Source organism: Simochromis diagramma, unplaced genomic scaffold, assembly GCF_900408965.1.
Source record: "Simochromis diagramma unplaced genomic scaffold, fSimDia1.1 OVJJ01000325.1, whole genome shotgun sequence".
Classification (NCBI taxonomy): Eukaryota; Metazoa; Chordata; class Actinopteri; order Cichliformes; family Cichlidae; genus Simochromis; species Simochromis diagramma.
In genome coordinates, this window is record NW_024387291.1 from 1,234,833 (window position 1) to 1,336,162 (window position 101,330).

Sequence of the window (101,330 nt, forward strand, 5' to 3'; positions counted from 1 at the left end):
TCCCCAATCCCAGTCCACGAGGGCCGGTGTCCCTGCAGGTTTTAGATGTGTCCGTTAGGGGTGCAACGATACACAAAATTCACGGTTCGGTTCGATACTTTGGTGTCACGGTTCGATATTTTTTCGATACACAAAAATGTTCATGCATTTTTAATTTGTCATTTATTAAAATTATAAATATATATTTTAACTCAAAAGTACAGTTTTTAAATTTAACCCTAACCCTTGTGCGCGTTTTTTATTTTGACAGCAAATGCGTACCTGCGGACCACTTATGTGCAGCCCTGTTATTTAGCGCTCATATTGCAGCCACAGAATTCTTTTGTCCATGAAACCATAAAGCTGCACTTTCTTTTTGCCTTATAGTCTGATTTGTCATAACTTCTCCGTTTTGTGGTAAGCTTTCTTTGGCTGTCACTTCTTCACCCCGACCTGTCTTATTTGGCTCAGCAGAACTAAAATATATATCGTGCTGCTTTTACACATGCACTCACATAGCTCAGCGATTCTCTGCGCGATCAACCTCACATGTTTAAGCTTGCTGCGGGAGTTTCACTTGTCTGTTTGCATGTAAGCTAACGATTAAGACGATGTCAGAGGAATTGGTGCACAAATTATCATCACTCACAGATCAGTGCTGTCGCTCTCTATACACAGTTCACACGTTGCAAAGTGAAAGCAAAAAACAAGCGCAAATTCAAAAAAACCTCCAAAAACTTTTTTTTTTTAACACTGAAATAATTTGAGTTTTTAAGATAAAGGAGGAAGTTGGAGACATTTTTGAAAAAGTGTAGTCTATTCAATGCTCTTTTCTAAAAATATTACATAGTCTAACTCAGATGGGCAATAGTGAAGTAGGAGCCTTTTATTGTTGATTAAAACACCGCAACATTAGTGTCATGGCCAACTTAAATCAAACTAGAATCCACAAGTAAACCGATTTCAGCTGCAAACTGTTTTAAGAGTATTGTGGCTTCAGTCAACTAATGTTGATGTACTTGATTGACATTTAACTGTTCATCCACTGTCTAAAACAAGCCATTTCCTTTAAGGCCTCTCTTACACCCTCAGGAAAGGGCTAGGGGATGAGGGGATTAACAATGATAAGTTCAGGGGAGAGATAACGAGTCAACTATACTGTTATATCACTCCAACAAAGGATGTCAACAGACTAGAATCTGCTGAAAAGACAAGAAATGGTTAATCAAAGAAAAACTTCACTCTCACATAGGGCACTGGCTGCTCACTACTAGCTCAAACACAGCGCTAAACTCATCGTCAAAGCACATCACTACACAAGCCTCTGCAGGCTGGGAAACAAACACCTAAGGTCACCACAGTACTGACACTGGCGTACACCGAGGAGCTCTTCACAAGCTTGTATCCAGCTATACACTGGCTCCTCAGGAGAAATGGGCGGCAGCTGAACCTGTGGGAGCCTGCTAGGGTTATAACAGCCACCCTCACTTTAAGCCAGCTTTCTTCTGTTCATTATAAACAGGTTGAAAGAGCAGGCGATGGCTGTGTTCACAGCCAGAGCTGTGAGCATGAGATGACCATATTAACGATGTCCCCACATATTACACAGATAAACAAGCAGTAAACACTGTCCTAAACCTCACTGTGCACAGCGATTACTTGCACATGCATTGGCCACAAGGTTTACAAATTTGGGCCATGTTTAACATGAGTATCTAATTTTAACAGTATACACCAATGAGGCTTAATATTATGATCACTGATAGGTGAAGTGAATAACACTGATTATTTCTTGTCCCACCTGTTAGTGGGTGGGACATATTAGGGAGCAACTGAACATTTTGTAGTCCAAGTTTATGAGTTAGAAGCAGAAAAATGGGCGAGCACAGGGATTTGAGTGAGTCTGCAATAGGGATGGGTATCGTTTAGGTTTTATCCGATACCGGTGCCAAATCGGTACTTTTGAAACGGTGCCGGTGCTCAAACCGGTGCTTAAAGAATGGAGAACACAAAATTGGTCCAAAAACCTCTCATGTTCAGCTGGTTTTTTGTAAAAAGATAACAATGTTAGCCTTTTCTGCAGCTATGGGGCATATATGGTATCACTCTTGGCTGGAAGCAGTGCTTAAACAATGGAAAAACACAAACTTTGTCCAAAACCTCTCATGTTTAACTGTTTTCCACTTTTTCTTTGGTCATTTTAGCCTTTTTGGCCAGGGTGAAGGGAGTATCTGCCATCAAACAAGAAGACAGCTGCATGTAGCTATGATGATGTTTGCTAATTCACCTTACATGCATTAATGTAATAACGTGGTTAGCCTACGCAACGTAAATTACACACTAACATTAAGCTACTCACGCAGAGAAGAACGGCTGCTGCTGCCATCATCATCCTCATCATTTCTGCTACACTGGCAGGGCTAGGGGCCAGGACTCTCCTCTTCGGGGTTTTTGGGGGATATTGCTAACTCCGGGTCAGATAACAGGCAACCCACGCACAGTAGATGCGCTCGGTGTGAGGTCTCGCAGCAAGCTATCATACGGCGCATTTCTGGGCTTTTAAAAAAAACGCTATGCGTCGCCAGGTGTTTCATCGGATTTGAGGTGTTACCTCCTTTGACAGTATCACAGTATCAGCTTAAAGCACTTGTTGCTGCTGAGTTTGCATATTTTGCTGTGAAGTACATCCATACTTTTGACCGCTTCGCCTTGGGCATTTTTAATCTGTAGCTCTGCTCTAACAGAACGTACGTACCTGGCTCCGCCTACTATCCTCGGAAACGTAAAATGATTGGCTAGAAGTGTATCACAGCTCAGGAAAAAAAAGCACCGAAATGTGCGCTGCTTTTCGGTCTGGTTACTACCGTTTATGTCAGAACCGGTGCCATCATGGCACCAGATACCGGTACCCATCCCTTAAACTGCAGCTCTTGTGGGGGGTTCCCGGCTTGCAGTAGTATCTATCAAAAGTGGTCCAAGGAAGGAGCAGTGGTGAACCAGCAACAGGGTCATGTGCAGCGCATGAGGCTGCATAGCTGCAGACCAGTCAGGGTGCCCGTGCTGACCTCTGTGCATTCATGAAAGCACCAAAAATGGGCACATGAGCATCAGAACTGAACCATGGAGCAACAGAAATACATGGCCTCTATAGCTGTGCCCTCTTTCAGCAAAGCAAACATGTTTCAGGACTGGTTTAAAGAGTACAACAACATGTTTATGGTTGAGAAGCTCCGAGGCCCCACCTCGCAACTTCCAGAACTTAAAGGATCTGTTGCTAGAATCTTGTTGCAGATACAGCACACCTTCAGGGCTCCAGTGGAGTCCATGCTTCAGGGCTGTTTTGGTATCAAAAGAGGGACCTGTGGCCTGTGGTCATAATGTTATCCCTGATCGGTATCTGCATGAGTGTGTGTATACACTGTTACTGTAACTTGTTTATATGTAAACAAGGTTATAACTTTTCATCTTCCACTTTCACAGTTGCTAATCTTTTTGCAGTCATGATTAACATTGCTCATGTTGACTCATTGTGAATCATGTTGCTGCATCTGTGGGAAACATAAATGAACTTTGGGAACATAATGGCTCCTTCCACACTAAAACTCTGTCTCGGTTATTTTTGTTTAAAAAAAAGAACCTCACTCCTCTCCACAGTGACGTCCTCCTAAACTTACATTACTCAGAAAATCTGCCAACATGTGCGTAGATGCTGAAGTCCAACGTAAATGGACTACACTCTGTTAATATCACTAATGGCACAGGAGGATGAGTGTACTTAAGTAGTATTTGCACAGACCTAATGGAAAAGCAGAGTGTGCCATGGTTAGCAGGTGTTTCTACATTTTGGGAGAAAAACAGCAATCAGACTGCGTGAATGTTGTTCTTCCAGCAATCTGAACTCTTAACTCTATAAATATGTTTAAACAACAAACAGAATCATGTATATGGGGCGATCGTGGCTCAAGAGTTGGGAGTTCGCCGTAAGGTTGCCGGTTTGAGCCCCGGCTTGGACAGTCTCGGTCGTTGTGTCCTTGGGCAAGACACTTCACCCATTGCCTACTGGTCAGAGGGCCCGGTGGCGCCAGTGTCCGGCAGCCTCGCCTCTGTCAGTGCACCCCAGGGTGGCTGTGGCTTGCCATCACCAGTGTGTGTGTGAATGGGTGGATGACTGAATGTGTAAAGCGCTTTGGGGTCCTTAGGGACTAGTAAAGCGCTATACAAATACAGGCCATTTACCATTTATCCTCCCTAACCACCAGCAGGATCTCAGATAGTGTTGTCTGTTTGTCATAGTTGTGTACTGTTTGACAGTTTACGTTATTTCAGTGACTTTTCTATTTCAGGAAATCCATCCATCTAATCATCCATCCATTCCTCCATCTGTCCATCCATCTTTTTAACTACTGGGTCATTAAGGAGGCTGAAGCCTATCCCAGCTCTCATTAGGCAAAGGGCGGGGTAGACCTCGGACAGGCCAGAAAACAGGATTAATCTGGTACACTAGTCTCTTTCTTTCTGTAAAAAAAACATCTGTATCTGCAAAAATTTGTGTTATCAGTTTCATATGAGCCTGCATACATTTTGGACAGACTTTCTCATTAACCTGTTTTTAAATTGAGGGTATTTGCTTTCCTCTCCTTTAAAGGTAAGAAGTGTTGGAAAACGGGCACAGGCCACATCCTCCAGACGCAAGAAGTCAGAGCGTAAAATCACCCGGATGGTAGTTGTTGTTGTGGCGGTGTTCATCTTCTGCTGGCTGCCATTCTATGTTCTCAACATTCTCAACCTCCTTGTGGTCCTGCCTCGAGACTTCAGGGGCCTCTACTTCTTTGTTGTTGTTCTTTCATATGCCAACAGCTGCGCCAACCCCATACTCTACGGATTTCTGTCTGACAACTTCAAGAGGGGCTTCAGGAAGGCGCTGTGCCGCACGTCGCGCAGAGTGAACAGCAACGACAGAACCGGCATCGAGGCCCAGAGGCCCACGGAGGAGTGGGGCGGCATTGTTCTCCGACAGCAAATAAGTGAGGGAATCACTCACGTGCATGGGAAAGAAAGTAGTAGAAATGAAGAAGAGGAGGAAATAGGTGGGATAGAAGGTGCCATACAGATGAGAGAAATCTGTAAGACATCACAGAATGGGAATCAGAACGGAGTAAAAGAGGACTCAAGGACACAGGTCACACAGAGGGGTACACGTGACCAGGGTGCAAGCTTTGATCCTGCTGAGGGAGTGTCCTCTTTGGCCAGTAAGAGAAGTAGGTCACCTGAAGAATTCCTGGACCAAAACTCTGTGCTTGATATCAGCTACCTGTAACAGAAATTTGCCCATTTTCAGTGGATTTGGGTACCTGCTGTATTACAGCGTCTTTGAAGTTGGTTTTAATACCAGTTTATGGTAACAGTCTGGCATCATTAATGCAAGTGTTTTGCCACAAATTAAAAGGGTAACAACTTAATCTAACCATGAGAAACTATAGCGGCAGGCACAATAAAACCTGAAGGACACAACAAACACACAAAGATGCCTGAATGACCACTGTTTGTAAGTATTGCTGTTATTTTGAACCAGACTGTTACTTCTGAAACTTCTTGTGCTGAAATGGCTAATGCACTAAATGAATCATGCCCCAGTGGGAAACCACAAGACTAATGACCCACTGTGGAATGAAAAAATGTCAGCTGTTTACTTTTATTGTGTTGGCTTTTGAGAGCAGCCCACAAAGATAATTAGCACTGTTTTCAGAAAACACGCCTCTCAGTCAGGCTTGTGTGCATCATTTTCACCTGAATTAGCGTATATGCGTGGAGATCAACCAATTACTTTTCTTTTTTAAGGTTAACTAAAACCATGCTTTAGGTCGCAGCTTAAGAACAAGTGCAATAATAAATATACTTGCTAGTGACCTAAATAGACTGTTGTTAAAAATCTCTACATTAATTGTGATTTTTATTCAACTTTGAATGTTTAATGAGTTTAATAAGTTAAAGTGCAATTTTTGTTAATTTTGTAAAGCTATATATTTAGAGTGCTCAAAAATAAAGGAACACTTTGAAAGCACATCAGATCTCAGCTGATAAGGACTGGGTAACGTGTTAGAGATAAAGAATACCATATCAATTGATGGAAATTATCAGCCTACAGAGGACTGAATTCAAAGGCTCTGCCAAGCATAGGACCAGTCAAGAGTATTAATTCTGTCAGGAAACTGCCTGCATACTCTCACTGCAAGAGGAACCCAGGACCTACTGCAGCAGCGTGGGGGCTGACAGTGGGTCCAAGGATTTCATCCTGATACCTAATGGCAGTCAGGGTGCTGTTGCTTAGTCTGTAGAGGTCTGTGCATCCCTCCATGGTTATGTCTCCCCACACCCACTGTGCCATCATGAAGGAGCTGGACTGCATCTCTGTTAGGTCCAGGTATCACCTCATGCTACCAGTAGTGACACTGACACTTTCCAGGTGCAAAACCAGTGAAAAACAGTCCGCAAAGACGAGATTCCTGTTTTTGTGCCTGCCTCATTGTTACCCCTCTAGTGCACCTGTTGTTAATTTTATTAACACCAAAGCAGCTGAAACTGATGAACAACCCCCTCTGTTGCTTAACTAACCAGATCAATATCCCACAAGTTTAAAACCTCATGTTGTACTTTGATTAAAGTGTTCCTTTAACTTTAGCATAATGAGCAGCATAGTTTTCAGCATTACACAGTGTTAGTTAGTGTAAAGAAACTGAGTCACATTGAAAAATTAGGACGTTTTGTCATTTATTGTGATCTTGGTGTTTTACGTCTTGTTTAAGTCTTTTTTCCACTATCAGAACTTTGTATTATCAGTGATGTTTTTAATGCTATGGTGAAGTATTAAAGCCAAGTAGTGACAGTAGGCTAAATAAATGTTTACTGTAACCACCTAGAATGTTTAAAAAAAAGAAAGAAAAGGTATTGTATGAAAAAAAAAAGTCATGTAACTTACTTCACAACATATGGACATGTATATAGTATGTGCCTAACATATGTATGTAGCATGTATGTAAGTGTCACGCCGTCATAACGTGCTCACCAAAAAAATGCTTAAAACCAATGAAAAACCGTTGGCTTTATTTCACAATGCAAAATTAATTAAAGACATAACAGATGTAACAGATGTCTGTTCACATTAAACATTTCAGGGTTCACCGAGACAAAGTTAAATTCTGCACCAGTTTAACTTTGAAAAAGGACAAAACATTGCTGCCCTCTAGAGGTCCACATACTAGAGGGAAGGCGGTTATTTACAAGCCTCAGCTCATTGCTAGGAGAAAGAAGCATTGCAAATATTTCAGAACATGTTTTTAATCCCAACATTTAATGCAGTTTGTAATAATAATTACAAATCTGGACAGGTTTTTTGTAACGGGGGTGTGTTTGAAAATAATGAACTTTTGTATTATATAATTTTTTTTACATCCATCAATTATCCCAAAATTCTTCCACTAATCTAACTGTCCACCTTTACTCAGGAACAATGTCTCCAATCCACTTAAGGTAAGGCGGGTTACCCTGGTCAATAGGCAGGCTGATGACCTCAGCCACCTCATAGGGATGGTTAGAGCTGTGGAGGACAATCCATTATGAGTCAAATAAACAGAGAAAAGCCAGTACTTAAAACTGTGACTGCATGAATCATGACATAATGGAGCAAATGATGAATGCAATGTTCTAGTGCAATCTGTTTTATGTGTTGAATATTAAAACAAACTTACCGGACATATTCAGCAAGAGCGGGTACCTTGGAACTTCTTGTTTTGATCATCTAGATTTGGAAAGACACTGTGTCAAACAGGACTTCAGACATACTACCTTTCCATTTAATCAACTTCATGAAGGAGAAAGCTCATGCTGAACAGTTTAAAATATAGTTTGCCATGTTCTAAGAGACCATGACCTAATATGTCACAGTAAGCAGACAAATAATGGGATCTATCCTGAAACCTGCCTCTGCACATTTTAAAACATGTTGCAAAGCAGTACTGCCATTCACTGCTGTCTTCACAGGTGCATTCACGACTTACTTGCTTTAAAAAATATTTATATTAAATACTGAAATGTTGCCCACAGCTGAGAATGATTATCAGTGCTGTTCCCTCTAACAGTGACTACAGAAAGTAGGACCGAGTCTATCTACTAACAGCTCATATTGACAGTCATTTAGTCACAACCTAAGCTTAAAAACTATAGCTCTTCTATAGAATAATCTTATTTCCAGGTTCAATTTTCTGTCCTCAAGTTACTCTAGAAGTGTCTCGGATTACTTTTTTGAACCATTGCCCCTCCTTCACGTCCCATTCTGCAGCAGGTTTACTTCAAGGACCTCTGTTTATTTAGTAGCTTTCATTCTCCCCGATTGTGATACATCTCCCATCCCTGTTTGCTGTGAAGTATTCCCGGAGCATGATGCTACCACCACCATGCTACATCGCAGGGATGGTACCGTAGCCAATAATCAGTGCTTTGTGTTCACCGGTAACAGAATTTGGACTTAAATGCAAAAAATATTAGAGTTTGTCTTTTTTGGTTTTGCTCTTACAAATCGTTTGGTTGAAGTTTAGATAATAGCATTTACTTATATTGTTTTCCATTGAACTACTCAACCAAAAAAAACAAAAAACAAAACTAACTGTTGGAGCTCAGTTGAGCCACCTTTCAAAAGGTTTCACAATTCTCTCCTGAGGTCTTCTGAAACTCTGTTGGAGGGACAGAGTCTTGATCGCCCCTGTAACCAAGTACCAACATGATTTTGTGACTGATTTCACTCTTGGAAGAGTCTCTGTGGTTCTTAACGTCTTCCATCTCACAATTACCGATGCTGCTTGCTGTGGGGAGCACTCAAGACTTTAGAAATCGGACAACAACTTGGAGCATCACATCAAAGGGTCTAAATACTTCTGTAAATTAGGAATTTTTTCTTTTAAATTATTTCACTAATAAATTAATCTATATCCATAATAGGATCTGAAATAATAACAGTCTTGCATTACATTTTGCCCCCAAGACATACAAATGGATTTTAGCTGCATCTAGGCAATATATAACAGTACCCAGAAAGCACTCACCAGAAGCACCTCATTGTCCTCCTCAATCTTCCCCTGCCATTCATATCTGAAGGAAAAGCACACAATTATTTTTGGTTATTAAGTACTAGCTTCAAAGGCAGGAAGACCTCTGCTAGTTAGAACAGTATAAATATAGTCTATAATTTACAAAAAACAACACTGGCAAAGAAAGCTCAGTGCAACATGATACTAAAGAATAGCTAATGTGAAACATACATAGATTTGATCGCTGGGACAATGTTGACACAAGCTGCTAGCTTCTTTTCCACAATACCCCTGTGAGAAAGAATAAAAGAATGAAATGAGCACAGATGAAAAACATCTCATGGTCCTTGTATCCAGCAACTTTTTACTTGAACATGCACATTTGTGCAAGGATCCATCCTGCCTTGTATCAATGGTTCAGACTAGTGGTGGTCTAATAGTGTGGGGGATATACTCTGGAGCACTTGGCTTCAAAAAGAAATGGTTTAAACATCACAGCCTGCCTGAATATTGTAGCTGACCATTTCAGACCCTTCATGAAACCTGATGGCAACAAACTGCATCACAAACCTCAAATCATCTCAAGATGGTTTTACTGAACAGGTGACGGTGAGTTCAATGTACACAAGTGGCCTCCACATTCACAAGCTATCGATCCAGTAGAACACCTTTGGAAAGTGGTGGACCAGGAAATTTGCACGAATGTTCTGCAGCAACCATCTCGTCAACACAGGCCAAAATCTCTGAAGAATGTTTCCAGCAGCTTGTTCAATTATTGCCAAAAAAACAGGTCCAACCGAGTACTTGTAAGGTGTACCTAATAAAGTGTCTAGTGTGCATATATTATAAACAGAACTGTTATTGTGCCATTTGAATCACCTGGCTAAATCTCTAGCAACTGTGTCATTAGGACAGGTGACAAAGGCAGCAGAGTGTGTGCCTGATGTGTACGTCTCAGATGCCATGGAGAAGGCCCTCAGTCCCACGGTCCTCAGCAGCTGGAACATAAACAGGCTCAGGAGCACTGTCTGACAAGAGAAATGAATAAACGTTAGAGCAAAGCACGGTTTTTTTTTTTCATTTTACCTAACTTGATGAGCCAAGTGTTAGAGGAAATCGCACACTCACCAAAAGCAAAGCTTTTAAGGATCCACCCTGTAGTGTCTCTGCTGTGGGCAAACCAATGCGCATTGCCTGAGCAGGTGAGACACACGAAGCTTAGGCTTTTTTCCCCTTTGTTGTAATGTGTCTAAACAGAGTTACATAAGGTTAGTACTTGAAGCAGCTTGTCACACCATGCAAACACCATGAAAGTCTCTGTTAACTTCCACACTTTCGCATTCAACATGCTCCACTCAACAAATCAGACCATAGTTTAAGAGAACGGGCTGTAGAAATGCTGCAGCCGGTTCTCCAAACGTATATATTTGTTTAAAATATTACACAGTGACACTGCACGCTTGTGATGCTTAGGGTTTGAACTTGCAGGTGAGTTGTGTTTAGCATTGCACTGCTAGTAACCACAGTTAGCTGTTAGCTGCTGGGCGTCGGCAGAAGCTCGTGAGTGTGTGAAAGAGCAACACGGCACGGCAGACTCACTAAAACTCTCTGATAAGTTGTTCAGCTGGATTGCAAAGTGTTGCTATAATGTAAATTCCTTGCAACTTACCTTCTAACCGCAGTCTGTCACTGCCCAACCCCTACAGGAAACCTCCTGTAAACCTTCCTGTCCCTACCTTTCAAAATAAAAGCCCCTGACATGTATGTTGCGTGACAGCGGACTAGACGGAATTGGAATTCAAATTCACATTTCTGCATTTATTAATTTTTTTTTCTGAATTTCGGGAAAATAAATAAATAATAATTTCTAATTAGTTACTTTTCTATAATTTCTACTATCTTATAAGTTTAATTTCATCATTTACAAACACATTGGTTTTATCTAACACTCACACACAAGCATTTACCCCAGTGAATGCTTGTATTATATCCACATGACTGTTGCATGGCAAGCAGTTTAACTGTCAGATGATGGCTGTTCAGGTTTTGTTCCATGAAATAATAGTGTTTATTGATTATTTGACTGCTCATAGAAGTAGCTTTATGAATTGTGAAGTGTACAGGGCTATACTCTGCTCAGATTCATGTAGATGCTGTTTCACAGTTCAAATGGATAATGACCCAAAGAATACTGCAAAAGCAATAGAAGAGCTTTTTAAGGCAAAGAAATTGAGTATTCTTCAGTGACAAAGTCAGTCACTTGGTCTCAACCCAACAGAGTTACAGTCACTGAAGAAAGAAGAGAAGCAGAGAGACCCTCAAATATGTGAAGGCCTGGCAGAGCATCACAAGGTAGGAAACACAGCATGTGATGATGTTTGATTGACTGATTTTTATTTAAGTATATATATAAAAAAAAATCACATTTAAAATTATGTTCGTTTGGCCAGTTGCATCTGAACCTCTGAAAACCTGGTTTCAAAAAGTGGATGTAATTCCTAAACTCTTAAAGCAATACTTTTGTTAGACCCTTGAATTAATGCTGAACATCTGCAATCTGCAATTGATTGTTTCATTTAAAATCCACTGTGGTGATGTGCAGATTCAACACTGCAAAAATTGTGTATTTGTCAAAAATCCTCATAGAGCTAAATTTACACTAAGCTCATTTTATAGTTCCATGGTTTTGCATTGTTTGCTTAAGTGCACATCATGCTAAAACGCTAAAGTACAGGAAGTGCCCCGCAACAAAAGTCAGTCAATCAGGAAACTGCAAAAGGCAATTACATATGGACTTTTTATTTTAAAAAAATACCTGGACTTAAACTTCAATAACTTAACTTTGGGATTTGGCAAACAAACAAACAAACAAACAAACAAACAAAAAAACCTGCCAGATTATCTGAAATTGGCAAAAAGCATGTTTAAGTCAATGACATTTCTATTTTTTAATCACACATAAAGCATATGTCATTTTTATGTGCAGTTTTTTCATTACCTTTAATTTAGATGTAATTTTTTGGGAAGGTGTAGTTTATTTTACTTTGCTGTAAAATTTCCAATTTTTCATGATTTGTGTCTTTTTTTAAAACATCAGACAGAAACATGAAATTTTAAGCAGCTGCTCATGTATGTAACATACACACACGCAAATATTCCAAAATCTAGACTTGTGTGAAACGATCAGACATGCAATGGCAGCAGGCAGCCATATGATGGCAGCTTTTATTCAGCAGACAGCAGTATTGTTTATGATCAGCTCTGGTAGTTATAACACACACACACACACGCACAATAAATCAAGCCCTGTCAACAGGGTGCCAGCAATGTCTGCGATTGTGCACACAAATTGTGTTTGCTCCATGTGTGTGTTATTTGTGCTTGTTGCGTTGTTTCTGTGCGGATGACAGAAGGGCCAGTCTCTTTGATAATATTCACCACCTACTTCACACTTCGCCTGCCTTCACCCCCATTCTTGATTAAAGAAGAAGACAAGCCTGTCGCACGTGTCCACTGAATATCCACACACGCAGGCTCTTACCCATGCACACGCACTTGACATGCACACTTGGGGGGAAGCGGGGGAGACAGATTGAGCTGTAGCTGATGTGAGAGCTCCACCAGGAATGCTTGGACTTGCATAAAGACGAAGCGAGAGGCATTAGAGGAGCTTGTCAAGCTCTTGCAGGAGCAATGACGAGCGATGGAAGGAGGAGGGATATGTTGGTGGTAGTGGGAAGGCGAGGGGTGGGTGGGGGCTGGTTCCCATAGAAACTGTGCAGTCAGCACATCTGTACGTGTTGTGTGCTGTCCTCTCTCATTGGCATCCCGCGGCCTCTCGCCAACACAGCTGGACATGACAGCGCGCGCTCGCATGTAGAAGACACGCAAACACACGCAAACACGCACATGCAGTCATGTACGACTGCTTGCCCTGACCTGATTGCCATAGCGACAGATACCTCAGCCTGTGTGAGATGTTATCTTGGTAGCCCATGTGAAACAGTTCATATTTGTTTGAGTGTGAAACAGAGAGGGAGTGTGAGAGAGATAGACACCAGACACACAAGTTGCTACGGGCATGGTGGGGTGGGGGGTGGTGTGGGAGCATGTCTTGCTCCCTCCGTTTCTTCACCAGCTTTTATCCTTCTTTTCTCTCCCTTTGCTCCCATCTCCCTCTGTCTCTCTCCCTCTGTCTCTCTCTCCCCGGAAGCATGAGGAGAATCAATATGTTTTCAATTTGCAGCAGAGCCTTCCTCCTCTGCATTCTAATCAGCCTCCGCTGGCCCTTTAACTTCCAGAGAGAGACAGAGGAAGAAACAGAGAGAGGAAGAAGAAGAAGCGGGTAAACGTGGACTTCAGCTAAAGCTTTCTATATGCAGCTACGAAAAATCTGCGAAACATGTCTTTGCAGTTTCATTGCAGACCACACGAGGTGGACAAATCCAGGCTGTCTAAGGTGCGATTTCTCACTCTTGTCTTTCATCTCCCCTTAAACCTCTACAAATCCACTCAGCATTGTGGAATAATGAGGAACAATGTAACATTTACAACTTTATTCAGCATCGACCCAAAGTTGGTCAATCGGTCAGTTAAACTGATATCAGTCATGTTGCTCAACCTTCATCACTGGCTGTCTTTGCATCTTTCTACTTAATGCAACTGCTGACATACCGGTAAGAATATCAATCCATCCATTTTCTTCTGCTTTTCCAATTAAGGGTCTCGTTTGCACCCATTGTGCATCGAAATAAAGAGGAAATCTATCAATAAAGGCCAAAACTCAAACCTCCATCCTTATAGCCATCCATCTTCTTATCCAGTTCAGGGTGGCTGGAACCTATTACAGCTGCCATAGGGTGAGAGGTGGGTACACCCTGGACAGGTCGCTAGTCTGTTACAGGACTAACGCACAAAGACCTTCAACCATCTATGACCAATTTAGAATCAACAGTTAACCTAACCCCACTAATTGCATATCTTTGGACTGTGGGAGGAAGTCAGAGTACTCAGAGAGAGAACCCAGGAGACACAGGGAGAACATGCAAACTCCATACAGAAGGGCCAGATGGTGGAGTCAAACCCCAGGATCTTCTTCCTATGGGGTGACACAAAAATATGGCAATAATAAACTGTGTATTTTGATTTACACCATGTCTCTTCCATCATTTGTAATGGTTTGCATTCAGGCGCTCGCTACAGAAACAACACCACACATCTGAGATGTATTTGTCCCCACTGTATTTATTCCCGTCTTGTGTTGCATGTTTGCACTTGCTGTAAAGACAAAGCCGGCCAAAAACTGCGAATCATGGAAATGTAGTGTTTCCTAAACACTTCACAGTTGCACGTTGCTAATGATTGCCAGATACATATACCTCCATTAATAAGGAATTTTTAGCCTTGTGATTCTTTGATGTTTGTACTCGGTGCACATCTTAGTACTTTTGCTTAAGCCGTGTCTTAGATATTTTTCTAGCAAAGCTGCTGATTATTTGTGCTGATAAATCAGCGGGGACAGCTTTGTACTCAGCCAAGCTTTGGATGCGCTCCAGCTGCTAGTCACCTAACATTGTTCATGCAGAAAATGAATTGAAAATGAATTTCATGGAACCGAGGGAGCCCAAAATAACCCGCTATGCAACTTTAAAGGACGGGCTGTTTTCTTTCTTTCTTTTTAAATGCTCGCATTCCTGCACAATAACTGTGATTAAAGCGAAGGATGAACAGGTGACAGCGGATGAGGCGCCGTAATCTCCGTGTAGGCTCGTGTTCTTGGACGAGCGTGCTGTTTTGTCAGTATCATCCACACTCTCGAGGACTCGCCAACACGCCACCACACCGCAAAAACAAACACACTCCAACAGGAAATCAGAAGTAAGAGTGGAAAATTAAGAAAGAGAAAGAGGGGGCAAAATGCTCTCTTTCTGTTCTCCTCTGCCCCCGTTAATGATGACTTCTGCAGAGAGAGAGCCACCCTGGGACCTTCCTCCTTCACCCAGGAGATGAGAGGAGAGAGAAGTTTCACCTCACTAACAGCAGGGTCTGCCGAGACAATACCTCAGAGGACTGAAGATCCACAGCAATTAGCCCGTCTCTCCCTTTTTTTCCCTTCATCACGCCCATCCCTGCACTTATCTGATTATTCAAAAAGCACCCGTGGCTTAAGGATGGATGGCATACATGTTCTCCGGTGATTAGCTTTTTGACCCATAGCCCCGACTGCGGATGCGAGGCTTTTTATAGGTTATGAGTCACTCATCATCTGTAAAAATGTTGATTGCATAATGCAGCACTCCAGTTAAATTGCTAATTCATGCATGAAGATTTCAGGCACAAATAAACATGCGTGCAGTTTGTACACTGAGTGGAGAAAAAAAAGCGTCTTCTCACGATTCCTTTATTTTTACTTCTGAGGACTGAGATCCCAGTTCACGAGAGCAAACCTGTGTTTGTATTTAACACCAACTCTCATATCCCTGCAGTTAGAAAACACTGATGAGATTAAAATATTAAATTCAGGCAAACTTTGGGGATCTGCAGCAGATTCCACACAGTTTTCGACCCATTTTAATTCAGCGTGCAGGACTTCCTGTGATCTTAATGATGGTCTAATGTGTGAATGTCTGAAAATGAAACAGAGTATGGTTTATTTAAATGATTGGACTCTGGATGTTTCCCCTGTAAATGATAACAATGATAATATTGTTATGCCCTTTTTACTCCCCAAAACACGAAGAAGAGGTCAAAAAGAAGAACAGATGGACAAACAGATGTGGATGAGAAACTTTCCTCTGCCTTTCTTTTTTCTTCGTCGCTGCTGCATGAAGCTCCTTACATCAGCTCTGGGGAGAAGTTCACCCAGGTTTTGTGTCATTTTATTTCCTCTCTTCTTCACTCTCTTCCTCCCTCCACATTGCTAATTCACCAGCCCACCGCCTCCCTCTGTCTGCCTGTGACTTTGCTCGTGGCGCTGGAACAGAGCAGAGGAGGAACTTTCAAAGTAGGCCAGGTTGCAGCAGGTAACGCAGAGTCATTCATGCAAACTGGAAGCTTGTGATGAGAACGAGAGGAACAGGACACCCTGGATCAGCCTTGGGCAACGAGAGGCAGAAGGGAAAGAGGTGAAGGGCAGGGGGAAAGAAAAGCAGGAGATGGGATAGTGGAAATCTTTGGGGATGTTGCCAAAAAGAAATGTATAAAATGTGTGTTAAAAAGGAGAAAAAAGTAGAGATGGAAAGAGAGGAAAGAAGGTGGCTGCATTAGTCTCAATTTGGTGTTTACAAATAAGGCACATGGATGCACATTTTTGAAAAATACTTGTGCAGAAATTAGTTTATTTCATAAAAAATTTTGGGGGTTTTATGAGAAAATGTGAAAAACGGATTTCAATATTTTAAATACAGATGTTTTAAAGACTGAATTTCTTTTCATTTAAGCAAATTCATCAAAAACTCCGAGATGTGCAAAATTCTCTTTGATTTTGTTTTGTTTCCAAGGAGACATTTTTCTAACGTGGTCTTTGGCACTCCAGGCTTTCTGAAGATTGTTCACAGGGTTTATTTGGACATTGACTGCTTTTTCCACATTTGTTTACACATGACCAACTTGAAATTTTAGCTTTAGGAACTTTATTACTAGAAAAATATTGCAAAAAAGAATCACTTTTTTCCCATTTCTCCAGGTGAATCTATGAAAAATGCTAAAGGTAACAGTTTGACAGACATACAACGGTATTTTCACACTACACTGTGAAAAAGAAAGAGCTGTCAGTCAAAACCTGCCACATTTCAGCACGTTATGTGGTGAGTCCTTAAAAATATTTACAAGAGAAATGGCCGGTCAAAAAAAGTATTTACAGCAGAGAGCAAACTGACTGGCAAACATGTCCAGATTTACTCTGCGTCTCGCCCTATGGCATCTAGGATAGGCTCCAGATAAGTGGAAGAGAATGGATGGATGGATTGAGTACAGTATCTGAAAGTCATTTTCGTAAGAAAAAGGAAAAATCTAGCAAAGACCTAAAACAGCACCTGAGATGTGCATCTACTGTTCACTGAAGCCTCGTCAGAAACAGGCTCAGTGGAAGGGAAGCTGTGAAGAAGCGCTTTCTAAGAAACCTGGAGAAAATTACACCAAAACCTGGACTGAAAATCAGTGGCAACAAGTCTCATGGAGTGATGAATCCAAATTTGAAATTTTTGGTTTATCTGTCAATATGTACAGAGCAGGTCAGGAGAGAGGTACAACTCTCTCCTGCAGCCATCTATAAAACATGATGGAGTCTCTGTCATGGTTTGTCAGAGATGATTATAAACACAGAAAAGTATCGTCTAATTTGATCCACTATGCAAAGGAGAGTGTAGATTGGCACTGGCTTCACTGTTCAGCATGACAATGATCCCAAACACACTGCTGATATAGTATCTTGATAGAGATGCAACAACAGGCAGCCAACATCCAAAGAAAAGCTTTAAATGTCTTTCAAGAAGCCTGGACAACTATTCCTGAAGATTACCCAACGAAATGAGAAGATAGCTTTTGCCAAAGAGAGTTCAGGCTGCATTGAAGAATAAAAACATTGACTTTGAAGCTTTACTGCATTTTCATTTATGTTTGCAGATCTCTGTAAAGGGGAACTCCAGGCCTCAAGGCCGGTGTCCTGCAGGTTTTAGATATCACTCTGGATCAGCACACCTGAATCGAGTGATTTGTTCATTACCAGGCTTCTGGAGAACTTCAAGACATGCTGAGGACCTAATTTAGCCATTTAAATCAGCTGCGTTGGATCAAGGACACATCTGAAACCTGCAGGACACCGGCCCTTGAGGCCTGGAGTCCCCCCACCCCTAAAAAGTATACGTGTACCTATTTCCTATTTTCCAAGCAAAGTATAAAGAAATTTAAAGAATAAAAAAATTCTTAATTGTTTTTCTAATTCAGGATTGCAGGGCTGAGCCCTATACTAAGCATTATAAGGCAAAAGGCAGAGTGCAGGTCAACAGTTCAGACTGACACATTCACACCCACAGCCAATTTAGAATAATCATTGTGATTTACGTGCACGTCTATGGGAGGAATCCATGCACAGAGGCACAAAGAACATGCAAACCCCACACAGAAAGGCCCCAGCCCACTGGTGGATGTGAATCCAGGACCTTCTTGTATTGAAGGCAGCAACTTCAAATACCACACTGCTGCCCAGGGGTTCAACAATTTATTCTAATTAGTGGACTTCATTTTCAATCGCACTTATATCATTAAAAAAAACATGAATCTAGAGAAATGTCAGAACTCAAGGGAAAAGTCCCAAAACCAATACTAATTATTTGTAATCCTGGGCTCTGTAGAGACACTGCATTATAATCAGATATGATTCTATAGTCAGGGGTGCACATAAGTGGACCAGATAAGAAGCTGCAACGTGCGTTCGCGTACATATAAAAGGCACTGTTTTTGTCCGCTGGAGTGGGATTTTCACGGCACATTCTGCACCACATCTCTGTGTGTTCATCCTTTTTTTGAAGCCAGCTCACCACCTGCAACCACTTTTCCAAGAATACGCGCTTGGGGTTCGCACTCCTTCTGACATTTCTTTGGAGGTGGAGGAACACCAAAGTAATTGCTTAAAGGAGCTTCTTCGACATCTTTAAGAGTTCTAAACAAATGTCTGTCCTCCTCCAGAAAATCTTATGTACGCAAACGCGCGTTGCACTTCTTATGCAGGATTTGCTTATTTCAGCGAGACAAAGCTGCATCACGTGTTATCTACATGTACTCCGATAACATGGCTCAGCAGAAAAAGAGTCTGGGTGCTAAACTGGCCTGCGTGGAGGTCGGACCTGTCACCCACTGAAGACATTTGGTGCATTATGAAATGAAAACAGAGGTTCAGCTGAAATCCTGTCTGGGAAGAATGGGAAACATTTGTAAAACTACAGAGACGGTTTCCTCAGTTCCCAATCAGAGTGTTGTTAAAAGAAGTGAAAAAAGATGTCTTTGAACCAGCTGCTTCTTTTTAAGCCATCAAACAAAAAGGAAACTTATTATTTTATATTTTCCACTCTCATAAAACCCACTTCCAGATGAACCGAATCAACTTTCTTGGAAATTCCTTGTACTTTATACAATCCAGTACTCTAATAATAGAGTTTAGATGATTTGCAGAGGAAAATTTACACAGAAAGCAAATGTTTTGGAATCAGGGTCACATTAAAGCACTTTAAATGCAGTGTGCATCCCTCTGTACCCATCTGCTATTGATTGAGATCATAAAGTCAGCAGGAAAGTGTTTACTGAGATCATACATCAAGTGAGCAATGGGGTCACTTTCCCCACAGAGAATCTGAATTCTTTTTGCAATCAAAGGAGTCACCCTCTTCTGAAATGGTAAAGAAATACATTTGAAAACATTTTTAATCTGTCTTTATATACAGTTTCTGGTTTGACTTTTTTATAGTGGATTATAAGAACTGTTGATATAGCAACGCTGATGTTGTCACTTCTCTGGTTAAGTCCCAGTACAAACGCATTGGGACGTGGTTAGAGATCAGTTGTGCAGCCACGATTATGTAGATGTGTAACTGTGATCTTAATGTTTTCTGATTAGGCTGTCAACCTTGCAAGATTTTGGTGCGCATAAATGCAATAACGCGTGAAAGAATTTAGCTCCTGCGCCACTTTCCGAGTGACCAAGCCCAGAAAAACAAGTGGACGTGTTCACAGTCTAGACCCTACCGCAATGTGAAAACACACTAAGACTTTGATCTCCAGAATCTGAAGACACACACATGTACACAAAACGCAGTCTTCATTAACTGGCAAAAGGGACAAATCTTTAGATTTATGCTGGATATTTGGTGCCGCATTGAATCCGTTGCTTGGCAGAACAAGCTTTGATCTAAAGGTCTTTTAAGATGAAAATGCCAAACTGGAGTCGGCTGTTGCCTGTGCAGAGAGGGTTCATGAGATGCAGCAACAACAATGCAGTAACAATGCCGTGCTGGTCATGATTAAGGGATTTTCTGTGCCGCTCCTCTCGTCTCTGGCCATCAGTAACCCGAGTGCAGCAGGGACTTGAGGCTGTGGCTGGATGAGAGGAGAGGAGGAGGAGTAGAGTGGAATGTTAAACATGTCCTCTAGACCCCAGAGGAGGAGGAGGGAGGGCGGCCAACATGGCAGACTGCTCGCTCTGTGCCTCTATGGCTCAGTCTCTATCCCTCTGTATCACTTTCCCTCACTTTCTTCCTCCCACTCTTATCTCTTGTTTGGAGATTTTTTGTCTTTAATTTGGAAACCGTTCATACTTGTCACCCTGTGAGTTGCTCTGAATCGCTCAAATTTTGTTTGTCACTCTTATTGTAATTCTGTCAGTGTACCAGCTGTTATTAGGCATTAGGATTTGCGTCACCAAATGAGGTAATGCTCATTCTATTCTTTCAGAATGATTGAAAGTGCAATACCATAATACCTTGCTGTTCTTTCTGAATGGGTCAGGAAAGTTACATGCCTTAATTTAACAAATCACAATTTCTTTTGCACAGTATTATATTATTAACAGGCCTCCGAGGCAAACTTTAACCCAGTAGAGATTAGACTGCAGTGATTGTTGTAACATGATTTAAAGAATGGAAATAAACTAAATCGCAGTCACAACCTGATATCACGTATGTTTGCTGTTGATGCTGAGCAATTTCAGTTCAATTCATTTTTATTTCTATATCATCAAATCACAACAACATTAGTTATACTGTAAGGTAAAGACAGTGCAAGCAAGTACTTGGCAACAGTGAGAGAGAAAAACTCCCTTTAAACAGGAAGAAACCTCCAGCAGACCAGGATCAGGGAGGGGCAGCATGTCATGACAAAAGACACATTGTGGAAAAGAACAAGATATTAATAACCACATAACACTTATAGTCCTGCTATAAACTAAATGTTTACATTTAGTGGTAAAGGCATGGTTTTACATTTTGGGAACTAGTGCAAGAAAACATTTGCATATTAACAGGATTTCTGTAACTTTGTCACTCAAAGCAACCATGCCCCTAGCATGCGTTGTTCCTTAATACAATTTAAGAATGTCAGCTATATCAAAACATGCATCAGAATTTCTGCAGCAATTGATCAAAGTGTGTGTTTTGTGACATAGTTGCAGATAAATGTGATTTGGCTTTAATACTTACAGACAACTCACAGTCCAGGCTGAAAAAAAGTCAATTTTGCTAACAACTTTTTCAAAAGCCATTTTCAGTCAGTCATATTGGAAGTGTGGATAATAAGAAGTGCCCCTCGGTATTGCTGCTACTATCCACACATTGAGAATCAAAGATCACAACAGACTAGCGGCATAAGACCCTCGAGGAGGCAAAAAGAACCCGGTGGTAACAGAATTGCAAAAATCTAAAAATCTAGACCAAAAAAATCTAAAAACTGTGTTTAAAAATAGAAAAAAATAACGATCATGTAACTTTAAAGACACCGTGAAGGAAACCACTTTGAAGCATGGAGCATTGTGGTTTGGTGCTGCTTCGTTACCTCAGGGCCTAGATTGTCATAGAAACGGTTAATTAAAGCTCGTATCCAGACATTTTACAGGTGAATGTCAGGGCAGCAGTCCATGACCTGAAGCTTAGGAGAATCTGGTTGATGCAAATATGCAGTGACACAAAGTACACAAGCAAATCAACAACAGAACGTTTGGAAAAAGGAAAAACTGTTGTGTTTTGGAAATGTCAGAGTCCTTACCATAGACACATTTAGATGCACTGGCTTGGAGACAGCTGTTTCATCAAGACTACTGATGGGCAGCTGCAGCTCAGGAGGTAGAGCTGGTTATCTACTAATGCAAGGTTCTGTGGTTCGATCCATGACTACTCCAGTCTGCATATCAAATAGTCCTTAAGCAAGATACTAAACCTTACAATTGCATCCACTGACATGTGAATGTGATAGTTAGGAAGCACCTAACGCCATTAATACACACAACCTACTCAAGGAAATGCCCTAATGGGGGTTGTCACTGTTGAAGCTGATCATGTACAGTTATTATCCCGTGTGTTCAGTATTGATATGCAGATTACACTGATCAGTCATAACATTATGACCATCTGCTGAATATTGTGTTGGCCCCACTTGATGTCAAAACAGCATTGACCTGTTGAGGTATGAATTCCATTAGATCCCTGAAGGTGTGCTGTGATACCTGGCACCAAAATGTTAGCAACAGATCCTTTAAATATTGGAAGTTGCGAGGTAGGGCCATGGTCTGTCCAGCACTTCCCACAGATGCTTGATTGGATTGAGATTTGGGGAAGTTGTAGGCCGAGTCAACACCTCAAACTCATTGTTCTGCTCCTCAAACCATTCCTGGACCACGTTTGCTTTTTGGCTGGGAGCATTATCCTACTGGAAGAGGCCACCGCCATCAGAGAATACTGTTTCCATTAAAGGGTGTACAACAATGCTGTAACAGTTTTTAAGTAGCTGGTGCAGGACCCAAGATTTCCCATCAGAACATTACCCGAAGCATCACACTGCCTCTGCTGGATTCCCTTCTTCCCATAGTGCATCCTGGTGCCACGTGTTCTCCAGGTAAGCAATGCTCATTCAAAAGAAGATGTGATTCATCAGATCAGGCTTCCTTCTTCCATTGCTCTGTGATCCAGTTCTAATGCGTGTTAGCACTTTCAGGTGGTCAAGGGTCAGCATGGGCACCCTGACTGGTCGTAGCTATGCAGCCTCATAACAAACCGCAATACTTTGTGTATTCTGGCACCGTTTTAACAGAACCAGCATATTTTTTTGGGCAGTTTGACATACAGAAGCACGTCTGTTGGATTGGACCACACAGGTCAGTCTTCACTCCACACATCATCAGTGAGCCTTGGGCGTCCTCGACCATTACGCTGGTTATTTTCTTGGACCACTTTTGATAGATACTGACCACTGCAGAGCGGGAACAACCCACAAGAACTGCAGTTTTGGACCCAGTCATCTAACAATTACAATCTGGCCAAGGTAAAACTGGCCAAGGCATATCGTTATGTTTGATAATTTTTCCTGCTTCTAATTCATCAACTTTAAGGAGAAAATGATTTCTCGCTCCCTAATATATCCCACCTCCTAACAGGTGCCATGATGAAGAGATAATCAGTGTTATTCACATCACCTGTCAGCCACATAATGTTATGCCTGGTTGGTGTATAACTATTTGTGTCACTTGTACCAACACATAGACAATCAGGTACATTATATTTGTCTGTAACTCTAACTTGGATGAACATCAGACCAGATTATGTCAGTAATCGGTTCAGAAATCCTGGTAATACCAATGGTTCAGTCATTTGTTGTTACATATGTAGATTGTACAGATTATGAAGCTAAAACCAGCAGCTGGTTTGCTTTGGTAAAAGGCAAAGGCAAAAAAACAACCCAGGCTCTCAAACAGCTATGTAACGTGTTGTTTGTTTACTCCATAGTAAATCAGAGGTATACTAATGCAGTGGATTTCCAGAGTAGAACATAAGCTAACGTGGGGCGCCAGCACTGTTGCATGCATACTAAAGCTGTAGACTTTGACAGGAGCACATAATCTATGGACTGTCTGTGGAGAAAGACAAAAGAAGCATACTGGGCATGTCATCACCCACAAATGGTGCAGGCAGCTGCAGGGGGATCAGCAAGAAGGTAGAGCTTCCCTCATTACATCCAGATCTGACTAGTGCTGCAGTGTATGGCCTTTCAGCGTCTGAAGTTTTGACATTTAATTTGAGAATCCCCAACAGGCAGCTTATTATAATTTCAAAACTGGAACCGTGTCAAAGACCATTGCTCCAAGTTTCTTCTGCAGTAGTGTGTCTCTGGCATCACCTGAAACATGCTGGATATATGTAGAAATGTATATATAGGTGGAACCATTTGCTACACTGTATATACATTCACACTAATCTTTTAAATGCCTTTTTCAGGCTTTAAAACAGTTACAGCCCTTTTAGCTAACGCTGCAGCAAATAACTCTACATATAGAAGGGTCACTATAAAAAGTCTTAATGTACTTACAAATCATGAAATGTTTCATATGGCACTCTGTGAGCTAGCCTTTGCACCACATAGCTCAGCTGTATCCATCTGAAAGTTCAGAATTCATCTCACCTGAGAAAATTCTGGTTAGAAACCAGGATTCATTGACTGCATGGGTGTGTTGGACAGGCTTCTTGCATCAGTTTGTTCTATTTCTCCAATAAACCACATGGGAAGCCATATTATATGCAGTAAATCACTATGGTAACACTGAAGACGGTTGTGAGGTTCAGTGAAACATTACCTGAGGTCCAGATTAGCAGACAGGTAGAGGGCTAGTCAGGACCAACATGTCACTCAGAGTAACTGTGCCCCTAATAATGTATATAATGTATATAGCTGTAAATTCTCATGTGCTTTAACATGCTAGTTATATAAAAATATGCCTTGATGAACCTACAGTATGGTATAAAAATCTTTGGTGACTACCTACAGGAGTTATTGATTTTCAGAAAACTTGACCTCTGACCTTGACCTTGAGGTTGAGATCACTGAGATTGGAGCTCGTCCGAGAATTTAAGAAGATGCACCCGTGGTATCAATTTGTTGACAATCATGGCTGACGGGTAGAAACTCATACCCTGAAGATTCATGGTGGAGGAAATTTTGTGTGTTTGCGTGGATTCTCTCTGGATTCCCTGGTTTCCCCCCACAGGCCAAAGACATGCAGTTGGTATATGACATACTCGTTACATTACTCTCATGTTACTCGGTAAAATATCTGAAGCACACTGTCTTGTAATCACCAATTAACAACAGAAACCTGAGGCTACAACCCCACACACCAACACAAATCCCTAATGAGGACACACATCTCTAAGATCTTTCTCTTAATAGAATACAAAGCTGACCGCACAAAGCAAAGATGAAAACCAGCACAAAAGAGCGATCACCACAGTGATTCTGCTTTAGAGACATGAACAGGGAGAAAGGGGGGCTGCAGCCCGACTGTTCATCTGCTTGTTATCTGTCGAAGTTCGGGGTCTGGCTGCTGCACTCAGCTTTCTTGTTGGCTAGCTTCGCGTTTGCATGCTGTTTGTGCAATTGCATGCAAAGAACCAAAGTTGTGTTAGCAACATACTGCAGTTGTTTCCATCATGGATGCAGATTTCAACTTTACCATTTATCTTGTCCTTTTTTGCAATAAAAATAAATGTTCATATCCATGCTCTGGACTGTGTCATTATTTTCCTCTGACATGCGAACTGAAATCAGCTGATTGTAGGGCAAATGCAAGAACCGATGAGCGGGATCAATATGCAGGTAGACTAACAATTCCAAAGAACTGGACTACTGGGAACTGGTTTTCTGCAAGAAGCAGTTCTTGATTCTCATCCCTAGTGTCTGTGTGTTAGCCCTGGGACAGACTGCCAACCTAGGAGGGTGCACTCCTTTCACCCTACGGCAGCTAGGATTGGCTCCAGCCACCCTGGTGACCCTGAATTAAATAAGCAACAGAAAATGAAAGGATGGATAGATGATGGTTGTTCTGCTGCAGATATAAACATTTTGAAATGCCCCAAATCAGACAATTAAAGAAGCATATTTACAGCCTTGTGCAAAAAACTAATTTGGCCTTTATTGATAGTTTTCCTCTTCATTGCAGTGCACAATGGGAGAGTTTTTATTTTTGTTTTTCTAACTCATCTAACTCATCCATCTGGATAATAGCATTGATTGGCAGGTGTTCGACACTGGCAGCTTTTAGCTAATAGAAGTCTGCTGGGCTTCAACTCTGCTAAATTAGAGTCCATGAACCCCACCTCACTAATGTGTTTGTGCTCTCTGTGCTTTTTGGAGCATTTTATTTATTTTAACGATCTGATATTATGGGCTGCTGTGTGGTACAGCCTATCCTAAAAGTTGGTGTTTTCAGTTCTGGCAAGTGAGATTGTTTTGTTTTATTAGTTTCTTACATGGCAGTAATTAGCAGATGTGTGTGTCAGTGTATTGCACCCCTTAAGTTCACAAACTTTCCAAAGTTAGAAAAAACACAGTACTGCCGATATCATCAGCTTCATCTTAGTGTGCGTCATGATGTTCTGTGTGATGCCTTTTCAATCTAGCATTGAGAAATAATGTCCAATCCAATGAAATCCAGGTGAATCCGAAGATACGGATTCTCTTCGCTTTAATCAGTTAATCAGTTTTGAGATTAAACATCGCCTTTTGAAGAAAATCCTGGCCAAGAAGAGAAGCATCCGTTCCTTCGCCTTCTCAGAGGAACAAAACTCCTGCTGCCTTCAGGCAACACTCAGTTTTTTTTTCTTTCTACGTGTGTTTGTGTGTATATACACATGAATCTGTGTCTATTTACTAGCAGTACCCATGAAAATACCATGTGGATACAGTGCAGCCTATCACAAGAGGGAGACAGTTGCCGTGCTTGTGGAGTCACTGGAGGAGCTGTCCATTTCAGCACCACGATGAGGCAGCAGAAGCCACAGATGTTCCTATTGAAACGTTCCATATTTAGGTGGATAATATAAAACAAAACATTAGATATGTTTACTAAGATTCCACGTACTGCACTGTATTTCCACTTGCTATATGTGGCCTTCAGCCACCTATTTGCAGGAATTCCTCAAAACTATTTGGCCTTTAAAGCTTTCATGACCTGTGTTGAAAAACTCCTTTCGTTAGGGTATTTTTAACGTGCAGCTACATATAACATGATGTATATACGAGTGGCTCTGACAGCATTAGAATCACTGTAGTTTCTGCAAGGCGAGGGGATGTGAAACATATGACAGAGTCAGACATACTGACCACGGATCAGTGAGTTTTACAGCCTAACCAATCTATTTCTGTAGAAACCATCCAAGCTCTTAACTGCTCGCTCAGGTGTTTTACACACTCTGCTCACCCCTTTCATCATTTGTGTCTCGAATCTGCCTCTCCCCAGGAAATGAATGAGCACACCAGCTCGCTGGAAAATAATAATAACGCACTGATGATGACAATAATGTGACACTTTATTGATCCCTGTCAGATTTTTTTTCTTGCTTCCCCTGCTCATAGAAAAGGCTAGAAGGTGGAGGTCACATCACAGCAGCACTCCTGCAGTAAACTAGAGGCTTTTGGGTCTGCAGGACATGAACTTGGTTTAAAGAAAAAATAAAAACACACAAACATACGCTGCCTGATGAAATACAGCCACTGTGATGCCACTCAACCACGGGTGTCAAACATGAGGCCCGGGGACCAGAATCAGCCTGCCAAAGACTTCAATCCGGCCCACTGGATGGCTTTAGAAAACGTGAAAGAGAGCATACATTTTGTTAAATATATTTTAACACATTTTACAAGTTTTTCTACTGACAACGACTTCCCCTGTCACCAGTCATATGACACCACAGTAATGAAGTAATGGATAAACCTGAGGTGATGTGAGATGTCCTGTTTTTCCACCACTTACTATAGAAATGTGTGTGTGTGTGTGTGTGTGTGTGTGTGTGTGTGTGTGTGTGTGTGTGTGTGTGTGTGTGTGTGCGCGCGCGCGCGCGCGTATGTGTGTATGGGGGGGTGTTACAATATGGCAGAAAAAAAACAACAACAACAACTTTTTTTAAAATGGTATCTGACCCCGAGTGCTAAAAAAGTTACAGACTGGTTTTGTAATTCATTGTCATTTGTTACTTTAATAGTGTCCTTACTATCATTGAAGTTAAAGACTTTACATATTTGGAGGATTTCAGCCAAAGCGGAAGGAATCTCACTTCAATAATTAGTTATTTCAAACGGACATCACTGGGCCGGTGTGACATGGACATGCATGCAGAAGTTGCAGTAACAGCAGAGGGAGATATTTTATTTCAAACCAACATGAAATAATCACGGGGAAACATTTAAACAGACATTATGAAAACGTAATTACATGTAAATACATATTAGCCACCTAGCTTAATCTTGTTTAGCGATCCTGGGATGTACTTTGTCTCTCTTTTGCTCACAACCGAACTCTTGGCTTTAATTATCTCCCCCTGCTGGTAACGTGGCTTCTGCATGCGTGTCTAGTTCACGCTATATTCTTTGGTATCTGGGAAGAAACCGTCTGCTTCTCCAGACTGCTCATTATTATTATTATTATTATTTTGTTGCTTCATAAAATTTAAAACTTACAACTCAAAAATGCTTCATTACTTTACCACACGTGCCTATATCTACTTTTTTAAAATCTACTTTTTATCGTTTTATCCTACACCAGCTAATTTTTCTGACCTTTGTTTTAAACTCGTGCTCCTTAGTACACTTTCAGTGTCATGTCGGTGTCATACCGTCAGTAAAGCGCTGGCCTGTCGCCGTTTTACAAATGAAGTTGCCCAACCTTAGAGGAGTGCAAAGAAAACCTTTCTAGAAACGAGTTGATGGAACATGCACATGTTTTCACACTGCTTCAGACAAATAATAAAGTGATGGATGTACTGACGTGGGTAAAGGGCATGTTTTTTTCTTCCTTTTTTGCAGTGCGCTTGTTTTTGCGTAAAGTACTGCTGCTGCTGCGCACGGAACATCCCCCCTCGCTCTCTCGCTTTCTGGTTTTGTCGATTTTTTTTTCATCCTGTGCTCCTAACCATCATCCACCCCCTCCTCCTCTTCTTTTTCTCCTCTCTCCACTTCTATCTCGGCGCTGCGAAGAAGGAAACCGAGGGAACCGAGGATTGATGTGTTGCTCGACTTGAAATTTGCCTCTTCCTTTTTTGCGCACACTGCCCACCCCCCACCACCTCCTCACGCCCGACAGCCTTGCCATAAAATAATTGCTGCTCCCCCCCCCCCCCTTTTTTTTTTTTTTTTTTTTGATGATTTCCGATCTTTTTTCATGTGATGACAGTAAACGGCTGTGTGCGTGTGTGTGTGTCTGTGTGCTCTCGCTGTTCTCCGGCTGACCGTGATATAACCGTCTAAGGACCGTTTGGATGCGGGAGGCAGAGGCTCTGACGCTCCGGGAAGCTTTGTCCATGCCTCCTTGTCCTCCTCCTGCCTGCGACCGGCTGTGTGACCGGTGATGCTCGGCCTCTCCGCCTGGATGCGCCCCTCTCTCCGCGGTGTGCCGTCGGTACCGCTGCCCGTGTCCCCCTGTAGCAGAATTCCACTGTTGCCGGAGAAAGGTCTAGGGACCACATATGGAAACTGGGGACCAGAATTTTAGGAAAAAGGAAAACTAAGCAGGCTGTCGTTTGATTTGCACAACTTGATGTTGTTCCTCTTCTTCTTTGCTTGATTTTTATTCCTATTATTTGGAGAAAGAGGGGGGCAGGAGGAGGGGGGTTGATCGTCCCTGGTTGGTTTATTTGTTTATTTATTTTTTAATTCTCCATCCTGTCTTCTAAGGAATGGCTGGTTTTTATGGCAGTCATGGCACTGGCTGATATTTGGCAGTATTTATCATTCTGTCCTTGATTTGGAGGTGTGTGTGTGTGTCTGTGTGTGTGTGTGGTTGGGGTGGGTGGGTGAAGTGCTTGGTTCTGCTGGTTTGAGTCTGTCCTCTCATTCCTTTTGGTACATTTAGTCCTAATTTCCCTAACATATCCCGGGCCCTGCCTGCCTGTCTGTCTTGCCTGTCTCCCATCAGAATACATGTGCTCAGCCTGATTCGTCAGAAGTGCTTGACATGTACCTCCATGATTCACTGATCCACTTGGGTTCACACCGAGCTAGCCATCACTGAATTGTGTTATCGTTAATTAGAGATCTGTGCTTTGCCTTCTTCGGGGAGTGTTTTAAAGAAATCAGGCCGCCAACTGTGTTAGTCTTAACAACACTCCACCCACCCCCCTATGTTTCTTCATTCCTCTTCAGTATGAATTAATTCACCCTGTGTGCATGCGGGTGCTCGTCCATGCACAGGTGCGTGAAAGTTTAAGTTTGCAAGCGAATGTGTTGTGTGTGTGTGTGTGTGTGTGCAAGAGAGCAGGAGAATGACAGTGTAGGCTGTGTGTGACAGACTCTGTGAGTGGAAAATATATATATAAATATATATATTTTTCACAAAAAATCAAGCGCTCCCATGCACATCACATCACCGTTGAAGCTGTGAGGATTGTAATACGTGTAACTGTTTGAGTCGGTTCAGAAAGCCTAAATCAGGTCTAAAAACAGCCCCGGAGAAGCTGAGCAGAATCCTCCATCTTCTCCTGATCTGGGCCTTTTTCAGAGTTTGACGTTTAGAGGCCTTCCAACTCAACAAAGTAGGCCTAGATCCCAGACCAGGTCTCTTGTGGGATCTGCTTGAAGCCTGTGTTTTTAGGTCGACTTTTTTTTTTCTAGAGCAGGGCAACTTACTGCCGTTTGAGGACTCGAACAGCTTCAGAGCTGAGGGTTCTGCTGTCATTGCCAAAGTCTGTTTGACCCACCCTCACCCCCCTTGCTCTGTTGGGTCAAACAGCGACAAATCCATCTCAGAGCTTCACCCTTCCCTTCATTTTTTCACCCTTTTGAAGAACCCCCCCAAAAACCAACCATACGATTTCCCCCGAGCTCCCCGAACTCCCCCGCCCCCCCAGCCGCCCCCCGCCACCGTCGCCCGCCCGACGCCGCCCACCCCCCGTTTTCCGAGCTGGCGTGGCGACGCAAACTCACAAATATTTACTTCCTGTACATCAAGAGGAAAGGGGGCCCCCCTTTCGTGGAATGCGGCAACATGGGCGTGTTTGACCGCGGGGTTCAGATGCTGCTGACCACGGTGGGGGCCTTCGCTGCCTTCAGCCTCATGACCATCGCTGTGGGGACAGACTACTGGCTGTACTCGCGCGGCGTCTGCAAGATCAAGAGCAACAACGAAAACGAGACCAGCAAGAAGAACGAGGAGGTGATGACGCACTCAGGCCTCTGGAGGACCTGCTGCTTGGAAGGTGAGCTGGAGCTGTGCTGTAGAAGTCACACGTACGCGTATATACATGTGTGTGTATATATATATATATATATACACCAACAACACCACACTCAGGCACACAAGCAGATCGATCCCTACATGCCCACACACACATTCACACAGTCCTGCAGTTGCACTCACATGCCTACACATAGGCTCACATGCCCACACTATTCTGTATGTACTCTGCATCCATTCCCACACTATCTGTCTATCTATCTGTGTGACATCATTCCTTCTTTGTGTGTTGAAATGAATGCAGCTTCTTCCTGAGCAGTGATTTGGATGGCTTGTCTACCAAATGGTCACATCCTCGTCCGCAGTTTTGGGGCTGCCCTCATGGTCTGTCATGGCCAGTGTGGCCAGAATGTCTTTTTAATTGTCCCAGCAGAGAGCAGCCTGGCCCACTTAGCAAACTGCCACAGCGGGCTCCACATGGCACACACGGTCCAGCCAGGTGTACAGCTAAGTTTATCTCCGCGGCAGGCTGATGAACCCATATTTCTTACTTACGTCTATGTGGGGGGAGCAATTCAGCGATCACAGTAATCCCTCCTGCTCTCCATACTAGTCTTGTAGATGTAGATGGGGAGCGAAATCCAAAATCCTTGCATCACAGAGGGGAAACCAATGTGATGCATCAGCAGGGCTTATTTTAGAGCCGGGGTTATTGGGATTCTACTAAAAAAAAAAAAGAACAAGGAAAAAAAAGTCAGTTTTAACTTTTTTGATTGTAAATCTATGGAGGTGCACTGCTGTGTTCAAAATACTGGCTGCAAATGGATAATAAAAAACCCCTGCTATACAGCCGTGTTTGGGAGCAGAGATGGATAGAAAACTGGCATGAATGTGTCTTTGATGTGTGCAGGAAGAGCGGTTTTTGGTGGAGGGAGAGAGAGAGGAAAGCATATGCGAGTTTGCAGTGTGAGTTTGTGATCATACAAAAGGAAAAGCTGTGAAGTGTCTCTGCATGCGAAAGCGTCTTTGACACATGCACACAAACGCTCGCACTGCAGAGGGTCACGCACACACACGCGCACACTTTACATACGGCATTCATGTTCAATCGGTCGTGATCATAAATCACGCAATATCAAGCCCACAGATTCGAGTGACGGAGATTCACTGCATTTGTGGGATTTCTCCCACGATTCAGCGAGGCTGCACGACTGCTCTGTTCAACGTTAGCCCGGACGGGCGTTTGGGAGAAGGAGGGATGGAAAGCAAGAAGCTCTGTGTGCAACACGGTGTTCGCACATTGAATCGGGCCTTGAAATCAGCACCTTTGTGATAAATCTGACAGAAAACGACATGTTGCTGAGTCTGGTTTGATGTCATAATCAGCACCTACCTATTACTCATGTATATGTGTGTGTGTGAGACTGTGTGTGTGCGACAGTGAGGACGCTGTGACGCGCCGCTCCCTGATTGTGACCTCACGTTGTCACACCGGTCGAGCCATGAAGCCTGATCCTGTCACACACCTTTGTTATTCATGCTCACAGAAATGATTAGAAGACGAGCTTGTTATCAGTAAGTCCTGTAGATTCTGTCCTCATATTATTTATTTATTTTCAGTTTCATGGCAAAGATAGAAAAGACGTGTAGTGAAACTTAAAATGACAACTCCAGCTGCTTCTTTCACTTGATCACCAAATTTTAAATGTTTTTTTTCCATGGCACAACATCATGTTGTATTCTCTTCTTTCTCAGCTCTCCTGCTGTTTGACTTCATGGCATTAAACTGTGATCTCATACAATAATCTCACCTTATTTTTCCAGAACATCTTAAATTATCCCTTCATCACTTCTTTCTTTTAAAAAAAAAAAAGTTCATAGAGGTGATCCGGTGGCAGATGAAGCTGCAACATCACACACTAATTTTCAAAACTTAATTACATCAGAACATCACTGACATCACTTTTTTTGCTCAATACTGTTGTATTTCCTAAAAAAAATGTATCCTTTAACCAGGTTTTTATATCCTGGACTAACAGCACTACCGTCATTGTTCCTATCTAACAGAAGCTCATGGCACATCTCTCACAAAATTGTCCAGTTCTGGTCAAATCTTAGCGTAGAACTAATCAAAGGAAATACATCATATCTATAGTTTTGTCTAAAATATCAGTTTCAAATATGATTTAATATTTCCTATGTCTCTGAAGCTTTGTAGGACTCCTGGTTGTACACGTATTGACTCTGTATGTAGGTGATGAGGTCATGTCTGGCCAGACACCATCATGTCTTGGTCGATCCTTTGACCACGTGCAAGGTAAACGAAAAAAAAACCCTCATCTTTCCTTTTTCTCTTTGTAAATGAGCTCATCTAGTGCTGGACAAAAACATGAAGGGCCGTGTTCATGATTAATCAGAGATTTAAATCAAAATAAGTTTTGCACAGATATTTTTTTAACTTGGGAAAGCACAGGTGGTTTAGTTCCACCACATGTCCCATTAAGCCATGGTAGTAAACCAACATGCATCATTAATACACCTGCGCATCCCTTGCTGGGAGGACTCCAAATGTCTGCCATGAGAAAGATTACAGATAACAGCGTAACCTGTGCCCAAGACCTGGAAGATGTAGCACTTTTTTTCGTCTGTCTGTTTTACACGAGTTAAACTACAGCAATAAATGTAACTGTGGTTTTTAATTCGACTTGATCTCAACAGAACACTAGCCCAGGAATAGCACAGTGCTCCCAATAACTGAAACAAACAGTTGCTAATGCTTGCTCATTCAGCTAAACACCAGTCAGGTTATGAAAAGCGCTTAAAGGTCCTATACCACATTCAGAGAATCAGGTCTAGGCTCTTTTTTTAATATTGCAATTTCGCTAGAAACACAATTCAAACGGTTGCAGATAGAAGAGAAGATTTGGGATCATGGTAGCACAAAGCATTCACAGGTCCACAGATGGAAAAATCAGCTTTGAGATTACAAAATGACCAAAATAAGTCCTGGTGTCCTGTGTGAGTCTTGGGTGATAAAGGTTTAGAGCACAACAGTGAACCAAACTGAAACCTAACCCTCAGTCACCTCAGTCGCTATATTAAGGTAACAAACTTTCTATAAGCTGTCTATGTAAAAAAAAAAAAACACTTATCAGTGGCAACACAGCCTCAGTTAACCCAAACTGAATTCCCCACTGATGGCTACCGCCATCACCGCTCAGGTGCTAACACATCTGTTGCAAAAAGAAATACACTGGACAACACGGATCTTTGGTTTTGCATGAAAAGTGAAACGTACTTTCCTTCCAGCATTTATATTTTCACCCTGCAGCCTGAGCACTGTTTTAAATTTTAGCCCAGAAACAAAAGGCAGCGTATTTCACACAACTCTTCTTGCTAGCTTCTCTATTTTAAACAAAGGGCTCATTTTGTGCAGGTGTGATAACAGCTACGAGTGATCGGCCATGTGTCCACGTTATGCAATCATTTTTGAGCGCGGGTCATGGATAACAAATGTTGCACGTAACGCCGGTTGGTTTATGAACGTAGGTACAAAAAAAGGGCCAAAAACCGAAGAACTTGGCACCGAATTTTTAAAAAATTGTGTCAAATCAACGACACGTTCGCGGATGTGAACGCGGCCACGCCAACTCGCTCCATGTGATATGCTTATTTTCCTCGCTAAGTGGCTTTACTTTTCACACTCTAGGCTCGCTCTGTGTCCTTGGCACCAGAGATTTGAAATGGTTAAGAGCAGAGAGGAATCTGAGAGAGATCCAGCTTGCTCTGTTGTGCTTCGCCTTCAGAGCTACAGTTGCTTTATGGCTGTGTGGTGCAGAGAAGAGAATGAGAGGGAGGAGAGGAAGAATTGGGAGGTGTTGAGAAAGAGAAAAACGGAGGTGGTGGTGGTGGAGGGGGGCAAGAGATAGAAAGAGCAGGCAGCCCTGGTTTGCTGTCACACCCCCTCAGGCATCCTGTGCTATCTTTAACACACAGGCCCACGTTCTATCTAACCTATCTTGCCCGCCTTTTAACATAAAACGTCACAGTGTGACAGTGATTTTACATTAATGCTCGAGACGTGATGTAAGTGATTTGTAGAAACTACTGAGTGAATGTTAAAGGTTTTGTCATCACGGTGAAACGCTGGCGTCACAACAACACCAAAGATCGCACGCAGCACTGTCACGTCGAGCTTGTGTTCGTTATTGCAGTTGTGAATGTTTCTGCTTTAAAGCTCTGCTCTGTATACGGATGGAAAAGTGCCTGTGTCTTTCTGCGTGAGGCAGGGCTCTGTCTCCATATTGGAGTGCATTACGGCGATGACATTAATTATGCTAATAGCCAACAGCTCCGGTAGCGTTGCCGTGCTTGATCGTCAACAGAGCCTCTCCACGCTGCCTCTTTATCAAAAGCCCCAGATAGTGATATGCCAGGATAGGGGAGTAACTAATTACATGGGATCCAGAATACAAAAATCCAGCTACTGACACAGAAAAAATATGCAGACCAACTCTTTATCTAAAGCCCCAGTAAGTGCATCAGTGGATGGAGAGCACAAATGGCTTGTAATCAGATTACAGTAGTAATCTGATTGGACAAAAAAAGTCATGTATCTTTCATATCAAGCACTAGTCAGAGAGTCAGTGCAGGGAGGGACGGCTGACTGCAAAAGAACACCCACTGCTTTATCGCATGCTTCATTACTTGATATGGGGAGCGGGAAATGATGATTACAAACAGATTTACTCCAAAGTCACCTGATAATGTGCGATCTGGGATCTGTAGGCTCCGAGTTCCAACCAGAAATAAATGAAATGATGCAAACTGTTAGACTGACAGGCTGAACTTCCACTGTGGTTACCTCAGTGTTTTCTATACAGTTAATTATGAGTCTATGTTGTTAATTCAGCTTTGTTTATACGGCATCAAATCACCACAACACTCACCTCAAGTTACGGGTGTTAGATTTTTTTCAGGCATTATTGTAGATTAGAGCTTTCTTCATATTTTATGATGATATTTAGGGTTATGTTTAACACAGAAGTTAACCCAAAGTTAACCCAAAGTGCTCACATTTCATGTCTCCAAAAAAATCCAGGTTCAAAATACATGAGCAGCTGAAAGGTGTTCTTTATTGAGTTAATTAATTATTGTGGAAAATTAAAGAAAAAACAGTGATTTAGTGATCGATAAAATGTGTTTAGACTTTGCAAACTGCTGATGATTCATCCCATAAATCACGACACACTGCTTTCCTGCATGTAAGCTGTCTTTACAGGTCAGAAATATCAGCATCTGTATTGGTATCTGTATCTGCAACATTGGCACTGTACTGACTTGCAGTATTGCACAGGACTAGTTCTAAAAAATACCTTTGTGTTGAGGCTACATTCAAATATTAAGTCACTTACTGAGAATTATGCCCTATTGTTGTCATCTCCTTAGCTTAAAATGAACCGAATTACAATACGTCCTTCCCCTGAGGTCAGTACATCCAATGTAGTTCACAAGAAATTAATAATCAGGAACCATAAAATGTTGCAAATGTGTAAACCTCTCCCCTCCTACAATAACACAAACTCATGCTAAGGAGAGGAAAGGTTGAAGACGTAGCTGCTTAATTAAATGCTACAAATCCTAAAAAATGTCTGAAAGAGGAGTGCTGGTGTAAGAAATAAGAACCATTGTTCTGTCTCCACACAGAGGCCTGCAAACAGTCAGCATCCAGCAGCGCTCTGTGGGCGTGCTGCTGTTGATACTGTAATAGAAGTGACTGACAGGTCAAGGCAGCTGTCAAACCACAGCCACCCAACTACTGGAAATTCTTCTCAACAGAGACAACAAAACCTATTTGGAATTATTTTTAGCCTTATAACTTATTTAAAGAAAATGCCCCACTTTTTTCCCATAATCCCTGTTGAGAACATGAAGTCTAAACACGCCTGTACACACCGGACACGCAAAACTTGTGTAAATGTTTAGTGCATTAAAAATACTTTAACCTCTGTTCTTATTGCAGCCATTTACAGTGACTTCAAAATTTCATAGGATGAATTGGAGGCATGTTTTTCTGACCAAGCTTGATTTTTCTGAATTTTCACATGTGAATAAACAGATTTGACCAATCAGACCACTGCATTTGGCAACAAGCGCGCTCGTAGCTCAAAACGGAGATAGTAAAAACCTTAGACGCACAGCTGTACGCTGCTGCAGGTCAATAGGCCCTCTGAAATGATTTCTCTGCCTCTTCAAATGTGATCCAGCTCTCCCAAAAACAGTTCAAACTGCCTCACTGACATCCTGAAATACGTAACAAAGCGGTCGTGATAGCTCAACTATTGGATGAAACCATGAAATTCTCGTGCTCGTGAGATTTCAGTGAAAATTCTGAATTTCAACTGATTTTTCAAGCAGAAACACAAAGATGTTCATGTTTCTAAGAGTTCGTTCCACAAGACGTAAAATACAGAGAGGAGAATATTTAAATCAGACTTACTGGCATTTCCGACACGCGAATTATAGAAAATTTAACCCCAAAAAAAATGTCGTCTTTTGTGCTAGATATCAACCCAACTTTTAAGAACCCAACGCATGCTATTTTGTAAGCTAGTTAGTAAATCTGTCCGAAAAAGCAGCAATTTTGCTTTATGCTGTTTCCTCTCAGTGGTGCAGTGGGTGTCACGGTCACCACACAGGAAGAAGGTCCTGGGTTTGAATCCACCAACCAGCTGGGGCCTTTTCTGGGTGGAGTTTGCATGTTTTCCCTTTATAGGTTTTCTCTGACTTCCTCTCAAAGTCCAAAGACCTGCGTGATAGGTGATTATCGTTGTGCTTCAAAATTGGTCGTTGGTGTGAAAGTGAGTGTGAATGTGTATCTGTCGCCCTGTTAGCCCTGTGACAGACTGGTGACCTTTCCAGGGTGTACACCATCTTTCACCCTGTGACAGAGTTAGGAAAGCAGGTATGAAAATGGACGGACATTCCTTCCTAAAGAGTCAGAGAAAATTGAGATATGCTGCTGCTTTGACAAACTGGCACATCAGTCAAAATGACATGTTTTACTATTACACGACCACATAAAACTTCTTAACCAGCAGTTCAGTTATATTAAACTGGTGACAAGTGTAAAGTATTTGCCACAACAGCCCAGCTGTGCAGATGCTGCTGGTTTGTTCTATGAAGAAAAAAGTAACAAGTAACGTATGGTTACTTTTTTACTTATGACTTATTTATTACAGCAATAAAAGTTGACACAAAAATGTTCTGGGAGTCCTCTCCCAGTGGGGCTGCCATCTTTAGATTAGTCCATGGAAGTCCTGTAGGGCAACCCTGACAGGCGAATCTGGCTATAGAATCTTACAGTAGAATCAGTTGGAATAGGCAGAATGAATCTTTAATAATAATAATAATAATGGAGTGGATTTATATAGCGCTTTTCAAGGCACCCAAAGCGCTTTACAATACCACTATTCATTCACTCTCACATTCACACACTGGTGGAGGCAAGCTACAGTTGTAGCCACAGCTGCCCTGGGGCAGACTGACAGAAGCGAGGCTGCCATATCGCGCCATCGGCCCCTCTGGCCAACACCAGTAGGCAAGCAGGGTAAAGTGTCTTGCCCAAGGACACAACGACCAGGACAGAGAGCCCAGGGATCGAACCGGCGACCTTCCGGTTACAGATGCAATTCCCAACCCCCTGAGCCACGGTCGCCCTTAAATCTATATATATCACATATGACAACTTTACTTTTGTGTATATGTGTATTTTACACTTGTGTAAAAGTGCACACAGTATCCTGGAGCAGCCTCCTAATATCCGTGCAGCCATTACTCGTCCCCTCGGACCCCCACACTCCTCCATCCAGCAGCTATCGAGTCTGCTCCAGTTGGATCCGCTCAGCGTGCCTGTCATTCTGGACGGATGGCCCCGTGTCGGTGGTCCAGCTGTGGAGGCAGGCTCCACAGATCCAGCCTGTCGTGGGTTTCCGTGATGGATCTTGCCCCGGGACAGTCTCTCGTTCGTAGGCACAGACCGGAGCTGCCCTGGGGGCCCTAGCCTTGACAGGTGGAGCTCAGCAGGCTCTAAATGTTGCTATTAATCTCCATCACGGCGGGTTTGAGAGCGAGCGAGGTGTGTGTGACAGCAGATATGTTTCTGGGAATGAGGTGTGAGTGTCTGAGAGTGTGCTGCGAGTATGTGTTTGTACCACCGTCAATTTTAGCTTTCATCACACTCAAAATCATTTCACTGCTCAAGCCATCTGAACCGCCTGAACCTTTAAAAACCCTGCCACGTCGAATAATTTCCATCTATGCAGCACTCGCCTGGACTGACAAAAACACAGGCTGTGCGCTATGTACACCTGTAAGCTTATGTGTGCGGACATGTATGTATCGCAAAGGATTGTTTAAAGACAGTGAGGGACTCTGTCATTGTGAGGCTGTCTTGTAAGGGTTAGGTTACCATGGAGATAAGCGTTTATTTTAGGCTAAAGACCTGATTTTGTATTTTTCTTCAGCACCAGGTCAAAAGAATTGTTTTTAATATTTTTATTGGCAGGCTGAAAGTCAAAACACTGACCTGTTTGGTCAAAAACTGGAAGCCTCTGTGTTCTCTTCACCTTGTATGTTGCCATTGTGAACACACTTATACATTCTTGCATAATTACACTTATTCTGTGGTGTAACTTATATAACTGTACGCCATAACAGAGAACTGTAATTGGAAGTTAATAACCATGTTGCATGGCTACAAATACTTGCTGTGCGTGCATAAACTCTGTGAAGTGAAGAATTTAACTTACAGAAAAGCGACAAGTGACCTCAGGCTGACTTTTATTTATTCATTTTCTTTTAGTAATCCTGCATCCCATTATCACAGGCTTGTAAAAGCTAATGAAAACTGGCATTAGAATTAAAAAGGAAAAAATAATAATACAATCATTTGGGTTTAAGAGCTTAAGTTCTATTTGGATGTTTTTTTGTTGTTGTTGTTTTGATTACATAATATAACTGGAAAAACAGTAGTGCAGTAGTTTAGTACAGGAAGCGGGTCCTGGGCTCGACTCCACCATGTGGCGTTTATGTGTTCTCCCAGTGCCTGCGTGGGTTCCAGGTACTCCAGCTTCCTCCCACAGCCTAAGGGCATGCATGTTGGGTTAATTGGTAATTCTGAATTGTCTGTAGGTGTGAACGTGAGTTTGAATTATTGTCTGTCTCTCTGTGTTAGCCCGGTGATAGACTGGCAACCCATCTAGGGTGTATCCTATGACATGTGGGATAGGATCCAGCCCTGCCGAGACCCTGAAGTGGATAAGTGGGAGAACACGGATGGATGGATAAACCCAGAAATTGTGTTTTTCCTGTCTGTGTCCTTGAACGCCCGAGTCATTGTTGTCATGACCGTGAACAAATGTTTTACATGGGTTTTACCACTTTTTCTCAGAGGCATGTTTATATAAACATACACCATTACTCCCCCCAAGACAGCCCAAGATCCAAATGGAGCAAATTAAAATGAGAAAAACTATTTTAATTAATTTAGTTTATATTACCCCAACCTTCTCTGTGTTAACCAATTAATGCAGTTAGTCCACTTCCTATTTGTAGCAGTGTTGCTTGTCCTCTTTCATGGCATTGCTGGGCATCTATGGCCACATGACACGGCGTAACTATGGTGATGCAGAGCTCTGTTGGCAGCACAAGGCCGGCTGTCACACAGGCATCACGGCCTCTCAATCAAAGCGACTGTTTACGAGCACTCACACCACCTGGGACTGACACACACACTCCAGTCCGCGCCATGGGAGGGGCATCAATCACACACGCAGCAAACAGCTACGTGCAAAAGAGCGAGCGCATGCACAAGTGTAGTAGAGACACGACAACACACAAGCATTGTTCTAAATAAGGCAATGAAACTAATAATAACAATAAATGGACAGTTTTGCAAAACCTTCACAGCAATAAAGAAAAAAGTAAATAAATAAATACAAAAATTTTAAATAGTTAAAGGAAATATGACAACAATCTAAACATATAAACCCCATATGGAAAAGAAATAGTAAAAGCTTATAAAAGACTTGCATAAGATGCCTACTTCATGTGGTGAATCATATAAGGCTTACATGATTTACTCATGAAAGTGGCCACTTTCTCATTACTTTCATATATTGTTTTAGTAAGTATCCAAAACATACACGTTTCATTTATATCATTTTTCAAGGGAAAGATTTATATATATCTTTTCCATATGGGACTCAATGAAACGATTCATTGACATATTAACTGTTGATTGTTTACCACAAAATTGAAGTTTGAATAATTGAAGAATATCAATATCTTTAACCTATAAAGGCAGCTTATTTGTAGGAGACAGCAGTATGTCATGATTTATAAGATGAATTATCGTCTTTCCAAATTCCAAAACACATTTTAATGACCATTAAATCCCTGTAAATGTTTACTTTCCGCAATAATCAATCAGCACAATGAAATCAGCTTTTACAAAAAACAGACGTGAGAGTCAACAAAAAAAGGTTCAGCCATCTGTCATGTTTGAGGCATACTTTTTCAGTTGCAAAAAAATGGGTTCATTTAGCAAAATCCACTGGTTCTACACACTGAACTGGGAGGATCGGATCCGATACCAATACCGGTGATATTACCAATATTTGGATCAATCTGCCCACCTCTAATGATGCATTGGTAAAAATGCAGATGTAGTTGATGTAATGTGTGAACATAATCCATTACTAAAATCTTAAAAACCAAAATATTTTCATGTACTGTATAGTCAAATACTAAAATTATTCCAACCTTTAACCAAACTTTTTTTCAGTCTCAATACAATTATATACACAAGTCATTTCTGATCAGTAATAATTTTCATGGAGGACAATATCCAGGCAGAGGACAGTGAGCACTAACGTAATTTTAATTTGGTGGGTATTTTTGAAGAAAGACTTTTTGTTTTTAGACTGAATACATTTACATTTTGAATCAAATCAAATCCCTCATTATATTTGTAAATCTTTTTTGATATGTTTGGGGTCACAGGGCATCCAAAGCCCCAGGTGTTAACATTAAAATTGCTTTTGAAAACTACAGCAGTGTGTCCGGTCATGTGTTTGTTCTGCGGATGCTGAAGTGTTTCACTAACAGGGTTATGCAACAGGACAAAGCTGTTAGCAGACTGTGGTGTTACAAGAGGAAGGTGTGCCAGAGCGATGTAGTAGCAGCACTATCCTGCACAAGTGCATTATTTCTGTAGTGTAAGCCAATCCTTGACTGTTAAACCACACCGAAAAGATCTATAGGCTTTATTTTAAATCATCCAGAATGACTTGCATTGTATTACAATCTGTGTTGTCACAGGAGAGCCCAGCCTCTTACAGTAGTAACAGTAACAGTATGTCACATTCTTTGTTTTACAGTATAGTAGGCTGACTGTGGTGTAGCGGGGATCTGTTGGCACCTCCACACAGTCTGTTTAACGCCTGGTGGGAGAGGTGCTGACAGGCCGACTGCTCCCTAATCCTGCAGACAACAGGAGCCAAAGGGAATGACCAGGCAGTGCATGTATGTGCATATAAACCTGTTACATTTACATTTGCAAAGAGTATTTGTGGTCACATGGTGACGATGCAAACACTCTTTATTGTTAGAAGGAAAAATACTACAACATCCATGCGCTCATTAGATAGAAGTCACGAGAGCCTGTGACCCTGCCCACATCAGTCACAGCAGAGCGGCAGCTCGACTGGGCTGCTGTCATTATGAACACAGGGTAAAGCCGATAAGAAATCTGCATTAGTAGTAACATATGGTCGAACTGATGGAGTAACAATGCTGTCATCTCTAAGCCACATGACTCATAAACATAATGCCTGTGTGTGTGTTCACAGTCTCACTTTCCTGTAAACAATACATTAGTCAATTGATTACCTGATAGTAAAATAAGCTGATTTCAGCACAGCACAGGCAATATGAGTTAAACGTGGACTGCTTGCACACATTTAAGACGCAAGCACATTGTGCACACGCAGCCAAACTAACGTTACCCGCACGCATGCACGTTATGTAATTATGTTCTCACATTCATTGTGTGAGTAATAACGTGCAGCCTTGGTACAGAGCTTGGCAGTTCGGACTTGTGTGTACAGCCGGGCAGAGGCGGCTGCATACAGAAGAAATTGCAGAAGCCAGTCCCTGAGGTGATGTCATGACTTTGGCTCTTCATTTACAGAGCACAAACACATGCACTTCTCATTAAAGAGGTGTTCAGAGGTCAAATTTGTAAGGTTAAGCAATGTGTTAAGTACAACGACTCAGTCTTAAACACAGACACACACACATATACAAACACTGTCGAAACTTGACGTCAGTAGATATGAGCTACCAATCCTCCTACCTGTTGAAATGTAACATTTAGAAGTAAGTCATTTGTATTAAAGCACTTATTTGTTTAGGCTCTTAACTAATACAGGAAACAGTACTAAAATGCACTAGAATGATATTTATGTTGCCTGGATGCAGATGCACTACTGCGGGATACAATCCAGGACACAAACCACCGAGGCCACTTTTTGCACAACCTGGCAGACACTGAAGTGTGAATGAACACTACGATAGCAGTCACAGTGCCAGATCCTGTTGCACTTCACTCAGCATTAGGCCACATGGTGACAGAAAGTTGGTTTGGCTTACTTCAAATGTCACTTTTATGACTGAGGTATATTAAAACATGACAGATTTGATATGCTTTGAGCAGCAATTGAATTACAGGGTTTACGTTTGTCAGTGAAGATGAGCAAAGCACCTGAACATGACACTACGACTCATGGACACTCCAGTTATTATTCCTCTCAATTCTTTTTACAGAGTGTATGAACATTCACTTCAAGGTGCTTTATATTATAAGGTAAAATCGCACAATAATACAGAGGAAATTCAAATAATCAGATGACCCTTTTTGAGCAAGCACTTGGCAACAGTAGAAAGGAAAAACTCCCTTTTAACAGGAAGAAACCTCCAGCACAACCAGGCTTGGGGAGCGGCAGCCATCTGCCGTGTCTGGTTCAGGCTAATGGGAGGAAGACAGGACAAAAGACAAGCTGTGGAAGAGAGCTAACTAATGATTAAGTACAGAGTGGGCTATTAACACACAGAGAGTGAGAAAAGGTGAGTGAAGAATGCATCATGCATCATGGGAAGGCCCAGCAGCCTAGGCCTATTACAGCATAACTAAAGGAGGACTCAGAGTCACCTGATCAGCACTAACTATATGCTTCATAAAAATAGAAAGATATTAACTGAGAGACATGCAGATGCACAAAGAAAACTCAAACAAGGTGTGAGGTTATGATTCACCAGGTCTTCATGGTCAGCAGAAGATGTTTATAGCTACACTGCAGATGTGTCTAACTCACAGTAATGATAATGGTGCAACACTATGAAGGCTGTAATAAACTCCACTGTCTGCCGTTATGATTTGTGGTCTGTTGTAAATTGTATGTGTGTGTGCGTGTTGCCATCTGGATGCATTTTTCGTGAGTTAGTTTGGGAATTTACAGGTACTGTATATGTGATGCATCAGATATGTTTGATTGGCAGACCTCGACAGCAAGAACATTTTATTAGGTCCGCGCGTCATCTGAGAGCAGCTTTAAAGCCTAAGCTTTCAAAGACCTGGAAAACAAATGTTTCCTTTCTGTGCAGACTAATGGAATGAGTCTAAATGGCTGTGCTCCTTGCACCGATCAGAGCGACAATATTTGAACAAGAATTTGATGACTGTTGGTACATTGTTTGGTTACTGCAAAAGAAAATTGATCAAACCACATCCGCCTACTGATGAACAAAGGTTAGAAGGCCTTTTGAGAAGTACACCTGTAAAAAGATGAATTATTAAGAAAATTCTAAAGTATTAAAAGCCAAGTATTTAAAGAAGAACTGCTCTTATTCTTTTACATCAAAGTACTTTTACAGATGTTTGGGAGTAATACTTTCTGAGGATAGATGCTTGAGTTCCATACTTCAGGTAAAGTCTTTAAGATTGAAGATGGAAAATTAGAGCAATAAATTTAGCAGATGCCAATCATCTCAGACACAAATGAGTGATACTTATAATACAGCATACTGAGTATAGTAATTCATTGATGGACATTTACCTGCAGTAAGTACCTCCAGTCCTCACTGAGTGCTTCAGCTCTGTTAACCTCTACAAAGTAAAGAGGCCAGTATGTGGTCATTACTATAATTCACAGCTGAGGTTGACTCTTGCGTGCATGGAGGAAACAGTATAGATGAAAATGAGCCTGCATAAATTCATAATTAGTCATTTGCATGTATTAGCTTTAGGTTCATGAAACCATGGCTTTGCCTTCTGGACATGTTCAGCTGTAGGTTTAGGTTATTAAATCAGCCTCATAAATCATTCTCAAACAGATAAACAACATTACTCAGTCTCGGGATAATTATCATAATTGGTGGCATTTTAAATAATACTTCAAATGACACGATTAAAATTGATCTGTTTATTAGATTTAAATTAATACAAATATATAACACCATAATAATGTAAAGGTCGAAGGGAACAATCACTCTTGTGCAGTGCTAAATAAAGAAGCGCATATATCAAATGCACTCCTTTGAAGCACAGTTGCACACTGTAACTAAAGGTGCATTAGAAATGGAAGGTGTGTAATGCAGACACACTAGGCAAAACAGTGGTTCGAGACCAAGGCACAAATATTTCATTGCCTTTGATATGGTTGCTTCAAAGACGGCACCAGCCATCCCACCACTCGCAGTCACGTACCGTCCTTGAAGTGACTTTGGTGCTTTAAGTTGGAGATAAAACGGCAGTAAGATGGATTCAGTCTGCTATCAGTTTGTGATTTAATGGGGTCTAGTTGGCAATCTGTTTGTGACAACACATGGATTAACTGATAAATCAGCAAAAATTGCAAATCTGTTGGACTTAACATTAACTACTAAAATTGAGAGTGCAGTCTTAACCTCATAGAACAAAAAAAATCTGAAATTCTGCTACAAATAGTGACCTAGTTTCTGCAAAACAGTGATATAAAAAGGACAGAGGTGCCTGGCAACCTTAATTTTAAATAGAAATATAACAAAAATACATCCAAGGAGATTGTTTGTTGAACACTCATCCTCTGGGTGACCAGTTGGTTGCCCAACTGCTTCCAAGTGGTCACAAAATGGGTAAAAATTAATTGCTAGCATTGGTCAACCACCAACGTTTCCTCGTCGCAAAGATGCTCCCGTTTAGTTTTTACTCCAGTGTGACTGAGCCTGAATGTCAGAACGTATGTGTGACAAGTCGAAACATGTGGTTATGTTTAGCGTTAAGTCAGAAAAGAGGACTGTTAGTTTGCACGCCATACCTTGTGTATGTGTGGCACATAACTTACGTCAACTTAACGAGAATGGTGGCGATAACCACCCAACAGCCTCTCTCTGAACACATATCTCAACATAAAGTTTCATCACTTCATTAAATCAGTACATTAAACAGTCCTCTGCTTAGCAGTGTACAGTGTAGCTACACTAGCTAGGTTCCTTAGCATGCTGCTGTGTTAGCTGGTGGTTCCATCAGTCCTGCTGCAGAAGCTCCTGTACCTGGGGGGTAGAATGGATTCTCAACCTGACACTGTTGGAGTCAGAGGGAACCACTCACCCTTTATTGTCCTTGTAGAGTATTGCAAGTGAAGGAGCACTAGGATCAAAGCTTATTTAAACAGATGGTTTTATCTGTGAAGTTCCCCTTTTTGCTGACCTACACAGCTAGAGCTTCTAAATGTATGTGCATATATATAGTAATAGCAAGTATATAGTATATAGCAATGGCCAACTGTATGTAGACAATGGCCGTTTTCTTTGAGTTTCAGCCATGCAAAATTGTACAAATGGCAGTCAATTTGTAAAATCATAATTTATGCAGATATGATCTGAAAAACAAGGTTTAAATGACTTGGGGTTCAGTCCTGCAGTATACTACTAATCCCTCCCTTAGGACTGAACTGGAGAGGCACAGAGAGACATACAGTAAATAGGTGTGGAATGAATCAGTTACTGGACTTTTAACTACTCATTGATCAACTGCAGCTGCTAAATGACCCAGCAAAAGACTGTATTTGTACTGGGCTGGTGGTGCTGTGTGATGGTGTGTAAATTTAACAAGGAGACTGAGTGTGTGTTGCTAAGACACTACTTGCATGCACATTCATTATTCCACTGTTAAAGTTACACTTGCACCATTTCCAGGCTTACCAGTCTTCTTTCTAGATAATGGCTAAACAATGATGTGAAACAGACTTGTTCTTTAAAGAAACTGGAAAAAAAACGTTTTTAAAGGGCAGGTTGACTGACAGCTGATTTATACGAATGCTTTCTCGTATCCTGCAAATTTCCTTAAACTTTCAGTTCAATGCAAGTTTTCTCCTTGTTCCTGAGAGAATCTAAAGCACCCGGTTTACTGTCTGTGAACCTCACTGCGATTCTGATGTGCAAGCTACGTGCGTGCAGCTGATGAAGCGTTCAAGAACGGGATCGTGCTGTTTTGAGGGAACAGGAAGCTTCTTCCCTGCAGCAGGTACTGCAGTGCATGAGTCGACTCAGAGTAAACTGAAACGATTCAGTAGTTTCCTGAAGCCTTTCAGAGTTCAGGTCAGTGCAGTGACAACAACGCGTGGACACAAAATGGCCTCCAGCTAAATCTCCTTGTTCGGTGTGTTGCGTCTCTGTCCAGACGTGCCGACCGACAGGTGACGCACGTGGGAGGCGCAGGATTTGCAGTGTGCAGCGGCTATGTTTGTGTATTATTTGTAAACCTTTTTGTGAATTAAGCTATTGAGAACACGTTGCGGCCATCTGCTAACCGTACAGTGGAGTGTCTCTCCCAGCATCATGTGTTTAGATAAGTGTGTGATTCTCTGATGCTCCAGACTGAACGCTCTTCTTCCTTTGTAGAGCCGTCCTGTTGATTAATGTCCAAAAAACATGGCACAATATCAGCACAGCAGGTACGCTAAACAGATGCCTACATTTTTCCAGCTGTGTCATTTCATTAGGATTTCAAGTGTTTCTTTAACAACAAGCGATCGGTTTTTGAGAGGGTTGGATGTAAAAAAGCTATAGTGCTCTAAGACAAGCAGTCAGAGGACAATTTCTATTCTGTCTGCACTCTGACTGTAGTCACACATCCATAAGCTGCCTTCTTGTTATCTGTGGCAAAACAGTGTTTCCATATGCAAAGGTAGGAACTTTTGGTACGGCGATATATCACAGTGGATAACATATTGACTATCAGACAAAAGTTTTATCCATATCATACGCTGTATATAAATGAGGGACCTAGGAACCAGGATGTTAACCAGATCTGAAGCACTGAGGTGAGTGTCTTGGCCATCACCATCTTGGGTTTTAAACCATAATATCATAAGCAATGGGTTTATCACCTTCACATAGAAAGTAATTATCAGTCAGAAGGTGGCTGCAGTCAAAGAATACCCTCTTCTTAGATCAAGGAACTATAGTGTTGATTTCCTATTGACCTCCCACTGACACATAGCCCCCTGCTGGTCATCAGGAAGAATGCAAGTTTATAGCAGGTTTAGTGTAATCACAATCGGCCTGAAACCTGTCCAGGGTGTACCCCACCTCTCGCCCTATGGTAGCTGGGATAGGCTCCATTCACTTTTTAATCTAAGTGAATATCAGGAAAGTATTTTCGGTATTTCTAGTCTCTATTTTTTCTTTTTTTAAAACAACTAGATTGAAGCTAACTTCTGCCTTAAATGTGGAGTTATACGACCTCTCTGGTGAAGTCTCTGGCGTGTGGGAGAGCTGCTCAGGTTTTAAGGGACAAAGTCACGATGACAGGACACTTGTGTGTGTCCCTCCCTCAAAATGGGAGGCTGAAGCTGACTTTTTTTGGGGTTGGTTTTCTTTCAAGTCTTTCTGACTTTTCTTCTACTGAAGGTCCCCTGCTATGATAGTGAAGCTGTGAATACATTATCACTCCATCGTCTCCCAATTATTTTCCTGTGGAGTTATAATTTTAACTTAAACTGAACTTACAAGTATATTTCCACCTTATAATTTTTTGTTCAAGAGAAATGCAAACGTAAAAACTTCATATCGTTAGAAATAAATTACAAGAAAATGCAACGACGCTAAAAACAAAAACACTGAGATGCAAATTTGACTTGGTTTCACATAAGTTCTGATATGATCCGAAATGTACAGCACAGTGGAAAAGTCTGTAGCCATCCTCACTGCTTTTTACTTTGCTAGGCAAATGGGAAATAGGTGCAATGATTTATTGAAACATGTTGAAACAAGACAAAAACTGAATTTGTACAATACTAAAGACCTTGAAAGTCAATATTTGTGGCCATCTTTATTCTTCAACACAGCCTGAGCTCTCTGAGGCTTCAGTGAACAGGATCTACTAAAGGCCCAAGTGCATCTCTTGGGTCCTGTGTCAGGTTTTTGCTGGATGTTTTCTGGTTTCCTAAGGGCATGATTTTTTTTTAAAAAAGTTAATCTGCTTTAAAGTATATTTTTTTTAAAGAAGAGAAATCTTTTAGGAAATCTATTGCTTGAGAACGCCTAAAAAAATCCAGCTTCTTAGAAACAAAATTAAAAATGAGGGTTGGCTCGAGACGTTCACTCTCTGCTGTGTGTTTCTTCACGGGATTCTTTTTCTGTTTTTGTGTTGCTGCTGTGTTTGTGAACTGGCGCTGTGTTAAAATGTACCTTTTGCCACCACTACGGCAGAAGTTGGCGTATTAGCTCACTGCTCTTAATATTAAATTATTAATAATTATTCTGTGACTTTTTCATCGGCTGTTACTGTTTTGAAGTTGCAGTGAAACACAGCTGAGGGCTGGCCTCCTGGTTTCAAGATATTTATGGAACGAAACAGTTTATGAACTTCGAAAGGAGCAAATATTTTTGTTTTTGTTTTCTAAGCACTTCGCCCTCTCTCCTTCCCTCCGTTCCTTCCTGCTTGTTGCCAGGCGCGCTTGCATTTGTTGAATATTCACAGATAATTTAGACAACAGGGGATGCAGGGGCAGGAGGGAAGTAAAGAAGAAAGAAGGAAGCGAAAGGGAAGAGGAAAAAAGGAAGGATGAGCAGAGGAGGTGGAAGAAGAAGGGAGAGAGGGGGGTGGATGGAGGTGCTCTGGCAGATCCAAACTCTGTACTCATTGGCTTTTTCTTAAATGAAAGACTGGAGGCGAGAGCTGCAGCGAGGCGCTACTCAGAATACTGGATGCTCCTTTCTCCCCTCCCTCGCTCTCTTTCAATCCCTCCCACATTCTCGAGGAATCAATAGTCGCAAATTAATCATCCTGCCCAGAGCGCTCTGAGAACGACAGAGAGAGGAAGAAAGAAAGAGAGAGAGAGAGATGGTTTGCATAAAGTGGCAAAGCAGCAGCAGTGTGCATAATCACACCTTCAGCGCGCTGAGCCTGATTAGATGTTATTCATTGTTATTTCACTTATTTGGAGATGAGTAATCATTGTTGTCATGGCGATTGTTGTGGCGCCCCCGTTAGTCGCTCTTTGGATCATTTCAGGGAGGAAATATCTCTTGCCTTCATGGAAATCCACCAGTTGGAGATTTTAAAGTCACACCTACTCTGAAATGACTATCTCTGCTCTGAAGTTTAAAAAAGCGAAACAAGAAAGTTGGTAAAGTAGTCTGCTGGTCAGAAAAAAATAGGTGCAAAGTCAGAAAAACTCCTACTAGCGCCTGAGGAAGAGTTCCTTATTTTTGCACTCTTTATGCTAAACCAATCCAAGCAGCACTCGGTCGTGTAAAATTATATTTAAAGGATCAATATGAGAGCGGTATTGAACAAGTAATCTAATAACCCTTTTTTCCCTAAAATGTCAAAGTATTCCTTCAAGGCTCTGCACAGGTGAAGGATAAAAGGAAATCCAATTACTGCTGAAATCCACTGAAATGGCAGGACCTGTTTGAGCTGGGTTGTCTTCAGGGTCTCCGTGTTTTGTTTTCTTCTACTGTTGAGCTTTTTTCCCAACCTCAGCCACCCAAGCCGATTAATTTATCGGTTATTCTATTAATCGTTCAGTCTGTAAAATGTCAAACATGAAGACAAATGACCATTACGTTCTACTAAAGCTCCCCTATTAACAGCTGTCTAGTTAATAAAACCAGATTGTTGGCTTGTTATTAATAAATGAGTAATTTGACTTGCAAGAACGAGCAGTAAAAACACACAGGGCGAACATTAGGCAGAAATCCTATTAATGCATTAGTGCTGTGCTTTGGTATCGATCTGATACCAAGTAAATATAGGGCAGTATTACCGATACTGACACTGACAGTTTTAATTTGTAAAGGCAGCTTATGTAACAATAATTATAATTTATTCAACGCAGTTCAGTGGGTTATATACTGAACCATGAGCATAAAAACAAAGTATCCTACTGTGCTAGTGTTAATCCAATACCAATACTATACTATCGATATTTGGATCAATCCGTCCACCTGTAATACATAATATACAGCACACAACTAAGCCACAGTTCCCCTAGAATTAAATAGAACTTACCATTTAAAGCTTGAACCATGAAAATTTTAATTACTGAAACTTCTGACAATTTTTTAAAAATTAAGCAAATATGAATTTACATATATGAATTTTAATTTATATCATAATTGCTACATCTGGCTATAATTTGCACCTAACTGCATGATGTTAAACTTTAAATACAACTTGTGTGCGTCATTTATTTTTAAAAACATTTATTGTATAAAACTGACCGCGCTACAAATTTTCATGATGGGGAAATCTACCCAAACAAGCCAAAACTATTTAGTGCAGCAGGCAGTGAACATTTTGTTCTGGTCTAGAATTGTGGGGTTTGACATGTGGATGTCTTGCTTTTAGAAGCAGGCTCGTGCGGTCATTGAGGAATTGCAGTTTTTGCCACCTTAAGGTTGTTTACTCTTGGCATGGACATAAACATTTATCCTTATTCTCCCCATTTCGGCATTAAACACGTTTGGCCTCATCGACTCAGTAGCTTGCAGAGTTAACCATGTGTTTGTAACCTTTGTAAAAGAGACCGTAAATTGGTTTTTAGAACAAAATGTGGTGACCTTCTATGCAATTTGAAATCTTATGAATGTTGAGACCCGACTCTTGCTGCTTCAGTATCCAGCCAGGAAAATTGCCTCTTGCTTTTTCCTTTTATTTATTTATTTATTTTCACTTTTTTTCATGTTTGTCCATGTAATGAGATTTTGTGTTTGGGTCTGGACCCAAATCAGCAGCCTTGAAACCAAGATGGAAATGATTCTTAGACACCAGGCTAGAATTATACATGCTCACACAGTTCACAGCTGAATATCTACACACACACACCCGCGCGCACACACACACAGTTTCCCAGCTTGCGTGACAGTATGTGTTGCTCTCTTTATGCAGGCTGCAAGCGTATTACTGTGACCGGCCCACCCAACCCAAACAACAAGTACTTCTCTTGCCTCAGGAGACTTTTCAGTTTTATTGCATCTGCAGGAGAGATCGTCTGTGCCCTGAAACATCTGGGAGAGATGCTGCTGCAAAGTGAGAAGAAGATCTGGGTTGAGCACAGAGGGAAAGTCTGAAAGGAAGGTGAAAAATAAACGGGAGAAGTGAGGAAGGGAAACTGGGGGGAAAAAAGACCAGATGGAGAGAAAATCAGCATTGGTGACCAAGAGAAGGTGGAAAAAGAGAGAGAGAGATGGAGGTAAAAGGTGAGGCGAAAAAGCAGAAGATGGGGACGGGTAGACATGTGCCAAACAACATCTGTGAAGGAGGGCGAGGTAGCCGTGGATGTGTACGAGAGAAAGCTTTCCAAACAACATCTGTACCGAGATCAACGTCTTTAATGGGGGGTGAGGTGAGAGGAAGAAGAGATCTTAAAGTGAGAGCGCGCCGAGGTGATGACTGACGCTGCCTTGAGTGACAGTTAATGTTGTTGACACAGCAAGCAGACAGTGGAAGCTCGTGTATTTTTTATCGCCGCAGAAACATCAGCTGATAGAGACAGACAACACTTTCTTCTTGTTTACTCCTTTGCTGATTGGGTAAAAACACCGCAGCTGAGCCTTTTGGGAAACATCATCGATCACCAGCATGGCTTACTAGCTTTACTATTTGCCCCATCTATCACTATTAACCCTTCAGGTGCTCCAGCTGCGGTAGCAAACAGCATTCCTGTGATTCTTGGTAGGCTACAAATTTCAAATGTTTTTTTTTCAATTACACTAAGGTGGGAATATAATTACCGGCTGGGCTGTTCTCAGGGAAAACACTTTGTTTTGGCTGAATGTAAGCGATTAGAGTGCCTAAAAATAACCATAAAAACTTCAGTAATGCTGTAGTAACAAGTGAACACTGTAATGCAAGATCAAAACAACATTATACCATCACAGAAAACATTACTTGCACTCTATGTATTTTCTGCTGAAATGCAATGCAGTGTTTTTTTAACAGAAATACAATCCGCTCTCATTTCCTTCAAAGATTACTTGCCGTTGCACATTTGTATTCACTTGTGCATTGACATTGTTTCTAGAAATGGGCCGGAGTGCTGAGACCTGCGACGGGGCAGCATTTTTCTCGCCACCTCCCTATGACTCAGAGTTCAATTTTGGGAAATGTATAAGACAAGATGTAAAAGGTCAGTTTCTCTGACAGTGGCATCTCTGGCAGATGGGATGCAAAAAGTGTACATGGTGGGGAATCAAAATCATCAAAACAAGAGCACAAGGTCTGTGAACTGGAGAACTGTGCACGAAAGCACAAGAGTCAGTCTGTAAGGAAACTGGGGGACTGGTATGCATACTGTGGGAGCTAATTAGAAAACTCCAAGACAGATGTGGAGGTAAGGATCAAGTGATTGGGCTGTGATGATGCAGGCAATGACCCAGCAATCTGTTTGTACTAAACTTATGTCCTACCTAAACGTAATGACAGGTTTTTTATGGTTTTAGCCCTTGCCACTCAGAAATATTTTTGCTTACTTAAACTTTGAATGCTCTCATTTAGCAACTAAATTGTTGCTAGAATGTATTAAGCTTGTTTCTACCATCCATACCTCAAAATTCCGAGTTAGGGATCTAAACATTTTGAGTGAAAAAGGTCTCTGCACCAATGTGTAGCAAACGTGAACAAATTAGTGCCAGGTTCTTTTTCTCCTAGCAAGCGATAAACTGCATAAATGGTATCGAATCTATGTGTTCAATGTGTTGAACTATCGGGCAGCTAATGCCTTCTGCCTTCTGCTTCTGGGGGACAAGTAAGCTATCCAGCATCACAGAGCTTCCTGATTGGCAGAGCTAACCTGAAATCTCCTGATACCTAAATTGATAGATATTAAAACCTGTCTCTAGTAAACCAACAGAAGTAACCTAAATTTGACTAAGAGCAAACCTCTTAATAATATATTTATTATATTGTATAAATTAATAAAGGAAACACTTGAATAGCTGACTATTTTTTCTTGAAGAGAGTTTTATATAATGAAGGGATTTCCTCCCCCCACATTGCAAAGCTATGATAGCAACATGATTGGTCAGCTGCAATGTTGATCCTGGACCAACATTACTTTGATGAGGCAGTAACAGCAACCCGGGATATCCGATACACCCTAGCTAGTTAGTTACATATAGCTAGCTTGATAATGCTAATTACTAAAAAACACTCAGCTAGCTTGCCTTGTGAGCAACTGGTTGTTGTTGCTTCGTTGATTGTATGAAAAGATCACTCAGTGATCCCTGTGTGTGAATCCTGCCTTATGGGAAAGTCATATTTTTACTTCCAGCAAATAGATGTGAATATGTTTTTCTTCACTTGAAAGCATATTTAAGACATTAGCTAGTTAAAGTTGTAGGCTGGTTTTGTTGAGTTTTATTGAATTTGTCCTTAAAATAGATTCTGTTTGCCCCCCACATTCCTCTTATTGTCCTGATCATTTTTGTTTACGTGTTTACATGACGTCTTGAAACAATTTTGTGCGCATTGATTAGTGTATTTATGATTTAATGGGTCCTTGTGACCTGTTAATGGAGTGTTTACAGGCTACTACACGATCAGTACTGGTTGCTAGGGACCTATATGAGCTTTTGCACAGCCGTTGCTATGCAGGGAAAGACAGCGAGCGGGTGAGCTACTAAGCAAGTGAGAGAGCCAGAAGCCCATGCGGAGGATGACTCATAGCACCCTCCCCACCTCCCCCCACCAGGCCCTCCCTCCCCTCACACTCATACCCCCTGCCTTCCTTCCACTGACTCAATGGGACCTCACACACACAAACACACGCAGCTGGGCATGTATACATGTGTGCGTGTGGACAAACGTTCACAGAAACACACACACACACAGTTTCCTAACAATTCTCTCAGTGGTAGCCAAACCTGTTAACATGTCTTCCCTGTGGATAACAGCTAATGGCTCATATCCATATGCATGTACACACAGGCACACTTGCACTTTTACACACACGTGGACGCATGGACCACGCATGCATTCACAGGTGCGCACGCACAGCGCAGAGATGAACACTTTTAAGGCAGACTCACACATTCCCACATGCAAGAGCATGAACACACAAGTGCACACAGTCACGCAGATGTACACAAACATAAATACAAATACATACATGCAGCCATCATTACAGTTCCCCTCAGGAACCATTGCTGAGGTGTCGTTTAAGTGAAGCACTCAAACCTTATGCTTACATACTGAACTTTGAGGCTCCTACATGTCAGGCCACACTTGTTACATGGTTTTTCCCTTCTACATGAAGATGAAGCTTCAAGGTTTTGGAGCTGAGATTTTCCTGTGCTAGATAAACTCAGGTCACGGTCATGTCTGTTCTCATGCCAATATTCACATTAACACAGCTGGATATGTGTTCTCGAGCTATTATCACATAATGCAAGGTGCTCTTCAGGTTTGAGTAGCTTAGGGGAGTGTTATATGGAGATCAAAAGCTGCCAAAACTTGTGCAATTGTTTTCTTGTGTTAAAGATATTTTTCAAACTCATGTATTGTTAATGCAGCAGTCCACACTGACAGCATAATCTTGCAGGACAAATGTGAAAGTTTTGTTTGCTGCTTTCTAGCAGTCCCCTGATTGGACGCTAGCATTTACACTGTGATCTTAAGCAACCAATAGGCAAAAAGCTAACCCGATAACAGATCACTCATTTGCATGAAGAAGCAGAAATGAAAAATGTAAACATGTTTTGGGAAATAAATATCATTACAAAATAAAATATTTCAGAGAAAATCATCTTATGAATCAGTGCCTGTATCAATTGTGATTGTAATTGAATATCAATTTATTTATGGTTTACGGTTATGGTTTTCTATACCCTGCCCAGCCAATGAGAGCACGGGACTTGGAATTTAACCTGGTTAAATGTCTTGTGCTGTTTTTTTTTTATAAATAAATCCCAATAAAACAAATGCTTGTGATCACCAAATCAAACAAACCAAAATTGCAGCCAGTCACAACAGGACTAAATCAAAGTCAGATGGGGTTTGTCCTTCTGAAGAGCGTAAGCTGATCAAAATCACAGACTTTGTGAAGCAGAACAAGCACGGACACGCAGGGAAACGGGGGGAAAGAAAGATGGGGAGGATGGAGGGAGAGAAAGAGAAGACCAGTGTTGCTGCTAGTATCTTGGTTATTTATAGTTTAAATGCTCAGGCTCTTTTTTGCCTGAATTCATTGTCTGCCCCTCTCTGTCTCTGTCTCCCCCTCTAGCCTCTCTCCCTTTCCCTTTTTCCTCCCCTCCATATTTCCCCACACCAAACCTCATCTCTTTCTTTTCCGTTTATTCTTTCCATCTCTCCAGTCGACTTCGTCTCTGCCCTCCACCCCACCCTCCTCCTCCCTTTCCCTTCATCTCTCTCTGCTCTTTCATTAGATATTGGGTCAGTGCTCTTTGCTCGACTCCCTCACCACCCTATCCTCCTGCCCACCCTCCAAGCTCCCAGCCCTCGCCGATGCTGCACACTGGTGTGTGTCGTTTTTCTTTAGTAATGTTACGCAACGTCCATCACAGACACACCGGGGGGGGGGGTAAGAGGGTAGAGTAAGAGAGACGCGGATGGGGAGGAAAGACAGTGGACGGGAGACTTAAATGAGGAGAGAGGGGGAGAAAGCAAGCACTCGCCATTTATTGGTCACTGACCCACTATCTTGCCAGATCCTGCGGTCCGATCAGTCGACCCTCTTGAGCTAACGGCTGATTCTGACCCGTTTACGCGCGTTTTTCACCGGAGCATGAATGTATTTTAATGTGGTGTAATGTGTGACGTTATGACCATGACCGCTTTTTCATTCAGCAATCCCCATCTGTCAAACAATTCACGTCCATGTCAGAAATACAGGAAGAAAATTATTTTAGGCCTGTGGTTTCTAACCAACACGTAATACTCCGACTTTAACTGCACCAGCGACGAGTTTCACCGTAGGCTGAAAATTAGACCTCTGCTTAAATCATTTATTAAACCAACAGCCCGACCCAGCTGATTTGTTTGGGCTTTTAAAGCGAGGAGATATTTTAGAATAAGGTTTATTAAAAGATTTTCAGTATTTGAAAAACAGGCACTGATGATTAATGTGATTATGTAAAGATTTCTGAATGACTCAAGGCTTTAAATGTATGCTGTAAATGAGATTAATTAAAAATCTGCAAATAGTCAGAATATCTCATGACCACTTGTTGTTTCTTTTAACCAAACAAAGTAAAATTTACTGTAATTCTGTTGTATTACTTTCTGAAATGTTCAGACATATTCTGCTCTTGTCATGTCCTCACGTGACAGGCGGAAAACCCCCCAAAACCTAGATACCTATCAAGAATCAATTTATTTCTGATGAGCATTATATCTGCATTAATCAGAAAGTTTAGGCCTTGGAGGTGTAAGTCAGCATTAGTTATAGCCTAAACGCTGACCCCAACCAGAATATCTCATTTTTGCTCTTGATAGAAATGATTCTTCCCAGTCTCGCAATCAGAAAACAAAGATCTTAAATCATTCTACCTGATACACATGAAAAACTTTCTTTTCCAAAAAATGACTTCTTGCGCGACTCCGAAGGATTTGGGTCATCACCAACGTCACCAAGAACCTCAATGGATTAAGGTCTCAAGTAAATAAACCCCAATTTAATATGGACACCAGAGATAATAATGTCTTTTAGAAGTTTAATTCACACTGAATCACATCTTTATTGCTTTTTTGTTTTTTGGGGGGTTTTTTTGGTGGGAGGGGGGGGGGGGGGGGGGGGGGGTGACTCTCCCAGGCCTTTTGGCTTGCCATCAATCCCTTCAATATTTGAACACAATTCACACCAATCAAACCAACGCTTCGGTGCTTTGGCCTTCAGTGCAGTGGTTCCAACCTTGCAATGTGTTACCAGTTCTAGATTAAGCACTTGAATGACGGTATACGACTAATATGAATGTAGCATTTCCTACATTTGAAAAGAAAGCTAGTACTATGTACAACATGATTTCCAGGTCACAGGACTTCTCCACAGGATCAAGTGTTACTATATTTTTTGAAAATGGTCCATTGACCTACTTTCAGGCCCTTTTTCCACACAGTGAAATCTGCAGCAATATTTGAACCTGAATGTCTCTAAAACTATTAAAGACATTTTCATTGGTCGGTCTTACCATCAAAATGTCCCTAATTTGAGACTACACTAATAAAAACCTTCACAGTGCAAAAAAAACAGCTAGTGACTATTTCAGAATGGAGCACCGCTGAATTTCACAATACTGCAGCATAAAGCATGTAAAATACTTTTCAACAGAAATCTCCATTCAGCTTCCATCCTGGATTTAGCTCCAGCCATGTGTGTGGAGGTTTGTGCTGGGTGAAAATTGAGGAAAAATAATGCACTGATTATTTGCAGTTTATGCTTCACAAACTGTTAAACAGAGTAAACCTTTTTGAGTTTTGAGAGACATTTGGAGACAGTGAAGTTAAGATAGCAAACACTGGAAACAACAGAAAAGCCCGTGTCACTGCGTTGCTGCTTTTGTGCACAGCTACGTCTCTCGTGCTGCGTCACAAATATGCACAATTAAATTCAGTTATAGTCATTTAATTATAGTCAGCTGTTTTTGCTTTTAATTAGTAAATGATGATTAGTCCTTTTGATATTTCAGGATATTCAGTGGTGATAAAAATTTAAAACAAGTTGAAATGAGTCACACATCACACGTAAGAGATTCAAAATAGTCACTGCAGTGCTCTGTTGTAACCTTCAAAACTCTGACCCATCTGTTCAGCCAAACAACTTTCTTCTAAATTCTAGCAGATGTTGAAATACACACTAAATAATCTACAGGTCCTGTCAGTCTAACAGACAAAGCATTTTGGCTTAAGTATTTCTCTCACCAGCACACGTTATGTGCTTTCACAGTGAGATACAGTAAACATGCAGTTGTTGACACCTTATAATGGGGAGAAAATGTGAACATTTCGAGTTAAATGTCAGTTTCCTAGCCGAATATTGGACGTATGAGCAGCTGCCCAGTGCGCTGCAACAGAGATGATTTTGGGAGGATGTAATGTAGAGCTGCAGAATGAGGGAAGGTATCTATTCCACATATAGCAGCTTGCTGTAATTTTATATGGGGCTAAACATCTGTTGCCTCATTTATCAATGAAGCTTCACCAGGACGCTGCAGGCTTTGTGGATCTCTCACATTTCTCTTATTTTTGTCACCTCTCTGTCTCACATGTCTCGTCTGTCTGTCTCCTTCCTGTCCTCCCTCCACCCTTTTGCTGGTTTTTTTTTTTCAGTTTCCTCATTTCGCTCCTCTTTTCTTCACATGTGTGCCAAAGGAATTTATCAGAGCTGGGAGGGGGGGAGGAAAACATTGCAGAAAGTTTCACTAAACAAAACTAGGATAGAGCAGGGAAGGGACCAGAGACGGCGCGCTCAGGGATTTCTCAAAAGGGGGACAGTGTGGTTGTTTGCAGGTGGTTGATGGTACTCCCTTTTTAAAAATGAATTGTTTATTTGCTGTACCTGGTAATCTTCTTTTTTTAAAGACTTTGAGAGACCATCTGCAAATTTATGTCTGCAATTAGCACGTGTACAGCCACAGATGGAGGTGGATGTTCCGTAATTAGTAACTGTCTCATCAGCAACCTTGTCCAGTTTGCTTCACTCATGCACTGATTAGTGTCTGATTTATCTTTCGCGTTTTGACCATTTTTTTACTGCTGGTGCTGAATATTATTTCTTATAGTTACATATTTATACAAATCAATGCATTCCTAAGATAAGCATTCGTCTTTCTTGGCAGGGTGCAACATTTTTAGCCGCCATCAGTTTAAACAAAATACCTTCCTTCACAGAGATGTAGAGTGTAAAGGGCTTGTGTGTTTTTCTCAGAGCTGCGAGAGCTACCGTGTTTGTTGTTTCGCAACCGTCTATTTTCACATTAAGATGGTGGAGCCAGAGTACAATGTTAAAAAACGCTTCACTTAAGAAATGATGGCCCTGTTTTCACCACTCAGTTGTCGTTTCACGTCCTTTCTCATGTGGCAGTTTCAAAGAGCTGTAGCTGTTTTTCGTGAGGTGGTGTAATGTGTTCTGAAAATCTGCATTCGCTCGCCAAGTTGTAACACTCTTGTTGTAAGAGTGCTACATGCTGGTGACACAGTACAAATCCTACTTTTAACAGCTGAACTGCTGCTTCTCTGCAGCTCTGTCTCCCCCCAAAAAAGTGTTGCTGAGTTTTTCAGCTCTCTGAGATGGTGTGATTATGTCTGATCACACGTTTAATTTTGTGTGGCGCTATCAGAGGAGACAGCCGTGCTGAGCTAGTGTAACGAGGATCCATGAAGATAGATGTCTGCAAATATATTAGTGCTGGATGCACAGATGAAGATGATGTTCATGATGCGTGAACGCCTCTGTTGTTCGCATGTTTTTAGCTGAGATCTGAGATGAATGGTGCGGCGTGCTGCGTCTCACGTGCATGTTAGATTTTGTTCTCTTTTTAACTTTAACTGAGTAGCAACTACACTGTTGGTTGCATTGATGGATTTTTCTAAAATGAATATAGAAATTTGGCATGATCTTGGAGTTGACATAATTGTTCTGGTCTCTATCGCAGCTTAAATGAATCGTTTGATATTTCCTTAAATGCCAATATTATCTGCCTTGCCAAGAGCTTGATGATATATCGCAACAGTAGAAATATCATCCATAAGTTTGTTGTTTAACTTATACAGCAAACATTGTGTACAAATGACAAATTTTTCATTATGAATCAGGCTGATTCTTGATTGGGTAAAATGGGTTTTTGAATCCTCCGCTTGGCATTCATTTAAAAAGAAAAGAAAAATGAACAATTTCATAAAGGGTCACAAGCACCACCCAATGTAAGGTTGTTGCCACTGCTATCCTACATTAACAGCCTTGGTAATTACCAAAATCACTTTTCATGTTTCTGTAATGGTGAATCCACTAGTTATGCACAAATCCTTTAATCAACGACAGTATTTTAAAGCTAAAAATATATTTATCGTTGTAATCCATGAATTAATAATTCATGGATTCTCTTGTTTTTGTGGCAATTTGTGAAGCCCTGTATATACTTTTTTAAAAGTACCGTAAATGCAAATCCAAACGTGATAGCAGAAGATGACAGTTTTGGATTAGTATATCTGACTGAAGGCATACGCATTACTTGAGACGTACAGTTTTTATGTCCGACACAGTTAATATCAACATTTGTTGACTGATTTTTTGTGTAACAGCACTACATAATGTGTTTATACAAGAAGCAGAGACATAAAAAACAGATATCCAAGATGTGAGCTGTTATAAACAAGCTAAACTATAGTCTAAGCTTTAATACACTGACTCTGCCTGAGTGATTAAAATCACAAATGACTTTTCTGTAAGACGCTGTGTGTCATCACATTTCACCAACACTGAAACCATGTAGTCCAAAGGCTTAACTATGTTTGTGTTCAGTAGTAGTTTAAAATAAATGTTATATCACAGATATAATGTCACCATATGCCCTGTTTATTTACTGAATGCATGCAATGCCAAGTTATGTTACAGATGAACTCTCTACAAGCAGCTTGTTTATTTTAAGGTGTTCCTTCTGCTAGAATGCCAGTGTTGCTAATTAAGTGACTGCTTTAATGAAAAAGTCTACTGAAATTGCAACTTTGCTGTTATTGCTGTCGCTAATTTGTCTTTATTAACTACATGACTGACTTCAACTTGATGTATTTTATATTTTGCAGGATTTCATATCTAGCAAAACTTGAAAACTTTGCATGATATGAGATGCAATCTGATTCCTTACAACTTCAGTGTAGTCTGTTTAACAGCTTATAACTGAATCTATATATATCTATATATCTGCCTTTCGCTTCAAGCAGCATCTTGGACACACTGGCAAAACAGGATATTTCTTAGTCATCCAAGGATCACACTGGTTTTCTTTCACCTGTTTAGCTGCTTTTCTGCCTGCTTCTCTGCATGCAGCTGCAGCAACACAGTCATGTCATTTAAACATCCAGTCTTGTCTGCAGCCTGGAAGGTCAGCACTGTTGTCCACAGACTGACGGTTCTGGCTGGGTCCACTCTTCTTTCCAAGGTTTCACATACTGAGGCATCTGGATCCATAGGCTTTACACTGAGCTGTGCTTGGTATTATTTAGCATCTATTGGCAATGTGCAGGTTAGTCCTGTAGAGTCAACAGGAGTCCTTCAACATCTGAAAGAAAAGTGACACAGGCCATTGATAAAAATGTTCCGCTGGCATCACTGTAGCAGGATACACAGCTGTAGGAATGGCAGATGGCAGAATGTGTCCTTGATCCAACACAGCTGATTCAAATGGCTAAATTACCCCCACAACATGTCTTGCAGTTCTCCAGAGGCCTGGTAATGAACTAATCATCATTGATTCAGGTGTGTTGACCCAGGGTGAGATCTAAAACCTGCAGGACTCTGGCCTCGAGGCCTTGAGTTGCCCACCCTCGATATACCCTGTGCCAGCTGGGATAGGCTCCAACCCCCTATAGCCATATACAGAGTAAAAGATATGGCGAATGGATGGATGCATTTACTGTATCACACTTGGTTTACCCACGTTAGTCCACTTGGCTTTTGCTCTGCTACTGATCAGAAGCACTTAACCCAAGTTGAGTCATTTAAACGCGGAGGGAAATCTGAGCAATGAACTAATTTGGACTAAAAGTGTGAACACTTGTGAAATGCTCTCTGACCACCTGGACGCTACGGTGACCTCCACCACACAGCGCCATGATCTGCCAAATTATCACTAACCAGTCATTTGCTCCTTTTTGCTTTGTGCCACATGACAACAGGCTGCTCTACTTCCCCGTCACAAAAAAGGGAAAAAAAATCAAAGTCGGGATGGAGGCTTCTTTATCAGGAGCAAACCCGAGCAGTTCTCTCTGTCACAACCAGACATCAAAGTAATTTATGTGGTGCGTGTGCACACTTGTGCATGCCTGCTGGTAGGAAAAGTAATTGCTTACTCTAAATTAGTTAGAACAAATAGGGTGAGAATCTAATTCCACATTTATTACAATTATCTTTAATAGGTCTGTCTATTGCCAGACGTGTGCTGAAATTGCGTGGAAATGAATTGGCCGTGCGAGTTCAAAGATTAAAATGAAATACAGCTCAAAATGAAGTCGTTTAATGAACTGAAGGCTTTTTCAGTCATTTCAGTTCTTTTGTTCTCTATCAAAGTTTTAAAATGCACGAAGAGTTCATTTCTGGCCGCATGTTTACTCTATGAATTTTGTCTGAGCTCCTTTTATATGGATCATTATATTTGGACCATTTGGGACTAGTAGGAGAAAATGAAGCCTTTTTCCTCTTTGAACTGAGTTTGTACAGAAATAACATTTTGCATTTTTCATATGAGGTGAAGTCAGGAAATGGGGTTTAATGAGTCAAGCAGCTGCTTACCCTGACTTGCTGAGAAACCTGATTATGTCTCCTACTACAATATGTTACAATCCAGTTTGATCCAATTTTCACTTTCCCTGGTAATCCTCTTGTCTCCCGACTTGTTCTGATTTTGGGTCATGACCTGAACTGTAACGTGTACACACATACACGAGCACAAGTGATATAAATTTCAGCAGGAGAATACGAATGCAAGGCTCTGGAAATCTGCATACTATTCAATTTGCTGTGATAGTATTGTACAAGGGAACCAGCTACACATGTGTAGGCCTGATTTAAAGAGCAATAGGAAGTTGAATAACATGACAGCTGCCTGGGTGTATGTTCACAAGCAAGTCTTATCATCTTATCCTCTCATATTGAAAATTGGGTGGTGGGTGCACCGGGTTCTCTGTCTTCCTCTGCTAAGCAAGTAACATCCCGCAAGGTGAAAGTTTGCAGAGATATTTATGTTTCTCACAACAGAACAAAGCAACAAAATATTTTTATTCTTAAATTTTATGATGTAAAGTTACAGGGCACAGCAGTTAAGCTCTATTCTTATCTTTAACTTCCCACTTTTCAGCTGGAGGTTTCTTCCTGTTAACAGGGAGTTTTTCCTTCCCAGCATCGCCGAGGTGCTCGCTCATAGGGGGTCATCTGATTCTTGAGGTTTTCTCTGTATTATTGTAGGCTCTTTACATTATGAAGTGCCTTGAAATGACTGTTGTTGTGATTTGGTGTTATAGAAATAAAACTGAATTTAATCATATAACAAAGAAACCTTAACAGGGTTTATAAAATATTAAACGTATAAGTGTATTTCCTTATGTTTGCTTATTCAAATTGTTATTATTTGAGGTGCTCTTTATAAAGAATTTAAATAACGACAATTAAAATGTTTATGTTTCCATATAGTGATGTTCCACCAGTATGAATCTTTCGCTTGTGGCGTCCGATCAATAGCGATCTTTAGCCTTACATTTAACAGTGCAAAACAGGTTTAACTGACAAACATGTTTTTGAGATGGTTCAAACCATGACATCTCCCTTCCCATTCGACTCCAGTGTATGTCTTTGAAAATCTTACGGTGTTTTCAGAAGGTTAAATTATATAAGCCACACTGCAGATGTTTATTAATAATTAAGGTCATATTCTTTGCTAACCCACTTGTTAATATAGAAGAAAATCATCAATGTGATGTAGCTGAGGGAGATTAAATGTGTTGTAGTTAGTTGTACGTTTACTTTAAATTCCTTTCTGCCACTAAAAGTCAAAGACTGGGGAGATAGGTGGATCAGATGCAGCAGGTGGGGCGTTTAGGGAGCGTTTTCAGCATCTCTGCTAAGGGTTCATGGGTGGGGTTGTTGCAAACTTTTAGAAAATCGAAAATGTTCGTATTCGGAACAACCGAGGAGCCTAAAGAACACAAAGAAATATTTACAAAAGCATGAAAGCAGGGATGAATGTTCTCCTGGGTGAATTTACATTAATAGATCAAGAAAAGAAAGGAGCACATTTCCTGTGTACCGTGTTTGTAATCCACTGAACTGAGCTGGTAGCCACCTTTGCTGTGCAACACGTCTCCTTTGAGGTCTCTGATGTTCATCCACCTTTGCCACTGAGGGATTACTTTAGTGGCACTTTAACACACAGACTGAGCCATAATTAGCATAAAGGAATAAAGACACGCCGAGTTATTTGCATAAGACACAGTACCGGTTCAGAGGAGGGCATTTACTCTTCACACACATTTTCACGTATCTCGCCGAGTGGGTTACGATGTTAATGCTTCATGAAAGGATGTCTTCTAGTGTTTCATCATACTGTATTAACTTATCCTTAACAGCTACCAGGTCGGTCAGCGAGCAGGATTCTAATTGGCTTATGACAGCAAAGGGGTCATCGGGGTCTCCTCTTATTGGTATAAATCATCCTCTGTGAGACACAGCGGCCCCTCTTGCTGTGAGCATAAGTGGGTGACAGAGCTGTCCTGACCCCCGAGGTGTAGGTTGGTCTCAGAATAATAGTATCTGTTCCATGTTTAAAGCAGAATGTATAATTTAAAAGGGGCAATTTGTAAGAGCGATGCGTCATTACGATGGCTGTGTCGAGAGGAGAAGGGAAGAGGAGGAGTTTCTCCGATGGGGATTTCTCAGCAGGCACAAAGGTGTCTGCATTTTTTCTTTTATCTGAGCGAAAGATTGGTTGATGTATTGCAGCATCAAAAAATACTCCAGTTTGTTTCAACACGATGACAAAGCTGACAAAAGCCGAATACACAATGAGCGTAAATGAATGCAAAGCGGATTTGTTTGCTAGCAGAGGTTTGTGTTGCTAATACACAGCATTGCTTCATAAAGAGACCTTTCGCAGTTTCATGGAAACCAAATTTACTGCTATGAAGCTGATCATTTCCCCTTTTTTTCTTTCTATCCAGCTCCAAGAAGCCAACTCTGTTTTAGCTCAAACTGGGGTTTGAGGGCTGAATGGCCACTTATGACTGGATTCACAGGTTAATATCCTCCCGGTGAGGCTCCTCAAAACACTTCACTGAGGAGGTATCCTAGGGAGATGCCCCAAAACACCTCAGCTGGCTCCTTTCCACATCGAGGAGTAACAGCTCCACTCTGAGCCGCCTCCCAAATAATCGAGATTCTCACCCTATCTCTAAGTAGTCTTTTTTTGACTACCTTGGTGACCTCAGACACAGTGATGGGCGAGTCATCCCTCTTGTTCCCGAACTGTGCTTTTACTACAGAAAGTCTTTCGGTGGCATTGAGATCTTCGAATAATTCTTTATTATATCCATGGATGAGATCAGCAGCACCCCACTCCCACTATAGACGGTGTGAGCAGGAAGCTGCTGGAAATATATGAAAAGGTACTCATTTCATATATTTCCAGTTTGTCTCACACATGTTTTTGTGTCATAATTCACCAAAGTTTGATCAGTTATCTTCACACGTGAAATCAATAAGACAGAATGTAGATTTAGGCTAATATCCACTCGTGAAGTACTTGTGGTATGATTGTGCTGAGATGTCCTTCCTGCTCTTAAGTATGTGGCATCAGTAGAATAGAGCCAAATGCTCAAAGCCCCTCTCTCTCTCCACAGCCTCACTCTGATGGGTGAAAGCTGGCAATCCTATTTGTGCTATATTGCTCTATAATCACAGGTATGAGTGTATGTAATAAAGAGGCCATGGAATCATGTGTTTAACCCCCACTGCCCATACAAAATTCATAAAAAAGAATCAGCCAAGAAATGAAATGCACTGCACAGGTTTCTTCCCAGTCAAGACAGTAAAGCATGGTCTTAATTTGAATTGCAGAAGGAATAAAAAGGAGAGAGAGAGGGAGGCCCAGAGGACGGGCTGAGCTGCAAGCTCATTTCAAATGGGAATCTGGTCTTCAGGGTACGAGCACATGTATGTGAGACAGACAGGAGAGCAAGATGGGAGGGGCGGGGGGGGGGGGGAGCGAAAGCAAGGAGAAGGAAGGGAAAATACAATTCCAGATTACATGTGCTTGTGGTGCAGTGTGGGTGGGCATGTGTTGAAGCAAGTGAGGGAGCGTGTGAAAGGCAAAGAGAGAGAGAGAAAGCAGCAACGGAAGAATAGATATAATGTAGTTTCTACATAGCTGTGAGTGTGTGCGAATTGATGTGTTTGACATGCTGTGGGATGTGGGTTGAAGACACCAGAGATCAAACCAATAAATTTATACAGAAAACCAAACACGGGAAAAAAGAAGTCCTTTTATTAAAGTTAAAGGAAATGGTGGTACCAGTCTAACAGCGCCGTGGCTGTATACTCCCAGCTACACAAGAAAGACGCCGTATAACGTATCTTAAAATGATGAATATATATATACCACTATGTACCGCTATCCAGGATGAAACAACAAACATCCATGAGTACATCAGGAAGACTGACACAACTGACCGCATGTTAGTGAATACGTGAGGAAGGATAGACCTCTGCATGGCATGGATCATCGGCAGATAGAAGAAGTGGCTGATATTGAATGGCTGCCAGTGGCTGGACAAAGCTGCACTGAAAGACAGCACAGAGGCATTAATCATTGCAGCACAGAACAAGCTCTAAGTACAAGCTCCACAGAGGCTGGGGTCTACCTCACAATGCAAGACCCCAAGTGCAGGCTGTGTAAAGACACCCCTGAGACAATCCAGCAAATATTAGCAGGGTGCAAGATGCTAGCAGGCAGGGCATACCAAGTGGTCAGCACAGTATACGGGAATTTCCGTGCCAAGTATGGCCTGGAAGTCCCGAGGTCAAAATGGGAGACAATGACTGAGCTGAGATTCTGTCGAACTTTCAGATACAGACGGACAAACTGGTGATGGCTAACTAACCATAGCAGTGATAGGTGTAAAGAAATACCAAGGGTTGAGAGAGGAGCTCAAGAAGATGTGAAGGTGAAGGGAACCGTGGTCCCTGTGGTAACTGTAGCACTCAGGGCAGTAACCCCCAAACTGGGCGAGTGGCTCCAGCAGATCCCAGTATCAACATCTGAGATCACTGTCCAGATACTGCACAGGGCCCTCAATGTGTGTGTGTGTGTGTGTGTGTGTGTGAGAGATTGTGTCTGATTTTATAATCATATCCCACATAGTCCTTATAAGACCCAGAGTCTGGGTCAATGCAAAGTTTGTTTTTACTCTATTAATGATGTGATATTATTGACTTGTTGATGTTGGTCCATAACAAGATGTGCATTAGACTTATTGGTACAAGTCTAATGCACATGTACTGATGTATCTCTAGTCTGACTAAACCATAATGGCTTTAACTGCTGCTCTAAAGTGTGTCCTTGCTTTAACTAAGCCAAATTTCCATCCTTTGGGGCACTGACTCACTTTGGGGCCCAAACTCAAGGTGGCACTTCAAGGAATTACAGTTTCAGACACTTCCACTTTTGCATCATTCCTCAGCTCCAGAGGTTACCTGCGTGGTCTTCGGTTTGGAGGAACTCAGCAAGGGGCACTCAGGGAGAGAGACACCATCAAAACATTATTTTTTCTTTTCTTTTCTTAGGTAGCTGTTAAACGTACTTTTTTTCATATGTACTGCAGAAACTTTATTGTTTATGACAGTAATGTAATCACTGCTAACAACAACATAAGATATGCACATCACTTCAGATGTCAGAAACTTCCCACAAGATACCTACGTCACACCCAGGTTCTTTGAATATGATGCCAAGTTTAGTTTAAGCTTCCCACGTTAGTTTGGAATTACTGCCCCCAACAATCTTGATCGAATCAGTGATCTCTGACTAATGCATTAACCTCCTAGGACCTGGCGTCCACATATGTGGACGTCACATTTTGGGTCGTCTAGACCAAAATACTCAATTTTGCTCCACAAAGGCCTGATATCCACGTACGAGGACATTATACTGCCACTGTTCTATAGAAATTTAAAACAAATATCCTCATATGTGGATCTCATTTTTCTCAGAGACAAAAAAATCAGGTAAAAAAAAAAAAAAAGTTCAATCTTTTTACATTCATCAGGTCCCAATCAGCCCACATAGCAAAGAGAAATCAAAAATACATGCCATGAAAGAGTTCGGGTCTTAGGAGGTTAAAGCAGTGGTGTCAAACAGAAGGCCTGGGGACCACAATCAGACCACAAAAGACTTCAATCCGGCCCACCGGACTTTTAAAGGAGGACATAAATTTTAGATTTTAACTGTATTTTCATCAAATTTACAGCTTGTTCTGCTGATAAAGACCTCCCCCACAGTAGTAAAGGTAACAGATAAACAATTAAATGACATCTACTTTAGAAGTGTCTGTTTTTTACAACGTGTCCACATTCAAATAAATAACTAAAATGGACATTTTCTCTGTTTTGACAAAAACTTTCCTCTTTGTAATGACAGGGCAGTCTGGGCAATGAGCCAGCAGAGCTGTTTCTGTAATTTTACACTCTTATTTCAATCCCAAAGAGCTTACTACAGCAGCATTTCTTTATCATCTTATAAAACTGAGACATTAGGTTGAAATTGCATCTCTTCTTCTTATCCTAAGACATCTTAGGGATTAAACGTGCAGTTAAACACCTTTATACTAACAGAAAGTTTCACCGGGCTGGTCCACTGCAGATCAAAGTGGGCTGTATGTGGTAAAATGAGTTTGGCATCCTCATTTTTTTGGAGAGCTCAGTGCACATTAAACATGCTCTTATTCACACTGAGGTTTTTATGGGTCATATAAAAAAACCTCGTGCAAACGTGTGGTGCTGTTTTCTGAGGGAGGACAGTCTCACAGTACGATGACGTCTTCATTTGTCACACTCTTCATGCTCTTAGATTATCCTCTACCAATGTAACTTGAACAATGCAGCTGTCACCACCATCCTTTAAAGCTCTGTTGATTAAACAAAGAAACAGTTTCTAAGAGGCTGCGCTGAAGTGCTAAATATCTCCTTCACGTCCACTGGAGGGGAAATGACATCATTTTAAAGTCTAGTCATCGGCGCTTACTGTAGAAAAGTGAGTGTGTCTGTGAAGCACACTCAGCATGATTGCAGTATTTTTAACTTTGTAGTACCGACTCGCATTTGCCCAACAAACAATTACTGTAAGCAAGTGAGACAAAGGGGCATTCAGATGTGAAACTTTTCTGCTGAAACACAGTGCGCTGTCACTCATCGCGGTCCTTTCAGGAAGCGAACGCAATCTCAACACGGCGCTCTACACGCAGTTCACGCTGAAATTATGAAAAGATGAAAGTGTTTTTGCAGGACTCTGAAAGGTTTCGGCGCCGCTTCCTCGTGAAATATCTTCTTTAATGTATCTATCAAAGTGCACTTGATGAAAAACACTTTGTTCGTCTGAGAGTTTTCTGAGGTGTATTAAAGATATGTAAATACGAAACAGGCTGTTGTTGGAGTCCTGTCATGATTTTTTTTTCTTTTTTCACTTTTATTTATCAGGCTTTGTTATAAAATGGTTATTTTCTCCACAGGTATGATAAAAATGCAAGTTTAGCAGCAAACACTCCCCCAGCGATGAGTGAAAAAGACGGCTGGAGTGAGACTCGTGGTAACAGGGCTGATGTTACAGTGTGTGAATGTGTGTGTGTGTGTGTGTGCGCGTCTGGAAGTGTGAGACATATTGTGAGAGTGTGCTCGTGTGCGCAGCCGATGCCCATTTGAAAGCCGGCGCTAGTCTTTCGTCCTTCAATCGCCAATTAACAAGGGGCCATTTAATTGCAGTGGTTTAGGAGGGTACAACAATTACTACAGGAGCTGCACTAAGCCAAAAACACACACACAAACCCACACACAATCTCTCTTAATGAGCAGCACTATCCTTTCTTCCTGTCTATCATTTGCATTTTGCTCTCCCCTTGCCTCCTCCTCACCCTCCCACCTGCGTTTTTGAGTTGTTTAGACTGAGCTCCTCCAATCGTCTTCCTTATTTCTCCTTGTCTGTCACTTTTTGTTCTGTGATATGTTTCCTTCAAAGCTCCTGACAAAGTTCTCCTCCCTGTCTCATCTCTTTTGTCCCAAAAAAGGGTTGATACAGACACCGAGCAGAATACTGGAGACTTGATACAATCTGCGATACCATGCAGGAAAAAATGGGAAAATTGAGTTTGCTTGCGTTCAGTCATTCAGACGAACACAAACATAAACGCATGTTTACACGTGCAATTTTAGATTTTGTCAGTGCTGATTTTTGTAATATGTTCTTTCTTTCTCACAGGTTCTTTCAAAGGCATGTGCAAGCAGATAGATCACTTTCCTGAGGATGCTGACTATGAGGCGGATGCCTCAGAGTACTTCTTACGTGAGTCTTTTTTTCCTTCATAATCCCAGAATAATCCCGAAGTTGTCACCTATTCATGCTTTCTGGTTTTAGTTGGTTTTGAGTCAGTAACATCTGATCTTAAAGTTATCTTTCACTGCTCGTGTCTTTATCATGAACTCTCTGAAAAGCCTACAAACATATTAAATGAAGGATGGAAAGTGAGGATGTGGGCTGAGTGACAGCACACTTAGCCAAAAATGGAAAAAGATCAAAGGAAGAGGGGAAAGGGGCTGGGATGAGAAACCACACTTTTTTGTCGTAGAGAGGGTAAAAGGAAGAGGTGGCAGAAAGTCAGAGACAAGGAGAAACTATGGAGGGCAGTGTACACTTACAGCAGAGACTCGGTAGAGGAGGGGTCAGGCATGTGAATGGAAGAATGAGGGGAATCTCACTGTTATGGAAGAGGAGGAAGAAGAAATAGTTAAAGTCCTCAAGAAGAAAGATTGTGGGAGGTGAAAGAGGACAGGAGGAAGGTGCATCAGGAGAAAGCACATGGCTCAGTGAAGGGAAGGTTGAGGAGGTGAAGGACAAGGAGTAGGGTAGCAGTACAGCGCTGTTGCTCTCCCAGCGGCTTGCCAATTAGGACACTTTCTTCTATAAATACTCTAGGCTCTGCTAAGTGGGTCACACCTCTCCCACTCCTCCTTCCTTCCATCCATCCAGCCACCCCTCACCTCCTCCCTCTTGCTTTCCATCCATATGTCTGTCCATCTCCACCGAGGCCTTCACGCTTGCCTGACAGCTGGTGGATGGAGGCTGTGGGGTAGAGCGAGGAATACAGGGAAGCGAGGGAACTGAGTTTGTTGTCATGTCCACTCAAAAATCTTTTTTTGTGTTTTTAAAAGTTTGCAAAAGTTTGAAGATGGTTTAGTTGAAACGGATGCGCACAGTGTGACATGGGAAGTTTGCTAGTTTGAGACTGGATAGTGTACAGTTAATCGTTTTTTTAACAGCAGGGAGTGAGTTGCGGCAATTCTCTCGATGCCATAAGGCTTTCTCTGAGGCCTTTCAGACAGAAGATTCTGACCTATCAGCCAAAAAAAGTATCTGTGGTGTTAATTACCCTCTGTGCAGCCTTCCTGTTGTCACTAATGGCCCTGAGTTGGTTGGGAAGTCTTTGATCCAGGAGCAGGTGTCAGGATGGACCTGATGGTGGTCCAGTTTGGTGGTGAGGATGTCTGGGATCCTCCACGAAGAGCATCCTAATGTAGCTCTTCCTGTTCTCCAGATGGCTAAGCACTCTGTAAAGGGTGATGGTGGTGACATCCTCCGTGGACCGATGTGGATTGTAAGCAAACTGGTGAGGATCAAGGGAGGGGGTATACAGTCTCTGATGTGCGAAACAACTGCTCGAAACACTTCATAGCTACAGACATGAGGGTTATAGGTGTGTAGTCGTTGAGGCTGTCTATACCAGTGTTTTTGTGGATGGGAAGGGTGGTGGAGGCCTTCAGACAGGTGAGAACAGTGGCATGAGTCAAGGAGAGTTTGAAGAAGCTGGTGAGGATCCCTGCCAGGCTTTGACCACAGCCCCTGGGATGCCATCATGCCCATCAGCTCTCCTGGGCGATCACCGCTCTGAGTCCTCCTTATATACTGTTCAGGTCAAAACTTGAATCATTTTGATATATGGTAGCAGTAAAAGATTAACCTGAAATTTTGTTAAAAGTCACGCAAAATATCCATCCATTCTCTTCCGCTTATCCTTGGTAGGGTTGCTGGGGGGCTGGAGCCTATATCAGCTGTCTTAGTGCGAGAGGCAGGGTACTCCCTTTACAGGTCCCCAGTCTGCTGCACAGCTAACACAAAATATTTTTAGGTAAAACAGGACCTAATTTGTGATACTAGAGGTTTTTCTACAGAAACAGGGGTTGAAAAGCCTAAAAAATACTCTCCCTCCTCACTTTAATTAATAATTAATCCTCCATTTAATAATGTCAGATGGGTTATTATGTAAATTCCATAATGAATCTCTAATTTTAAAATTGGTATAAAGACATATAATGAGGCAATTCTAGGCCTGGGAAAAACTGAACCTGACCATACGAACACGAACACGTGTTTGCAAGAGTTAATAAGCCTTCACATGCACTTGGACATGAATAAACTGAATGTAATTTTTTTTCTAACGTTGACTTTGTAATGAGATGTAACCACTGCTGTCCAACGAGAATGACCTACCTTAATTAGAATAGTCATTAGCTGTAACCCTGACAACAAGTCAGGTAAAACAGTTAAATGCTGAACTCAGCTGTAATTATATGCTGTAATTCATCGCTGTGTCAAGTGCTTAATTGTAACTGTCACCATTTGCACAAACTGTCCTTCTGCTCCTATTCTGTTTGCTATCTGAGCACCACTTTTGTAGTTTGCCAGGTTACGTAACTAGTATAAATGCGTTAACGCACTGACTCTTGCACTATTTGCTTTTGGCTTCCTGAATTCTTCAGTGATATGGTAATCAAAGCCCATTTTACTGTCCGCTTCACTGCAAGTCACTCTGATTAACAGTGTCAGCTAAATTACAGCAATAACAATGTAAAGTGTGGATGATGACACATTTTGACAGATGGAAATGATGCAACATCTGTTTATCATTGCAAGATCTTTTCCTCTGTTATTCTGCTCATACACATTCCCACCTGAAAGCTTCCCACTATAGCCACAGTCTCATACTAGTTGCTCAACTGAACTTGCTGGGTTCATTATACAATAGTCGATGTAGATGGTTAACCATTCCCCTTCAAAAAGCTAACCTTCAAGTGCTGCATCTGTAAATCCCAGCCCACCTCTGCCACCTTGAATTTCCATCCCTTTGTTTTGCTGCCAAAAGCCTGAATAAAGACGGCCAGAGAGACGGAGTGAAACAATAGAGTTCAATATTTGCTGACTTGGGGTTGCTGGTTTCCTCAATACATCCTGAAACATCAAAGCTGTTCTCAGGTACTCTGATTTATACAGAAAAGGACGTCCGATCATTGATGCAGGTATTTTACCTTCACCTGTTTTTTTTTTTCTGTCGTAATATCACATCACATCAGTCATTAAGCTCTGACCAACAGTTTTGAAAACATGCGTGTGAAATAAATCTTTGTTCTTCTTTTGCTTTTCCATGTCTGAATGCAGCTTTGTGGTGATATATGGACTAACATCACAGACCACATCAAAGATGCAAATTAAGAAGGAGAAAGCAAACGAGCCCTAACATTTTCCTGTTTTTGTTGCAGTATCACGATCTGTCCCAGATGGGTTTTTGAGTTGAGATTCACTGCACAGAAAAAAAAGGAAAAGGACTAAATAACACCTCTTGCATCATGACTGAGTGGGATTTGTCCACAGATTAATGAAGTGCAGCAGTTGTGCAGCTCCGGAACTGAAATGAATAAAAAAGTGTACAGAAGCACAGAGACGGGCAGAAATGTCAGATGTCATTCTGTAACAATTCAAACAGTAGCAGACTAATATTAATGTGATGACAAAGGCTGTTATTCAGACTAGAGGAGTGCCTTAATGCAAGGTTTTCAAAAGTTGAATTAAGGCAATCGATAGCAAATAGTAGGGACAGCTAACTAATTACCCAGAAGTTAAGCAGGGAATTCCCTTGACCCTCAGGGTGACCACTTTTGATGGCAACATGATTGCACAGGTCATCTGATGGAAGGCAAGCTGCTCCCAAAACAATTACATGTTTTAATGTAGTCTGTCAAAAAGATTGTAGTCACTCTCAGACAGATTGGTGAAGGTTTGTAAATAACTGCTGTATAATTACAGCAACACTTAAAAGTAAAGAGGAACAACTTTATTAACTGACCAACACGTTTCCACTTGTGATCAATCTGCATCAGGTTGCACCAGCGAGCGCAACTCATCTGCATTTGGCTATTTGCAGCAGGGGACTCAACTCAGCTGGTTGCATCCTGTAAATATCCATCCATCCATTCGCTTCCACTTATCCTTTCCAGGGTCGCGGGGGGTGCTGGTGCCTATCCCAGCTGTCATAGGGCGAGAGGTCAGGTACACCCTGGACAGGTCGCCAGTCTGTCGCAGGGCTAACACAGAGACAGACAACCATTCACACTCACAGTCACACCAACAGGCAATTTAGATTAATCAGTTATCCCCACAAACTGCATGTCTTTGGATGGTGGGAGGAAGCTGGAGAACATGCAAACTCCACACAGAAGGACCCCGGCCTGACAGTGGAATTGAACTCCGGACTTTCTTGCTCAACAGTGCTAACAACCGTGCTGCCCTATCCTGTAAATAGTCTGACGCAGTGCCTGTGTCAGTCTGTAGTTAAATAACCATCCTGCAGCAACTACATCAGAAAGAATTTCTGTTTCAAATCTAGGAGGTTATTGCAGGATTCAATGTAAATAGTTAATATGAATTTCTATCTAATGTGAATATGGCGACAGATTTTCAGCAGACAGGAGGAGATGTGGAATTTTCACTGATTTATCACAGTTAACTGCCATATTATCGCAAACAGATTGAATATAATTGCAAATTGACCCCATTCAATGACAAATTGATACAGACTGATAACAAACTGATTCCATTATATTGCCGTTTTAGTACCATCTCGATGCACCAGAGTGGCTTCGAAGATGTCCGGAAACTGACTGTGAATGGTGGCTGATCTGATCCCCTTCTCCAAAGCAGCTATTTAAGAAGAAATGAGATTGCAGTTTCATTCCACACAGTCGTAATAATTCCGGTCATGCTGCAGTTTCCAATCACTGTTTTCCCGAGCGTGACTGCAGCATAAGAAACTCGGGTTTGCGGTCACTATGGTTTCATACATTTTCATACATTGCTATGTAGCAAAGTTTTGCCCGGGATGCCTCATAGGTGCCCGTGTGCAACAGAAAACAGCTTTTAGGCAACACATGAGCATGGCTCTAGTAAATCGGAGAAAAACACTGTCAAAATTTGCAGTATATCAGGTGAACGGATACCGACACACACGTGCATACATAGATTCCTTTATTTGTTAGAGATTCTTTTCACACACTGTTTCTCCTTTTCTCTGTCTCCCTCTCTCTCTGCCCAAGGGCATTTTCTGTCTCTCTCCCTCAGTCTCTTGCTCTCTGAGCTGTTTCACCCTGCCCCCCTCCCTTTTAGGTCTCCTCTCACTGGGTGAATTTGTACATGTGGTTATGTAAGAGCAAGCAGTCAGCCTTCGTCCTGCAGCAGTTGTACTATCAGCCACAGAGAGAGAGGACAGATCTGCCACCAGAATTCCTCGGCATAGCATAATATAGAGGACAGAGCTGACGATTTACCTTGCCGATGTACCCATCTAAACCAGAGAGCACCACTGTCGATGCAGAAATCTCTCTCTGTGTGACTCAACTGCTTTTTCTGTTTCCTGGAAAATTTTACTGGCGTCTCCTTTCGTTCAGATCTCTTAATTTTAAAACATTAACTTATGCATGAAGACTTTGGGGTTTTCCTTGGTCTGTTTCATGCTGTGCAGAAACCATGAAGGCAATCACAGCCGGCTTCTTGGTCAGAACTTCGACTTTTATGAAACCTTGTGCAAAAATATGCACCTGACAAAATCAGAACTTGTGGCTCACTTGAAAACAAATATTATACAAGGACATACATTTCACCTCGGCTTGCTGAGACGCTTGTTATGTCCTATATAAAACCGTTTTGATGTATAGCCTACTATCCATAATATGTCTTGCACTGTCTGCTATTATTGCACATGAACTCACGGTGTCCTTGAAACCTGAGCTTGCATTTATTGGATAACAGATTTAGGTGACAGCATGTTTCTTGGTGTCATCAAGGTGGATTAATGTGCATTCACTATATCCAAAAACAAGACAAAGAAAAAAAAGCTATCTATATTTATTTCCTGAAATTGTTACATAATTGATCCCATTTTGGCTTTAAAACTGAGGAAATCCGAAGCCCACGGTGCGTGGCTATATGTGTACTGATGTGCCTTTGTGGACATGTTACAGTAAATGTTCTGACTTGGGTATCATATGAGTTATGTGTGTTGAGGCTTTAATTTGAAACATATGAAGTCTATAATTCACAGATTTTGCATAGGCTACTACAGCTGTGTGTGTTTGCAGAGTTGGAAAGAGTAAAAAGGGAAAGGCTGTGAAGCATACAACACAAAGTGTGTGTGTGTGTGTGTGTGTGTGTGTGTGTGTGTGTGTGTGTGTGTGTGTGTGTGTGTGCGAGAGAGACAGTGTATGTGCAAGCTTTTGAAGTGTCTATGTGTGCTGTGTCATGCATGGAGCTGATGAATGGGATTAGATATGGCTAACAGCTCAGCACTGGCCCTAACTGGCTTGAACAAGGCAGAGTTACACACACACACACACACACACACACACACACACACACACACAACCACAAACACATTTGTGTGCATTTATGAGACCCTTCACTAAATGTACACTCCCGAGAACCATTAAAACCACTGCCTAACCTTAACTAAGCTCTAGTAGTGGAGTTATGGAACCTACAGATAAAGCAAACAATAACATATGAAAGTGTCAGTTTTTACTGGTATTGTGGAAGATTGTGACTCCTGATATGCACAAATCAGGGAGATTTTTAGAAGTCGACAAACTGGCCAAGAATTAGCCATGTCTGCGTGGCAGAGGCTTCCTACCAGTATATATTAAACTAATGAGACCTGGGCAATGACTGGCTTTGTCAAAAACAATACACTTTACAAGGTGTTGCCAGCAGATTTTGTTCTCAATAATAACAACAACGTTCATAGCAGTCGGTTTCAGAGTAGCTATTCTGCAGCTGCCTCAGAAAAACAGGTAATGCCAGCTAGCTAACACTATTAGAGCAGTGGTGTTCACGTAGCTAAATTAACTCAGGGTCTTTACCTTACAATATAAAACACCTTGAGGTGACGGTTGCCGTGATTTGGCGCTACATAAATATAAGCTGAATTATTCTGAATTCAGTCAGCTAACTGTACAATTTATTTTGTAAAATATGATGTAAGCTGTTTAACTGGATCAATAAAACCATTTGCATCAAAAGTTAGCATCACAAACAGAAAATCTAAAATAGCCTCTTCATTATATCCTCTGTAGTGGACAAAATGAGTTAAACTGAAAGATATAAGACATCGTCTTCAGCAGCTGGGCTCAGTATAGTAGGTGCTGTTACTAAGATTAGTATTTTGGCTAACTGAAAACACATTGGCTCTTACTCTAACACACTCAGCTCAACTGTTTCAAACAGAAGCTTTTACGTGGACTCACGCCCTCTAGCCATCCATGCCGAACTGCAGTCTGTAAATCCTACACTACAAACCTCCCAACGCACCTAACAATTCAAATTTTAGAGTATACATTATGAGGAGAAACTATATATTATTGCTATTAATTAATACTGTAAGTAAAACTGTTGATTAGAAAAATGTGTCATATACAAAAAAGCACTCATGTTGGGATGTAGCTCACTTTAATACATTAATGTGCTGGGTGAGGCGGAGCTTAATTCTGTAAAATAGAGTATTTAAGGTAATATATATATAGTTATTTTACACTTATGACCTTTAACTAATTTTTAAAGCATAAAAAGCCAGGTGAACAAGTGAGGATCAGGAAAAATATAGTGACTTTGAATAAATGTCCTCACTAGTCAGGTCTAAGATTTGGTACAGAGGGCACACACCCTCAGAGTCCTGATTTGCACTGAAAACCCTTCTAGCTCCTATAATTAGAATGTTGAATGCGTATACATAATGCTAATACTTTGAATCGGTATGCTAGGAGACATGTGACGTCACCCACTGATGATGTCATCAGGCCCACCGATGTCACTGCAGCTATTTTTGGCGGTCGAGTTGTGACATGGAGGCATATCACGATTTACATGAGTAATACGGCATGATAATGACTGGCAGGCTGTGCAAGCTCCCCCTGTGCGTGTAGCACACACACACACACAAACACGTGCTCCCACTCACACAGGCACGTGCAAACACACATCTGCAGGGTGGCGTTTATTTTCATTATTCTGTTCTTCTTCCTCCATTTAAATAAATGCAGTTTGTTTCCTAAAAATGATTCGTTCGTCAGCCCTGCATGGACGCACACACACACGCACGCGCGCACACACACACACACACACACAGATAGTTATTCCCCTGAAGCTGTTTTGCTGAGTTCCCACTACCACATGTTCTTTGCTGCTGGGCTCTCCCACGTGGGCGAAGTTGTGTGTGTGTGTGTGTGTGTGTGTGTGTGTGTGTGTGTGTGTGTGTGTAGTGTGTGTGTAGGTGTGTGTGTGTGTGTGTGTGTCTGTGTGAATGGGAGACAGAAAGAGTGAGCAGATTGTTCCAGCATTGTTAGTGTACAGTGTGTATGGGAAACACCCCACTTTGGAGAATGAGCGAGTGAGTAGGTGGTGGGCTGATCGATGAGTGTGTTCACTTTGTAGCTTGCTGAGCTAACGTGTGTGTGTGTGTGTGAGAGAGAGAGAGAGAGAGAGAGAGAGAGAAAGAGAGAGAGAGAGAAAGTAATTGGGGTGTGTGTGTGGGGGGGGGGGGGGGTTCAGCTGTACTGTAACTGTAGATTATGTGTACACACATAACACAGCTATGTGTGTGTGTAGGTGTGTGTGTGTGAACCCAAGGAGCTCCCATGGTGGTGTCCACCCCCATCTCTATAATTCAGCCACAATTACAAGGCTCTCCTCTGCTGCAGCTAATGAAACCATAAGTCAGCCAGACACACACACACACACACACACACACACACACACACACACACACACACACACACACACACACACACACACACACACACACAAACACACACACACCACTGCAGCAGAACCAGCCAAGCAATTGGGGAAATGAATGGAAGATGAAAGTGTAATACATAGAAAGAAAAAGAAAAGCTGTTTGAAAGCAGCGAGGCGAATGTGTTGGTTTGTGTGTATGTCTGTGTGAGTGCTCTGCCATCTGATTGTATATTCCATCTGAATTATAGTCCTCAGTGCATATTGTGCTGGTGTGGATGTAGGAATGACCTAATGTCTCAAAAAGTGTTGCTTAACTTTGCTCATATGCACAGATTCTGGAAATGAGAAATCCAAACTGGAGAAAAAGTCTTATATTATGCAGCTTTTGGCACGTTTAGTGAGATGAAATGTCACACAGCTGACAACTGCTGGACTGATGTGTAGTATAGGAGCATCAACAGCAATAGTATGATCATCACCATTCTCTGCTTCCTCCTCTGAATGATTGTTTCTCCATGTGCAGCAATAATGCAAAGCCTTACTCTCTCCTAATTTCGAACCACTAAACCAATAGTGTTGCACGGTCCAACGGGGGAATGTAGAAACAATATTACGAACCAATTTCATGCTGATAATTAGCACACAGGTGCTCTGTTCAGGGTGTACACTGCCTCTCGTCCAATTATGAGCTAAGACAGCCACGAACTCCTTCGGCATGTATAAGGGGGTATAGATAAATAGGCTGAGATGTGCAGATAATAAGGTGTTGATCCCCTCACCAGTGGCACGCACAAACTGTAATGTCAGCTGCAATTGTTCTCACATGGAAGCCAGTGAAAACAAATTGCTCATTGGTATTTTTAATTTGCTTTCTGATTGTCTTCAGTAAATATCTGTTGTATTCCTCAGCCATAACATGTCCATATGATGAGACTTCTGGAGGTGCTCTCTAGTGTTCAAATCCTTTGTTCTTGTTGGTTGCAGTGTGCTGCCTCTATGGATAGGGTTTTGAGACGTTTGGAAGCAGGTTCATGACCACTGGCACCCTGTGCATTTCACAGATGAGAGCAGGTACACCGTGAGCACATGTGCCAGACGTAAAAGGGTCTAAAGAAATCACGAAGAACGTTGCGCTGTCTGTAACATTGCCTGTAACGTTGGTCAAAGGACTTGACTGGGCTCCACGCTTGCATTACCTAAATCCAATAGAAGACCTCTGGGAAATTTCCTTTAATTTTTGGAACACTGTATAATAAAATTGAAGAATTCATTTTGGTACAACAATACTGAAGATATTTCTGGAAAGTTGGACTTTGTAATGCTCTGTTTGACTTTTAGTGTTTGGCGTACTTTGATAAGAAACGGTGGCCTCGAGATAGATCAAATCACAACAGGTGGGAAAAAGTTTGCTTGTTTAACAAAGAAACTAAACCATACTGAATATGTCTCCTCACACTGCTGACACTAACACTCATTCACTCTCAATTCAGCTCTCTCTGTCTGTCTCTGTGCCATGATGTGCTTGGTGGCAGGGTGCGCCTGGAGGCCAGCGCATTTAAAAATTCTCCTTTTTTAACTCCCTGCCTTCTGCTTAAAGTATAGGTGCAGGGAGGGAAACAGAGGGAGAGGGATCGCTGGAGGCAAAGCAGCTTCACAGAGAAGTGAAAGCCTGCAGTCTTTGCACTTCTCCTCTATTTCTTTTTCTTTTCCTTTCCCTATTTAGCCCGTTATTCTCATTGAATCCTATAATTATACATGCAGTGTGTGTTAAAAAAAACCTGCAGTGCCACAGCATGCTTACTGCAACTTTGTTTCTTTTCTTCCTTATCTATGAAACCCACTCCTGCTCTCACTCTCTTTCTCCCTCGATTCTGATTATTCACTTTTTTATGGCACAAATTAACATGAAATCAGCCATAGTGGTAAAATACAAAAAAAAATCTTTTCTACTTTCAATCAAGTCAACTGGAAAATGTAAAAATGTTGTCAGAGTGTTGTCATATTTTGTTCACCGGGTAAAACCAAGAAGTTTATTTAAGCATGTCATACTTCTCTCTGAATCCATTGTGTCAGAATTTACATAACCACTTATGTCGTTGTAAAGTATGTTGTATGCCACAATGCCAAACCTGACAGGTTTGATAGTGCTAGCTAACGTAGCTGTGTAGTAGCTTAGCAAAATGCCAATCTGATAACAAAGTGCAGCCTTTTATTTTAATAATGAGAAATGACAAACAGAAAAAGTATTGAACAAGCAGGCACGGAAAGTCATGACACCACCTGAAATCTCTCAATAATTAGAAATCAATCCTGCCACTTAGTGTCACGGCCTGGAGGTTCAGCTGGTCGCTGATCAGCTGTTTCGCTCTATCTCTCTAGTTCTCTCTCTCTCTCCCTCTCACCAGGGCGGAACTCATTATGGGTTCACGCCCTCAGAGGAGGAAACACCTGTGCCTCATCAGTGTGGATGGCATTTAAGCCAGGAAGCAACGGCTGTTCTTCGCTGGATTGTTGTGAGAATTTCAACCTCTGGACTGTTTTCCCTGGTGTTCCCTGAGTGACGAGTGTTCGAGTGGATTCGTGTTTGGATTGTTTGGAGAGAGACGAGAGTGTTCACCTGGATTTCCCTCGGAGCCCTGCCCCTCTCACCTTTTGTATATAGCACTGCCCCGCACCTTTTGTATATACACTCATTGGACATTGTTCACTAATAAATTCTCTTGTGTGCATCAATCCCCAGAGTCCAGCACGTGAGTCCAACTTGTACACTGTGACACTAAGACCAAATTAATATCAGCTGGTTCAGTCCCATCTGAGGGCCTATAAAAAGGTGTCTCATGTCATGACGGGTAAAACCAGTGAGCTCTCTCAAGACCTTTAAAACCTTATTGTTGTAAAACATACTGATGGCATTGGTTGCAGAAGAATTTCTAAACTACAGAAGTTTCCAGGTGCTCTCTGCAAGATTTCAGACACAGGAGTGAAAAGAATTATCAGAAGACTTTTCCAAAAGCCGAGGACCACTTGTGGAAAGCTACAGAAAGACCTGGAATCAGCATGTACCATTTTTTCAAAGCAAATAAGTAATACACTCGAACCAGATGGCATTTTGGTGCAGGATGCTGTGGTAGCCATGCTGGTACAGTTTTGAATAAATCCCCAACACTGTCACCAGCAAAGCACCCCCACATCATCACACCTCCCCCTCCATGCTTCACAGTGGGAACCATGCATGTAGAGGCCATCCATCACGGCGGGTGGAGCTAAAGATCTCAAATATAGACTCATCAGACCAAAGCACAGATTTCCACTGGTCTAATGTCCATTTCTTGTGATCCTTGGCCCAAACAAATCTCTGCTGCTTGTTGTTTTCTTTAGTAGTGGGTTCTTCTGTCTTTGGACTTCTGCATCTCAGCTTCTTGCAGTAGTCTGTTTTCACACGTGCTCTGAATGATTTGTACATATACTGACTCCTGTAAAGACAAAGAAAAGGCTGAACAGATTAAAATAACTCTACTGTAAAGATGAGAAAATGAGTTGGGCAGAGTAAAATAGAAACAGTCTGTCAAAATTTAGCAATAGGTCTATGTCGGAATCAGGACTGTGGTCTGGTCCCTCTATTGGTGACCGAGGAGCTAAGGGAACGCATTGTGCCAACAAGTGTCCTCACAGCAAAAGCAAAATGGTATGTGTGTGTGGTATAGGTATTACTCATGTTGTCACTGTAAAGATTACTGTGACGCAGCCGTAACCCTTAGTGACTAGTTGGCAACTCCCTAGCAGCATCCATTCACTATGGAAAAATCCATATTGCCAAATCAGTTGGCAAATGTTTGGTGGAGGTTGCTGGTTGCTGCTGAGTGCTGCTAAGAGATTGCTGCAGGTGCCCATAGTTTGCATGGAAGATGCCAACTTGTTTGCAAACACAGCCTAACTCTTTTAGAGGCACAGTTTTTACTTTGAAGGCAAAAATTCTCTGTTTCTTGCGTTTTTAAAGTTGCATTGTCACTTATCGAATAGTTGTTTGTGTCTACAGAAACATAGTTGCAGTTGTGGCAATGTCCTAGTGACCAAAGCTGTTAAAATTATCAGTGCAGAATTGTATACTTCTTTGACAAATTTCTACTAATGACTATCAGCAACCTCCAGCAACCACTTGCCAACTGGTTGGAGAATATATATTTTTCCCTAGTAACCGGTCATTACCAGCAGGTCACCGATCTGTTGACCTGCAAGACTGGAGCCTTAGCAATTGATTTCAGAGTGACACCCAGCAACCACTCACAACTAGTCAGGGAATACTCACCTGTCTCTAGGCCTGTGTGACTGGGGTCTTGGGCAGGCAGTAGTTAGTAGTAGTAGTTAGTAGTAGTTAATGCTGGACTGATTCTCCAGGAGTGCAACTCAGTGTAACGTCCTCTGAAGTCATGTTTACATGACTGTGAGTGAATGTGACAGAAGGCAACTTTGCCTATTCTTTGAATATGTGTGTGTCTTTGTGTACGTACAGTGTGCACCTGTTATGAAGGATTTCCACCTTGAAGACGATTTGCACTGACAGCACATGAAGAAGAGGTGATGGGGTTAAAACAAATAGGAGGGAGAAGAGTAGGAGGAAGAGGAGGAGGGGAATCTTGGTGCAGTTCCAACTCTGAGGTCACCTTAATATTTGATCTGCTTCAGTGGATGAAACGGTCAGAGAGCAGCTGCAATAGAGAGTTGGAGGGAGAGAGAAATGCAGGATTAAAAACAAAATGAGGGAGGGAAAAGAAAACCAATATGGGAGCTACTGACATTAGAAACAATACCAGGGACAAGACCTGCTCTTTGTTCATTTTAAGGACCTTTGAGCAAAGCAATGGAGGCAAACTCTGGTTTATTACAGCCAGCATTGTTTTGCCTTTGCTTTGTGACCATAATTTCGAGAGACATAGGATGTAAAGTCAGGTCAAAGGTCTGCAAAATTGCAGCTGTTTACAATAAACACTTTAGTTAGTAGTTTCACAAGAAGCATAAGAATAGTTTTTGCTTCACAGAGTCTCGCACATCTGGATTTTAATGCTAGATTCATTGAAAATCGTAGCTTAGAATACTGGGACACTTTCTGCAAGGGAAAAGAAAATAACCTGAATGAGCTTGCTGAAATACAATCAAAATTTCAGAATCGTGACACTGGTCTCCTCAGAAACCAGCTCCATGGCCACGGCAATGCCATGACAACCCTGAGGCCGATCAGGAAATCAGCAACGCAGATGGCAAACAGACAGATGATGAGGACAGACACATACAGAGAGATGGGGCGATAAAGGGATGACGAGGGGTTTCATGGAGGGAGACAGACACAATGCCCATTGAAGGATCTGATACAGATAGAAAAGGAGGAAAAGTGGCAATGAAGTTAAACAAAGTAATAACAATAATATTATATACAGGGCAATAAAAGATCCCTCTTTAGGATCATATCAAGGATTAGTTGTACCGAGGCACTCCAAAGTGGTAATTCGGCCTACTGCTGAAATCTGTGCAAGCAAATGTTGTACACCGCTTTAAGCATAATTGTTTTCAAAGTCATCATACCATAACAGGATGATAGCAGATATGGTGCTTAACCCTTTCCACACTGGAAGTCCCTGTCTTGCAACCTGGGTGTAGAAGTGTTTAGAAAAAGTCACTGAAGAACACGAGACCTAGATGAAGTTTTTATTACATAAAAAAACAGGGTTTAAGTTGTTAAAAGTATTTCCTGTTGTGCTGTCAAGTGCAGCATTGCTACTGAAAGAGACTGAAGAAATTCAGATCACCTTTACAAATGGGAAATTTCTGTTACTCATGATCATTGTTTGAGGTTTAATAGTCCAAAAGCAAAGCATGAAAGCAGCTATTTCTCTGAAACCTTTCATACTTTGTTAGCTTCTGGTTAAAAGATTTGTATTTGCTTATAACTTGTGCCATACAAGGAACTAATGTCAGCGTGTCCACCGATGACAATTATGGTAACTATTTTTTGCCTTGATGCATGTGTGCAGGTGCTGTACGAGCCTCCAGTATCTTCCCCATCCTGAGTGTGATCCTGCTCTTCATGGGGGGGCTGTGCATCGCCGCAAGCGAGTTCTACAAGTCACGGCATAACATCATCCTCAGCGCCGGCATCCTCTTCGTCTCTGCAGGTATTAAGGGAAATAGGAAAACAGGCAGACTTACCGGGAGATATAACAGTCAAAGTGGGTGAGTAGATGGAGGTAAACATTAAGAAGAAGCAAGTTAGAGGAGGTAAAATCTTTGTGGATGTATGAAGAGGCAGATGAAAATGAAGCTGACCAAAGAGCCAGCGTAAGTTAAAAACTATACTGATATACTGGGAGAAAAGGGAAGGGGAGCATATTAAGCAAATATTAAGAAAGGTTTCTGTTAGACTTGATGATTTTATGTTACCACTGTGAAAAATAATATATATAGATTATACAGTGGTATGATTTACTTTACTACTAGGAAAGTGATTGAAAGTGAAAACACACTGGCTAGTCCACCTCGCAATGGCTTAAGAAAAACAATAGGAAGACTTAGGAGTGGCCTTGCCCTTACCTGAATCAGATTGAGATGCTGTGGCATGATCTTAAAAAGGTGGTTCATGCTCAAAAACCCTCCAATGTGGCTGAATTACAACAATTCTTCAAAGATGAGTGGGCCGTAATTCCTCCACAGGGCTGTAAAAGAGTCATTGCCAGTGATCACAAATGCTTGATCACAAATGCTTGATTGCAGTTGCTGCTGCTGCTGCTTAGAGTAGACCAACCAGTTATTAGGTTTAGGGGGCAATGACTTTTTCACACAGGACCAAGTAGGTTTGGATTTTTTCCTCTTAATAATAAACACATTCATTTTGAAACTTCTGTTTAAATTTGTTTAATGATCTGAAACACTTAAGTGTGAACTTGACCATGTCCATATTTATATATATGGCCAAAAGTATTTGTTCGCACATCTAAACTTGGGTAACATCACATTCTAAATTCATAGGGTTTAATATGATGTTGACCCTTTGCAGCAATAACAGCTTCAACTCTTCTGGGAAAACTTTCCACAAGGTTTAGGAGTGTTTATGGGAATTTTTGATAATTCTTCCAGAAGCACATTTGTGAGGTGTGGGACATTGGTGTGGGAAAAGAAGCCCTGGCTCACAGTCTAAGCTCTAAATCACCCCAAAGGTGTTCTGTCGGGTTGGGGTCAGGTCATTCAAGTTCTTCCACGCCAAATGTGCTTATTCTTGGACCTTGCTTTGTGCACTGATGTGCAGTCATATTAGAACAGAAAGGAGCCATCCTCAAACTGTTCCCATGAAGTTGGCAGCATGAAATTGTCCAAAATGTCCTGATATGCTGAAGCATTAAGAGTTCCTTTCATTGGAACTAAGGGACAGAGCCCAACTCCCAACACCATAATCCCCCCTCCACCAAACTTTGCAGTTGGCATAATACAGTCAGATAAGCACCGTTCTCCTGACAACCGCCAAACCCATGCTCGTCTATCAGAATGCCAGACGGAGAAGTGTGATTCGTCACTCCAGAGAACATGTCTGCACTGCTCTAGAGTCCAGTTGCATTGTGTTATACAGCACCGCATCCGACACAAGACAAAGATAGTGCAAGTTGCCATTTTGCCACAGAATTTTTCTGATTGTGTATGTGTGTGTGGCTGTGCATGGTTCTAGGCCATGGCCTACTGTGCTGCACTAGATAACTAGTTCCCCTCCAAGTCAGAAGTGAGAGATGCAGTTCTGTCTCTCTCTCTCTTTCTCACTGTCTGCGTCTGACTCTCTCACCCTGTTGCTAGGCTAAGAGGAGGCCACTGGGATTACACTCTAAAAATAAGGTGTCCCTGATACTTTTTCTCTGATCCATCTCAATCAGGCCTACAAAGTCCTCACACCTCGGACTGCTGCTCTATGTCTTTGTGCAGAACTGTTTTCACCGTTTAGCTTTGTATTCGTCTTTTTTGTCTCTCTGGCTGTCTGTCCATGTCTGTGTCTATTTCTGGCTACACACACCCAGATAACAGAGAGCCTGACAAAGGATGTGAGTTGAAGCTCATTGGAGGCTGGGGGGAGATAGAGGAGGGTAAAATACAAAGGCACAGATGAAAACATTCAAATAAGACATAAGAAATAAAAGTGAACCTGCCCCAGTTTGGAAAAAATCCTGCACTTTTGGGAATATGCTTTCTTTCAAGTATCACTGATTCTACTCATATTAATGCTGTTGCGCATAGATGCACATTGCACATTGATAATTTACTAATTTATTTTAGGCATATTTATGGTTCTCTGCCATGCTCACTGATCAGCCACTTCAGCCATCAGATGTGAAGGACAGCTATTTGGCCACTTTCCTGGTGGATAACAATAGCAGTTGAAATGTAAACAAATTCAACATAAAAGCCTCAATTAAATATGAAAAGGTTGCTTTCTTATAATAATCATAAATGTCATTCTAGGCCCTGTGACTGCCTATTGAATCATTATACTTTCAGTGAAACACTACTATGTGTCAAAATAATGACAAATCATAATAAGTCATTTTAAGCTTTCAGAGGTTTGATTTTCCCCTCAGGGAAAATGTTCGGTATTAAAGACCTACACTTGGGTTTGCCAAATTACTTTTGTACGTCTGAAAATGGGGACTATGAATAAAAATGAATGTAGTTCCTAAACAGTTAATGTGATCCTTTTTGTTAAACCGCTAAAATTAAAGCCGCACGTCTGCACTTCAATCACATGTCGACTGTTTGATTTGAAATCCCCAGTGGTGGTGTACAGAGGCAAAACTACAAAAGCTGCGTAGTCCAAAAAACTTGTGGACCCTACTGTACATGCTGAACTCGATTCAGCTGCTGCTGGTACCAGCTGTCCTAAATACAGTACTTGCTGCCCTCCATACAGAGAAAAGTTACAAAAATGTAGTCAGTCTGAGCAGACAGTGAAAAGTGTGGAGGAAGGTAAGATTATTAAGAGGAAAATATAAATATGACATATGATGATCTTAATTTGACCTTATTTTATAACATATATGTTTTTGCATATTTACTTTGCATACACCGACATAACATTATGACCACTGACATGTGAAGTGAATTATGATGCTTATTTCTTCATCATGGCAGCTGTTAGTGGGTAGGATATATTAGGGAGTAAGGGAACATTTTGTCTTTAAAGTGCACTATGAGAAGAAGCCAAGTGGGCGGAGGCAGTGTGATGCTTTGGGCAACATTTTCAGATCATGTACACACTTTCATGGAAACAGTATTCGATGTTGTTTGAGGAGCACAACAGTAAGTTTGAGGTTCTGAATTGAATGGATGTGCTGGACAAACAAGTCCCATCCATGGAGGCTCAACCTTAAAACTTAAAGGATCTGTTGCTAAAACCTTAGTGCCAGACACCACAGCACACCTTCAGGGGTCTAGTGGAGTCCATGCCTCAATGGGTCAGGACTGTTTTGGCAGCAAAAGGGGGATCAACACAATATTAGGGTGGTGGTCATAGTGTGGCTGTGAATATTTCATTATACTGAGGTTCATGTGTGCTTAACGTGTGGCTTTGTCTGCGATTGGCTGCATTTTAGCTCTTGAGCTAATCTCCATCCCTCATTTCTTTACCCAGGCCTGAGCAACATTATAGGAATCATTGTGTACATATCAGCCAATGCTGGGGATCCTTCCAAGAGTGACTCCAAGAAGAACAGCTACTCCTACGGCTGGTCCTTCTACTTTGGCGCCCTCTCCTTCATCATGGCTGAAATGGTGGGTGTGCTGGCTGTGCACATGTTCATCGACCGACATCGGGAGCTGCGTGTGGGGGCACGAGCCGCCGACTACCTCCAAGGGGCAGCCATCACACGCATCCCAAGCTACCGCTACCGTTATCGACGCCGCTCGCGCTCTTCATCCCGTTCTACAGATCCCTCGCACTCTCGCGAGGCATCGCCAGTGGGCCTGAAGGCCTTTGGGACGCTGCCCTCCACTGAGCTGTCCATGTACACGCTCCCCAAAGGCCAAACAGGCACTCCGACAGCCACCTATAACTCCACGGAGAGGGACCACAACTTCCTGCAGGTCCACAACTGCATCCAGAAGGACCTGAAAGACTCAGGTGGCCATAGCAACACCGCCAATCGGCGCACCACACCTGTATGAAAATGACACAGACATTAAGAGAAAACAGAGGAACTCTGGGGGGAAAGATTGTGGCTTAAGGAAACAGAAAGAGAAAGAGGGCTCCAAAAGACTGAGGAGCGAGGGGTAGGCAACAGAGGGGAAGTTCTGAGAGCTCCACAGCGCCTCAGATAATCACAGAGTTTCTGTTTAATAAAAAGGAAATGGAGTAAAATTGCATAAAAAAAAGAAACATGCATGATTTTCCCATGAACCATTGTTTAACAAGTTTTGAACATGTTTGTAAAGAGTTGAGGGGAAGGTCGGGGAAAGATGAGTGGGGATGGGGGGCATTCATGATGCTGGGTTGGGGTGGTTGGTGGTTGTCTCGGGGCTGTGGAACTGTGGAGTGGTGGGCTGGGCCAAACTGCCCATTTATAGGCGAACTTTATATTTTTTACTCTTCCTCAGTCTGATTGAAAGGCCCCACGGCCCTGCCTATGAACCAACCCTGGCACTACCATACCACAAGCCCCTCCCCCCCAACACACGCACCCTAAATTCCCTTATAAACCCTACTCCTTTCTTTAGTTACTGTATCTTCTTGATTTCATTCTTTATTCGCATTAATACTGTGAACCATTGCGGTACGGGATTTTAGCAGGGAGCATTTCAGGCCGCAAAAAAAAGAGAAAAAAACCAAGAAAAAACACATAAGTTAATATATGTATTGATTATATATAAATATATGAACATATATGTTAATAAATCATGACTCGACTTCCCTGAAGCAAAAAATATCAAGAAAAAAGAAAAAAAAGAAAGAAACAACGTAACCTACAATGAAACTAAACCGAGTCGTCATGGAAACTAAACCAAGACGGAGGATTCATTGTGACTGGCTCATTTGACGGGCAAAGGCTTCAGCCTACTTGATAAACTGGTATTGGTTAGCGTTAGACACATTATCACATTCTTTTACAACAACAACAAAATCGTTTGGCCTTCCGCCAAAACCCTGGCAGCCATCTTTGTTCAGGGTCAGCTAGATGTGAGTTGGCCACTCTTGCTTTTGCCCCATACAGGGGTGAAGTGAAGAGAGAACTCTGGGTAATGGATGGTCTCTCTGCAAACTTGCAGATGACTATGGACAATGAATCGTCACTACTGCCAAAGACACAAAGTAGTGCGTGTGAGAACATGGCTACGAGTGAGCTGAAGCTAAGTGACTCCAAAAAAAAATTAAGAATTTACATGCATGCTAATCTAAAATCATCCGATCTGCTTTTAAGGAACCTATGTTTTGAACAACTGAACAATGATACCATGTAAGGGCAGTGGGAGTGAAAAAAGTAGTAATTAATGTTACAGTACTGTGTCAATTTCTACTTTTCTTTATCTTGTTTTCTTTTTGAGTGGGTTATTTGGGGTGGGGTCTCATCATGCTTGAAACAAAAAAAAAACAACCTTTGAAAAGCGTATCAAGGCTTTTTTTTTTAAACAGAAGAGAATCTTATCTTGCCTTTTCATTTAATTTTATTTCCTCCATTACTTTGAACTTTCACACAGCCTTAGTCTCTTTCTTTATCTCATTTTCTTGTTCTTTGGTTTTGCTTTGTGTTGTTGTAAATGACAAATTAAAACAAAAAAACAAAAAAACATAATGTCTTTCAAGGTGCCAAAACTGAATGATTCTGAACTTGGATGCATCAAGTCCTGATGACAAATAAAAATTGAACCCCCCGTAGGGAACTGAATGAGTCTTTGTTGTATTATATCTGATCTAACGTGAACGTGAAACATGAACATGTAGAAACCGAGACTACAGCTGCTGTTGAAGATCTGGCTCTGGCTGCTGGGCTGGGGGTCAGCATGCACTCAGCTTTATCATCACTCTGGGTTTATGGCTAGCTTTGTGTTAGCATGCTGACTAAGCAGATACACCATACTTCAGTTGTTTCTGCATTTTTGTTTGATTTATTTCCCTTGTAGCCATGCTGTGTAAATAACCTTTGTAATGCATAATTGTAACCATAACGTAATTAATAAATATTAATACATTTAGTACAGTAACAGTAATGCACTAACGTTACATTACTGCATTACTGAAAAATATTTTGGGACTACAGTAATGCATTACTTTGGAACACATTATGCCCAGCACTGGTGATCATTCTGTGGAAGTTTGCACGGATGCCTCGCCACTGCATGAGTCTTTCAGCCAGAAGAACTAAAAAGAAAATGAGCCCAGAAGTTTTGTTTTTTCATGATGTGGTATTTAAGTATGTGATAGATGAGAACATTAATGTTCAAGGATGTGTTATTTACTTACTTGACATTATAGATGCATCACTGATGTTAGCTGTACTGCTAATGAAGGACATTGCTAATGTGTCCTTTCCCACAAATGACTTATAAATCTAAGGTGTAACATCTAAAAAACACGTCATAGATTTGATATTCACCACTTGTTTAAGCATTCGATGAAATGTCACGTTCTTTGATAAGGTACAGAGCAATGCAAAAGTGGGCAAATGGCCGCTTCGTGACACTCTGGTGCGTCACGTAACTGTTGGGCCACTAACTCTAATCTAAATAAAATCAGCTAATTAAATCTGACATTTATTGTTCTGAAAACTGTAGGGAGTGCCTCTACATAGCAGTAGATGAGATCCTACTGCCATGAGTGAAACACTTCCAAATGGTTAAAGCTGGTTCAGCTGGAACAGCCAATCCTAGCAGTTTGGCTCACAGAGGCTCAGGTGATACTCGGTCACTTTCATTCATTCACTTTGACTTTGCCTTCTTAGTCACTCATTCACAGCACTCTTCAGCATCCCTCTTTCTGTCATTCTTTCACTTTTTTCTCTGTTGCTGTCAGCTCTTCATCAGCTGTCTGTCCTGCCATTTTCATGAGCTCTGGAATAAATCTCAAATTCTTAAATCAGCCTCGATGTCCTGCATGTTGCATGAAAGTCTGTCTCATGCGCTGTCTGTCCCTCTCTTTCCTTCGTCCCACTCTCTCTCCTCCCCCGGTGTGATGATCAAAGTGGCTGGCATGTCTCTCTGCAGTACTGCTGAGATCACTGAAGAGCAGTGAGCGAGTGGGGGAGGGAGGGAAGGAGGAAAGAGTAAAGGGAGTGGAGTAGCAGTTCTGCTCTATTCAAACAGCAGCACGCTGCCCCCATCTGGACCGGAGGTACATAATGATTTTTCTTCATCACAAAATTTGAACTTGGTGACCTCGCCGAAGTGCAGGGAACATAAATCTTCCACAGAACATTTGCACCATGAATATATTGGAGGCTAAATTTTGTTGATTCACAACAGAGTCTAGAAAGATTTTAAATATATTTATAGCATCATTCCACAACAAAAGCCATCAAGGTACTTTATACTGTAAGGTAAAGACCCTTTAATATTAGAGGGAGAAAGCCAACAGCCCCTGAAACAACCCCTATAATCAAATGCTTAGAGGAAGGGTTTTTTGACTAGGAGCAGGCAGACTTTACATCATTCCCTCATCTGTCACTCAGCAATCTTTCAAATCTGCTCTCTAGAGTTTGCACAAAGCCGGTATCTGGTATAACCACCTTTTCCTTCTTTAAGTAGAATTCAGGAATAGTTCTCTAGGCTTCTTTAAGGGCATTCAGAGCTCTTCTTCGGATGTTGGCTGTCTTTCGTTCTGTTGTCTGTCAAGATGATTGCACAATAATTTTAAAATAATGTTGAGGTCCAGGCTCTGGAGAGGCCAATCCATGGCTGACTGCGAGTGTTTTTCTGTCCTGGTGTGCTTTTAAAGCACTGGCAGTGTGTTTTCGATCATGTTGTGGGGAGAAATGAGGCTGCTGCCAGTCAGATACTTTCCAGATGGAACTGCATGGTGGCTCAAAATCTGACAGTACATTTCTGCATTTATAATTCTATTCATCTTGACGAGATCCTCAACACCAATGGCTGAAATGCAGCCCCAAACCATGACAGAGCCTTTGCCATGTTTTACAGATGGCTGTAGACAATCACTGTTGCCCCACTGATATTGATAATGGCTCCTTGACAGTTAACCTTCCACTGAGACCATTTCTGATGAGGCTTCAGTGGACAGTAGATGGATCAAATGAGGTCTTGTGTCAGGCCTCTTAAATCCTTACCTTTGAACCTACTACTACCTACCTTTATTCGCTTTGCTCAATTGAGAACTTTCTGTTATTTTTCAGGTCTGTTTCAAGAACAAAATGACTTGGTTTGAGGGTTGGTTGAATTTTTTTCCACAGTATTGCACTCTTACTGGCTGGGAGCTCGCAATTTTATTGTGATATGAGACGACTGCCAGTTTCACACATTGCTACAAATGACTGTTCTGTTTTGCTTTCGCCTGAGGACTTTAAGCTAGTATTTGTTGGCCATTTTACTATTTGTGCAACTCTGGTAAGGATTTACAAAACATCTGTTGGACTGCTTTGTACAACAAAATGGGGGGGAAGTTATGAATGTTAATGGTTATCTCAAATGTAATATTACAATTCTTACAATACTGCCTGGAGGTTACCTTAATTATTTAAGAATGCAAATGCAATGACTGCTATTTTAACAAATGGCACCTCAAATGGAAGATAATGAAATAAAAGACAAACAACCAAAAAAATTTTGTGGTGACGCAGATGAGCTCAGAGGCACGGTAGCTGATTATTGTAAGGGAAGCAGATCTGGGGGAACAGCTGCTGTGTCCTCCCTCACCTGCAATTAGTAAGCTTTTTAGGTCATGGACAGTTAGAGGCTATAGAACAAACCATGCTTAGATTCAAGCCTACACACAGACCGAAAAAAGCAAAAAGAAGAGAAATCAAGGTTGAGGTCAGTTCACCTCAAATTAAATCAAATGATAAGATTGTGAGCTAGAATATTTTTATAATTATTGCATAATTTGGTGTGTCAATTTAATAAACCTGCACAGATTTGTGCCTGGCGTCAATCTTCTTGGTCTGCTGTGGCATGAGACGAATATAAATTGTAAAAGAGCAGCAGCGACTTTAAAAACTACAGGTGTTAAGCAAATGGAAACAGATTTTTCAGAGAGTAAGCCACCAGACAGGCAGAAAGCTGATCTGCAGGAAAAGTGCGACAGAAACAGAAAAACAGCCAGAGTAGGTGTAAGATATGAGTTGGAACTCTCCGCCCTGTGCTCAGGCTGTGTCATGAATACAAAACTCTGTGTTGGATGAGGAGCACTGCAGTGAAATGTAGCTCAAATCAAGTCCTCGGGTCCCAAAGCACACTCAGACCTTCCACAGATATGATGTGCTGTGTTGTGCTACGCCAAGAGCATGGATTGGTTTTAATGAAGTCACTGTCAAACCATTAAACATGTCTGATGCGTTTTTATTAAGTGTAAAAGAGCACAGCAAGCATAATTGACTCAAATATAAACATATGGTGGCATTTTAAGGTAATCAAAGTGTCAATTAGGTTGTATCCAAACATAGCAATTAGTGCTTCAAGTGTTTACTCAACCTTTGCACATGTGGGGATTTTCAATGCAGCAGCTTAGGCTCTGCTTTAAGTTCAACACACTGCATTAAACCTGATGACAACTGTCTGCGAAATTGAATCAGAAATTCATCAGTCAAGGCTTGCACTTAAGAATTTCTGCTTATTTTCATACACTTTCTCATCCACATTTCTCACAAATTTCTGTTGATCAGCTGTTTTGTGTTACTGTGACAAAATGTAGTTTTGGAGAAACTACTAGTGGAACTTGCACAAAGGCAGTTTAGGCAGGTGACATATGTCTGTCTGCGTATCAACAGAGTGCCAGCATGGTGTGCTGCCCAGTGTGGGCAAAGTGAGATTTGGAGGTCCAGAGGGTCAGAACTTCTACGTACCCCATATGGGCCAACATGGGCCCCACATGAGTTTTCTGTAAGAAGGCCCATGTTCTGCTGTTTTCTAGAAGTGTGTGATCCAAAAGGACAAAACTGCTGTGGGGGCTGTGTAGGCACCCCCCCTTGAGCGCTGTGTGGAATAAGTGTGGTTTTTGTGCTGCCCACATAGCCCCACAGTTCATCCACAGCTACCCACTGTGGGCCCACACGTGAGTAGTAATTTCAGAAATCTCTTTGTTCACTTATCTCAATAACCGTTCATATAATCCTCTTCAATTTGGAAAATTTGTTGCTGGGGACTCTAGTGCCAAAGTTGATGAAGTTTGTATGAGCAGTTTTCAGACTTTGGCTACAGGGTGTTTTTTTTTTTTCTCCCATAGAGAGGCTATTCCCTACTCCACTCTGTATTTAGGGGGAGTGGCAAAATACATGTACATGTGTTTGTTTGGTTAATCCAATCCTTATTCTAACGTTAACACTAAAACCAAATCTTCAACCGTCAAACGGTTGAATCAAAGACTGAAGGAATGTAAAAAACAAAAAAAAGATGAAACCACAAAGTTCTAACTTTTATCAAATGTCTAAAATGCTATAAAAATTTGCTAACTGTTGTCACAAAAGTAACCTAGTTTACACTACCTTAAATGGAAACTACACTTGTCAATTGTCTGTATACCCATTTTGTAATATTATATCCTAAATAACCAGGAAAAACTGAAAGTTTACATTAAACTTCTTAATTCTTATTATATAGAATTTGTTAGCAGTAGATATCATACAAAATATGATTATATTAAGTTCTTCTGCTTCATTATAAATATGTGTTGTTGTTTTTTTTAATGAGGTGCTTAGGCATTTAAACAATTCCTAATGTGCTTTTAAACTGAGTTTCCAGCACTTTGCATGTAATCATTAGTTATTATTAATCTCTGCCTCTCTTCTGTCCTCTGTTGCTCCCGTTACCTGCAGCTGGTTGTAGCTGATGGCTGCTCTGCTCTGAGCCTGGTTCTGTAGAGGTTTCTTTCTGTTACAAGGGAGTTTTTCTGTCCCACTACCATCAACTGCTGCTCACAGGCGGTGATCTCATTGTTGGGGTTTCCTTTGTATTATTGCAGGGGTCTTTATCTTACAATATAAGGCACCTCGTGGCAACTGCTGTTGTGATTTGGTTGTATATAAATAAAGTTTAATCAAATCAAAAATAATAATAGATTTTAGGAATGTGAACTATTTTTGCCATTCACTATTCACCGACTTGGAAAAGCAGCAGCATTGCAATTTTATGTCCCATACGATACACAATTAAAGTCAATGCTCTTGCTAAGTACTGCAAAAAACACCCAGAATTACTTACAGTATTAAATACTTCATTATATTAGAGAATCATAAGTGCTTTATAATCAGTGTTGGTCAAGTTACTTGAAAAAAGTAATCAGTAACTAATTAGTGATTACTTCCCCAAAAAAGTAATCCCGTTACTTTACTGATTACTTATTTTCAAAAGTAATTAATTACATAGTTACTTAGTTACTTTTTAAAAACACGATTTACAACCTGAAGAGGTGATAAAGCGATAGATCTTTCAGCCCAATTCTACTTTTTCTGCATAATCCATCATACAAAATGTAATCAAATGGAAAAGTCTCTTTTTAAAACTTGTTTTATTAGTTTTAATCTTTTAACTTTATGCATCAAGCAAAAATTAAATTATATGCAACATTCTCTGACTTGAATAAATTAGTTTAACATTTAAACCTATTTTCTGCACATTCCAGCACATAAAATAAAATATTTTTTGTGTTTACACTCAGTCTTTCAAATAGATGCAAGTAAAACACAGCAGAAAATAAATAAAGTCAAAGACTCAGCGGTCCTGTTGCTCTATTTTCACCTGTAAAGCAGGAGTGGTGTAGGCGGAGGTTTGCCCTGGTGCAGGTGTGCCGCAGCGGTCAGTGGAAGAATCCGCAAGTTTCTCTGTGAATTTCCCATTACGTCGTTGCGCACTCGGAGCTTGTTTGGGGGGGGGGGGGTCGGTGTAAAAAGAAGTTTTCTTCCCACGCACAACGGACGCTAATGTTTTTGTCACTTTTTATGGAATCAAACTCAAAGTAAGGTCAGTACTTCCACGCTTTAAACGCTGCACGCTCATACTCTCTCCCACAATCGATATGTGATCCATTGTTGATCTGCACACAGCTGTTGTCACAAACGTCGCACTCGCTTACGTCATTGTCGTGAGACATTCTCGCAAAAAAAAATCACGGTTTTAGTAACGCAGTAACGCAGCGTTCCTACGGCAAAGTAACGGTAATCTGATTACCGTTTTTGCAATAGTAATCCCTTACTTTACTCGTTACTTGAAAAAAGTAATCGGATTATAGTAACGCGTTACTGCCCATCTCTGTTTATAATTATGAAGGGTTAATGTAAAACTATTGCCAAACAAACTCCAGACACAGAAATGATTGTGTTTTACACCAGTAATAATTAAAGCCATAAAGAAATTGCATTAATGTTACAGTGACACAAAATTTGAGGACCCCCTGAAGAGTCAACAGCTATAAACATCATAAAGCCGACCACTATTACCTGCTGCAAACATGTCTACTTTGAACGAGTGTTAGTGCCACATTTACCTCACTTATACTTGGAAGGTGAAAAGCATCTGTCCTGCTGTGTTGTATTACAGGCCGAGCAAACCTGTTATGAATACTAATCATTGAGAGGAAATGATTGTGTTTAGTAGGGAAAGATGATTGAGCATGCTAGAGAAGCACGAAAGCAAAGAGCTCGACATTTGCCGTGATCTCTAAAAACCTGTTTCAATATCTGTGGAAATGAAGAAGTGTCTCCCGAAGCAATAAGAACCAGCCCACACTCCGTCTTATGATATTATTAAGTGATATTCCCGAGGCATGATGCCCCATTTAAATTGAATAGAGGACAGGAGGGACACTGTTTAAGTAATAATAATGGTTTTCTAGGATAGTCAAGAGCTTGTGTTATACTGTACCTTGTTGTGTGTTCGTGTTTATGTTTGTGTGAATAAATTGTAGCTCAAAACCATAGTTTGAAAATTTGGATTGTCCTCTTGACAACTTCAAAGGGCTGTTTAGGGAATTGTTTCCCCCCCCCCCGAGTGTCCTCATACAGACAGGAAGTGTCGTTATGGAAATTTCATGAGTTAAAGTTTTCTTCATGCACAAATGAAGTTTAAAATACAGATATATTTATATAAAAAATTCACCTCAGCCCAAGACTAATTTAAACATGGGACTCTATGGGAACTGACCATAGACCATACATAAAAAATGAATCTAATGATGTCCCTTGGTTAGTCCCTTTGTGAATCCTCCAGTTTAGTGCTCTCAGAGTCGTCATCTTGGTATTTTCATATGGGACCCGAGGAAACAGCAACTTGTTCATTATTAGGTAGGCTTGTGCTCATCAGGAAAATGTTTATTGTTGTCATAGAGCAAGAGAGCCAAGGGCCATTTTCACAGACTTCTATTGAGGTTTTGCAGACATCTGACCAATAACCACATGACATGAGCTTCTCTGCCATTTTGAATATGTGACATTTATTGCATGACAATGTATTTTCAAGTGAGTAAGGCCCCTGTCACACACGCCTGTCCATGACCATCAGGCCACCACCTGTCGTGAAGGAAAAATGGAGTATTCCCTAATCGTTTGTGAGTGGTTGCTGGAAGCTGGTACAGTGACGGGCGGAAAATGATTTGTGACGCTCCACCTGTGGCCTGTTTGTGTGGCAGGTCTCATCTGCAGCCACTGGAGAGGTGGTGGGGCTTGTTTTCAACACCTGGCTCAGTGTGCCAGCGCTCCATAAAAGCCCTCAGAGGTCAGTTTTGCACTAAACATCTTTCTTTCACTTAAAATAAGTAGCCGTTTAGTTCTTTGTTTTATCACATCCATGCAATCTGGTTTCTGTCATATTGGTCCCAGCCACACAGGCCTACAGACCAATCAGTGATCCCCTGGGAACAACCTTTCACTAGAGAAAAATGTGCATTTCTCAACCAGTTGATAAAGAAATCCTTGTGAAATTTCGCCTTCAAAGTAAAAGCTGTGCCTCAGAGCTGTAGACAACAGACAACTTTTTTTGTGGGCCATTTGTAGTTTTTGTTGCACTTTTTCAAGTTTCATTATCACTGGGCTACTACTTGCATAATATTTGCATGAAACATGAAAAACTCCAGCAATCACTGTGAAGCTTTTGGTGCAGCACCTTCTCTGCAACCTCCAGAAACCACTGCCAACCAGTCAGGCAATGCAAATTTTCCCTAGCAACCGGTGGTTGCATCACATCCAAATATGATGGACAGTTGATGCCATATGAGGAAAATAAATACAACTTCTTTTTGAAACAGAGGACCCCCCCCCCTCCCCCTCCCACCTGGCAGTCATCAAAAAGGATGCAGGTTTGAGGCTTTAATTTTCAGACCCTAAAGCTATGTCAATCTTTTTGGATCAAACCTCAAGTGGCCATCTGACAAATGCAGTTTTTGGCAGTCAGAACTAAGTCCAAAGATGAACACACCCGCTACTGCAGCTATGACCTACCTTCCACAGAGACTTTTTTTAGACCTCCTACTTCTACAGTATGTCTACCCTCCCCTGAATATAAAGGGAACACAGCGATTTTCTGTATCAACAATAAGC

At 41.5% G+C, this 101,330-nt stretch overlaps 3 protein-coding genes across 5 annotated transcripts; 2 read left to right on the top strand and 1 right to left on the bottom strand.

Moving 5' to 3' along the window:
• The first annotated feature begins 4,131 nt into the window (after positions 1–4,131).
• On the top strand, positions 4,132–6,964 carry LOC120716441 (somatostatin receptor type 3-like). The gene is made up of 2 exons (XM_040003986.1): positions 4,132–4,474; positions 4,625–6,964. Exon 2 carries the CDS (start codon positions 4,697–4,699, stop codon positions 5,294–5,296), a length of 600 nt encoding a protein of 199 aa, XP_039859920.1. The 5' UTR covers positions 4,132–4,474; positions 4,625–4,696; the 3' UTR covers positions 5,297–6,964.
• A 99-nt stretch (positions 6,965–7,063) lies between these two features.
• LOC120716442 (protein CutA homolog) lies at positions 7,064–10,839 on the bottom strand. 3 transcript variants are annotated; one of them, XM_040003987.1, is made up of 7 exons: positions 10,729–10,839; positions 10,188–10,308; positions 9,939–10,087; positions 9,291–9,350; positions 9,075–9,120; positions 7,725–7,774; positions 7,064–7,573 (listed from the first exon to the last, which is right to left on the bottom strand). In XM_040003987.1, the coding sequence occupies exons 2-7, from the start codon at positions 10,248–10,250 to the stop codon at positions 7,474–7,476; spliced, it is 468 nt and encodes a 155-aa protein (XP_039859921.1). In that variant the 5' UTR covers positions 10,251–10,308; positions 10,729–10,839; the 3' UTR covers positions 7,064–7,473. The 3 variants fall into 3 exon arrangements, with proteins under 3 accessions (XP_039859921.1, XP_039859922.1, XP_039859924.1); XM_040003988.1 differs by having other exon boundaries at positions 10,188–10,253; positions 10,729–10,790; XM_040003990.1 differs by lacking the exon at positions 10,188–10,308 and having other exon boundaries at positions 10,729–10,792.
• Positions 10,840–30,657: 19,818 nt separating this feature from the next.
• On the top strand, positions 30,658–92,522 carry LOC120716382 (voltage-dependent calcium channel gamma-2 subunit-like). The gene is made up of 4 exons (XM_040003909.1): positions 30,658–30,994; positions 71,767–71,850; positions 86,646–86,786; positions 90,275–92,522. The coding sequence occupies exons 1-4, from the start codon at positions 30,784–30,786 to the stop codon at positions 90,805–90,807; spliced, it is 969 nt and encodes a 322-aa protein (XP_039859843.1). The 5' UTR covers positions 30,658–30,783; the 3' UTR covers positions 90,808–92,522.
• The last annotated feature ends 8,808 nt before the right edge of the window (positions 92,523–101,330 follow it).

Bases quoted from the DNA above. Each gene is read 5' to 3' on its own strand.
- LOC120716442 (XM_040003987.1), bottom strand. From the start codon at position 10,250: ATGCGCATTGGTTTGCCCACAGCAGAGACACTACAGGGTGGATCCTTA. The intron at 9,351-9,938 runs GTGATTCAAATG...TCTTTCTCACAG, and splicing joins GTTGCTAGAGATTTAGCCAG to GGGTATTGTGGAAAAGAAGC. The intron at 9,121-9,290 runs GTATGTTTCACA...CTTTTCCTTCAG, and splicing joins GTCCCAGCGATCAAATCTAT to ATATGAATGGCAGGGGAAGA.
- LOC120716441 (XM_040003986.1), top strand. From the start codon at position 4,697: ATGGTAGTTGTTGTTGTGGCGGTGTTCATCTTCTGCTGGCTGCCATTC.
- LOC120716382 (XM_040003909.1), top strand. From the start codon at position 30,784: ATGGGCGTGTTTGACCGCGGGGTTCAGATGCTGCTGACCACGGTGGGG. The intron at 30,995-71,766 runs GTGAGCTGGAGC...TCTTTCTCACAG, and splicing joins GAGGACCTGCTGCTTGGAAG to GTTCTTTCAAAGGCATGTGC. The intron at 71,851-86,645 runs GTGAGTCTTTTT...GCATGTGTGCAG, and splicing joins TGCCTCAGAGTACTTCTTAC to GTGCTGTACGAGCCTCCAGT.